We start from the raw sequence: 144,179 nt of genomic DNA on the forward strand, positions 1-144,179 counted from the left end.
CTTAACTAAGGCCAGGCTAGAAAAGGACTTCTGGAGAGAAGTGTGACCCCAGGATCCAACCCACCGCTGGGGAGGTCTGATGGGGGTTGAGAGGGACAGAGCCAGAGCTTAGCAGAAGCCAAAAAGAGAAGGGAACAGCAGAGAACATGGATGATACAGTGACCATTGGGAGAAGAAAGAGGGGCTGAGATGACTGAAGCCAAGGAAAACAGAGTGGAAGGCAGAGCAGGGGGGCACGAAGGAAAGGGCCAGAAGAGGACAGAGGCAGTTCTGCAGCAGGAAGAAGCTAATCAAAGAGAAGGGAAGCTGAAGTGCCTGCTGAGCAATAAATCCTCTTGCTTTTGACACCTGCTCTTGGCTTTGAGTGGGGCACTCCCATAGAAAGGGGAGGCTTGCATTTACTCCTCTGGCTGCAAAATGCACTCATGCGCCTCTCCAGAGAACCTGCTTGAGGCAGCTTACAAAGTAAAACATAATAAAAACATACCACAAAGTTTTTAATGATCAATGAACTATTCAAAAAACCAGCCACACCATAAAATAGTACAGAACTAATCTCGAAACAATTCTCAGGTTAGAAGCAGACTATGCAAATAAAATTTAAAGATCTGCCCCAAGTTTTGGCCTGGCACTTAAAAGACATTAGGGCAGGTGCCAGGCCAGCCTCAAGAAAAAGATCATTCCACGGGTGATGTGCCAGCTGCTGAAAAAGTCATCTGTATTTTAGTTAAGGTCTGGGTAAAAAGAAATGTTCTCACTTTCTGACTAAAAGCCCATCAAGGTGCCACATGCAGGCTTTCCACGATGAGGGCACCACCACCACGAAAGCCCCGTCTCCGACCACCTCCCTTCCATGGCATGAGAGGATGAGCTTAGTTCATGATCATGCTTTACCGTCACAGCCGTCACAGCCATTCTCTTAACATTAGTTCCCACAGATCCTACAGAAGCATTTGGGACTGTTGTGCTTGTCTCATAAAAGTGAATATTGGACATTGGCATCTTTCATTCTGGGCTAGCAACCTAGCAAGAGGAATGAATGCGGTCATAATCTGCTTTAAGGACAGACTGGGCACGTATACAAAGTGACCTGAGGGGACTGCAACCCCAAAGTTTGTTCGACATGTACGACTTGTTGTTCCTTCTGGAGCTGAAGCAAGTGGAATGGTGCCCATGTGGTCCAATACTAGCAGGGAGCAGAACTGGAGAATTTCAAGCTCCTCCTGACTTGGGTTATCACAATAATGTCCACTACCTTCTGGTTGGTAAAGCCATCACTAGTCTCCACATGTCAGCATCATCTGAGAGCAATATTATTGCCCAACCATCCCTTAGGCCTCCTCCCACACAACCTCATGTGGCCAGAAGACTTCAGCTCTACAACATTTCTAACAAAATAGAGCCTTTGTTCAGACATAACACAAAACCGTGGCTTGTTTTAACTATATGTGAGAGGATTCTCCCCAATGTCCCACTAGAGGGAGACCCCAGTCCACGACTCTCGATCTTTTTCAAAGCAAGGCAGTAAAACTGGCAAATAAAAGTTTATTAGAGAAACGCAACTCAGGCAAAGTGCATACCCAGCAAAGCAGGCACCCACATTTATATCCTCTTACAGATTCAGTAGTAAATTGTTTACTATTGCAAGATAGTTTGCAAAAGACAAACAAGCTTAAGTCAGTAAAATTCTTGAGAATTAGCAGTAAATCCTAAAAGCTGACAAGTCATATAGGCGACATTTAACTTCTTTGGCACCTCTTGTTATCTTTTGGAAAACTAGAGGGGTACAATCATGGACTGATAAAGGAAGCACTAAGAAAACAAGGCTAAAATATCCAAGGTTTTGTTGAAGTCATGTCCTGTTGTTAACTCAAAACACTTCCCTTTCTTACTGTCATTAGAATCATAGAATGATAGGGTTGGAAGGTACCTCTAGGGTCATCTAGTCCAACCCCCTGCACAATGCAGGGGGTCCTCCACACCCTCCCAGTGACCCTTACTCCATGCCCAGAAGATGGCAAAACACTGTCAGGATCCCTAGCCAAACTGGCCTGGAGAAAATTGCTTCAACACCCCAATGTGGTGATCAGCATTACCCTGGGCGTGTAAGAAGGAGCCACAAGAACTAAGCACTGATGTAGCCCTTCCTGCTCTCCCTCTCATGACCTGCCCAGGTTCACAGAATCAGCATTGCTGTCAGGTGGCCATCTGCTTAAAAACCTCCAAAGAAGGGCAGCCCACCACCTCCTGAGGAAGTCTGTTCCACTGCTCTGTCAGGAAGTTCTTCCTAATCTTTAGTTGAAAACTCTTGATTTAATTTTAACCCATCAGTTCTGATCTGTCCTTCTGGGGCAGCAGAAAACAACTTCGCACCATCCTTTATAAGGCAGCCCTTCAAGTACTTAAAGATAGTTACCTACTAGTGGTGGGCAAAAATCGAAATATGAACTGAAATTCATCATGAACTGGGCTGGTTCATGATTCGCAAACTGGTGGTTTGTGGGAGCTCATTTATCACGAACCATGACAAATTTTAGCCTGGTTCGTTTGGTTCATATTTTGGTTTGTTACTGCAGACATCCTGGCACCGATCAATCAGTTTCCTAGGCAATGGGGGGATGGGCTATCTGCAGACCTTTTGCTGACCCAGAAGTGACGTTTTCATGGACTGTACAAACTGGTTCATGAACTGGGGCAAGTTCGTGAAAGTTCATGGTTCGTGAAACATGACGAACCACGAACTGCATGGTTCAGAATTTTCCCCGTTCATGCCCATCTCTATTACCTACATTGCAATTTCTAGAGAGGGACAGTAAAATGAAAGTGGGTGAAAGGGTATTTGCAATGAGATAAGAGAGACTCACTTCTATCATGCCCTTTCCAAACAGCCAAATTTTTGAGATTAGGAACTAAAACTACATACTTGTTAAAATCCCCTAATGCTATGGTTAGCTTATGAAACCAGGATTCTGCTTACTCTCTCTCAGATCTCGGTTTTCCTCAAAAAAAAAGCCAGCCTTGTGACCTTTGCATCTCTGTAGCTGGGGAGTGAGCAAGGGGGCTCTGGGGAAGTTAAGACTAGCTGTGGTGGTTGAACGCACTTTAAACTATGGCTTCAGATCCTGGTTTGACAGACCTTAACCAGTCATAGTTAACAGAGTGGCTTGTCTTCAGACAATCCTACTAACGGCAATTGAATTAAATCATGGTTCCATATTAGGTCTAAATTGCATCAATGCCTTTCAATCTTCAGGCATCTTCAGGATTCAGACTCTGTGTGCCCTGTGCAGAGGAACAGTCTATTCAGCTCACTTTACTTCACTGACATTATGAAGTTCTGCCAGCAAGTGATATAGCTGGTAGAAGGATGAAGGGCTAACCTCAAATCAAAAAGTGACAGGTGCTCTTTGAAGATGTTTTGAAGATATATTAGCAATTCCCTTAAAAAGAGTAATGAATGAAATACAAAAGAGAAAGCATATACCACTAACTTGGCAAGAAGTGAACCTAACCTTAATATAAAAAGAAGGGAATGATCCATTTTTATCACAATGAAATAGATCAATCTCATTTTTAAATGTGGATTATAAGATTTTTACAACAAGAAATGGCAGAGAGATAAAGAAAATGCATTCCAGATTTAATTCATGAAGATCAAACAGGATTTGCTCTAAAGAGATATATGAGAGATGACATCAGATACTTGCTCAACGCAATTTAATACTCAACGAGAAAAGGAGAAAAAAATGGAATTTACATTTTTGGATGCAGAGAAAGCTTTTGATAATGTGTCTTGGCTCTTTTTATGAAAGTATTACAAAATATGAACTGTGGCACTGAATTTTTAATTTGGATGCCAAGTATCTATATAGATCAGAATGCCTGAAATTTAGTTATTGGCTCCCTAACAGAGAAAATTGAAATAGCAAAAGGAACTCAGCAGGGTTGTCCAATATAACCACTGTTGCTTATTCGGCAATGGAAATACTGGCTGTTAAAATTAGACAAGACACCAGAACAGCTGCAATAAAAGAAGACAAAGAAGAATATAAGATGAAAAGCTATGCAGATTATGTTGTTATATCAGTAATAACACCAAATATTTATGTGAAATACATAATGGAACTGATAATCAGATTTACAGCGCAATCCTGAGAGGGGGGCTGGAAGTACACAGGGAGCTAAGAGTTATGCCGGAGTATTCTGGACTTACACCAGTATAACCCCCCGGGCGCAGGCGTAAGTGCGGTGTAAGTTCCTGCCCGGGAGCGTGCCAGGAGGCAGGGCATGAGTTTGTCAGCTCCCCAAGCAATTTTGGGCCTGGGCATGCCTCCAACAGTGGCAGAACGTCAAGCTGCGAAAAATAGTAGCCCGTAGGTACTCATTGTCCAGGGAAACCTGGTCACACCCCAGCCTGGCCCCACCCAAGCGGCCCTGTGGAGCATAGGATGCCAACTACTGTGGGGACCAATCTGCTCACACCCCTGAGTTGGCTGAGCTCCCTCCCTGGGAGCCAATCATACATGATCTCTGGCCAGGACAGCCATGGCCCCAGGTAAGTGGGGACAGGGCCAGCAGATCTGCCTGGGAGCCCCCTGCTGTGGGGATTTAGAGTGCAAGTTGGGAGAGAGTCCACACAGTGGCTGGGAGAGAGTGCACAGGGGAGCTTAGCAAAATTCTGGGCATGCCTGGCACTGACACATGGGAGGAGAGCTACGACCAGAATGGCTGACTAACAACTACCACTACGTTGCCTTTCCGGTTTCCTATCTCCTGAGTGTGGGCTCAAGGAGGGATGAGGGCGCACCTACAGGTATGAAGGAGCTGCTTGTCTTGCACGTGTACACTAGCCTCCCCTCTCCCCGCACTGGCGCTTCATTGACGCAGATGAGTCTTGCCAGAGAGGGGGCGCTGCCCCTGCCCGCAAGCCAGCATGGTTTATGCCTCCCAAAGAGGTGGAGGCTGAAGGAGCCATGCTTGACACAACTGTTATGGGGGGGTAGCAGCTCCATGCAAACTCCCTTAGCCGGACTCCCCCTCGGACAGGTTAGAGAGTGCAGGCACGGGACAAGGTGACTGGGTGTTTCCTCTTGCAGCTCCCTGTAAATGATGGGAGCACAACCCCTCGACTGTCTCCCTCACAGGATCAGAGATGTAAGCAGCCACTGGAGCAGACCATGCAGATGGGCATGCGTCATCTGGTTGCTGGTAGCATAGCAATGGAGCTGCTGCCACTACCCCCAGCCATGGTCACCCTCCTGAGACATGGCAGATGGGGTGGGGCTTTTGCAAGGCTGGACCCCTTGCCACACATGTGAGTGTTGCCCTTTCAGGCAGGTTGTGACTAGAGGTGTGCAATTCGGGTATATGATACCCGAAAAAAACCCGAAACAGGTTGTTTCGGGTTCTCCCAAAATGTTTCAGAAACCCCGAAACGTTTCGGGTAATCCGAAACAGCGATTTCCGAAACGTTTCGGGTTGTTTCGGGTTTTGCAATGGGAAAATGCCTCCATCTTCCCGGATGCCTGGGGGAGGCATTTTCCCACTGAATGAATTCAAAATTGGTGGGGACCTTCCCCAGATGGGTCACAACTAGGGGTGTGCAAAGGCACACTGTTTCAGGATTCTCATTTCGGGTATACCCAAAACGAGAATCTGTTTCGGCAACAGCTAAATCCGAAACGGCAAGCCGTTTCGGGTTGAGCAGTTCTGGTATTGTTTCGGGTTGTTTCGGGTTGTTTCGGGTTTTGCAATGGGAAAATGCCTCCGTCTTCCCGGACGCCTGGGGGAGGCATTTTCCCACCAAATCAAGCCAAAATTGGTGGGGACCTTCCTCTAACTTCTCTCTAACAACCCCCCAAGTTATTTAGCTGTTGCCGAAACAGATTCTCGTTTTGGGTATACCCGAAACGAGAATCCCGAAACAGTGTGCCTTTGCACACCCCTAGTTGTGACCCATCTGGGAGGCCAGGGAGCATGGATGTTCCAGCCCCTGGTGATCCTCCTTGACAGCCACTTGAGCCCAGCCCAGGGAGTGGTTCTCTGGCAGCCTACATCTCAACCTTGCTTCTGTGAGGGCAGCACGGGGACTGGATCCTGAGGCACCAAGTGTTGCACAACCCAGCTCTGCTTCCATCCTGGCTGATGGATGTTGGCACAGCACGCCAACACATCATCTTCTCTTTTCACAGTTCAATAAAGTCTGTGTTGAACCACAACTCCCTGTCTGTTTGCTTGCCTGTGGATGACAGTAGTCCCCCCTCCCCCCACTTCCCTGTAGGGCTGACCTTTGACACATCCCCACAAATGATTTCTGACTCTGATTTGGGACAGATGAAGTGGCCCCAAAGAGGCTCCAGATGCCTCCATGTTTTGGCATAGCTCTGCTCCCAGAAGGAGCAGGTGTCCAGTGGCACCTGGGGAGCTCCAGACCCATCCAGCTTCCTCTCCTCTTCAGTTCCACTGCAAGCAGTGGGGTGGGTCTGTAGGGTTGCTCCTGTGTGTCTGGCAGGGTGGGATGGGGCACCATGAAGGACTTTCATTCTCCAACAGGCAGAGCTAGTGGCGTCTGATAAGGTGGGCAGAAGACAGCTGCATGCAGGGAGCGAGGTTGATGCTGGGAAGGGAAGGCTGGAAAGCGACATCCTGGGATCTCTGGAGCTCCTCCCCCATGAGGCTAGACCACCCTCCCTTTTGCTGTTTGTGGAAGCAGGGATGGATTTGGGGGATCTGGCAGAGGGCATGGGATGAGGGCCCCCAGAGCAGTCTCTCTGGCCTTGGAGACCATCGTTCCAGTCTGGGAGGCATCACCCCAGGACCAGATCATGACTCCCGTGGTCCACCTCGCGTTCTCCTTGCATCTTGGTGATGCAGTGATGTGTTTCATTGAAGCCGCCACAAGTCAATGGGCATTTGTTGCTCCCACTGCATCCAATGGGCCTTCTAGCGTCTCCCATGGCTTCCAATGGGCATTCCTGTCATTTGTTACAAAACCCGCCCACCCGCCTCTAAGGAGCTGCCCCTCTGAGACTTGGGGGGCTAATCCTGCGGGCTGCGGGCTACGAGTGCTGCCCTTGCTGGGTCCTGCCACCTTTCTGGTCTTACTTTTCAAGGAGGGGGTGCATGTTTCTTGGAGTGGCGGCGGTGTGGGAGGGGGTTGCGAGTGAGTGTACTTACAATGCCAGCCTGGCCCTTGTCAGGAACAGGGGTTGGGCGAGTGGGAGGGCGAGTGGGTGGGTGGGGCCCCTTCAGTGTCCTCCCCTACAGGGCAGGGCTTCTCTTGGGGCAGGCGCCTCTTCCGGGGTGTGGCAAGCTTGATCATGGGGATCTCTGTGTCCTGTGCTCCCTCTCTCTGTGGGCAGAGGAGTGGCATTGGCAGCTGGTGATCGGGAAATGCAGCCCAGCCCGTGGACTGGCTAAAACTTTCCCTGCCACTCACGGCGCTGTCAATGCAGCCGCCTGGGCAACTATGGAGCACTCTTTTCCAGCTGCACCTGGCAGGGCTTGGCCCACTGGTGTAGGTCTCCTGTGAAAGTCTTTAGGGAGCAAGCCAGTGGCACCGTAGTTATGCTGGTGCACAGCCGCCAGTACTGAGATGGGCCTCAGGACTGGGATGTAAATGGACCACTGATCTGATCCCACAAGGCACAGCTTAAATAAACTATTCATTTGATAATTCTGAAATTGCATTAATCATCCAATAGCCTTGCCGGTATTCCTCTGTGCAGCCAATCAACAGAAAAGAGGGAGACACGGAAAGAAGGGGGGAAATCCTGCCAAAGTGTTGACAGCATGTATCACTTCTGCTCTTTCTTCCTTCTCCATGGTCACTGCATCCATTCATGCCTAGGGGTTGCACTACTTTGCCCATCTATTGGGGTGTATAATACATTTTAAATGCTTAAAGCATATTTTAAATGTTTACTAGATCACTGCTAACTATGGAAAATTAGTAGACTTCCTAGGGAAGTTGGCTTCAGGATTCCGAGGGCCTTTGGCAAGATCCACTGATGGTTTCTTTAAGTGGCACAAGGCAGAAAGAGTAGATTTCATGAACCTGCCTAGTGCATAAACATGCTCAATGCCCAATAAAGAGATGTTACCTCTTGTCTTCCCCCTCTTGGATACACACCTTAACACTCTAAGGGGGGAGGAGGTTGAGTGTGTCTGTGAAGCTGAGAGCAACACCGTCAGGAGGAGCACAGGCTTGGTCCAGAGTCTAAACTCCTGGAAGAGTCACTCAAGGTGGAATGGTCAAAGCTGAGACACCAGACTAAGATGCCTCCACCCCCTTCAGGAATCAACAGTCACATTAGCAGAAGAGAATTGAATGTTCCAAGGGTGATGGGAGTGGAGGAATTCCTGAAGGTTAGCTGCTGGGCAGCAGCAGTAGAGGATGGTGACACTGGTGGAGGATCTTTCACAGACAGCGGCAGTGTCACTTCAACTAACCCTGGTTAAGACTGCTCAGAAGGCAATGGTAAACTACGTCTCCTAATCTCTTACCTTGAAAACCGTAATGATGAAACAGTCCCAAATGAAAAAAAGATACAGTGCTGGAAGGCAGGACCCCCAGGTCGGATGGCTCTCAATTGGCTACTGGGGAAGAGCTGAGGACAAGTATGAATAGCACTATTCTTAATGATGGGACTGGATTAAAGATGAAAGGATGCCCATTTGTGGACATGAATAGATGCGAAAGGAATGTCCAAAGCTGTGCAACACCCATAATAGGAACATGGAACATAAGAAGTATGAAGCCAAGTAAACTACAAATCGTAAAACAAGAAATGGAACATTTAAACATTGCAGTCCTGGGTGTGAGTGAACTAATGTGGACCGACTCAGGACATTTTCAGTCACAAAACCACACAGTGTTTTATTGTGGAAATGACAAACTGAAAAGAAATGGTATTGTCCTAATACTGAGGCAAGACATAGCCCAAGCAGTCAAGAGCTACAATGCAATCTGACCGAGTAATATCAATCAGACTTCAGAGAAGGCCTGTTAACATAACCGTCATTCAAGTTTATGCCCCAACTACAGACGCTGAAGAGGAAGAAATCAAAAACTTTTACACAAGTGTCCAAGATGAAATTGATCACACACCTAAACAAGATAAGCTGATAATCACAGGTGATTGGAATGCAAAAGTAGGAGACAAAGCAGAATCAAACATTGTGGGAAAATTTGGACTAGGATCATGAAATGAAGCAGGCAAGCAACTCATAGAATTTTGTGAAGCCATCAACCTGTTCATTGCCAACACATGCTTCAGCAACCAAAAAGACAATTGTATACATGGAAATCACTAGGTAACCAATACAGAAACCAAACAGATTACATAATTGGAAGCAAAAGATGGAGAAGTTCTATTCTGTCTGCTAAAACAAGACCAACAGCTGAGTGTGGTAAAGATCATGAGTTGTTAATATCAAAAATTAGAATAAAGCTGAAGAGAAATACTAAAAGAATTATAGTGCCAAAATACAATCTAAATGATATTCCTGAAGAATTTAGTCCATGTAAGAAACAGATTTGCAATACTAAGTTTAATTGATCATGAACTAGAAGAACTATGGGCTGAAATCAAAGATATTATCAAGGAAGAATGTGCAAAGACGATTCTTGTTGCCAAAAGAAAGGAGAAGCCTAGAGGACTGAGAAAATTCTTAAAATTGCTAAAGACAGATGAGAAGAAAAAAGTGATGGAAATAGAATCAGAATTCTAAATGTAGCTTTTCAGCAATTTATATGCAGAGACAAAGAAATCTATTATAATACCCAATGCAAAGAAATAGAAAAGAACAACAAAAAAGGAAGAACAAGAGACTTGTTCCACAAGATCGGAGAAATCAAAGGAAAATTCAAACCACAGCTTTGGATGCTGAAAGATCAACACAGAAATACAGTATCTGATTAGAACAAAATAAAGGAAAGATGGAAACAATTCACTGAAGAACTATACAGAAGAGATGGAAGGATGACAGATATTTTTGATGAAGCATCCTTTGATGAAGAACCAGAAATCTTAGAAAGTGAAGTAAAAAATGGACTCAAAGGAATTGGGAGAAACAAAGCACCTGGAGTACATGGAATACCAATAGAGCTATTTCAAAGCTACAGAAATGGAGTCCATCAAAATCTTAACAAGAATATGTCAACAAATATGGGGAAAAAACCAATGGCCCATGAACTGAAAATGCTCAGTCTATATACCAATTCCAAAAAAGGGGGATGCCAACGAGTGCAGCAACTATTGGGCTATTACAAAAGCAGGATTAGAGCTGAATATCAAGAAGACAAAAGGATGACTACTGAGAACATAATTTCAAAGTTGACAATGAGAAAACTGAAATTGTTCAATATTTTCTATTCCTTGGCTCAATCATCAACAAACAGGGAGACTTGAAACAACTACTGATGAAGGTTAAAGGAGAAAGCGTCAAAGCAGGATTACATCTGAACATCAAGAAGACAAAAGTATGACTACTGAGGAGTTACATAATTTCAAAGTTGACAATGAGGAAATTGAAATTATCCAAGATTTTCTATTCCTTGGCTCAATCAACAAACAGAGAGACAGCAACGATGAAAACAGAAGGAGATTGAAACTTGGAAGAGCAGCTGTGAGGGAGCTAAACATGATCCTTAAAGATAAAAATGTCTCTCTGGGGACCAAGATCAAGATAATCCAAAAATGGTATTCCCCATTATGATGTATGGATGTGAAAGTTGGACAGTGAAGAAAACTGAAAGGAAGAAAATTGATTCATGGTGTTGGAGCAGAGGTTTGTAGATGCCTTGGATGGCCAAAAAGACAAATAAGTGGGTACTAGATCAAATAAAGTCTGAATTCTCCCTAGAAGCTAAAATGATAAAACTAAGGCTATTGTACTTGGTCTCATTATGAGAAGACAAGATTCTCTGGAAAAGTCAATAATGATAGGAAAAGCAGAAGGCAGCAGGAAAAGAGGAAGATCTAAAACGAGATGGATTGACTCAATAAAAGAAGCCACGTCCTCCAGTTTGCAGGATCTGAGCAAGTCTGTTAATAATAGGATGTTTTGGAGGTCTCTCATTCACAGGATTGCCAGGGGCGACTTGCTGGCACATAACACACAACACATGTTTTCTCTTGAATTATTTGAAGAGGAGACAAGGGATCTCAGCTTCTGAGAAGATCCTGAAATATTAGCTCTGGGAAAATCAAAAGTAGTGCTTTAGATGCTTTAGTAGATGCTTTAGGCTGATCCTGCCCTGGGCAGGGGGTTGGACTAGATGGTCTGTATGGCCCCTTCCAACTCTATGATTCTATGATTCTAGTGTAGATCTCTCACGTGCTGCTCTAACCTTTTTGGGAGGATCACACAATGTGAAAAAGGTGCTGCAGTTGGCTTTGTGGACTCTGGCATCTTCTCCAACCACAGTTTCTGGTACAAACTCTTCCTGCCAACAGTGAACCTTCGTCATACCAACACGATTGAGCTTCTCTTGTCCCTAGAAGCGATGTGAAGTGTTGCTTAGAATGAATTCCATCTTTCATTTCCCGCAGACTTCTCACCATGTACTTGTTGACATCTATTTGTGATGCAGCTACCCTGAACAGTCAGCGCATCGCGGGACGATCAGCAGCCTCATCAGCAGTTGGAGGGAGGCAGGATTCCAGCCACATCCAGCTTACAGCATTTTATGTACATCCAGATACAGTCATGGACATAAATCTCTCAAAACTTACAGTTTTGTGCTTTCTCTTCCTATTGCTTGCCACGTTCAGTATCCATCTCAGTTATCCCAGGTTTATAAAGATATAATTAAGAACAGGATTTATTTCAGCATTTCAAACTCAGAAATGCTCATGGAAACAACATGTGATTTGCAATTAGACATAGTCATTTCTGCAATTAGGCTTGGATTCACAGATCAACAATTTACTAAGATAATCACAATGTTACAGAGGGAAAACAGAAAATTAGTTTCCATCAATAGCCCATGGTTTATATGTCCCAGGTTCATCCTTGGGAATCTAAAAAAGAGAGAGAGAGAGGGAGAAATTTTTTTTGAAGTGTGAATTCATATTATAAACTGTTGAAAATCCAAAACACACAAGAGAACTAATCTGGACTTCCCCATGGTTTCATCTAGCTTGACTTTAGGAGAACTAACAAGTCAAACCTGCAGCCTACTCTCCCACATATCTGTGGTAAGCTCCGGGAACTATCTGGTTTTGCACAGTATTTGTAGACTCGGTGGATGGAGGCTAGCAGCAGGGGGAGAGAGTTCGCTGGGGAGCAGCATACAATTCTGGGCTCTTACTGCCTTCTAGAAGGCAATTTATGTTTGTGGCATTCCAACTGGAAAGGAGGGGATAGATTTACTTTGACTAGCATTGTTACTGGAATCATATTGTGGTGGTAGAAAGTGCTGTCAAGTCATAGCTGACTTATGGTGACCCTTGCTGGGGTTTTCAAGGCAAGAGACTAACAGAGATGGTTTGCCGTTACCTGCCTTTGCAACCCTGGTCTCCCCTCCAATTACTAACCAAGGCCAACCCGGCTTAGCTTCTGGGATCTGATGAAATCTGGTTTGCCTATGCTATTCAGGTCAGTGCATTATTATTGTAGCGCTGTATTTTTCAAGCTGAAAACTGAAGTCTGATTTCTATCCTCCTCTATTACTCCTCCTTAGGGCTGCCAAACATTTGAGCCTGGCAACCAGTGGGAGCATTAGGGGTAGAGACATGGTGGGGGTCAGCAGTCTGCATGTGACGACATCACTTCTGGGAAAAACCTGAAAGTGACCAGGGGTGGTTCTAGGAATTGCCAGAAACACTATGGAAGTGACATGATGGGGCACATGGTGCCAGAGACTTTGAGAAAACGTCCTCCCACTTTAAGTGGCAGTATGGAAGGGGAGCTCCCACCCCAGCTGGGACGATGGGAACTCTGTTCCTTCTCTATGCAAGAGGATTGCATTAGGAGAACTTGGCCTGGAGGAGCTGGACTTAGGCTGCCACCCAGCTGTTTTCAAATGAGAACTAATTGCTACTTGAAGTCACTGAGACCGTTTATTTTGCAAGTTTCTGGCTGCTGTTACAACTATGTGTTTAACTATCTTCCTTGTGCTGTTCTGTATTTTGGAGGGTTGTTGTTATTTAAAAAATACCCATATTTAACTAAAATTTGTCTTGCAAGCTGTGTTCCAAAGTAAGCCCATAAAATGTACAAGGAAAGAGGCCGTATCTGCTCTGAGTGATTCTGGGCATGGCCACATCCATTCCTTGCCTTTTGTTGTCTATGTCTTGCTCCTCTATGAAAAATGTCCTAGTACAGATACTGATATAGAAAGAGATAAACAGGGATAAAAATTCCAGAAGGAAAGTTTTGTTTGTTGAGCAGATCCTTGCTGGGCAGACCTTTTATGAAGAAGGTAAATTAAAAAAAATAAACAGCAGGGGGCCATGAAATGCAGGTGCTGGGTAGAAAGGGCAGGAGAGGGGATACTTAGGAAGCGCTTACCATCTCTGTGAAATGATCGGCACACGCCATGCGAATACGCGCTACGTTCAGTGGACTGTCCAGTGTAAAAACGCCATTCAGTCCTCTTTGCTTCCGGGCAGCAGCCACGGCATCCTTGATAGCGAAAAACACGGAGGATGCCAGGAATAGGCCAGCTTCTCCCATACTCTGCAAGCAAGACAGAAAGCAGGCCAATATAAAGCTTGAGAAGTGGGATTAGAAATTTTAAAAATTGGTGGCTGCTAAATAGTACTATTTAAGTCCAATTGAGGGTCCAGCAAATCTTAAATATCTGGTATTTTGAATATGGTACTTTTCTTTGGAGTGGCAGCTAGCTTCAAGATGTAAACTAATTAAAGACCATGAATCAGTCCCTCTTGCAATCTGAAATAAAGATGGGGGGCGATTTGCCTCTGTTCAAAGAGCTACTTTTGTACTCCTTAGAGCTCCTGAATCCCCTTTGCAGCTGAGGACTACAGTATTGTCTTTCTCATAGCCTGATTGCCAACAGAAAGGACTTTTTGTTCACAAACCATAATATGGGATGTAATACCACGGAGCAATCGAAGACGCAAGGTTGTGCCTGTTTGGTTTGGAGGCTTGAGTGCAAGCACAATGTCCTGTGTACCACTGCATCACTACTGGGGGAAACCTGGGAAGGATGTGTGATAGCTTCAGGAATCTCTGGCGGCTCAAGGATTTTACATACATAGTGGAACAGACAGCACTTCTAAAAAAACATGAGGTACAACTGCAGAAATTCTGGACTGTCAGGCCAGAGTGGATTTCCATTCTTTTTTGGTCCCAGATACAAATCTCACCTCTTTGTGCACATGCACATTATGAAAACATTAAAGAGAACTGGCAATTCTCCCCCCCCCCCCCCCACTCTTTATACAGGGAACGGCTTTAAAAATTTCCTTGATTTCTAGCGATATCACTGAGTTTAGCACAATTCCTTACTTAATAAGATTAATTAGGAATCAAATTAACGCTGTCATTGTGTAATCAGGGAGGGGCCATGGCTCAGTGGAAGAGCCTCTGCTTGGCAAGCATTCGCTCCCAAGTTCAATCCCTGGCATCTCCAGCTAAAAGGACCAGGTCGGAGGTGATGGGAAAGACCCCTGCTCAGACCCTGCAGAGCCCTTGCCAGTCTGAGCAGACAAATGCTGACCGTGATGGACGGGGGGTCTGAAGCAGCGTCACGTGTGCTCACGTGCCTTTGATACATTCAGTGCAATGATGACAGAACAATATGAAATTTACTTTAACTAATATGTTATTTGCAATCTATTTTTTTTTACCTTGGAGGAATAGATTGCAATGGGGTTTCTTGTGTTTGGCAGCAAGTAGATTCTAAACTGTTCTGGGACATCACAAACCGCAGGAATTTTATACGTGTCTGGACCCAGCGTGTACTGCTGCCCTTCCGGGGAGAATTTGATTTCTTCTTGAGTATAAAGGCCAAGTCCCTGCATGAAGCCACCTTCAACCTGAGGAGAAAAAACACATAACATCTGTTGGTTTATTTGAAGTATTAAATCTGTTAGAAAATGAAACTTTTGGATTCATAATTTACTCCCATTGCATTGTGCTAAACCAGGCTTTATAGCTAAATGTAAGGCTAATGTAGTCTTCCTGTACTGGGAACGTACATTATTGCTTAGGGCTGCCAAATCTGGGTTTGGAAATTCCCTCCTGGGAATTCGGATGTGGGTCCTGGGGAGGACGGGGTTGGGAAGGAGAGGGGCCCCAACGGGGCAGAATGCCACAGAGTCCCCCCTCCAAAGCAGCCTTGTTCTCCAAGGGAACTGATTGGACAGCCTGGAGATCAGCTGTCATTTCAGGAGATCACCAGCTCCCACCTGGAGGCTGGGGTCTTCCCCGCTGAGCTCCCTCCCTTCCCCAAGCTCTGCCCTCAAATCTCCAGGCATTTCCCAAGCTGGAGTTAGCAACCCTATCACCGGGGCTCATTTGGGGCAGGAAATACCAGGGGAGCAACCCTAACCACATCTACTCAGCAGCGAGCCTCGTTTTATTCAGAGGGGCTTACTTCCAGAAACGCGTACGTAGGATTTAGGCGTCCAAGTTGCTCACTGGTGCTGGGCAGTCTCCCGGGGGTCTGCCCCATTGCCTGCTGACTGCTGGTGACTGGCACTACTCTGGGGCCAATTTTGGCCCCAAACGGGCCAGAATTAGCCTCACACAAAGCAGAGGAGCACACCCATGGCCAGTGTGATGACATCACTTCCCAGCAGTGATGCCCAGGCCAGATCTGAGAAGCTAAGCAGGATCGATCTTGGTTAGTAATTGGAGGGGAGACCTCCAAGGAAGCCCAGGGTTGCAGAGGCAGGCGATGGCAAACCACCTCTGTTAGCCTCTTGCTTTGAAAACCCCAGCAGGGGTCGCCGTAAGTTAGCAGTCACTTGATGGCACTTTCCACTGCCACTCTAACTCTAAACATGTTTGCTTCACCGTGAACCATTATTCTTTCCTTTTCTTTTACATTTCTTAAAAAGTTTGTATTTGAAAGTAAAGAAAAACAATAAACAACAAAGACCATAAACAATGGATAAAATAATATAACAGTACCCAAAAACAGTCAACACAGAATATTTAACAGCCTACTATACTACAAAACTATTTCTCCTCTCCCTTTACTTACATACACTCAACATTTATAATCAAAGTTTTAAAACATTAATTTCACAGTAGGTCTACTTTAATAATAGCTATTCTTAATTTTTCTTAATTTTCAGCTATGTAATCAAAAGAGTCCATTTTTTCTCAAATTCTAAGATTCGTCTGTAAGGCCATAAGACACATATTCATGCAATTTGTTCATCCACTCAGTCACATCTGGGCAAGATTCTGTCTGCATAGACTACTCTCGCTGCTGTCACCATATATTCAAAAGTTCGCTGTGCATTTTTATATTACTAGGTAAAATAGTTAATAACATATTTTGGGGATTCAGCTCAAAGCAAAACTTTAATCTCTTTTACATCTCTTCATGTATTTTTGTCTAATATTTTCATGTCTTCTTACATGTCCACCACATATAATAGAACGTTGCACCTGTATATTGACATTTCCAACACAATGGTAAAACTTTTCTGTTCATGTTACTTTCACTGCATTCATATTTACTTAAAAAGCAACATATGAATAGCAAAAAACAAATTATCTTCAGAGTTTTACAGATCAGACTGAGTCAGGAAATTCTGACCCCTCAGTCAGTAGCAGCAAAGCCATCCATTGTATGAGCTCTCAGTTGAGGTTCTTAAGTAATTGCTCTAAGAACAAAAAGCGCATTCAGTACATCTTTTTGATCAGAAAGCCCATGAGGCGAGGCTCTAGGGTGGGGGGAAAGCATGGTAAACATATTAAAGTAAATAAAAAAAGATCAGACCATGATATTCAAATATCAAAGTGAAAAGTCTGGTACAAACCTGTCCTATATCGATTCCTGGATTGATGCTATAGCAGGCATCCATGACAATGTCTGTTCGAAGATTCTGTTAGACAAATAAGCTCATAGTTGTAAGCACGTTTTATAAACAGGGAAAATTTAAAGACAACCACCATCCTAACCCAAAACATAGTCATCATACCCGCAGGATCTGAAAGTTGAGTATCAGCCAACAGGAACAATCCTTATTAAAAATTAGATCCGACATAGTTGTGACATAGTGTCGCCCAGGCTGTAACTGGAAGAATCCTTTCCCAAAGCAAGTCCTGAGGATCATCGCAACTTCTCGCAGGCCACATTACAGTGCAGCTCATGGCCAACCTGTGCTCTGTCCAGGCCAGAAACATGGCTATAGTGTCACGTACAGGCCAGATATGCTGTGCTAAAGGACACGGCCCACAGAAAGCTCTGGACCTGTAGTGTAAAGCCTGTGGGCCTCTTGTGCACAAGTGTGTTTTGCCCTGACTCTCTGGACTTACAGCTACAGATGATTCCCATCTTGCGTGGACCGCTGTCAAGATTTTCTAATATCCATATGGTGTGGTATGGATGACATTCACAGGGTGACAGTGTGTGGTGACAGAAAGGTCCACAGACCAAGAAATAGTTCGTATCCAATCAGGGTGAAGAAGAAGGGGGAGGCCACTGAACCACATTCGCCTTTGCAGCAAAGAGGAGAGAAAGCGCCAAAGTTGCTGCTGCCCACTGGGGGCCTGAAATTCTCCAGGAATTACAGCTTATTTCCAGACTGCAAAGATCAGTTCCCCTGGAGAAAATGGCAGCTTTGGTGGGTGGACTCTTTGGCATCACATCCCTGCTGAGCCTGCCCCCCAAATACTCTGCCCTCCGCAGGCTCTACTCCCAAATCTCCAGGAATTTCCCAACCTGGATTGGGCAACCCTAGGAAGCTCTCATCGTTTACCTTATGATCCCCGGTCAGGCAGTCAATCTCAACTTCGGAGCAACCAGCACCAAAAACAAAGTACGGTAAAGCATGGCCTTCGCCTGTCTCCCAGTCCATATTGGTGACATATCCTCTGATGGGGGAAAAAAAGCTCTTTAAATATTTGGAGATCACTTTTATTTTTAAAAATTCTTCTTATTTGCTGTTCTAGCATACACTGGGAAACAGAAAGGAAACCAGTTGGATCACGGAGAGCCCAGTTGTCATCAGGGCCCCTTTTTGTTGTTCTCCTGGCTGTTGCTGGAGAAACACCAGACCTGCCTCATCTTCTGGACCGGCCACACAGCAGTTGTGATGCTTGGTGCACCCCCTGCATCCAGTGCTGAGCTTCAGTGCTACACTCTCTGCCTCTTTCACGCTGACTATGAACTTCCCACCAAATCCCATTTTCTAAGCCTCGGCGTCTCTGCTGTGCCGTCCAGCGCAATCGTCACCCTCCCAGATATCTGGTCCAGCTGGTTTGAGTCCCACACTGACTCCCATTTGCTAATTCTAAAGCCATAATTTCCCCAATAGCACAAATAATGAGTGGGCGAGGAAAGCAGTATGGAAAAGATAAACATACTTAGTTAAAGATACTTGAAATACTTAGTTAACAAAACAGAGTTACACTTTCCGTATCTGTTGTTCATTGACGTCTTCTGTGCAGGCACACATGGGACTGCTCATGCGCAGGCCTGCCGACTGGCAAGGTTCTAAGCTAAAGATCCACTAGGGGGCGCCGTCCTCTCCAGTGCGCATGCACGACGTTTCCCGCCAAGCATGCCTCCAGAGGCGGCACCCCCTCACCCTCAGTTCTCCTGAGACGCCAGCCCAAGGTAAGTAAGAGATAGGCACAGCGGGGCAGGAGAGAGGGAACGCGTGCCTGCACAGAAGATGTCAATGAACAACAGTTACAGTAAGTGCAACTCATTGTCCGTTTTCATTGTCTGTCTTCTGGTGCAGTCCCACATGGGAGGTTAACAAGCTCTTACCGCGGTGGTGGGTGTGCCGTCACTGGAATAACGTATGTAGTACAGCCTGTCCAACAGCTGACTCTTTCCTTTCCCTCGCATCTAGGGCGTAAGGCTTGGCGAACGTATCTGAAGAGGACCATGAAGCCGCCTTGCCTACCTCGCGGATGGGTACTCCTCTCATCCAGGCCGCTGACGATGCCTGATGCAGGCTTCATAGAAGGCAGACGGCCTGTTTCCAAATGTAACGGGCTGTTCTGGTCCTAGTCGGAACTGCTTCTGCTGAGCAGGGGGCTCTTTGGCCACTGGGGCATTCTGTGTCTGGCGTGATCTATGGCTTGACCTTCTGCGTTGGTACTGCCCCTGTTGGGGTTGAGACTGTCGAAACTAGGACTAGCTAGGATACAGTTGGTACTGATGCTTATTAGCCTTGTACGGTTGAGAACGATAGGAGTACCGCTGAACGGGTTGTTTTGGAGGGAGCATGCCATAAGAACAGGCAGTCTGTCTGTCCTTCCTCTTTTGTGGTAAGTAGTCTGGCTGATGTGACCACAGAACTTGTCCCAGTATCGATTTGCTGTTTAGACAGCTTGAGTGCCTCCTCTGAGATCACCTTGGCTAGAACCTTCTGATCCGCAGGGAGCTTTTCCAGGAATGTGGACATCCTGTTCCACAGGAATGCTTGGTAGGCTCCTATGAGCCAATGATTTGCAATTTTGATGCTGAGGGCTGACGAGGCATAGAGTTTTCTGCCCAGAGCGTCCAACTTTCTACTTTTCTTGTCTGCGGGGGCTGCGTGAGAGTCCTGTCTGCCTCGTCTGCATTTCTTCTGTTACCAGAACTGCTATTTTATGGGGAAATTAGCTAGCAGTCTGGGACTAAATTTAGCACGGACCTTAACCTCTGTATACCAGGGTCCACTTCCAATGCAGCAAGAAAAAGGAGGCGATTGCTTCAAATAAAATGTTGTTTTAATGCAATAATGTTGCATGTGTCAGGGCTTGTCACTGCCGCTGCTGGGCAGGGCCCCAGCTGGGCCAGCCCTGACATCAGAGGGGCACCAGGGATGCTGCAGGACCCTGCTCTGTGGAAGGAGGGGCGGTATACATCACCCAGACTCCCTCTCAGTCCACTCACTGGCCTGCTCAACCTGGCCTGCTTACCCTCTGCGTCCTCCATCATCTCCTCCTCCCAGAACTCTCCTCCAAGCCTCCACTCTCACTCTGCTCTCACTCCACACCATCACTCCTTCCTCAAACCCACCACCTCAGAGCTCGTCCTAGCCACCTTATATAAGGCTTCCTTTCCCCACCCCGCCCTCCTTCCAGTCTTGTTCCCTCTCCTGACTTGGCCCAGCTGTGCCTCCCCTCAGGTGTTTCCCTCCTACCACTAATCCCTTCTTGGCTTCCTTGCCTTGCTGGCAGGGTGGGGCTGAGTGTGAGCCATCCCCAGCTGAGGTCTCCTTGGCCTTGCTCATGAGGAGCTGCCCCAGTAGGCCTTTGAACTGCTGAGCTTCCTTGGCCTTGCTCACGAGGAATCGCTCTGGCCAGCTTCTGGGCTGCCTGCTCATTGATGCTGGGCGGGGCTGCCCATCTCCTCCCCCAGAATGCCTGTGGCAGCTCCACCTGGAGGGGCTTAGCTCCTAGCCCCTCCTGAGCCAGGCTGCTGTCCTCTTGCCGGGGTGTGGCTCTGGGCTGTAGTGGCTGCTTCTCCTCCTTGGCTGGTAAGGGCTCTGCTTGGGCTGCGGCTGGGTCCCTATTCCCCCTGCCTTGGCCCTTTTCCTCTAGCCTGCTTAGCCCCCTCTCTTCCCCCTGGAGGGTGGGACTAGCTGGCTTCTCCCTGCTCCCTCCAGCCCTCTGAGGCTTTGGCCTTTCGCCCCTTCCCCCTGGAGTAGGAAGGTTCTGGCTCTGTTTGCCAGACAGAGCGGTTGAACTGCTGTCTCCCGGCTGCCCCCTGCCGCTGCCTGTCAGCAAGTCCGGGGGCTGGGCTGCTGACCCCGGACAGCATGTACCTATACTAATACACATTCAATCAAGGACACTCAAGTACTAAGAAAATAGAGCAAGGAAAAGAATAGAGCCAGTTGCACAAGCAGGTTTCCACTTGAGTACGATGGGACTGGTAGCAATAATACGAACCTGTCACGGTGAGAAGATAGAGGTCAGCAGCCAGCGTGGAGTAGTCTAATGGCCTGCACTAGACTAGCAGAGAGATAAGTAAGGGTGTGGATAGGAACGGCGCGCCTCGAGGCAGGAGAAGTCTGCTTAAATACCCCAAAAGGGGCTTTGAAGCGTGAGTGTTCCTAGTGGCTCTCAGGTGTAAAAACAAAAGGTTTTTATTGTTCCTATCTCTAAGACTAATGGGCCACTTTAGGGTCAGGATGCCTGATAGTAACACCTCGGGGGGGGGGGGAGCAAGAAAGGAGGAAAGGGGATGCCGGGCTGATTGGATTTTTCCAGGAAGCAGGAGCTGTCCTGCTGGGATCTTCTCCTGGGATGTCACGGCTACATGGTCCTGGTGTCATTAAGTGTGTTTGGATTGCCGGCACTTAATGTCCATTGCCGGGGCGGCCTCCCTTGATATGCAGAGCAGGGCAAGGCTGGGTGCCGCGGACGTGCTCTGTGCCGGTTCACGAAATGGATTCTTGGCTGTAAACTGTTTCTGCTGCTGGGGGCGTGGCTTCTCTCTGGGCACTCCTTGTGGGCTAGTTGGCAGGCTGCCTGGTGGCTGGGAAGACTCAGTGACCGTCTTTCAAGGGCTAGCCGCGGGGACCGACCAGGGGGTGGCCGGCTGGGCCCGGGAAGTGCCTTTCTGGCAGGCACTGGGTCGCTGGCAAGGTGATACTGGGCCCAGGTGGAGCAGAGGTCCAGGGAAGCAGGTAAACACACCAAGCACAGTTCATGGTAAAGCAGCAAACATGACAGTGCAGTTCCACACAGAGTTCTTGGGCTGCGTGTGTAATAACAGCATGGCAAAGCACTTGGCACAGTTTCACATTCTTGATGGCAGGCAGGGGGGCCATAGGCAACACTTCCATAACCAGAGGTGACGGAGGTGGGTGATTAAATAAGAAGGAACTTACATCCTCCCTGGTCTTGTACTACCCTTCAGAGTTTTGGGCTGTCACATGGGACGATGCTGGTTTTTCACAAACAGAAGTAATAAGCGTGACAAAGTCTTCAATGACTGGAAAGGCAACGTTGGTCATGTTCCCAGAGTACAGGTACTGCAGTACCTTACCTTTCGCTTTTGAGTCCGCTGCTGAGATCTCCATCTCGAGCAACAATGCCATTCCAATCATTTGATCGGCATACAGCCGGTAATCATCTGTAGGGGAAACTTGCCCCGTCCCCATGGTAACTTCATCAGGGGAGAGGTCCGAAGCTGGGCTAAGACTTCTGCCCCTATCAGGCTCGGATGGTAAGTAGGAAAGGGGTGAATGAGGAAATTCTTCCTGCACCCCAGACCTTGATTGATCCAAGCTTCTTAAAGAGGGGGTTGCGGAACGGCTTCTATGAGCCCCCCCAGACTCGAATCCATAACTTGAGCAATGGAAGTGATGCCAGTCCTGGTATTCATGTGAGCAGCATGGGTGTCTCTCACCATAAGTTCTAGGCCATAGAGGATCTGGAGAGATCCGTTCTTCCATCTCGCTTCCCTCAGCTGAGGAGTGGAAGGAGGGAGACCTGGAAGGAAGGGATGGCGTACGAGGTCTCTCTGGCAACGCCGCCGCCATCTGAGCCTGTGGAGTTAGTTGCTTTGCTTTACTCTTAGCCTTCTTCTGAGGAGGCTCAAAGAGATTGGTGACCTTTTCGCTCCTCTCCCAGAGGAGCGCTTTTAGCCTTGCAGCTCTTTCAGTTCGAGCCTTGGGAGTGAATTTTCGGTAATGTTCACAAGTCTGGACGTTGCGTCTTTCTCCCAAACATTCTAAGCAGACAAACTGCCCGTCTGTCTTCGTCACTTTCATTGCGCAGTTAGTGCAGTGCTTAAAAAGCACTTTGTCAGACATTTTCGCTTACCTTTTTGACTTTCTCTTTCTCTGTCCTTCCTGTAAGTACCACAGAGCTACGAAGCAAGAATCTTCCTGGCTGGCGGTGAAGAAAGAACCGAGGGTGAGGGAGCGCTGCCTCTGGTGGTGTGCTTGGTGGGAAATGCCGTGCATGCACGCTGGAGAGGACAGTGCCCCCTAGTGGATTTTTAACTTAGAACCTTGCCGATTGGCAGGCCTGCGCATGCACAGTCCCACGCAGGACTGCACCAGAAAATGGACAATGACTATTTAGTTAAACAATACTTCTTTCAAATACTTATTTAACAAATGCAGGGTTGAGGGATTTAGAATTTAAGCACTCCAGGTGGTGGCCGGAGATCTCCCGGAGTTGCAGCTAATCTCCAGGCCACAGAGATCAGTTCCCCTGGGGAAAATGGCTGCTTTGGGGACCACATTGTCCTTTACACTGCCGGGATCCCTCCCCTCCCCAAACTCTTCCCTCTCCAATCTCCACTCCCCAAATCTTCAGGAATGTCCTGACCTGGACCTGGCAACCCTACTTCCCACAAACAAGAGAAGTTCCCATTTTTTCTTTTTCTCTAAAAATCAGGCATGGAGAACCTAGTTCAGAATATGAGTATGGCCTGGTGAGGGAGGGAGTGGTTAGGCATGGCATAGTCTGCGCTCATCAGCTCTCAGAAGCTCAGCAGGGTTGGTACTCGGGTGAGGGCCATCAAGGAAGACTGGGGGGGGGGGTTGCTTTGCAGAAGAAGGCAATGGGAAACCATCTCTGCTCCCCACTTTCCTCGGAAACCCCTTGATGGGGTCACCATAAACTGGTTATTATGACTTGACAGCACACAGACGCATAAATATGAAGGGAGGTTTCTTTAAATATTTACCTCAGGCTGTTTTTCTGTCCTGAAATCACCCTGGGGAGCCACTATTTGCCTCATTAAGGCAACTTATACCTGTACCAGCACCGTTGCTCCAACAGGAAATAATGGTTTCCTGAGGCCATTTCAAGTTGGGGAAACGGTTTTGGGAGAATGCTGTAAAAAACCCTGCCCTTTGTGGCCCTACATGCACCTGGTCTTTGGGGAGAAAGGAAGTCTGGGAGCTCCTGCCATGGAATTTTCAGTGTCACATGATCTGTTTGAGCCTTAAGCCACACCATCTGGACAGCACCTACGACCCCCCAAGGCAGCAATTTAGGAAATGATGAAGAATTCCTTACTTGAAGAAGCCGGTCGCTGAGAGGCTAATGCTCTCCTCAAACGCTTTTTTAATCTGCAAGAGATTGACCATGAAATGACATTTCTGGCAGAGGAATACAAATCAGTTAATGCTTAAATAAAACCGGGGGGGGGGACGCTAAAATAGAACCTTGCTCCTCTCCGCAACACAGGAAAGTTGATCTTTTGTTCTTGCTATCCACATTTGAAGTGAGGAACTATGCAATTTGAGGCAGAGCTTTTCATTCTCCTTAGGAAATGTACAAAGTCTTAAGGGCACATCTGCGCTGGAACTTACTATTCTTCTGGCTTAGTGCAACAGAGTATTACTGGGAAACGCGAGCACTCTGCTGACAGTGAACTGGGAATAATCAGGACTGTGGGGGAGGGGATCAGGCTTGTGCCTGGTTGCCCCACCCTGGGCCCTGACCCCAACACATTGACCAGGCTGCTTGGACAGGGGCTCCATGGAAGACCCAGAGGAGGCCCAGAATGGGACCAGCTGCCCGGGTCCTTCTGTCCCAGCACAGAGATTACCGAGGAATGCATGATCTGCACAGTGCTATAATCAGAGCCTGGGGGCCAAGCTACACGTGACGAATGACACTTGAACGGCAAGTGTATTTCTCCCTGTTCACTTGCCCTCCACTCAATCCACTTGCCGTTCAAGTGTCATTCGTCACTTGTAGCTTGGCCCTCAGACCCCCACTGAGAACAACTGGGGATCTTTTTCCCCTTGAAGATTCTTTTTCAGCTTTTCTACTAGAAAAATTGGAAATTTGGGGAAGCTCTGGGAAAAAAAACTTCTATGAAATATGTTTTCTTTTGGAATGAGTGAAATACATTTTATGACAAGCTGTTATTAACAAAAATGTAAAGTAATCTAGACTGTTTACGTATACTAATCTACAATATTGGTGGTAGAGAGTACCGTCAAGTCATAGCTGACTTATGGAAAACCCTGGCGGGGATTTCATGGCAAGAGACAAACAGAGATGGTTTGCCACTGCCTGCGCCTCTGCAACCTTGGCCTTGGTTGGAGGTCTCCCATCCAATTGCTAACCAAGGCTGACCCTGCTTAGCTATTGAGATCTGATGAGATCAGGCTCACCTGGGCGATCCAGGTCAGAGCAATCTACAATATTTGATAACAATAAATTTCTGTATAAACTGAAGATACATGCAGCATATTTTAAAGGAAATATTTAATGTTTAAATGTGACTCACTCTGCCCAAAATTAATATTCTATAATGTGTACAAAGACAATACACTATTGAAGAGCTGAATCAATAATATAAAATCTAACTCAACATCCAAATATGCTGTCCATCCTATTGTGCTATATGAGAGTGTTCCTGCCTGAGAAACACACCTCCATTTCTTTACTACTAAATATGTGTCTTTTTACTGCCATTAATATTTTCTGTCTTTCAGACTGAAAAATACCCCAAGACGTTGCCGTACGGTAACACAGGGAGCAGCAGTTTCCACTTCTCTCTCTCGGTGCTCCTGTGAATGCCCTTCGACTGCAGTTGACCCTTTTCCCCTTTCCACTGTCCAAAGCATGAACCAGCCAGAGAAAGATTTCTGAGGTGCTCGATCATTCCCAATTGTTTAAGAGTAAGACCTACTGCTGAGCAGCCTGTGTAAAAGCTGCTCGGGGGATGTGGCAAACATGTTTTATGGTTATTTTTAATTCTGAAATTTTGTTTTAGCGTATAGCCTGCAGGCTGTTAAGCTTGAATAAACTAAACTAAACCAAACTAAACTTTTCTCTCTCTGGCATTTTGTATATTCATAGTTTTGCTTGCAAACAAGCAAGGAAGTTAAATACCAATATGACAAACAGTTCAATTGTGAATGCTGACTAAATCGTAAATGATGCATTGCATGTTGGTAAAGCAGTACAATAAATTTTGGTTAAAGTAACTATTTCCCCCCAAGAATCTATTTTTCCATGGCCTCAACATTTCCAGAATTCTGACATCCTCTCTGTAACGTGGCTCCACCTACATAGATATTCTCTCGTGGCCCATAAGAGAGTTTCAATGGAGGTGGAGCTGCATTACATAGAGGAGGTACTTTCTGTTTTGTTGGTTTAGTGCTCTGCCTGCCAGGTTGATTCTGATCATCAGTCTAGAGAAGCAGGAATTGGTACGGGGCTATGATTGTCTATACAATCATGTGATCCAAATAGAGTGATCCAAAAAATACAAATGGTGCTTACCCAGTCTTCCCATTTGCCTTGTGGATTTTTTTTAATGACTGGCTCGAGGCGCTTCCGGAGAGTCTGGCAAGCATTCTGTTGGGACAGGTGGTAAGGGAAAACAGGATGAATTCATGACCATAATAACTCCAAGTTTGTGTTTTCTAACATTCCCTGAATAACTTCTGCAAATGTAGAAGTGCATTGCCTGTTTTCTTTGGCAGAGCCCCTGTGCCTTGAATATCAGCATGGCAGGTGGAAATTCAGCAGATGATGCTTTCTAGAGCATGTTGCTGCTAGATTCCACAAACACTTGTCGTGTCATGTGTGGCAATACTCACTGCAAAAGATCCTTAAGCTTCCCCCTAGCTATGGGAGTGGAGCTCGGTTGTGTTCACGAGTTCACGAGGGCAAAAACAGCAGAGGCCCACAGAACCAACGCCCTTGTCTGACTCAGATGAGATAATGGCCTCCTTAAAGACCATCTTCTCCCACGTGAACGTCCCCACCCACTCATCTCCAGAGGCCCCGCTTTGGTAGGGCTGCCTGCTCCCCCCCCCCTCCGGTGCAGGCGGAGATCCCCTGTCCCCAGCCTCTGCCCCCTGCTGCCTCTCACCCGGCTGGTGGGGAGAAAAGGTGTGAGAATGGGCCGAGAAACCCCACAGCACACTCCTGTGAGCTCCAGAGCGCTTCCTTGTCACGCTGTGAATGATGTTATTCCCAGTGCAATGCAGAAGCAACAGTCCATGCAAATGTGATCAATATCAGCCTTCGATCTACTGTAAGCGCCCCTGGAATCCCTCCTCAACTCCCTCCTCCCTCCCCTTTCAAGCTCAGGAGCCTGGGTGTTCCCTGAGTTTTTCTTGTGTTCTTTTCAGACTACTTTTCTGGTGGTGGGAAACTGAGAATGGGGTTGTTGGTTCCTGCTGTAATCTCTCCCGAGTCTGGGAACCTGCCTGGCCTTGAGAAGTCTGTGAATCCCACAGCCTGTTTTTCTGCTTATAGAGTTCGAGGACTGCCAGGAGGAGGGGGGGGATTAGGAGTAGCCGTGGGGAACCTGTATGTGCTTCAGGCTTGTCTGTGGCCACCGGTCCTAGCAAGGGTGGATTAAGAGCATGAAACTGGCATCTTATCAATAAAGAACGTTAACTCGTGCAGTGAAGCCTTTTGAGATTTGCCTGGCATCCTTACGTGTGTAAGGGAAGGGGGAAACTAATGCAGTAAAGACGCTAAGCTGGAATAAAAAAGCCTTGTGCAGAGAAGCCCACAGTTAACCTGCTTCAGTAGTATCCAAAATGCTTAGTAGGCTGGGGATCCTCCACCTGGCCGACGGGGGAGAAGGGCATGGGAACGGGCCTCCGGGGCACACTCCCGGCCGGGTGTGTGTGTGTGTGTGTGCAATGATGACACTCGCAGGAGTGATGTCACTGCGCCACCCCTGAGAGCACGCATGCTTTGCAGTGGGCCGATTTGGGCCCCAAGTGGGTCGAACCGGCCCATTGCAAAGTGTTTGCGTGCTCCTGCTCCCATGTGGGGATGTCACCTGGAAGTGATGTCATTGCACGGGTGCAGCGCTGCGGGTGCAAAGTGTGTGTGAGAGAAGCTTGCTGGGGCCACAAGACAGGCAAGAGCCGGGTCCCCAGCCTCCCACTGGGCTCATATGGGGACCTGGCGACCCTTAGTGCTTAGACTAAATTTTGTAGGAGGAGATAAAAGGGCTCAGAGATCTTACTTACAAAAAACTATAATAATCCAAAGTAAACATTCTAACCTGGACTGCTTTACCGTTGACTTCCGAGCCAACCGATCCTGCTGTGAGAGGTGCGTTGGGTATTGGAACGGTGCTTCTTTCGAAAAGGTGTATGTAAGACAAGGGTATCTTTAATTCATGGCTGGCAACCTTTTTGTTTAGGATACAAAAGATATTAAAGATGTACACTTCAAGAATTACCCTTTTAATTGTGGTTTGGTTGCTTCTACAGTGCACGCTTTTTGTTAAGCTGGAATTTCAGGAGGGGAAGTTTCATTTTAAGAACTCTGTCTTGGCAATTTTAGGGTTCCAGTACCTGAAAGGCATGCTCTTAAAAAAAGCCCTTGGAGTGGAGCATGCCTTCAACTCATTGTTGATTTATGACAACCCCTGCTGGGGTTTTCTTGGCAAGAGGCTAACAGAGATGGTTTGGCATTACCTGGCTCTGCAACCGTGGTCTCCCTTGGAGGTCTCCCATCCCATCCAATTACTAACCAAGACCAACCCTGCTTAGCTTCTGACAAGATTCAGATTGTCTGCGCCGAAGAATTAAATTAATAATATCATCATCATCATCACATTCCATTTATATACTGCCCTTCAGGACAACTTAATGCCCACTCAGAGCAGTTTACAAAGTGTGCTATTATTATCCTTACAACAAAACACCCTGTGAGGTGGGTGAGGCTGAGAGAGCTCTGAGAGAGCTGTGACTAGCCCTTGGCTTCAAGTGGGGAATCAAACCCGGCTCTCCAGATCAGAGTCCTGCTGCTCTTAACCACTACACCAAAATGGAAATGTTTGAAGTGCTTTTGCACCCACCCCCCCAGCACCTTTAAATATGAATCTTTAAACTTAGAAGAAGACCCCTAGCAATTGCGACCTGGGCAACCCCCTGCTATGGGCTCCTTTCTATTTCCTAAAACAAGAGGGGAAGAGGACAGCTGCAGCACGTACCTTGCTGGCTCCACAGCCACCGGCCCATTTGGTGGCAGAGCCTGCCCAGGCCCTGACGGGGCTCCACAAAGGCTTCCAAAGGCTCCCAGAGCCCGAAGAAGCCTTCTGAAAATGCCTGAGATTCTTCAAGCACCCCAAAGAACGCAGGAAAGCCCAGCAGCCACTCGCAAACAGGTGTCGGGGCCCCGGCCGGCTCTGCTGCGAGAAGGGCCAGTATGTGGCTGCCAGGCCTCTCTTTGTGGCCAGTGGCCTCCTGCCAGGATCCCTCCTTTCCTGCCACTGCTCAGAGCAGTAGCAGGAGAACAAAAATAAATAAGTCCCTGTCATTGGAGCTGCAACATCTATGACAGGAAAAACCCTGAAGGGACATTGGGCAGCTTTAGGAATTGCCTGGAACTCTATGGTAGTGTTTCTGGCCACTCCCAGAGCTGCCTGACTTTATTTCTGGGTTTCCCTGGAAGGGGCATCACAGTGTGTACAATGCCACGCCCCTCCTCCAAGTCTCTGGCCCTAAAACTCCTGCCGTTGCTGCGCACAGCCGGGCAATCCGAGGGCAGCAGCTGCAAGGTGAACCCAGGCGGTCAGGCCAATCCTGCTGCTGCCTCCTTCCCTTCCCTTTAAAAAAACCTGCGAAGCCCACGGGGGTGTCGCCTCTCAGCGGACAGTACGGCTTCCTGTGTGTAAAAAAGAATGTTTAGGGTGTCCGCTGGTTCTGCTCCCCCACCCCCCTACTCTTCCAAACCCAAAATACCTCAAAACTCCAGGAGGTAACTTTTCATTTCCCCCAGAATTCTGGGAGTGCTTGTTTTTTTGTTTGTGTGTTCAAATATCCCTGAGGTGAGTTGAAGTGGCTGGTTTCTAGTATGTTTCCAGCTCAGCTATATCCCCTTAATCATTATTCCCCCCAATCATAGAGTTACAGCACAATTTCAAACTGAACATAACATTTATCACAGAGACACATTAGAAAATGTGTCATGTCACACAAAAATACAGAATCTTGGGATTTATGTAAAAATAACCAAGATCTAATCACGACACTTGCACACTGGCAAAACAGCTTTCACTCTATACCTCTAACATATGTAAGATGTTTGTCCTACCTGTGACACTTTGGTGTAAAGTCCTTGTCCCAGTTCAGCTCCACCACAAAGCACCAACACTGACCCGTCTAAATAGATGTTGACCAGAGCTGCAGCCTGCAGAGAAATGGACTTTTATTTATTTATTTATTTTTTATAAAAATTTTATTGGATTAGAATATATAATCATTCAATACAAACATTCCCCCTTTGTAAATATCTACTTCTAACCCCCTCCCTTTCCTCCCCCCTTTTGTTTGACTTCCAACAGTTTTCCAACCCTTTGTCTATCTTATTACTTACTTATTACCTCATATAATCTATTAAACATACATTTAGACTCTCTTCTAAGCTTGTTATTTTTTTATAACACAGTTACCTTTAACCCCTCCTTTACTAAATCCTATATTCTAAATAACACATTGCTAGCATGTATTACTAATCTTTATATTATCAGTATAACATTGTATCCATTTTCTATTCCCTTACGGGCAGCCCAATCCTAAGAAGGGCACGGAAAGTGAACAGGAACCGAACTAAGGCTTGCGAGGGCGCATCTAGCCCGTACGCCCGCGTAAGTGGCCTTCCGCTCGCGCTGGGACGCGGCGCTGGCCCGCCGGCGGGCCAGCACCGGTGCAAGCCACAGGCGCCCGGGCGGCGGCGCAGAAGTGGCGTAGAGCCCTACGCCGACGCAGGGGGGGGCGGGGAGCAAGGCGGGGTCGGAGTTAGTCCGCTCCCTAAGCTCCTCCAGAAGCGGGAACGCCCACAGCGGCGCAAAAAAGCTACGCCACAGAAAAAGAAGGCGTAGCCCATAGGCGTCCATGGAACGGCGAAAAATCAGCCCCCTCTCTGAGCGCCTCGCCCCGCCCCTATGGCCCGAAGGAGCATAGGATGAGAACTATCCCGGGGACCAATCAGCGTGCACGCCCGGCATGGACGAGCCCCCCTCTCTGCACCCAATCACCTGCGACCGCGCCCTACAAAACATCCGGCCAGCGCCGCCCAAACCCCCAGGTAAGTGAGCACTCGGCCGGAGGCTCTGCCCGTCTGCTGAGTGGCATTGCCCCTTTGAAAACCGAAACGGGCTGAGGGCATTCACATTGGCAGGCGCAGAATGCACTCAGGGGACTTTGCGAAAAACTGGGGGAACTTCGCATAAAGGGGAAGAGGTGCCTAACTGCCTAACTCTCTTTCTACCGTGATAGAAAGAATGACTCCACAGCTAACTGATGCATGCTAGTTGCTTCTAACTAAGCACAAACAAACTAACCCTTCCGTGGCAGAAGGGAATGACACTTTGCAAATTAACCGCATGCTCTCCCGTTTCCTTGCAGGTGCCCTGACTCTTGCGCTCCCACCTGGTGATGACCGACAGAGCGCTGACAGGTAAGGAGGAGGTGGGGGGGGCATTCCGCAGATTAGTGCAAACCGCCCATTCACCTGAACCCACCCGCTCACTTGCCGCTTTGGGTGAGGCCCAGCAGGGGTGGGGGGCAACCATGCCCGCCCCTGGCTGCCTCAGAGGCAGGCGCCTCGAAAACCACATGTGGCCAGGTGTTTGTTGTGACCAGCTCATTCTCTCCCTTAAAGGTAAAGGCTTGCCAAGGCCGAGTGCATCCTCACCAGACCGTCATGCATCAGCTGCTGCCCTCGACCATGTGCAACCCCCCCCCCCGGATGGCGGAGTGTGGGGCTTGCCTTGCCAGTGGAACGAGGCAAAGCCCACACGTGTCTTTTTCCCCCACAGGCACGTCCAGGGCATGGCTGCTCCCCCGCGCCCCGCCCTCCCCAAACATCTCTGACGGACGGTTGGCTGCAGCCCAGGAAGCACCGTCGCGCCGCGGCCTGCAGCCCAGCCCCGCCCCTCCGAGCGGGAAGGAGGGCTGTGTGGAATGCTCCGGCTCCCTCGCCAGCCTAAACGCAAGCCCGCTCTTTCCAGTGCAATAAAACGAGATGTACAACAACTGTTTTCTGTGTCTGTGAGTCTGACTTCGTCCTCCGCCCCTCCCCCAACACTCCCATCACATCTCCCCACCTGCACATTGCCACAAATGTATCCGACACACCCCGTCTTGCCTCCCCGCCCCCTCCCTCCCTCCTCCTCCCCCCCTCCTCCTCTGTATTTGACCAGTGTCTGTACCACCCATCTGCCGAAGAGAACTTGATTCTCAGAAGCCTATGCCACAATAAAATTGGATAGTTTTAAAGGTGCTATGGGACCCTTTTTGAATTCGCTACCACAGGCTAACACGGCTAACCCCCCTGCATCTATGGCCAGGTAGAGGGTTGGGGCGGGGCATGTGAGCGGGGAGGGGGATCAATCCCCGGTGGGGAGAATAGCTGGCACCCGATAAGCAAGGGAGAGGGTGGTGCGAGCTGCCGCTGCAAGGGAGCGGGAGATGGCAGGGGAAACGGTCTGCTCGCTGGAATCCTAGCCCCCACCAATGGAGAATCCAGGGTGGTGGCAGGCGGATGCCATATCCCGGGCAGGAGGTCTCGCGCGCCTGGGGAGGGTTGCCCCCATCGCAGCCGCAGCCCCAGCAACACAGTCCCATGAGCGGCCGCCTCCCAGAGTGGGTCCAGCCCCTCGGGCGTCTGCAGCAGCCCCATTGGTCATTCCACCCCAGGGCGTCCTGCCTCGCATCCAATCCCGTGGAGCAGTTGCCAGCCTCCCACGCCAACAGGCCATGGTTGTTGGGAGGGGTGGGGTGTGTCCGAGGCTGCGCGTGGCTCCGCCCTGGCTCGGCGCCGTCTCCTGCGTTCAGCAATTGTGGCCACTCGCGTTGCCCTGCCGGGGGGGGGGGAACCACTCCGAGGCTGCCAGCCCCGCCAATCCTGCAGGGAAGGCTGCTGGCCCCGCCCACAGGGGCAGTGGAAGAGCGCATCAGCTGCGCAAAGTGGCTAAAATGCGGGAGCCCGAGGCCTCCCAGCTGGCTGCCACAGCATGCCCCTTCCCCGGCCGGGCCATGCAGGCTGGGTGGCCACCCCAGGCCCAGGAGGGCCCCCCGATGGCAGGTTGCGTGACTGCCCCAGCTCAGGGCGGCATGCCAGGCAGGGCAGGTGCGTTAGGGCAATATGGAAGACATGCCAGAGCGGCCCCTGGCCAGTCCTTGTGCATCCTAAGCCCCCCCCCCCCCTGGAAGGGATGCGCTGTCACCGCGGGCCTGGTCATGCGCTCATGGTGCCAGGGCAGGATATGGCTGGCAGTTCACCAAAGTATCGCAGGCAGACACGGGTCCATGTGTAGATGAGCTTGATTCCCAGTCCCACGGCGCAACGTACAGCCAGGCCCAAGGGTTCACGTCCCGCAAGGATGCACTTGAGCAGCACAGCATCCCCGCAAGGGAAGAGGGCCCTGGGGCCATAGGAAGCCAACCACCACGGCCCCCTCCCCTCCAACCCACAGGTCTGAGACGGGGGGGGGCCTGTGCTGAACCTATCCATGAACTATGCAGCTGCCAGACAGAAGATAGGGAATTGTTACATCTCAGACCCTCCAAGGTCATGCCGGCGGGCGGTGTAGTTCGGTGGGCAGCACAGAAACACTATACCCACAGCGGTCCCGGCTGCATGGAGGGCGACGGGTGGCGGGAGCAGTGGGCGGCCAGGCTCGGGGCCCAGCTCATTGCCAAGGCTGCCGGGAATGACCTCCTGGCAGATGAGGGTGCGATGACTGCGCGGCCAGTTTACCTGGAGGAGCTCTTCCCTGGCCGTGCGGAGGAGGCCCACCTCATACGAGCGTGGCTAGACACGGCGCTGTGCGAGGTGGAGCATGACCTCCTGGAAGAGGAGGTGGCTGCGGGCCCTGCGCGCAGTAAGTCAGGGTCCTCGGCGCCATCCAGGGAGCCTCCTCCGCTGCCACAGAGGGCAGGCCATAAGGGCCCGGAGGCGTCCCAGCCACTTCCGTCGAGGCGCAGGTTGCAGGTGCTTGCAGCAGATGCCGGGCTGCCACCAACGGGTGCCCCCCCTCCCTCTCTCCCCCCTCTGCAGGGACCATCAATGACAGGTGGATGGCTGCCATGGACCGGGTTCACGGGGCACTCCAGCAGGCGCGGGCAGCGGCACCATGTGAGTCTCGCCAACAGGAGGGGCACGGGCATGTGGGGTGGGGCGGCCTGCGGCCGCGACAACAACCCCAGAGCCCACAGGGGCCCTGACGCTCCCATCCCCCACCTCTTGCCCCCACAGCGGCGCCCGCCCGGAGCCCCTCGCCAGATGAGGAGGAACTTGGGAGGGGCTTCACCGCCTGGTCTCCACCCCGCTACCCGCCACCCGCTGAAGACCCAGAGGGTGACCCAGTGGAGGGGCCTGGCAGGAAGCGGCCGAAGCTGGAGCCCGTCCCCGCAGACGGCCGGGCAGCTGCCGATATGCCATCCCAGGCACAGGCATCTTGGACCCCAGCCGGGCCCCTGCTCTGTAACGGGGATGCCGTGGCGGGGCCGCTGGCCTCCCCCTGCTCCGACGCGCTACCTAGCCCTCACCCTCCTGGCTGCTGAGGCCGGGGTTCTGGGTTGGCAAGCTGCTCTCTGGGCGCCTGATGCGGCCCTGGAATCGATTGGGAATAAAGCCAAGTTCATTAACCGCTTTTCCCGTGCAGCCCGTCCATGGGGGGCGGTGGCTGCTGGCCGGGGCGGCTTTCCCATGCTCTCTACATGCAGGGGTTGAGGGAGCGGGGACTCGGAGGGGCCGCCTGGGACACCATAGGGGCGTAAAGGGCGAGTGTTTGGCCGGCCGAGGCCCCCATGGCCAGGCATGGCCCTCAGCGCGCAGCATGCCACAGGTGCTCCGCGACCCTGTCTCGCACAGCTCGGTCATGCTCCTGGGGCTCTGCAGGGGCGTCAGGAGAAAGGCGACCGGCGGGCGGCAGCCAGGGGTCCTCGCCTGGGCCCTCTGTGGCTGGCAAGTGGAGCTGTGGCAACGAGGTCCGTGAAGATCCCCTGGTGGTCACAGGCTGCCTGGACGTTGATACTGTAGAACCGGTGCCGATTCCTGTAGACCTGCGGCTCCTCTCTGGGAGCGCATATGGCCACATGCGTGCAGTCGACTGCTCCAATCACATTGGGGAAGCCTGCAAAGGAGGAGAAGCCAGCCCGGATGGGTGCCAACTCTGCCTCCGAGGTGGGAAAGTGGATGTGCTCGCGGATCCGACCAACTAGGGCGTCCAGGAAGGCATGCAGGCAGCGGCTGGCGGATGACTGGGAGACCTCCAAGGCCTCAGCCATGACTCCCTGGAAGGAGCCGGTCGCAAGGTAGCGGAGGGACAGCAGGACCCTCTGGAGGACGGGGATGCCCCGGGGAGCCGCAGCTTGCCCCTGAAGGGCGGGCGCGAGCTCCTCGCACAGAGCCTGTATGGCTGCCCTGTCCAGGCGGAAGCGGTCCAGGCAAGTCATGTCGCCCAGGAGCAGGGATGGCACCCTGGCCTGGAACCGGCGGCGGCGTCTGAGGCGGCGCCGCCTGAGGGCCGCTCGGACAAACACGGCTGGCAGGAGGTGGCTGGTCCGGATGGCTGGGAGCCGCGGCGGCAGTGGCGGGCACCAGGCGGGGATGATCAAGGTCCTGCCTGGAAGGAACGCAGGTTGAGTTTCAGCACCCTGAACCCCCCCCCCCCACGCACAGCAGCAGGCCTACCGGTCTCAGCGGCCCGTTGCAAGTGGTGCTCAGGAGCAGGTCCTCTGTCCGCTGCATGGGCCGTCCCAGCCACCCTTCCCGGTCCTGCACCCCCTGTGCCCTCCTCCATCTTGCCGAGGGGATGGGTGAGCACATGACTAGGTGGCTGGTTCCCACCACTTATCTCGGGGACCGGACATTCCAGCGGGCACTACCCCCATGTCTGCTGAGAGCACTAGTGGCGGCGGAAGCCAGCGCCAGGCAAACTGGACAGAGGCCGAGAGAGTGCTGCTTTTTGGGCTCGTGGTGGAGAATGCGGAGGTCGCCCTGAGCACGCACAGGGGCGCCTCGTCCCGGTCTCGACGACGGGCATTCTGGCAGATGGCAGCTGACAGGGTCTCGGCTGTGGGCAACGCGCCCCGCACTGCTCACTCGGCAATGAAGCGCTGGAATGATTCTTTCGGGCCCGCGCGCAAACGAGTGCGCCTCCTCATGTCTCAGGGGGTTCCTTATGAGCGGGCCCTTGACGAGGGGCTCCCAGGCCCAGAGGCGGTCATGCGAGCGGTCATCCCGGAGGCGGTGGTGGGCGGCCTGGGCGTTGAGGTCCTGCCCGGTTAGTATTTGTGGATTCAGGGAGGCGAGGGGGGGGACGTATGGATCGTGGCACATGTGTGACAGGGCCTCTCCCGTGAGTAGGCACGGCCCCTGAGGGTCCAGACCCAAGCCAGGCGGAGGCAGAGGCAGCGGAGTCTGTGCCCCCCCTGGCAGAGAGCGGGGCCCAGGAACAGGCAGCCCTTCCACCGCCACAGCAAGCCCCTGCTGCCAGCGACGAGGAGCCTCAACCGGGCCCGTCGGGGGGCATGGATCCGGAGCACGGTATGTATCTGTGGCCCTGCTGCTGGTGGGGCCAGGGACCGGCTCGGCCGCCGGCCTCGGCCACACATCCAAGGCCACTCATGGCGCCGACCGGTCTCAAGACGAGGGGCTGCGGCCGCAGTTGGAATGGGTGTGCTTGGCCCGGCTCGGTGGCCTGTGGCAGCCCATGTTGGGCCGCTGCTCTTCCCTCCCTGGGGCCTCTTCCCACCCATGTCTCGCTCCAGCAGGGACCATGCGCCTGGAGATAGGCGGGGAGGTGATTGCCCAGCTGCGCGAGTTGCCACCCTCCCGGAGGACCTCTGCTGCCGGAGCGGCTCTCCTGCAGTCGCTCGGCTTCCCTGTGTCGGTGGAGGGTGAAGGTGGCCCTGGGACTCCGCCGGTTCAGGACACCTCATCGACAGAGCCGCTCGAGGAGCTGTCCCAGCCTGCAGCACCATCCCCTCCAGCCCCCCCGCCCCCGGGTGCCATGGGCCGTGTGCGGGAAGGACCTGGCTCCGCCTCTGAGGGGGAGGGGCCCATGGAGGGGATCCTTCCAGGCGCACGGGCTCGCGGCCCCCGCCCTGCCCAGCGGCTTCCCCCGACACTAGCCGCAATGTGGGCGGCGATCGAGAGGGAGCGGCTAGAGGTGCACGCTGCATGGGAGGAGGCGAACAACCGCGGCCGGGAGTTCATGGCTGCGGTACTGGAAGTGGGGGAAGGGGTCCGTGCCTCTCAAGTCCGTGCCGAAGCCCTGCTCGGGCGGCTCGTCGCCATCCTCGACCCTCCGGCCCCACCCGCTGCAGCAGCTCCACCCGCCCCAGAGGCACCCCTCCCTCGGGCCCAGTTGCGTGCGAGAGGCCGGGCCCGTGGACGGCCAAGGGGGTCCGGCCGCCGGCCTCGCCGGTGACCGCCGCTGCCGCCTTGGGGGTGGGGTGGGGTGTTTTGCTGCACAGGCGGCTCTCCTACACGCCTCCCCTTCCTCACGTCTGCTGGGGGAGGTGGGATGATATAATAATAAAGGCTGATTTCTGTGCAATGGGTGTCTGTGTTCTTTGCCTTGGGATGGGGACGAGGGGGCAGGCCCGCTGTGTCTGCCTCTTGGTGGCGGCCTCAGGCCAGCCCTCCCCTTCGGCGCCACTGGGGGGCTGTCCCCTGCTGCCAGAGACTGGCTGCTGCCCTGGATTCCTCATGGCAGGGCGCCTGCCAGTCCCATGCCAACTTTTCTGGACGCGGCCGCCAGGGACTTGGTGCTACATTGGGCAAACGGGGGAAAGGCTTCTCAGACTACGCCCACCCCTCTCCTTCCCGACTGCGAGCCCCGCCCGACACACGAGCCGAGGCAGTCTGCCAGCATGGGCGCGGTTTGCCTGCTGCTCTGGGGCCTGGCCGGGATCGCGTGCTGCCCATAGGCTGCGCCTTTCCTGGCCCCTCCCCCTGACGCTTGTCAGGAACAGCGCCCTTTGGCTGCGCCTGGCGGCGGCCGTGGATCAGACCCGCCCACAACACTTTCTGGTTCTCCAAAATTGCATCTCTGCGCCGCTGCGGGCGCCGCTGCGGCCACACTTTGCTGGCACAGGATCCGGCCCGGCGGCGCCGCCACACCACCAGTGCAGCCGCGTCGGCGTTGGGGCCGGCCATAGGATTGCGCTGTTAATCTCTTTATTCTCCCCCATATAAGTTAATCAATTTAACTTATATTCTGTATATTTCTTTAAACATTTCTTATTCTCAATCAGTTTTAATTATATGAAATATCTGTTATACTAAAAGCTTAACTATATTAAAAATACCTGGCTAGCATGCTCATATATATTCATAATATATATTCATAATAATACATCTATTATTTAATATTGTGAATAATAAAACAAGATTTTCATCTTAACCCTAATAATAGCTTAGAATTTAATAATTAAATCCCCCTTTCCCGGTAAAGCCGCTTCTCTCTTCTTTTATGGAGTCTCAGTAATTCTCGAACTGCCACAATTTCCCTTCCACATCCCATTTTTTCTCCAAATATTGCTTCAGTTTCCCCCAATCCATATTAAACTGTCCTGGATCAAGGTCTCTCAGCTTCCTTGTCATTTTGTCCATCTCAGCCATGTACAGCAATTTGTAAATCCAATCTTCAATAGTTGGTACTTCTTGCAATTTCCACTTCTGCGCGTATAGAAGTCTAGCCGCTGTTGTCATATAGAATAACAATGTTCTATGTTGTGCTGGAATATCTTCCATTCCCAAGTTCAGTAGCAGCAATTCTGGGTTTCTATTAACTTGAAACTGTAAAATTTCGTTAATCACTTCTATTATTCCTCCCCAGTATTGCTTAGCTACCTTGCAAGTCCACCACATATGATACAAAGATCCTTCATGCTTTTTACATTTCCAGCATTTATTTGACATATTAGTATTTCCTAACGCAATTTTCTTTGGTGTCAGGTACCAACGATATATCATTTTATAAACGTTCTCTTTAATATTTGTACATGTCATGATCTTCAAAGTCGTTTTCCACAGGTATTCCCACGTCTCCATTGTTATTTCTTTATGAAAATTTATCGCCCACTTCACCATTTGAACTTTAACTGTCTCATCTTCTGTATACCATTTTAAAAGTACTTTATAGATCTTTGAAATTTCTTTTTTACCCTCTTGAAGGATTACCTCTTCTAATTCTGAATTCTCCATTCTTAGTCCTCCTTTCATACAGTCCGAATTATAGAGATCTCTTATCTGTCTATATTGAAACCATCCATAACTTGAGGACAACTCCTCTTCCATCTTTATTCTCAATATAGAGGATTCCAATAACGTTATCTCCTTATATGTTAAACACTGTTGTTCATTTTCGACAGTTCTTGGATCTATTACCTCGAACGGAACCACCCACAGGGGAATTCCGTCCTTCAGGTAATTTTTATACTTCTTCCAGACAGTAAAAAGGCTTCTCCGAATATAATGGTGTAAGAACATAGAGTCAGCTTTTACTTTATCATACCACAGGTATGCATGCCATCCGAATATTTTTTTGTATCCCTCCAGAGCCAATAGCTTGCAATCCTTCAACATCATCCACTCTTTTATCCAAGTCAGGCAGATTGCTTCATAATATAGTCTTAAATTGGGCAACTGCATTCCACCTCTCTCTTTAGCATCCTGTAATACTTTCATTTTCACTCGAGGCTTCTTGTCTGCCCACACAAAGTCCGATATTTTCCTTTGCCATTTTTCAAATTGTTTAGAGTCATGGATAATTGGAATTGTTTGTAGCAGGAACATAACTCTCGGCAATACATTCATCTTTACTGCTGCAATTCTTCCCAACCACGACAAATTCAGCCTATTCCATTTAATCAAATCTTGCTCTATTTGAGTCCACAGTTTCTCATAGTTATTCTTGAATAGGTCTATATTCTTCGCAGTCAGTTCGACTCCCAAATATTTTACCTTATTCGTTACTTCACAATCTGTTATTTCCTCTAGTTCCTGCTGTTTCTGTTTAGTCATATTCTTACATAGTATCTTTGACTTCTTTTTGTTTACATAAAATCCAGCCAAATCTCCAAATTCCCTAATTTTCTCCATTACTTTTGGCATATTCTCAATAGGATCATCCACAATTAACATTATATCGTCTGCAAATGCTCTGATCTTGTAAGAAAACTCTCTTATTTTTATTCCTCGGATTGCATCATCCTCTCGAATTTGAATCATCAATATTTCCAAAACTAAAATAAACAACAATGGAGACAGCGGGCAACCCTGTCTAGTACCTTTACCTATTGTCAATTTCTTAGTCACGTCTTCATTCACCACAATTGCTGCACTCTGGTCTCTATAGATTTCTTTCACTGCACGAATGAACTTTTCTCCCATTTGCAGCTTCTCCATTGTGGCAAACATAAAGTCCCAGTTCAAATTATCAAATGCTTTCTCAGCGTCCACGAAGAAGAAACCAACTTCTCTATCACAACGTTTGTCATAATATTCAATAGCATTTATAACTGTCCTTAAGTTGTCCTTAATTTGTCTGTTTGGCAGAAATCCAGCTTGCTCCTCTGCAATGAATTCAGACATCCATCCCTTTATTCTCTCAGCCAAAATCTTCGCAAAGATTTTGTAGTCATTATTCAGCAACGAAATTGGTCTATAGTTTTTGACACTAGTCAAGTCTCGTCCCTCTTTAGGAATCGGTGATATATTAGCTTCGCTCCAAGTAACTGGAGTCCTTTGATCTTGCATAACTCCATTGATCACCTCTTTCAGAAAAGGCGCCAGTTCGTTTGCCAGTACTTTATATAAAATTTAGCTGTGAGTCCATCCGGACCTGGCGCCTTTCCTAATTTGGTCGACCGTATTGCCTCTTTTATTTCTTCTTCCGTCACTTCTCTATTCAATTTATCTCTCCATCCTTCAGAAATTGTAGGGAGCTTCATCTTTCCCAAATAACTCATTATTAAATCTTTATTAACTTCTTTTTTTTGGTACACCTTTGCGTAAAATTTAAAAAAGGCTCTACTAATGGCTGTCTGTTCCAAATGTATTTTGTTCTCCTCGCAAATTTTGTTTATGGTTCTTTTCTCCTTTCTTTTTTTTAATTACCATGCCAGATGTTTCCCAGGTTTATTTGCACCCTCAAACGACTTTTGGTTCATTCTCTTAAGATTCCATTCCATTTCTTTATTATTCATTGCCGTCAACTGTTCTTGAAGGATTTTAATATCCTGGTATAACTTCTTTTCCCCTGGTCTCTTCTTTAATTGAGTCTCTTTGGCTTTTATTTTTTCCATAATCTCCAATCTCTTCTCCTCTCTTTTCTTCCTAGCTCTAGCATTTAAATCCATTAGTATGCCTCTAGTCACTTCCTTATAAGTGTCCCATACCTTATTTGTTGGTACTTCGTTGTTCATGTTGTATTGTATAAAATACTTAGTCCCTCTTCGCAACAATTCAATATTTGCCTCTTCTTGCAATATATCTTTGTTTACTCTCCAACCTCTTTTTTTTATTCTTTTCCCAAACCTCCACATGATTGGATTATGATCTGAGCCTACCATAGGCATTATTTCCACGTCCTTAGTTCAAAGCACTAGGTCTTTGGAGGCCCAGATCATATCAATTCGTGACAAAGTGGAGTGTCTTGCAGAATAAAATGTAAATTGTCTACTTTTAGGATTCTGTCTCCTCCATACATCTTCCAAAGTTTCTTGTTCTTTTATTGCAAAAAAAGACTTTGGTAATAGTCCTCTTTTCTTTTGTGCAGTAGCAGATTTCTTGTCTTCATCCAAGTTAGTAACGCCATTGAAGTCTCCATCTAAGATAATCTGGTCATAGGATAGTCCATCTAGTTGTTTACTCAAGTCATCAAAAAAACTCTCTTTTGCTCCATTAGGTGCATATATTCCAATCACCAACAGTTTCTTTAAATTCCATATAATTTCCACTGCTAGATACCTAGCTTCGACATCACACATCACTAATTTTGGCTGCAATTCCTCTTTTATATACAACACCACCCCTTTTTTCTTCTTTTTTGAAGCAGCCACGAATTCACTTCCCAATTTTGCAAATTTTAAATATTTTACATCCTGCTTTTTAATATGAGTTTCTTGCAAACAAACAATGTCACATTTTTGTTTTAATAGCCAATGGAAAATATTTTTTCTCTTACTAGGCGAATTAAGTCCATTTACATTCCACGATAAAATTTTACACTCCATATTCATGATCTTGCTGTTGGTAAGTCCTTTTCATTGTCCCTAATAAACTTTTCCATCTCCAGTTCAGATCTGATGCGCTTTTTGACACCACCAAATTCAAAGGACACTCCCTCAGGCATTTCCCATCTGTATCTTATTTTCATATCCTTCAGAATCTGGACTAGATTTTTATATTTTTTCCGGTCTAGCAGCACCGATCTGGGCAATTCCTTCATAATGATAACAGTCTTGCCGTCGACTTCTAATGGATCCTGAAACTGTTTACTCACAATCAATTCTCTTGTGTTTCTGGTCATAAACTGCACAATTACATCTCTTGGCAATTTCCTCTGGGTAGCAAATCTTGAGTTTATTCTGTAAACCACATCTAGGATAGCCGCAACTTCCCCCTCCTCTTTCCCCAGGTATTCAGCCAACACTTCTATAATCTGTTCTTGGGCAGTCTTTCCTTCAGTTTCCTGCAAGCCACGAAACCTTAACTGCTTCTCCATGTGTTTACTTTCCGCAACTGCCATTCTACCTCTCATCGCCCTCATCTCAGTTCGTTGTGTGTCTGCTAGAGTTTCCACCGTGTTTTCTACTACATTAACTCTTTGCTGTGTGGCTTGCAAGTCATTTTGTATCTTTTCCATACCTTTCGTCACTTCCGCCAATTCTTTTCTAAGTGTCTCTTTAAACTCTTTCGCCATCTCTGGTATCATGTCTTTAAGCTCCTTAATTCCTTCTGAAACTTTTTTATCTAAACTTTCAATTGCCGCCTGCCACTCCTTTTTCGACATCGTGGGGCTAGCTTTGCCTCGCTCCCATGTGTCCGCCCTTTTCCTCAACTCCGTGGCGTTTTACTTTTTATACTTTTGCTTTTAAAAGTCCCAAAATCACTTTGTTTCTTGAAAAAGACCGATTACAGAGTCCAAAATGTCGGGCGTCTTTTCTCTATGGTTCCTCTATGATTATTCCCCCTTTATTTGTAATCCAAGATGGCCTACTTCCTGTTCCGCTGAAGCCGCAACCCTTCCCCTTTCCAAAATGGCGTTCTTCTACTTCCTGTAACGTGGAGACGGCCGCTTCTCTCCAGCTTCTCTATCGTTGTGACGTACTTCCTGTTCCTCAGCCACACACAGCAGTTCTCGCGATGTTAAAACTTTCTCACAGTCCACTATCTCTTTGTCACCGCAGGTATGTAAAACAATAATCAAATTTCTTTAATAACTTCGTTATGCTTAGTCCTTCTTTTAAAATTTTTCTTGCCGGGATTTTCCTTCCTTGTATTCAGTCTGTCGCAGTTTTAAAATTGACTTTAATACTTTGTTTGTTAAGTTAATCTGTCCAGTTTCAAGAGATAGTGATCTTTACCTTCTTAGTTGATTTCTTGGGTTGTAGTCACTGTTCCAATCTTCCATTCACATCAGTTCCCTTTGCCCCTGTTTGAAGCTTGGGCATGTAGGTCTTATGCCAACCGAATTGGCTCCGGAGCTACTGCAGAGATCTTGGCAAAACCTGTCTTTGGGTGGGACCTCAAGGGACGGGAGAGAGTCCGTTGCGCAGGACCCCCCTCACCCGAGATCAATGCGCCCTGAGGCTCTTGAGCATACTAAGCCTGATCTCCGCCTGAGAGCAGTTGGCTGCAGGCGATTTCGGCCCCTCCAGCCCTCAAAAAAGCAGTCCGGACAGCTCAGCTTTAAGAGCTGCATTAGACCTCCATGAATCCCAAACTGGAAGTCGAGAAATGGACTTTTATTAATAACCGTCATACTAGCAGGGTTGCCAGATCCCGCGGGCTCCCAACCTGGGGTGTCTTGGGGGGCACACTTGGGGGCACTCACCATGCTTTGTGTGCACGTTCTCTGGCCCCTTTGTTGTTGCACCAGGAATGACGTCACTCTCGGTGTGACAACGAAGAGCCAGGTAAGAGTTGGTGGGGGGCATTGCCTGGGAGCAGGGGATTCCCCACCCATACTTGGGGATTGGAAACCCTACATACTAGTGCTTAATAATTTGATGTACAAAAACATACCGGGGGTAAAACTACACAAAAGGGGCAGAACAACTGCTGTGTTGGTAGCAGGGAAGAGACCAAGTGGTAACCCCCACATTTTACAGTTGCAAGGTCCTGCGTCCAGCCTCTAGTTCAAAAGGATTTCAGGTAGGCTTGCCACCCCTCCCCTGCCCAGGGCACAGATTTCCCTGCCCCCATTTGCCCCCCCAGCCCCACTCACCTGGTTGGCTAGTGGGGAAGCACATGGTGGGGGAACCTTCTGCACATGCTCCCCCTCCACAGAAGAATCCTCCTATGCGCTGCATGAAAATCACTTCGGAGGCAGTTTTCACATTCAGTGGGCACTCACTGTGGCTCCTTCCTTTGTCCTATGGGAAAACGAGCACGGCAGGGGAAGGAGGACTCATTTTCCAGTGAGACAAAGGAAGGAGCCATGGTGTGCGGGCACTGAATGTGAAAACTGCCTCCCAAGGGGGGATTTTCATGCAGCACACAGGGGGATTCTTCTGTGGAGGGGGGGCATGGAAGTGCGCATATGGGAGGTAAGTACCCCACTGCCCCAGCACTCCTGCTTGGGCCCTTGGGACCACTGGGAACCCAAATTTCAGGGAGCAGGGCCAAGAAATAACTGCTTGAAACACTGGAAGGCTTTGTCACTTAGGACTGACAGCACTAGGCTAGACGAGCAAGCTTTGGGTCAAGTAGTGCCTTAAAGACACATTAGATTTCCAGGCTAGGAGCCTTCGAGAGTCAGAGCTTCAGTCCTCAGATTTGTCAGGCTAGATGAGACAACTGAGACTCTAACTGCAGGGTATGGTTGCCCAGCAGGGTATGGTTGCCCTTACTGAGCATTGGCAGACTTATAGCAGACTTGTGGTGTCCACATAGGTGAAGCCGGAGAAAAGGGCCAAGAGGTCCCCTACAGCCACTGCTGCTGCTAAAAATGGAGTGGGAGGGAAGCCGGGAGCCTCTCCTCCCCTTGGCTGCTCTCTGGAGCCCAATGGAGCAAAACAGCACCTTTAAGGCAAGTAAACCCACTTCATGTGAGTCTTCAAGTGTGACAGTGGATTAGGTTGGGCACCCATGTCTCGACTTGTGTCACATGCAATGTCTCGCTTAGCTGCAAGTCAGCCAGCAAGATTCATAATTTCAGGAGCAGCCATTTTCAGTTAAAGGAGAGATGAGGACAGTTTTTCCCCCAAGGAAAAACTGAAATAAGAAAACTAGTTCTTTGGCTGCAAGATTCTGCCTTGTTCTCCCCCAGCCCTGACATAACTTCTTGTAAATAAATAAATCCTAGTTAAGTACAGAGCTGACAAAGACTATTTGTGAAGTTCAGAGAACACAAAATTCTTCCTCATCCTTGTAGTCAGGACGTTGCCCCAGAAGAGAGGTCCTCAGTCAGGAAGCAGACTTTGAGATCCCCTCTCCATGGACTTCTTGAGCCTCATGATGTCTGAGCAGCGGGAGAGACTCCATATTTAACAACAACAGCAGCAGCAGCAGCACTTATATACCGCTCTTCTAGACAGATTAGTGCCTCACCCAGAGCAGTGAACAAGTTAGTATTATTATTATCCCCACAATGCAGCTGGGGAGCTGGGCTGAGAGAAGTGGCTGACCCAAGGCCACCTGCTGAGCTCATGGCAGTAGTGGGAGTCGAACCAGTAGAGTGCTGATTTGCAGCCAAACCACTTAACCACTCTGCTACAGCCAGGAAATGAAGATCAGGCTCCATGCAATTAAGGTGCCAATGCACAAGAGAGAAGCCAAGATTCTGTGAGAGAACAATGGATCTATTCTGTGGAAACAGACAATGGGTCTATTCTGTGGGTTTCTCCTCTCAGGAGTCTGCCTTACAATACAGACTTCTCTGTCTCCAGCCAAACATTGACCCATCTCCTGCCCATTGTTAGTAGATATGACCCATACCTCCCAGGTTCCTTCCCTCCTCTCCAATTCATTATCTAGGCCCGGGCTGGCATCCGCACATGGCAAGGTGGGGCAGCTGCCACGGGGGACCCCACAGCTGCTGACCCCCCGTGAAGCACTTTGAAACCCTCCTGCTATCCCATTACAGAACCTCTACACATAACCAAAACCAAAAACAGTAACATATATTCTGACATCACAAATACTATTAATTTTTCTTTGTGGAGAAGTTATTTCTCCACAGTGAACACTAGGATTGCCAACCTCCAGGTGGTGGATGGAGATCTCCCGAAATTACAACCGATTTCCAGGGCATAGAGATCACTTTCCTTGGACTAAATGGCTGCTTTGGGGGTGGGGGTGAACTCTACGGCATTATACCCTGCTGAGGTTCCTCCTCTCTCCAAACCCCGCCCTCTCCAGGCTCCACCCCCAACATCTCCAGGTATTTCCCAACCTGATTGGCAGTCCATTGTGTCAGCCAAGGAGTCATCATTCCTGAAATGATCTGCCAAGACACTTTTCAAAAGTCTCCACAGGGTTTGTAAAGCTTTATTGAAAGAGTTTCGTGTCATGATCTTACGATGGTCATCTTATGATGTCATTGTCAGGAATAAATCACCACAAAAGCATAGATACACAAATCATTCCCAGGGTAGTATTTCTCTCTCTCCCCCCCACCCCCTTTTCTGCTGGGAACGATCTGCAGAAGGGGGGATAAGGCCTCCAAGGCCCCGTAGGCACCTTTCCCAGCGCTAGGAACAGCCTAGTGAAAACTGTCAGGTCATGGGAGAAAAGCTGCAGGACATAATCGTGACACTGGAACCTCCATCCCCCCACCCCCACCCCCACCCCCCTGCATGGGGATGGCAGGTGCCAGCATCCTGAGGTCTCTCTCATTCTGTGGGCAACTTCAAAGGGCAAAAAACCAAAGCACCAAATACACTCTTAATCAGGTAACTGTGCAGATTAAGGGTGTGCACTTTTAAAAAATCTATATTAATTGTAAAGAGTCCAGTAGCACCTTTCAGACTAATCAACTTTAGTGTAGCATAAGCTTTCGAGAACTACAGTTCCCTTCGTCAGATGCATCTCATATTAAGTGTGAGTCTGGATTTCAGGACGGACCGTTTATCCTGATTTTTCTTGATGTCCCAATACCTTTCTGGGATTTCATCCTCCCCACGCACCCCCGACCCAAAATACAACTTAGTACAACGCAAGTCATACTGGAGCCCTATTGCTCCTCTTCTTTGCTTTCTGAAAGAGCAGGTCCCTGCAGATTGAAAGGCGTACCTGGTGGTAAACTGTGGCATTGAATCCAACTGAAAACAACATGGGAATGATCGCAATCCCTTTCTTCTTCCAGTAGTTTTGCTTGTTATATTCTTCTATTGCTTTTCTCCTGTTGTAATAATCAGACCTTTCCAAGCACTCTTTCCAACACACAACCAGATTCCTGGGATCAACCTCCTCTTTGAAGGGAGTGAGAGTGACGGTTTTGAACATGTTCATCTCCCGGACCTTCACAAGGAGACATGCAAGAGATTGCTATTTGTGCCAAGTCCTTGCAAACCACCTTGGAAAACATTTCCCCTTGAGCTGCCTTTTCTTTCCCCAGATTACTTACTTATTATATTAGTGCACCACATTATGTCCATCATGGCCCTCAGAGGCCAGGGAAGAAAGCTAAAGCCCCTCCTCCACTACTACCAGGGCCCTAAACCGAATCCGACCCTGTGGCTCTTGCTGCTCTGTGGCTGCAGAAAGGGTGAGCCGGATCTGCAGGATGTACTGTGTAGTTTGGCCCTAAGAGTGCTCCGTATGACTGTGTGCCGTGAGATCGGACTACATACTTTGGTTTTACCACCAGGGGGTGCATGTGAATGATTTTTTAAAAATGGAAGATTACAATTCATAAAAACGGTGTGTGTAACCTCACCCTAAAATGAGGAACAGGAGCTGAGTTTAATCCTACAACCGGTGAAACTGGTCTTCTTTATTTTCTGATGACTGATGTCTGTCATGCCCTTTGGGCACGCAGAGGGCAAAACTACACTTCATGAGAGAAACATTCTAATTTGAAAAAAGTGGATAGGATATTCCCAGGAGAAAGACGGTGCAAGAAAGAGACTATTTGATCTTTCTCTGTCCATAATTTTTCCCTGCAAATGCCGCCCCCCCCCCCCAGGCCATCCTTCAAGCTTCAGTTAGGTTCCAAAATTTCAAAGAAGCCTGGCTGGGAAATGGCGTCAGGGCATGAAAACTGGTGGGCTCAGATTCTCTCCTACAAGCGACCCCAGTATTTGTGAGCTGCAGATGAAGCAGCTACTAAGCATGTCGTTTCATCCTGACTTACACTAGAGTCCCCCAAGATGACTTCTCAAAGTTATCCATTCCTTTATTCACCTTCTCATGAGGCAAGCCAAGCTCGTCTGCCACGGCTGAAACCCACATTTCTGCAGAAAGGGCCGATTGTGGGAAACCGAAGCCTCGAAATGCGGTATTCGATGGCAAATTAGTCCTGCAGGCACGTCCGCGACACCGGAAGTTGGGGATGTCATAAGCATTAAAACTTTTTAGCACCACATACTCTATTAGCTAGTGCATGGGGAAAGATAACAGTTATAATCATAAGTTCTGTGCCTTAGGGCATCTGCAAAGAAGGCTAAAAAAGGCTTGATGGGTTGCAGTTTTGCAGGTCTGGCTGAACAATTTTTCTTTTAGGCTACTCTGCTAAGCAAAGTCTAAACACAGGTCTGTGCTGCAGCCCAAGAAATCCCAGGCCTGGATGATTTCCCTACTGTCAGCTCAGTGGCCATGGGCAATCTGCTGTATGAGGACTGTACTACTGAGATTATTTATTTCTTTATTTAGCTATTTATACTTCAAATGGCTTAGAACATCATTCTGTCCTCCTTCACAACAACCATCCTGCCAGACAGGTTAGGCTCAGAGAACGTGACTGGCCCAAAGTCATCCAGCAAATTTCCATGGCAGAGTGGGGATTCGAACCTGGGTCTCCCAGAGCCTAGTCTAACCACTATATGGCACCAACTGTCAACGTCCCTTACAGAGTTTTGGTAAGGAGTGAATCATAAGAACATGCTCTAAGCGCCTTGAATACATTAACTTTTATAAAATGTAAGCATTAAGGAGTTCCAATCAGGAACATTTAAGCTGAGGGAATCTAAATAAAATTACACTAAACTAAAAGTCCTCAAACTTACATATTCCTTAGACTGACAGAATTTATACTGCTTCTCTTCAATTAAGATCTCGAAGCGGTTCATAACAATTACAATGGTTAAAACAGTACAAAAATATAATATTCAATAAAATCGTAATAAAACAGCATAATACAAACAATTAAAAACATTCTACTCCCAACCTCAGCCTATAAAACCCTGAGAATAACATTAAAATTCTGGGTGGATAAAAATGCACAGCAATTTGCTTTTCCTCACAAAAGAATATTAGATAGCAAAGACACGTCGGAATAATTCTGCCTTAGAGAGTTTCTGAAACATCAACAGGTTCTGCTGTGCACAAGTGCTTTCCAAGCCTTTATTCAAAAGGGAGGGGGCCACAATTGCAACGTCCTTCTTCCTAGTGAAAGAAGGTCGTGACACCCCGGAGCCAGAAATGACTAGCCAACCCTGTGAAGATGAGCAAAGCAGGCGGGGCCAGTGGGGGGGGGCTCATAATGGGAGAGGTGGACCCGAAGGTATGAGGGTCCCAGATCATGAAGGGCTTGAATTGGATCTGGGAGATAATCGGTAACCAGCGTGGCTGCTTCAAAATCAGTGTTCTATGAACTGACCATGGGGACTTGGACAGCAGCCACATTCTGCACCACCTGACGTCTCTGGAGCGTCTTCAAGGGTAGCCCTACATGGAGCAAGTTGCAGTAGTCTAAACAAGAGGCGACCATTACATGGATCAATGTGGAAAGGTTGCAGTCAGATAGATACGGGGAAAGTGGCCAGGCCTAACGAAGATGGGAAAATGCTGTTCTAGCCACCGTGGACACTTGTTTGTCCAGGGAAAGCTTAGAATCAAGCCAAACCTCCAAACTCTTCATGGTGTCTGCAGAAGAAAACTGGGCTCCACTGACTAATAGGAGCGACAAATTCCCCACAGCCAAAGTCCTTCCCAACCACAGGACCTCAGTTCTCAAAGGATTTAATTTCAGCCAGCTACCCCTCGGCCACTCCACTATGGCATCCAGACATTGGACCAAGGAAGAGATATCTGCTTCTGACTGCTTATCAAGTAGAAGGAAGAGTTCGGTGTCATCAGCATAGTGGTGGCATTCGACTGCCAAACTGAGAGATGTTCAATATGTTCTGAAAGGAAGTACCTAAGCCACTAGTGTGATTCTGCTCCAACAAGTAAAAATCAAGACATTCCATCACCCTTATTAGGATCAAACCCAAGTTCAATTCATGTTTTCTGTTTGTGGATTTACTGCTGCTTTGTGAGAAACTTACCATTTCAGAGTCATCTAATGTACACCCTCCATTTACATAGTACAGAAGGTCAACAGCTTTAATTTTTCCATCATTCATGAATCCCACCTAAAAATAAAATACTGTAATCGTAAGAAACATGTAAACTAATCACACTCTGAAATGTCCTGTAGGTTACAAAATAGAGAAACCAGAATTTACAACACTTTAAAAAAGAAATGTGCCTTCACTTATTAAACTGTCTTGTAATTATTTCTATTACTGGTTTTATACACTGAAAAGAGAACAATGCTATTACAACAAAATACATTACTCTATGGAGTTACTTGGGCATATAGTACCACATTTTCACAAGGCCTGTAGGAACTAGGTATTTCCCCCATTATCTAGTTTATTACTTGACTACCAAAATAAAGTTTGAAAAGGAAGAAAAGAAAAACAAAGGTTAATAGTATCTGATTCAAATAAGCCTACCTGTTGAGGATTGTTTAGTAATGAATACAATATTTTACATGTTGGCCTGCAGTAGAACAGCAAGATTTCAGGCCAGTAGCATCTCATAGTAGTTGCACCCTGACTCCCTTCTTTCCAACACCTCCCCACCACCACCTTCTGAATGGGATATGAGAGTGCGGGGTCCATTCGAAGGGAGCTTAACTCTCAAGAACTTATACCCTGGAAAACCTCATTGGTGTTTAAGGTGCTACTGGACTCAAATCTTGTTGCAATATTTTATTGGTCTTTATTTTATAATATGTTGACTGAAATTATGCCAGTGAATGGACAGTTAATGGGTAACATATAATTGTAATATATCTATATCATATTACCAAACGAAAAAGGTGTTATGGCCCTGTGATTTAGTGTGCACTTTACTAGATCCAGTTCCTGGCCTCTCTATCAAAAGGGATCTCAGGAAACAGGCTTGGGGGAGGATTCTGCCTGCGATTCCAGAGAAACGCTGCTATTGAGAGTAGACAGAACCGGGCCAAGCACAGGGTTTCTAAGAGGCGTCTAACGCTGCCACCCTGACCCCTGTCCAGCCCACCATACGTAATATTCTTTTTTCTCTTGTTGACTGAATTATGCAGCATGTAGATTAATTACCAAATAATTTTTTGGGCAAAGAGTAGTGAGAAAAAGACATTTCAATGATACAAACATTACGCCTTCTGTGTCACCTAAGCAGAACATGCCAGAATCAGCATTACTTACTTTATATTTCCCCATAAAAGGGTGTCGGCCTCCATTTATGAACATGTCATCCTCTCGTTCCAAGATAAAACGTACCGGACAGCCAGTTCTAAAAAATAATCAAGCAGCAATGGACTCGTGCTCACTTTAAGATATCATACGAGGACGAGAACGACCAAATTCAAGTTGCAGACTCTACCCCAAAATTACAATGTAGGAAAAAATCTTTCAAAAAATTAAAATACAGGAAATAGAATTGTGGGGACTAACCGTGATTGTTTCAGTTGATTATCAGTGCAATCCTATGCAGAGTTACTCCTGTCAAAGCCTCGTGAAACCAAGAGACGTAGACTGGAGTAACCCTTCATAGGACTGCACTGGATGTGTTTTTTATTACATTGATTTATTAGGGCCATCGGGGATGCTGGGCAGGGGGTGGCGGCAGCCCCTGCTTCCATCTGTGGGCTGACTTCAGGCCCCCGACTCCGGGATTTGCTCACCTGCGTCCTCTTTCTGTCTGAAGCTCCTGCCTGGCTGCGCAGAGCCAGTTGATGGGGTCCCGGCCCTCTCTGGAACAGGTTGTACACATCTGGTGAAGGGGAGGGGGGGTCCTCCTGATCTCTGTCTTGAGCGAGATCTCACTCTTGGGTCCCACCCCCGCTTCAGCACTGGTCTTTCCCCGTATCTACCACTCTGCCCAAGGGACCTCCTTGTTTCAGGCACCTCCCCCACTGAAGCAACCCCATCTCCCACCTGCAGGAGCCACCGACTGGGTGCCGAGGAGCCTCTGCCTCAGACAGCAGAATTAGCGTTAGCTTTTCATTTTATGGATCCCACCCAGGGCCACTCTTCCAATATGGGGAGAAAGGGGTCCATATATGACAATTATGTTGCCGGTAAAGTTCCTAGAGGTCCTAAGAATGCTAAAAGACCATTTCTAATGTGAACAGAGTAGACTGCTCATTGTAGGATTCCACCAGGAAAGGAACAAGAGAATCCCTCCCGAGGTACTTTGTGTCCTCACGACAGGAGACAGGGAGACAAGATTGTGAAGCTGGAACAACTGACCAACTTTCCAGCCGTGAGTTCCTAAGAAACCAAGGCTTTAAAGAGGAGGGCGCACTGGCTCAAAGCACTTTTCTCTAGAGAACACGAAGGCAACGGCGGGAGCTTGAATCTCTGGGGAACCGCCTGGCCTAACCTAGCCAGCCCAATGGCAGCTGGGGAAGGGCCACCAGAGAAGTCAGGGAGAGCCAAAGAGTTAAATCTCCTATGTGTGTGTGGGGTGGGGGCGTGCATGAGTCTAAGGGCAGAGTTTTATCCATCCCATCTCTACTTTCCGGTCCTTATCTGCTTGAACTTGGATCTTCCGAGGACTCTCCCTCGGAGCAGACACCTTCCCCTTTATCAAGAGATGGACTCTGAGCGATCAGCCAGTTCTAAGTCATGATTTAGGAGACATTTATGGGACCTAGAACACCCGACAGGGCTGGGATCCCCAGGAAGACTGGAAACAGTTTATTTTCCCTTCTACTGTTATTGGTGGGTGGAAGGGCAGAGGAGGATGAGAAAAAGCGTCCTAATAACTCTGCTGTAGAGTCTACAACCAGGCTGGGCTGGGTCACGATTCGGCATTTACTGCTAGGCTGTTTTTACTGTGGTGATGCCTGCCACCCTGTCACACCTCCACAAAACCCACTTTTGTTACTTCTGGGACGGCCCCCTTTCCCCATTTGCCATCAGGTGAGCAGAAAACAGATCATAAAAACTGCTTCTGGTCAGGTTTTTCCTTGGGTTGTCCTGTATCTTGAAAAGACTGCCTTATGTATGGAGCTAACTCTTTCTTTCTGGTCACAACTGCTGACTGAAGACATTGGAACGAGGAGGCCGAGTGGCTGCTGCAGAAAGACTCCCCCTGCTCCTCCGCAGACCCTCTTAGGCAGCTCTTTACTCCAGGCGTGATTTTCCGCTCAGCTCCCTCCTGCCAGATCACAGGATTCTTCCTTCTGACGTCTCTTCCTCTTGCTGTCATCTTCCGCTGTTGCTTTCTTGACCAGCAACTGCCGAAGTTTCACTCTTCAAAAACCAGGACTGGTTTGCATTGTGGTTCTTTCCAGTCAGGCTGAACTCGGTCTTATCCTGTCCCACCAGAACCTCCGGCTAATTAAACTGCAATATGTCAGGCCCCCAACTAATCAATTAATTAATGGAAGTTGTTAAGAGAGCAATTCTTAGCAGGTCTACTCAGTGGAGCTTGCTTCCAGGAAAGCGTTCTGAGGATTAAACTATAAATCATCCACTAACTGACCAATCATAAACCTGATCAATTAGAAATTGTATCCTCCTTGTCTCATTTAAATATGAGACTGACTGAAAAACTCAGAGAAAACCTTTCCCTTGCCTCAGCCCCACTGCCTGGCAGCCTGGCCAAATGCTAAATAACCAGGTGGGTTTACTTTCCTCATAGAGGAAAAACTCCTCTCATTTTCCTAATAAACATTACCTTTTTAAAAATAAAAATAAAAATAATATCTATATCCTTGCTATGTAGCTACAGTCTAATAGCACAAACTGGAGGTTCCAAACATAGATCCCTTACTGGTATTTGAAATGGATTAGAATTATGTACACAACTCCTAGACCTAGGGATCTACCAATGGTATTTTTTCTGCTCCATTTCCTCTTGGTGATAAATGAACATTATAACTTGAATGATATATGGTCAAATCCCGATTTAAAAACTGGGAAGAAATCTTTCTTATGGAAAGCTTGGACAGATAAGGGATTTTTTTACAAATCAACTGATAGGTAAGGATGAGGAGCTCTTGTCAGTTTTTTCAACTGAGGTCTAAATATGATTTGCCAGCTTCTTCTCTGAGCCATATTTGGACACCGACAAAGGTCGCAGTTCTGCATATTAGATTAACAATACATTCTACAAATAGTGAGATCTACAATATTTGTATATAAATATTTGAGGTCAGTTAATAAATATGATACACAGAGCCTTAGAGATGAATGGAATAATGATCTGAAGTGTCCAGTTTGGCTAAAGCAATGGGAGAAGGTTAAAGCAATGGGAGAAGGTTAAAGCAATGGGAGAAGGCAACCACCTGTTGCTGCTATGGATCTTAAGTTGAGACTTATGCAGGGGGGGAAACGTGTTTCGCGTATAACGGACACCACGGCGTCTTTTTGCTAAACGTTTCAGCCCCGTGTCTAACGGTTGGTGGTGTAAGCCACAAGATGCATCTCTCAAATATACGCTTTGGACACGTTCAGTCATTCAGCCCTTTTGGGAGGGAATCTTAATTTTGTATTAGAAAACTCATTTATTTTTGAGGATGTTAACGTATTGTTAATCTATTTGTCTTGTCTCTTGGAATCTAACTGATGGTCAACAGCAATGGACCCTTTGTGCCCTTACAGGAAGTTGCTAAAAGACAACTTCCTGTAATTCCCTCCATTGAAGACCTTATAAACTTTGAACAAATTGCGTATAGACAGCAATTGCGTATGGACTTATTTTTATATATTTGCAAACCTTTTCTAGATACTTACATATAGATTTGTCAATAGTGTTTTTCTAGCCAGCACTGTTTTTTTCTTTCTTTTTTCTTTGTTTTGCACTAATAATTTTTTTTTTAAATCCCCCACTTTGCATTATTTCCAGCAGCCATGGAGGGAAGGGCAATTAGGATAGAAACGACAATGCAATGTAGGGATTAACTCTTTCCTCTCCCTGCAACGTTTTCCAGGTGCAATTCACATGGATTTGTGCCCACTCTTGAGAAGGAGAACCAAGGGCAATCCTGGCCAAGCAGACATATCAGCAGGTGCTTGGTGTCAGTCAGACACGTTGATCCCACTGCTGCTGCTGCTGGGAGAAGAAGACAGCAGAGTAGCAAGAGCCGAGCCAGGTCACCATTGTAGGGGCAGCAGAAAAAGAAGAGGGGGAGGAGAAGGGGGAGCTGCCCAACAGCAGTGAGCGCAGCAGGCAGCTATGGCGGTGCTGGCCTCGGCAGCAGTGGCACCACCCTGTTCCTTCTCAACCCAAAGTGAAGTCCCAACACCGTGGGCTGTACCAGGCACACAAGCAGCCCACGCCGAAGCCAGATGAGTGCATTAGAGGGTAAGGCACAACACCAGTCTACAACAACGGCTCATATGCCAGGGAGAGAACTGGCAGCATGTGGCAGGGTCTGGGCATGCCAGGACCCCAGTGGTAGGTGAGAGAACTTAACCAACCTCTGCGGACTGTCCTCTAGGCTAGTTCTAGGACCCTGCCAGTGGCACACATTCCAGTTTTTAAAGCTGCCATAGAGACCAGGAGGGAAAACCAGAAAGCGTTTCTGCCAATTCCTCCTGCTCTTTTGATTTATCTGTGGCGAGAGGGACAGGGTTTCAAAGTTTTCCTGCTGCTTCCAAGTAATGGTCACACATTATGGCAAAACTAGGGCTAGAAGGGCCATGGGGGGTTTGTATGGGAGTGGGCACCTACAATCCTATGGTCCTTTCCTTTCTCCATGCCCTAAATCCAGATTTGGTTGTTCGTCTGAAGAGGCATCAGTCACTTTTTCAGATGACGGACAATGCGCTGCCACTTACTTGTGTGCTGCCACTGCGGCGGCGGCGGCAAAAAAGGGAGGTTTTGTAACTTTCCCTCCAAATGCTCCACCAACTCGTGTTGTGTGGCACCTGATCCTATTGGACGGGACACCCAATGTTGTAGCCACAAGTTGCTGTAAGGAAAGGAGAAAGCAGGCTATTATACACGGGGCTATACTTTATTGCCCGTTTATTCCAGCCCCTTGACTTTAATTTCAATTTTTGGCGTATAAATGTTGACCCTTCTCAGAATCTTTTGTGGGCCCAGAATGGTAATTTAAAATAATGCTGTAAACTTAGAATTGCATTTGTGCATCCACACACATTCCAGTATCAACATACTGGGCATGTCCAGAAGTTGCAGCATTTTTCTGTATTCCTTTCGGTTCCAGCCATGCCTTTTGAACTTGGGAAAGGTCACTTCTTGGGCTTGTGAGACTGTGCAGGTTGAGGCACTGCAGAGAGGAGGGCGGGAATCACCTCCTCCTCTTTCTCTACTTCCGGAACTTGCCTGTCATCCTCCATGTCCCGACTTCAAGAGATGGGGGGGTGGGGGGGAGGAAAAATGGCTGCCTCAACAGTGATGCTCCAGAAACCTCCCCTCCAAGTCTCTGTAGTAAAGGCCATAGAGCTAGAAGGCAGTCTAGAGCATCTCTCAGGCCTCCAGCAGTCTGTTGGTGGAGGTGCTAGAAGGAGAAGTAGGTGCATCCTTCCCTTCCCCGCCAGGAGCCTGGAGGAATCTCCACCACCAACCTCCCTCCGTCTCCCCCTGGCAGCAGGAGCCTCCCCTCCCCTCCTTCCCTGGCCAGGCTGCTGCTTGAGTTGGGCCTTGCGGGGTGGGCCCCACCACTGGGAGCAGCCCCAGCAGCCCTGATATGCCCAGTGCAGCAATGCCTCACTTGCTACAGGCTAGAGAGGAAGGAGACATCCAGATTGCCCCCCAGCCCCCTCCAGAGGAGAAGCTTTGCCAAGCTCCCTGTTCCCCCTTGCCTGCCTGCCTGCCTGCCTGGCTGCCAGCTGGCAGCAGCAACGGGGAGGCGGGGCCTCACCGTGCCACTTGTTGCCGTCTCCCAGCCTCAAGGAGGCCTGGAGTCACCAAGTCTCATGGAAGCCGGGAAGACTAATTCCATGTCAATAACCAGAGCGCTCGATTCATTTCTTGCAGAGCCTCTGTAGAAGAATAGAGGTCTGCTGAAAATGTATTGCTGGGGATGACCATGACAGCTGAGGGCCCAGCTCTAACCCCCTCTAACTTTTTCTTGCTTACTTTCTCTCCTCCTCCATTTGCCACAGGCCTTTGTGACACCCCTGCATTTTAGTAGAGTCCAGTAGCAACTTTAAGACTAACCAACTTTACTGTAGCATAAGCTTTCGAGAACCACAGTTCTCTTCATCAGATGCCTTTTAGGTAAGCGTGCCACAGTCCTCACGTGTATCATGCTGGGATGCGGAGAGAGAGGAGGGGGTCCTATTCAAGTCTACTAAATGGGGCTTACTCCTTGGGAAAGGGGTCTCAGGGCGGCACTTTTAAGATGGCAGCCCCCAAATTCTGTGGCAATCCTGAGAGGGAGAAAATCCTGCGCCGCACTCAAGTGCTGTTGAGCTATGCCAGAACCTAATTTGATGGAATTTTTCTGTTTGCTTGCGTGTATTGTTTGTAACCCAGGCTACAACAGGGAAGGTTTTCTTTATTTGTGTGGGTTTTAAAAAAAACACACATTTCAGTCTTGCAATGAAGTGATCTTTAAGGCACTCCCACTCACGCACTGCAGGGATTACTGTTAGGCTTAAAGCACACCCTGAAAGCATCTTTGAAGTCCTTCAACTAACATAGAGGCCCTGGTTGCATTTTTAAAAACCAGCCACCAATTATTAGGACTTCTGACAACATTTCAGCCCCACGTATTTAGTGGTTTTCTAGCCACACACAAGGAACCCACAAGGACTAGCGAGAGGCATCCCCCCCCCACTGTTTCCTCTTTCCCTTTCCTGTAACCCCCACAGCGTCTCCCCTTTCCTTGCTTTCCTCTTCCTGCCCACCAGCCAACCCACCTTCATCTGCTCGCTTGCTTCAGCTTTCCTCCCTTCCCACCCTCTGGCAGCCTCTCCCTGGGAAAAATCTGGCCCAGCTGTTTGGTAGCTACGGCCATTAGGCTAGACCCTGTTATGCCGTGGCTGCTACCACCGGGCTAAGCTCAGTTGCTTGGTGGCTGCCGCAAGAAGGTTGAGATGAGATGTGTGGAAGCCACCAGGCTGGGCCACGTGGTGTGGATGGTGAGTCTTCAGCGGTTGCTACAGAGTCTGTCCCGGAAAAGTCCTCCTCCATCAAGGGACGCGACAGAAGCAGGAGGACGGGTCCTTTTCCAGAGCCATGGGGACCGGGATATCTATCTCCAATCTCCGCTGCTGCTTGGTAGGGCACCAGGAGAAATTGGGCCGAAACGGTGATGCGGCAGCCAGTCACATAACCCGAAGTGACATCATGCATTGTCAACACACGCTAACAAACACCCCAACTTCTTTGGTCAAAGAAGTCCCCGAGAATTGCTTGTCCTCCGCTAGCCCTCCGCTGGCACCCCTATCCAGGGCCAGTGAATCCTAGACCGACTCCCCATGTATTTAAAATATAAAAAAACTCTGCCTGGCTGCAGGCAACCAGAGCTGCTGGCAGCAGGAGGCTTCCCTTCCCAGCAAGAGGCCTGACAGCCCTAACATGTGTACAAACAGATGGGCCGGGGGGGGGGTTGTCACAGACTGGAAAGCCCAGTAGTCCAAGAGATACTTGTAGGGCTTCCAGATGGGGCGTGGAATAATACTGGACCCGGAGGGGTGGGGGACACTTACATTTTTTCCCATTCTGTATGTGAGCTCCCAGCTGGCATGATGACATCATGGATGGAAGTGATGTCATCGCACCAGCCTCACTTCCAGGTGCCTGGGCTGGCTCAATGCTCCTGCAAGTGCATGCAGGAGGCTGCCCAGGTGCCCGAGCGAGTGCTGTGCAGCCGTAGAAGTCCAGCCAGGTGCCTGGGCTGGGTGGCTGCTCCTGCCAGTGCTATGCAGGAGGCCAGCACCTGAAGAGAGAGGAGGTGTCCTGGATTTGGGGAACCTTTTTCCCAGACAGTCCCCTAAAATACCAGACTGTCTGGGTGGAACCCGTACACCCTGTATCCCTAGATAGGTGTGCTACATTATTTTGTAGAATGCAAATGCAAACAAGATGCAAAGACTAAATGATCCAATCAGAAAGGATGCACAAATATATCTAAGCAGTATAAACCAATCCAAATGTATTTGCTTAATCGCCTGCTTCATTTTGCTTTTGCTACTCATGGGGAAGGACAAGGAGCTATGTAGCAAGCAATGAATCCTTCCTTCCCAAGATATTGAACTTCTTTGGCTTCCAAGATTTCATCAGGCAGTGCAACATGCTCTTAGGCCTACCTTCACAGCCCCAGAGCCAAGAAATTTGATTTTAAATGCTCTTGATCCTGAATTCTGTGAGTGCTTTCCTCTCTGTTTCAATGGACTCATGGAATACATATGTAGTTGTTGGTAGGATAGTATTTAAGAACAGGGAAAATGCAAGACATTTGTTTAGGGACCTGGTTACACAGGCGCTTAACATGTGTTTAATAGGGAGAAACCCCCAACTGAACTCTCATTTTACATGTGACTGCACTCACCTTCAAAATGGTTTTTTGGGGAGGGGGATGGGCTCACAAGCACACGTGCGGAGGAACAAGAGGTTTTGTCAATCCCTGCTTTCTACCCAGCGTACTTTTACAGAGGTGGTGGTTATACGCTGTTTCTCTTACTGCCAGAGATAAGTGTCTCCTGGGCAGACCCAAGGACAGCGTTCCAGCATGCTGGCAATCAAAGACTTGAGTCACCTGTACAGTTGAAGCATCCTGGGAGGAGACGTATATGTCCATTTCATGGTCCTCTTTCCTTGGAATGACGATGGTGCTGTTTGTCTCCAAGTAAAAATGTTTTTGCCCTCCAATATGGCTTTCGCCTGTCAAGATCAAATGAATGGTAGGCACTTGAAGCAAATCGTGACCCTTTGCCTAAGTAATTTCTCTCCACCAGGGGTCACCCTAAGTCAGCTATGACTTGAGGGCACTCTCTATCACCACCAGACTGCTGTTTATTTTTGTTGTAAGACAAGCCGGAACGTGTCCAGAAGAGGGCAACGAAGGTGGTGAGGGGACTGGAGACCAAGTCCTCGGAGGAAAGGTTGGAGGAGCTCAGAATGTTTAGCCTGGAGAGGAGGCGACTGCGAGGGGACAGGATAGCCCTCTTCAAATAAAAAAAAAAATGAAGGTCCACAGTAGAAGGGGACTGGAGCAGACCCGCTAAAGGTTAATTCACACGAACATTTTTTCTGTGGAAGGTGAATGGTTATCAAAAGATAACCAGCAAGCTTATTGATCCATCACAGAAAAGCTCATGCACACCAAGTGAATGGGTCTGCCCTCTTAGTAGCACGGCGACATCACCAAGGCAACCCACCTTCAAGAATTCTGTCAACTGTCTGAAATGCTTTTTCAACATTTCCTTGTTCTATCTTCTTTTCTTCTGAGAAATAGGAGTTATTCTGAATGGCTTCCTGCAATAAAGGAAAAAATGTGGCATTCCATCTCAGAGAAGTATAAAAAACATGACAGCAACAGTGTCATTTCCATTTTGTGGTACTTATGTATGTATGTATGATGATAATATAATCATCTGCCAAACAGATTATCATGATTGTGATGCCGGACAGAGGCTCTTCCGTCGAGCCACAGCCCCTCCCCTCTGCCATGCCTGGTCCCGGAGACTGCAGCCCCCGTGCAGGCGAGGCCCGCTGAGCCTCGTGGTTCAGAGACTTAAAGAACAAGCCCACGATTCTAACAGCACACTGAAAACCCAGAAATCCCAGAAACCTTGAAATATACCTCTCTGTACAGCATCCATTATCTCTTGGCCCTACTTTCACTGCATTGTTTTAGACTTAAGCAAAACCATCTTCCGTATTACGTAACACATCACATCTACTACTGTTGCTGCCTGCTTTGTTTCAGATGTCTGTAATCCTTGTCCTATCACATTGCTTATTAGAGGTTTCATGCTGTCGATTGCCTTCACTGACACAGCGTAGCCCACCTTGAGCCTCAAGGAGAAAAACAGACTCTAAACGAAATCGATGGCTGTCATTCTTGTTGTTTATTTGCAGTCTGCCTTTTTCATTGAGATCCAAGGCAGGTTACGTGCTGCAGGTGAATCAATAACTAGGATATTCACAGAGCAAAAGATAAGTGGTGGCAGATAATCTGAATGCCATTCCACAAAACAGAAGTGACTTTTACCTCAATTGTCAGGATAAGTTCCTGGTCTTGGTACTCTATCTTCACTTTGTTGGTGGCTTCTTTTGCAAGCGTATAGGATTCTGCGACCACGCCACAGATAACGTGACCAATGTATAGTATCTGCACGGCACAACCAAGCAACAGAAGGTAAGGTTTTTAAAAGAATGGTGACGGCGCAATGGTTTTTAAGCTGCTCTTATCAACTTTGTTCAGTCTAATGGAGCAAGTTTCAAATCAGCGTGTAGTTTAGCCCCCAGAGATGCAGAGGAGTTAGCCGTTTTAGTCTGTGGTAGCAAAATCAAAAAGAGTCCAGTAGCACCTTTAAGACTAACCAATTTTATTGTAGCATAAGCTTTCGAGAATCAAGTTCTCTTCGTCAGATGCAGTTTCTGTCCCATGCATCTGACGAAGAGAACTTGATTCTCGAAAGCTTATGCTACAATAAAATTGGTTAGTCTTAAAGGTGCTACTGGACTCTTTTTGTTTTTGCCCCCAGAGATAGTATCCTGCAGCTAGAAATTCTTCCTTTAAGGTAGTCTGAATTAAAGCCGTGAGGATGGGAGACTTCCGAGGAAGACCAGGGTTGCAGAGGAAGGCAAGAGCAAACTACCTCTGTTAGTCTCCTGCCACGGAAACCCCACCAGGGTCACCATCAGTTCGTGAAGATGTGATGGCACCCTCCACTACCAGCACCGTCACGCTGGAGGGCTGATGCTAAGAGAAAGCACGTTTCTTCAGAGCAGAGGTAAGATTCGATCTGTCCGCTTCTGGATTCACAGTGCAGCCTCTTAGGCACTGCAGTGCACCCTTAGAAACAAAACCATCTTCTCCATACCCAAATTGCCCCTTCTTGTCATGGAATATCATGGAACGATTGTGTGTTATAAAATTCTCATCTGCCACTAATGGCGATGTTTCTAATAGTCTGCAGACGTTGCACAGTGGAATATCCCTTGTTCACCCTCCAGCTGCAGCCCCCCAAACCCTGTGAAATTATATTTCTGCCAGTCAGCAGGCAGTCTAGAAGAGCACAGGGTGCAAAGAGAGTATCTACAGCGGAAGGGAAGAATCAGCCGGAGGGGGCCTCCCCCCAAGACCTCAAGCACCTGAACGAACTGCGTTTTCTTTTTTAAAAGGAAAAGTACTCCGAACTCATTGAAATCTTAGGAACACGGTCAGCAATGAGAAGGGGCTGCTGATCCATTTCCTCGCTAGATGTTTTCTGCATAAAATCACTCCTTTAAACAGCTTTTCTTCTTATGGGAAAAAATATGGGAACCCCGTATCATCTCCCTCTAATGCAAGCAGCCTGTTCCTGTGAATACAGACAGGCCGCAGCAGCTCATCAGCTAAGTGGCTGCCAGATCACCCCTGGCGAACAGGAAGAGAGCCGGTCTGGCCGTGTCCAAGCATCCCGAGGGAGGAGGGGGCTGTTGGACTGATTCTCTGTGGAGGGGGCGAAACCACACTGAGAACATTTCTGTGATGCCTCTGCAGAAAATCTACTTGATGTAGCCAACAAAGTAAAACACCACAGAGCATAAAGCAGGCGTTAAAGTTGTTAACAATGAAACTATTTAAGAAGCCGGCATTAAACGGGACTGAGACATCATTGCTCTGCCCTCCTTTGGACGCAGGTTCAACGTTCTCCCCAGACCAGACCACGGAGAAGTGGAAGTAATGGTTTCCTTTCTTTTTATTCCCTTAGAAGCACATCGATTCATAAATCTTGAGCATCGAAAAATACTTATTCCTTATTTTTTGAACGCAAGGGCAAAAAGGACTGAGACATATTTTGCAATTGCTAAAGTAAATTTAAGATCTTTATCACTAAACAAAAGAGCCAGGGTTTCTGGAGTGTAGGGGGACAGTTGCTTAATTAATTAATTAAATTCAGTTCAAAGAACCTACATTCTAACAGGGCATAAAAGGATGTATTGATCCTGTTAAGGCCACAAGGGCAAATTCTGTCAGAACAGGGCCTATTCAAAAATCTCCCCTGTAAAATCTTTGTGTTCAGTTCAGATCAGAGTTTATTGTGTATAGCCATAGCTGTCACAAAATTACAAGAACCCCATTAGGTAAGATAAAAATTAGGTAAAATACAATCATATACAATACCGTTTAACTAAAATTTGCGGGAAATTCCATTAAAACAGACATCAATTAAAATCATCAATCAATAAATTAACTGCAAGCTCGGGTAACACCCTCTTTCTTTGCTGCATTACACCTTATCTTTAGAGCAGCAAAGGCAAAAAGTGAAACTCTCTATGAAACATACACGTCAACATCAGAAAGCAAAAATGAGATTTTCTCCGTGTTTGTGCATAAGCATAACTAGATAAAAATCCCATGAGAAACTTAGATCTGGGGTCAGAATATAAAGAGCAAAAAGGATAAAATGAGGTAAATCCTCTAGTGTATGAAATCCACAGATACAGACCCTTTAGGAGTTTAAGAATAACATCCAGACAATATTGGCGAGAGCATGGATTGAAATCGCAATGGGGTAAAGGACGCTCTAAGATGATGATTAGAGATGTTAACCTTTGTGGGTATAATATTCAATCTTGCAAACAAGAAAGCTCTGAAGTATCGTGGGATGGTAAGATAATACATATAGGGGGTATTAATGTGGGAAAGACCGAGAGAGAAGGAATTGGTTTCTGAGAGAGAGGAAAGAGAGGACTGCTACAGAACAGACAGGACTGAAACTAGGATAGTGTTCTCCATGCAAGCTACTAAAAGGTTTACCTAATTTACACAGTCCTTCCATCCTCCAATATCAGAACTGAGATTTTCACTGTGTAATTTTCCCCACCAATGCTGCAGTGAGGGGAAAAAATAGTGGATCGTCTATGGAATCTCCATGTTAGTTAGGGCCAAAGTAGAGGTTATGGCGACCACAGGCTGCCAAAGTTTGTTTAGAGATGAATTCAACCATTTAAAAATACTGCAAGGGCCTGTGATACCATGGGACCAGGATATCTATCTTCTCCCACCTCATACCTCTTCAAGTGCCAAAATAGCACCCCCTCTGCTATTTCAGAACTTGAGCAGGTATGGAGATCACCAGGTCCCACCGTGCTGCCTGTCTGATCAGGCATTTTGGATGGACAAATTCATCTCTAAAATGGCAATGGAGTCCATGGCTTGGACCCATGGATCCTGTAATGTCTAGGCTGGCCCTTAACTGAGTTCTAGTAGTAAAGTAACTAAGTTCTGGTAGTCTAAGAGTATTTCTGTAAGTAGGATATCAGTAAACGTAACTTTGGTGGGCAGAAAAGTATATTTAGAAGGCAAAAATTCAACATCAAGAAGTACCTCATCCTCAGCAAAGACTTTCTCGTGCTCGTCGCCATTTTTGCCTGGAATATCAGCAGCTGATACCACAGCAACCACCCCTGGTGCTTCCAAGGCCTCTGAGCTATCGATAGATCTGGAAAGGAATATAAATGTCCTAATTCAGGTGACAAGAAGAAGAAATGGTAAACTGAACACTTGAATGTATGTTTATGATTCAAACAGAAGCAACTCAAGGGTAACATTAAATATATACTGATCCTAATACAGGGCATATGGTATTGCATGACTGAATTGAGACATCACTCCTGTGCCTGAAGTTAGAAATAATTTAAAAATTATTTGTACTTCTTGACTTGTAATAAAGGAAAATCCCAAGATCTCCCCTGAACAAAATACAGAAAGACAGGAGATCGGGGTAGGCTGAGCGCGGAAGCCTTGTGCAGGCTGAGGCAACAACCCCACATTGCTGTGTGTCTGTACATTAAAAGGGGCGTTGAGCCTCCCTCTTTAGACCTGCTTTATATTTGCCGTCCCTCCAGTCTTGTTCCAGCCCACCCCTGAGGCAACCAAGTGTCAGTGAAACATGTCCTGGGGCCCCATTCGGTCACAGTTTTCTCAGATTCGTCACTCACAGGATCTTTGCGTGGGCTCGCGTGCTGGTGACCACAGCCATGAAGAGCTGTCCGTCTAAGGGACTGATGTCACCGCAGTAGACAGCCTCTCCGGTGGCATGCTTAATTCCGGACTCGTGCATGATGGGACGCCCCACTGGGTCCCGAGGAGGCTGCTGTGGGTCCACATCCTGTCACAGAGTAAGGGGCCATTTACTATACAGACAGGTCATGCTGGGGAGGGGACTACTTAGAGACACCTGCTGAATTTGTCTGACATTCAGATGAAGCTGAATTTCGGCTTCTACTGTCTGAGTTTTGGGCCAAGGACTTGGGCAACTCAGTTATTGATGGGCAAAGCTTCAGCTTTCTGAAGAAAAATAATATGACTGATACAGTATCAGCTCCTCTAGAGAGAAACCTGTCAAGGTGATTATTATGCAAATACTTATCACTGACCTATTGGATACACACCTTAACACAGTGAGGGGGTTTGAGTGAGTCGGTGAAGCTGAGAGCAACACCGTGTTGTATTCCTGTATAAGTGAAGCTGGCCTATTTTCTATAATCCTGGAATCCATTTTTAAGTATGGAAAGCACCAGACTATTTTACTTGACACAAGCTATGCTCATTTGGGACGGATTCCAAAATGACATATTCTGAACGGGAAAGGACAAAGTGTTTGCTTTTGCTGTTTGCATTAGCCAGTGTACAGAAGCAAAAATTGATAGCAGGTCAGTATCTTGTCAGTCGGCCAGAACCTGATCATGCTCAGTGTCACAGAAACCTAGCAGGAAAGGAGGGGCTGACGGATAATAAACTCAGAGGCTTACTTTAAACGGATAACTTTTCTCTCTTTTAAGATTCAAAGACGTTAAAACACAGTAATTCATACATCTACTCTTATGTCTAAAGAAGAAGGAAGACATTGTGCACACACTAGCAATCATGAGAACACAATCAAAAAGAGAACATGAGGAAAATCCACAGCAAGAGAGATTCTTTTAAAAAGCTTTTGGTTTTAAAAGGAGGAAACACTGACTGACCAATTGCAGACTTAGTTCAGACCATTCAGAGATACTAGTTCAAGTCACTGAGAAACACTGCCTTGACTATAACATCACGCTGACACTAACCACATGATTGTTTTGCTGGAAACACACATACATGCATGCATATATCCATATATTCACAGCTCAATCAATCTCATTATATCTCTACATGAAATAACTCAGCAATCACTATACATATATCAATCACATAGGCCTTAACCATAAGGAACTAAGGATATACTGAACCAAACAAAATGGAGTCTAAATGAACTTTGAATGGAAACGTGGCAATAAGCTAAGATCTAGGGGATTTTTGCTGATACATGATATTCATATGAGTAATGATAACAAATACTAAGGGATCAGAATGACCTGACCGTTTTACAGATGTCACGATCTCAGCGCAAAATCTGCAAATGCTACAATTTTTAGGTGATTTCCAGTGCCAGGAATAACTCTGAAGAATCTCGTTGGTGAATTTGAATGGGTTGATGTAAGCCAAAACTGTATAAAAATGAGCAAGAAAACCATGGAGTCTAAGAAGCTAGGAGGAGAGAAACGAAGGAATACCTCCTGGCTATCTCTCTCCTTTTCCTTTTCAGATTGGCAAAGCGCTCTCCCATTCTTTCCATCAACGAGAATCTCTGGGACATCTCCAGGACTGGTAAGATGATTTACTATGCCTTGTTCTTGTTGTATTGTTGATCAAGCTATTGCTATGCTAAAACCATGCTGTACCACGATACTTAAAGTCTATGTAACCTATGCAGAATGATTTAAATAAAACTTACTGAAATTTATGTCCAGGCCTGTGTTGTATCCTTGCTCTCTCTTCATTTGGGAAAATCTGACTCAGTTGAAGATATACTAAAAGATCCCCCCCTTTCGCATGGTAAACTGTTGGCTAACAGCCAAGCTAACAACCGTCAGGAGCTCAGGCTTTTATTTTAATATTATTTTATTACACTTCTAGACCGCCCTCCCCGTCAGACAGGCTCAGGGCGGTGTAACAACATACGATTTTTACATAAAGATTAAAAACAATAAAAACATTATAAAAACATTAAAACATTATGGGTCAAGCGTCTAAACTCCTCTAAACTTGGTCAAGAGTCTAAACTCCTGGAAGAGTCACTCAAGGCAGAATAGTCAAAGCTGAGACACCAGACTAAGATGCCTCCACCCCCCCCCCCTTCAGGAATCAACGGCCACATCAGCAGAAGAGAACTGAATGTTCCAAGGGGGATGGGAGTAGAGGAATCCTTGAAGGTTAGCTACTGGGCAGCAGCAGCAGTGAAAGGTGACACTGGCAGATCTGTTCCAAAAGATCTGTTCCAAAAGATCTGAGAAATCAAATTCAAGTCACGGCTTGGGACGCTGAAAGATCAACATGGAAATACAGTATCTGATCAGGACAAAATGAAGGGAAGATGGAAACAAGACACTGAAGAGCTGTACAAAAGAGATGGAAGGATGACAGATACCTTTGACGAAGAATCTTTTGATGAAGAACCAGAAATCCTTGAAAGCAAAGTAAAAGTTGCACTCAAAGCAATTGGGAGAAAGCAAGCACCTGAAGTGGATGGAGTGCCAATAGAGCTATTTCAAACTACTGAAATGGAGTCCATCAGAATCTTAACAAGAATCTGTCAACAAATATGGAAAACAAAACAATGGCCCACGGACTACTACTGATGAAGGTTAAAGGAGAAAGCACCAAAGCAGGATTACAGCTGAACATCAAGAAGACAAAAATAATGACTACTGAGGAATTACACAATTTTAAAGTTGACAATGAGAAAATTGAAGTTCTTCAAGATTTTCTATTCCTTGGCTCAGTCATCAACCAACAGGGAGACTGCAATGAAGAAATAAGAAGAAGATTGAGACTCGGAAGAGCAGCTGTGAGGGAGCTAGAGAAGATCCTTAAAGATAAAGACGTCTCTCTGGGAACCAAGATCAAGATAATCCAAACTATGGTATTCCCCATTGCTATGTATGGATGCACAAGTTGGATGGTAAAGAAAGCTGACAGGAAGAAAATTGATTCCTTTGAAATGTGGTGCTGGAGGAGAGTTTTGCGGATACCTTGGACAGCCAAAAAGACAAATAAGTGAGCACTAGATCAAATCAAGCCTGAATTCTCCCTAGAAGCTAAAATGACAAAACTGAAGCTATCGTACTTTGGTCACATCATGAGAAGACAAGATTCTCTGGAAAAGTCAATAATGCTAGGAAAAGTGGGAGGCAGCAGGAAAAGAGGAAGACCCAAAAACGAGATGGCTGGACTCAATAAAAGAAGCCACATCCTCCAGTTTGCAGGAGTTAAGTTAATGATAGGATATTTTGGAGGTCTCTCATTCATAGAATCGCTATAGGTTGGAGGTGACTTGATGGCACATAACACACACACACACCACTAAATACCTGGGGAGAGGGGACGATACATTGTTTGTACAGGTTCAATGAAGAAAAAGTACAACTAGTAAAGGAACAATTAACAATAAGGATACAGTCTCTTCAATGTACCATGTTAACTGGAGTTAAATTGTCCTAAAATAACGCCACTGACCTGATATTCTTGCATGCCTTGCGGAGGATAGTCAAGGTACTCACTCAAGGCACTCAAGTTTTCCTTTGGCAAGTCAGGGTACTTAGATGGGTACTGTAGGAGGGAAGATAATGTAAGAAAACAATATATCATAACAATAATTTCAAAGCTGACTTTTACGAAAAATATGGTGTTTCAAAAGCAGTCGATCAGCTTGCGTTCAGTTACCATCAGTAACCAATATCAGAAAATCTCCTTGAATGGCTATTTATGTTGGAAAATCTCTATTCAAGATATTTTAACAGATAATCTATATTTAGGCAAGTATAAGGTAGAGGATTTGATGAACCAAAGAAAGCACAGTGGCTTATATTACACCAGAAGTAAAGCCTGCTTTATGCAACGTATCTTTATATAAGGTACAAGGTATTTCTCCTAGGAAATAACGAGGTCTCAACGTCCACGAGTCGTTAGTGGGAATGGAGCTCTCTGCAACCGGGCAGGAACAGGAGGGGCCATGGGGGGGTGGTTAGTGTGAAGGGGCATCAGCGACATGCAGATGCGCCCTCCAGTGAAGAGATACCAGACGATTAGGGATAAAATGAGCTTGGACCACTCTTGCCCCTTTAACAGCCTGAGCTGCAGAAATGCAAAAAAAGAGAGATGTTTTCACAGAAAGAAAGGAAAAAGTAGCCTCTATACACAACCCTCTTGCATGTTTAATCAGCCCATACAGTATTAGCAAATGGCTCAAAAGCATTAGAACCCCTCTTCTGAGAACTGGTGTTTGTCTGTATCGGAGGTCACAGCTCTGCGCTCCTCATGCTCGAGTGATGGACAAAATTGGTTCATGAAAATTACAAACTGTATTGGATGATGTATTGTCGAAGGCTTTCACGGCCGGAGAACAATGGTTGTTGTGGGTTTTCCGGGCTGTACTGCCGTGGTCTTGGCATTGTAGACGTTTCGCCAGCAGCTGTGGCTGGCATCTTCAGAGGTGTAGCACCTCTGAAGATGCCAGCCACAGCTGCTGGTGAAACGTCTACAATGCCAAGACCACGGCAGTACAGCCCGGAAAACCCACAACAACCATTGTATTGGATGACTTTGTATTGTGTGGCTTGCGGATACTTGTAAAATTTGAATATTTATTCTGTATTTATTAGCACATTATTTATTAACACTATTGCACTCTGGCACTTTAATATATATAAAAAGTGTAAATTATTGCCTTGAGCATTTATTGTTTTTCCCGGTCTGTATATTGTTCCATACAGTGTAGGAGCAGGCACGAGTTCCCAGGCTTCGCCCCCACCTCTGCATGACGGCCAGCTCATCAGCACAACACCTATGAGTAGAAGAAGGGTCCCTCCCGGGATCGAGGGCCCTGCTTCCTGAACGTTCTCTAGGGTTGCTGCCCTGCTCCCACCACTCACCTGGCTGGCGGGAGAACGGGTGTCCCGGGAGGCACTCTGGTGTGGCGCAATGAAGTCACTTCCAGGAGTGATGTCATCGCGCAGGCTGCAGGAGTGGTCCTGTACGTGAGCCGGGCTGATTGGGGCCCCAAATGGGCCAATTCTTCAAGAACAGACCCGGTGCAAAGCAGCCAGCACAGTGACATCACTCCCGGAAATGACATCATCACATTGGCGCTAGGAGTGCGTGTGCACGGAGGCTACCTTAAGGTAAGTGCCGGGTCCCTGGCAATCCTATCCGGATCGCAGAGAGGAAGCATTTGCATGCACACTTCCTCCGTACGTAAGCATCATGCTCAGGAGCTGGGGATCACGTGAAGGCCGGGGCTGGGGCTGGGGGCCATTCCTGGTCGCCGTTCCGGCTTGTTGCACATTGATTAATTGCACGAATGGTTAGTATCACTTGCTTCTATAGGTAGATCAAGCCACTACTGAAAGTCAAAATTATTTTCTCAGACTCCAGTACCCTGGAATGGTCAGGACTGCTCTTGTGTAGACGGAAACAGCTTGAGACCTGGGCCTGAACATCCACCAGGATGGGGCCAGTCCATCAGGAGGCAAAAAGTGCTCAGACAGGGCTTGCCCATGGGGAGCAGCGGGCCACGACGTGTGGCTTACTCCCAGGAACGGAGAGAGCGCTCTGTGAGATCCCTCCAATGTACAGCCAGATGTTCAGCCCCCGCATAGATGCGAGAGGCGATTCCGGCTTACCGTGTCCTTTAAGCCCTGCAGCACTTCCAAATAGAATCTGAAGAAGAAGCCGACGAGCAGAGTTCGCCTGTACTCCACTTTCCCCCCGACTGCCGAGGGAGGGATCCGAATTTCTTCAAGAACGAGCCTGCAAGCCTCATCCAGCATCTGCTCGTTCCAGTTTCTGGGGGAGACATGACAATGTAAACACATACAATTATTTAATATACTGTGTCTAGTTAAAATTTTAACGTATACATTAAGGGCCAAACTACACACCAGATCGCCCCCCAGTTGCAGGGGTACCACATTTGATCAGAGCAGTGGTTCGAGGCCGGGGGACGGGACCTTCTCTAACAGGGTCATGGCTCAAAACAAATGCATGGTGCCCTATGACTACGTAAAAAATAAAGGTTAGAGACCCAGGTATGGATTTCCTGGACAACATGTTATTTAGCCCTGAGGTTAGGAGATTGTTGCCTGTAGGTTCGAAAAGCTGGTTCGAGCACTGTTGTGGGTCATCAGCCCCATGTGCCACAAGCATGGCCCACTTGTGCAACTGGTGCGGGAGACAGGCTAATTCACAGTTTCATTGGGTAGGTGATAAAAGACATATTCAATGATATTTCTATGTATGGTTGAGGAGGAGCTGTGTTATTCTGATGCCATCTCTGTTTGAAAGTCTGTATGTGGGGAAAATAGTGGCTTTATTGATGTGGTAACTATTGAAATGTCAGACAAATCACCCCTGTGAGAGATTAGGATTGTTAAGAAAGACTGTATGAAAGATCCAGTAGAGGAACAGTAGATGTAGAAGCTGAAACCACGTGGATGTAAATCTACTATGACTTCTAAGGTCTATTGTGCAATTGTGTACATTGTGCATTCAGATTTTAGTGGAATAACTGTCACACTTCATTAATCTTTTCCCTCACATCAATTAGTGGTAGAATGTGTTACAGTGAACTATGAATAGCGCCCTTCAATATTGGCTACTTTAATGCAGTTTGAATGTATTTGGCATTTACTGCACTTTGTTATATGGTTAATACCTGACTTCGGTATATATTAGGGATAAAATGAGCTTGGACCACTCTCGTCCCTTTAACTTGGGTATATATTAGGGTAAGACTTGGGTATATATCAGGAGAAAAACAGCCCTATAAATATTGAAATTTAAAAATACAGGTATATTAACTTTTATTTAAGGACTGGAGTAAAGGCTAACTGATGGTCCTGAGATACCAGGCTTGCATTTGAGAAAAGATTGTCATAAGAATAACCAACAGATGTTGTTATCCCCCCCCTCTCACGCTTCTAAATTGGGGATTGGGACAGGATGAGCTCCAAGGAGGACATCTCAGTTTTCTCCTTGTGGGAGGACACAAGACGGAATGCAGAACGAAGGGGACGTAATGAAACATTGGTGGTATTAGCCAAGAAGTACATGGGATTTCTCCCCATCATCCACTGCTGCCAGGTTACAGCAACTGGGAAGCAAACTGAGCATTAGAAACATTTTGATTGGAAAGAAACTATAAATATGTAAAATCCATCTTGTGCAATTAGAATGAACCATCTCCCCTATTAGCAAGAAGGGCTGTTCTGTCAGGATTCCCAGAGGACCATCGTACCTTCCTCGCAGCTTCTGAGAGGTGACCCGGGCACTCACGGTGGTGTAGCCGATGCCTCCGTATAAGATAGCCAGATCCTCTACGATATCAGTGCCTGGCTGGAACCGGACCTGCATTGCAGAATTGGTCACCGACAGGGCGTTTTTCCTCCGCTCCGCCTGTCGGAATGCAGACACAAACTCATCCTGGCAAGACAAGGAGACGCCTGGTCATTTCACCCTCTACAGTTCTCCTTGCTTTCATTCAGCCTTGCTTTATAAAGGCCGTTCCACAGATGAGGAACTTCTTACCTAGAAGGTGCTTCCATGTAGGAAGGTAGTGAGTATCTCACATCATGACAATGTACAGTGAATGATATATGCAGCTGGTGCACGGAGGGAAAGCAGCAGTGCGTGCAGAGGGACAGACACAAACATGACATAGTAGACAAACTCTCCGTAAGTGGAGCGATTCGTGTGGGCAGGTGTGTTGGTCTGCTGTAGAGCATCAACTTGCAAGAGTCAAAGGTCCCTTTTTCAGAGACCTGACAAAGTATTTGATGAAGGGAGCTTTGACTTTCAAAAGCTTATACCTTGAAAATCTTATTGGTCTCTAAAGTGCTAAGGGACTCAACTCTGGCTTTTCTCTATAGAGAGAGAGTTTATTATTTCCTACACAGAAAGGCAGAGAGAAACACGCATAGGAATTTTTCTTTTCAGGCTTCTTTTTATTCACTGGATCCTGTTATGGTCCCAACCTTAAGCAGCCACCTGGACATGGAGTTCAAGGAGACCCCAAAGAGCTCAGTAGAGCAGGGGAAGAGGCGGGGGGGGGGGGGGATGAGGAAATGCAGCCCTGCAGTGTTTTCTCCAGAGGGGCGGGGTGTGGCCTGTGACACTGAAGGAATCCTTGTGGCCAATACCAAACAAGGGCCCAGTAGCCAAGACCCACATGAAGCAGCTTGAAAGCCCCCGAACCCAAACCCCTCACCACCAACCGTGTCTCCCAACCAAAGCTTCACAGTCTCCCACCCCATCTTGCCCAAAACATCAAGAAACAATCGAATGATGAGAGAGTAGAAGGCGCGTGCTCAGAGTCTTTGGTCACATTCTCAGAAGAGAAAATGATTCTCGCTATTCAACTGTACAAGAATTTGCATGCAACATGTGTGGGAACAGACAGCGGTTGGTGTGTTTGTGCGTGATGGAGCCCCACTTAGAGCACGAATAGTCACTGTAAGCACAAAGAGTGTGTTAGGAAACACAGTAAAACGGCAGAAGGTAGATGAACAGTACCAAAGAGCCACAATCAGAGCTCAGGGCGAAGCCCCAAAGCACTCACTTTTTCTGAAAATGGAATCAGAACTGAGACTACGACCTCTTTTGGTGAAAGGTCTGCCTCCGGCAACCGTGCCAGGAATTCATCGTTCAGGGGAATCTGTCGTGTTCCGTCTATTAGAGAAAAGGACAGCCTTTACAAATTGTGCTATTTACAGATATAAATCTTAGAATGGTTGGTCGAAACCAATAGACTTAGCAGGTACTGCACATACATAACCTCCCTTTCCCACTGGAGTTAAGGTGGTGTTCTTTGCATGTTCAAATCAGCATGCTTTTTAAGAACGGGAACTCTTTTGCCTAAGGTAAATATTACAGAGTTCTCTCTTACTGGTTATCATTTCTTTTTACATTTCCCCTGTGGCTTCGGATGGCACTGTTGCATTGATCTGCATTGCATTGCGTGTATGACTATTAGAACTATAGATATGCACTGCACACTATTTTATCTTTTAAATAAAGTTTTATTATCATTGAAAGATTTAAGACATTTTACCTGAAGATGCCAGATTGAGAATAGCTTTCCCAGCAGCTAAGACGGGGTTCAGGTCCCAGGTCGACCCTCGACTTACAATGTGTCCTCCTAAGGACTGGCAAACAATGACTTCATTACTACTACTACTACTACTACTACTACTATTACAACTGATTGCCTCTCTCACAAGCATAGCTATACAGACTTAATATGCAACCTTTATTTACATCTCTCTTCAAACAAGCCAGATAATCTATATGATGATAGCAAACGTTTCTCCACTTTAAAATGATAGGAAGACACATTCAATAAAACATCAACAACATCAACAACACACAAAGCCAGCTTCGTCTTTTCCAGCGATATACCTTTTATCCCCACGCCCATACACACACTCCTGACCCTGTATCATTCGATTTCAAATGGGGGTGTCCAAAGGCTAAACAGTAGTTCTGGCCTTGGAGATCCAAACTATGTGCTTTGTAGTTTCTTTCCCATTTGTTTCAGCGTTGCTTAGCTGATTCTCTTGTGGCTATGAGTTCTGCAGGGTGGACGTCTGAGGCATGGCTGAGGAACATTTTAGGGCCAAGCTAGAGCCATACTTCTCTTCCCTTTAGCTTTAGATGAAAAACTGTTGGAAGCCTTTGACTGAGAATGGAAAAGAAGCAGAATGAAGAGCAGCTAAACTCTTTCCTCTTTGGACAGGACTTGAAACAATGGGTTTAAACTATAGGAGGGAAGGTACTGGCTGGACTTCAGGAAAGACTTCTTCAGTAGTTTGGCGGTGGAATCAGCTGCCTCGGGATGTGGTGGGTCCCCCTTCACTGGCAGTCTTCAAGGAGCAAAAAAAAGGAGGGACAAAGAAGAGAAGAATGAGGGATGACCATGGTGGTGATCGAACTACTACTACAATTTAATCAAAGTTCTCTTGTGAAATCCGGCTGTGTCTCTACACTTCTTTATGTAAATATACAAAATTACCTTCTCGTCATATACCTACTCAAAAGCAGCTAACATTAACTTTTAAATGCAAATTCTTGTTGAGCCTCCAAAATCCAGGCTGCTTGAATATGGAGGCTCAATGAAAATGGGGTTTTAATGGTATGCAGTTTATGTGCAATTACATGAGATTCGTTTGGGATATGGCTACACCCCTGCTGAAGATCTTGGCAGAACCGGGATTCACCTTAACTGGCCACTCGTGTGTAACAGCCATCGAGAACTGAGAAACACTCGCCCTTGGGCTGTTTACAGGGGGGAGCTGCTTGCTCTGCCCGGCGATGCCATCCTTCTCTCCACCACCCGCAGGCCCTGCAGCGCGGCCCCTAGCAGTACCTCTGCTGCAGGAGCCCCTACAGGCCCCCAGGCCTCCCTCACGCTTCGGCCAGTCACAGCTTATGCGCAAGCACGCCTCGGGGGAACACCCTGCAGCCCCTCAGCAGACTCCCCCTTCGGCTGCAGCTGCCCAGAGGGCTCCACTTCATCCAGGCCCACAGGAGATTTCCATCGGCACAAGCCAGGCAGGCCCAGGCCCCAAGCAGCCAAGGGAGCCACTGGGGAGGGTCCACAAGCAGCAGGGGCCAGCCAGGCAGGTGTCAAGCCATGAAAGGGCAGAGGTTAGGCCCCATTTCACAGGAACGCTACAAGAGAGTGGACCGAATGCTCCGCCCTAGGCTGGGATGGAGTGGGTGGGGCCAGGAGACTGCAGAGCCTACCCAGCCCTCCTGTCCGATAGGCTGGGAGCAGGGCCAGTCAAGGAGACTGGGTGGAGATTGGGGGCAGAGCCAAGGAGGTGGGGCAAGGGGAGGCCTTTAAATTCAGGTCCCTGGGAAGGCCGATGAGGATTATGCAGGGAGAGGCAGCTGGAGTGCGCTGTCACTCCCAGGGCAGGAGTGTTAGAGCGAGTGTTAAACTACGCTGCGGAATTAAACGCCGAGCTGGTCAGAGAGGCAAAAAGCTTTATTTGAGGAAGTTACATACTTGAGGGAAAGGGGGAGAGATAGATCCTAGCTATCTGACTACATCTTGCAGAGACAGAGAAGAAGTGTGGCAGGAGAGAGAAGAAGCAGGATATTGCCCTGTTTAGCCCAATAGGAGACAAGACAAGGAAATGACCCCCAGGAAACAAGAGAGGTGCTACTCTCACTGTCCTAACTAAGTGATCCTTGCTGCCCCCTGCATGGTAGGCTCTTCTTACTTCTTGCTGCTGCAGTACACCAGACATTGTTATTTCTAACACCCCTTCTCAATGTCTAGTGTACAAAGTCCACAAAGTTCAGTCTTTCTCGTAGACTTTGAAATTTCTCTTTGGCAAGTGGCTTGGTGAGGATGTCTGCTATCATTTCTTCTGTAGGGCAGTACTGTAGCTCAACAAGTCCATCTTCTTGCATATTTCTCACAATGTGATTCTTTATGTCAATGTGCTTGGTTCTTGATCCAATTCTTTCTGTATTTGCAAGCTTTATGCAAGATTGATTATCTTCAAGGAGTTGTATAGGTTTGGGTTCATCTATCCCAAAGTCTTCTAACAGTTGTAGAATCCACTTGAGTTCTTGGCATGCTTCTGCTGCTGATATGTATTCAGCTTCTGTAGTTGATGCCGCTACTAGGTCTTGTTTTCTGCTTGTCCAACTGATTGCTCCTCCACCATAAAAGAATACTCGTCCACTGGTAGACTTTCTGTCTGTGATGTCTTCTGCCCAGTCAGCATCCATGAATCCCACTAGTCTGGGATTGTCGCTTGCTGGTAGCTTGAGCTTCAGTTGTGCAGTACCTCTCAGGTATCTTGCCAGTCTTTTGACTGCTTGCCAGTCATTCACACTTAGTGATGCACCTTTCCTGCACAGTATTCCAACTGCTGCTGCTATGTCAGGTCTGGTTACTGTACTCATGTAGAGCAGTTTTCCAATTGCTTCTCTGTACACTTTGATGTTTCTCAGAGGTTCATTGTTTCCATTTTGTTTCAGGAAATCTGTTTCCATTGGAGTACATGTTGGTTTTCCATCTTTCATGTCCATGTAATCTAGGAAATCCATGATCTTTTGCTTTTGATTGAGAAGATAGCTTCCATCTTCCTCTCGCTCTATTTGAACTCCAAGGTAAAAGCTGACATTTCCAAGACGCTTTACTTCAACCTCTTGGTTCAGGTGCTGAACTATTTCATCACAATCTTGTTGATCTTCATAACAAAGAAGAATATCATCTACAAAAATCAGGATAAAAGTCCATTTGTTGTCTTTCTTTCTTGAGTACAGGCAGCGTTCTGCCCCGCCTTGCTTGAATCCTTCTTTGATGAGCATTTGGTTCAGTTTCTGATTCCAGGCTCTTGCAGCCTGTTTTAGTCCATAAATGCTCTTCTGCAGTTTGCATACAAGTCCTCTGTCTTTGGACTGTTCAAATCCAGGAGGCTGTGTCATATACACGTCTTCTTCCAGCTCTCCATGAAGAAAAGCAGTTTTCACATCCAGATGCTCCACATGCATCTTCCTTGCGGCTGCTATGCTCAGTAGTGTTCTTACTGAAGTGTGTTTCACTACTGGCGCAAAGGTTTCATCATAGTCTTCTCCATACTTCTGGGAATATCCCTTTGCAACTAGTCTTGCTTTGTACTTTTGTACTTCTCCATCTGCATCATGTTTGGTTTTGAAAATCCATTTGCATCCTACTGTCCTTTTTCCAGGTGGTAGTTCTGTGAGAATCCATGTCTTGTTCTGGATCAGAGAGTCAATTTCTTCTTTTGCAGCTTTTCTCCATTTCTCTGCTTCTCTTGCTGGCATTCCTTCTATGTCTTCCCAGCTAGAAGGTTCTGGTACAGCTTCTGTTTTTGCCAGGTAAGAGAATTTCAGTGGTGGAACTCCTTTGTTTGTTCTGTCTGAGCGTCTGACACTTGGCTCTGCTTCCCCTTCTCTTTCCGTGGGCTCTGCAGGTGTCTCTTGCGTCTCAGTCAGGTCCCAGAGTTGCACAATTTCTGGCTGCTGTGCTGCATCAGTTTCCTTTGGTGTAGACTCTCTGGTGTCAGGCTTGCTTGCCTTCTCTTTTTCATCAATGTACACCACATGGCGGATCTTCACTGTGTCTGTCTCTGGGTTGAGGATTCGATATCCCTTGCATCCCAGTGCATATCCAACAAATATGCCTGCTTCTGTTCTGAGATCCATCTTAGACCTCTTTTTCTTCGGAACATAAGTGTAGGCCTTTGATCCAAACACTCTCAGATGCCTTACATTGGGCTTGCGGTTGTACCACAGTTCAAATGGTGTGCTGCTTGCACCCTTTGTAGGTAGCATGTTCTGCAGATAGGCAGCAGTGTTGATAGCTTCTCCCCAATATTTTTGAGGTAGCTGTGCTTCTTGCAGCATGCTCCTGCACATTTCTGTGAGAGAACGATTTTTCCTCTCTGCTATCCCGTTGAGTTCGGGGGTGTATGGCACGGTCAGGTGATGCTCTATTCCTTCATCTGCTAGGAAGCTTGTCATCTCCTTCCCCACGTACTCGCCTCCATTGTCTGTGCGGATAGTCATTGGTTTTCTCTGGAATCTGTTCTGCACCATTGCTAGGTACATCTTGAATTTTTCCAGTACTTGGCTCTTTTCCTTGAGCAGGTAAATCACAGTAAATCTTGAAAAATCATCAGTAAAAGTCAGAAAGTACTTACTTCCACTGGGTGTTTCTGTTCCCATGGGTCCACAGACATCACTGTGAATCAGCTCCAGTGGTCTTGTCGTCTGCTTCTCACTCTGTTTGGTGAAAGAAGGTCTTGTGCCTTTGGCTTGAATACAGCAAACACATTTCTCTGCATCAGGACATTTTCTCATTTGCAAATCATTAGTCAGATTCTGCCTTTCAAGCTGATATATATAATCCATATTAGCATGTCCAAGCCTTCTATGGATAAGACTAGTACAATTCTTGTGAGTGCACTTTTCAATTAAATTCACTGCGCCTTCAGAGCAATCCAGCATATACAGGCCATCCTCTAATGTGCCTTGTGCAATTAATTCACCTTCATTGCTAATAAAACATTTCTCTCCTTTGAATACAGTCTCAATTCCTCTTTTGGCCATTGCAGAAACCGATATTAAATTAGATTTAAGTTCAGGTACGTATAGACAATCAGTGATCTGCACTTCTCTAGTTTGGCCACTGGGTAGTGCACAACATGCAGATACGGTCCCTTGTCCCTGAGCCGTTAAAGCCTCTCCATTTGCTGTATACAATTTATCGTGGCTTTCATTCATCTCATTAAAAGACTTCTCGTTGTTGCAAAGATGGTTAGTACATGCACTGTCAATTGCCCATTTGCATATGCTTTGATCATTTTTACCAACATTTAAACAATTCTTATCAGATCTGCTTTTCCTTTGACCATCGGCATTAGGTGACTTAATGGCTGCATTAGCATTCCTAAAGCCCTTTGTTCCCATCCATCGTGGCGGTTGCTTGCTAACTCTCTGTGAATCACGAAACCAACAGTCTTCCTTTAAATGTCCTTTCTTTCTGCAGACGCTGCAGGAGAAATCCCTTCTTGAACTGACTCTTAAAGCTAGCTCTCTTGGCTCACTTATATGATCCAGTTTGCTAAAACTTTCCTCTTGCAGTCTTGCAAGTACATAGTTTAAGCTTAAATTTTCTCTCATTTCCAACACATGTACTATGCTGGCATAAGATTGAGGAAGACTAGACAGCAAAATTATAGCTAGATCCTCATCCTGGATCTCCTTTCCAAGGGATCTTAATTTCTGTGTTAATTCCATGAAATTTGCAATATGATCTTTCAGTTTTTCCTGAGGCTTCATCTCAATCCGATACAATTGCCTCATTAGCAAAATTTTAGTTTTAATTGATTCTTGACGGTTTATTTCTAGAAGAGACGTCCACATTTGTCTAGAAGTGGGCTCATGAATTACTCTTATCAATTGTTTATCACTTAAAGCATTAATGATAATAGATCTTGCCTTATTGTCGTGCTTGACCCATTTGGCTTCCTTCTGAGGATCTCCAGTCGGTTTTTCATCTGTTATTGCAGACCAGACGTCCAGTTGAATAAGATGGGCTTTTATTCTTTCTGCCCAAAGATCGTAGTTCCTCCTGTCGCCTAGTTGGTCGATCTGGAACCCCTGCTGTGCACTGTAGGAGTCAGCCATCTTTCCTCTATTGTCTGTCCTCTGTGCTTTAGCCTGCGGCTACAGCAGAACTTTTATTGCTCTCTCTTAACTTCAGCTTGCGTTAATTGCCTCTGGGCCCATAACCCTGTTAGAGCGAGTGTTAAACTACGCTGCGGAATTAAACGCCGAGCTGGTCAGAGAGGCAAAAAGCTTTATTTGAGGAAGTTACATACTTGAGGGAAAGGGGGAGAGATAGATCCTAGCTATCTGACTACATCTTGCAGAGACAGAGAAGAAGTGTGGCAGGAGAGAGAAGAAGCAGGATATTGCCCTGTTTAGCCCAATAGGAGACAAGACAAGGAAATGACCCCCAGGAAACAAGAGAGGTGCTACTCTCACTGTCCTAACTAAGTGATCCTTGCTGCCCCCTGCATGGTAGGCTCTTCTTACTTCTTGCTGCTGCAGTACACCAGACATTGTTATTTCTAACAAGGAGAAGGAACAAGGTGGGGCAACTCCCTTCCCTGCCCGGCTGAGGCCGGAGGACACCTGCCTGGAGAGCTGGTAGGATGGCAGGCCGTCAGGTGGGGGTGCTAGTGAGGGTGGACCTCCCCTCTCCACCTATATATCTGACCAGTTTCTTCTTGCCCTCCACGCATCTGATGAAGAGAACTGTGATTCTCGAAAGCTTATGCTACAATAAAGTTGGTTAAGTCTTAAAGGTGCTCCTGGACTCTTTTTGATTTTGCTACTACAGACTAACACGGCTAACTCCTCTGGATCTATGTTCATTGAAGTGCATTATATACTGCCTATCTTGTGCAAGCTTTTAAGAAATTGTTTGGATTTATTCAATTTTTGTGAATCTCAATTGGTTATGTTAATGTTAGCAGCTTTTGAGTAGGTATATGATGAAGAGGCAGTTTTGTATATTTACACAAAGAAGTATATAAATGCAGTTGAATGTCACAAGATAACTTTGATTAAATTGTAATAGTAGTTAGATTATCATGGTGGCTATCCCTGATTCTAGTCTTCAAGAAGCAGCTGTGTGAAGTAGCTGTACAGGGATGCTTTAGACTCTTCCTGCACTGGGCAGGGGGTTGGACGAGGTGGTCTGCAAGACCTCTTGCAACTCTACGATTCTATTCACCTTCTTGGGCTGCTTTTATCTCTAGGGGGAAATGTAGGCTTTAAAATTAACAGGGAGTAAACTGTTCATCATCGAATGGAATGGATCCTTGTGCATTACAAAAGGCTGCTGAGTGTTCCCTTATATGACCCGTAACAATATGACCTTTCATGAGCTTGTCAGTGGTTCCCAACTACTGTGTTCAGACTTCTTAATTTGCTCTGATGGGTGTGTTTGTAGGTCTCTGGTTTAGGTGTATGGCTGTTGGAACGGCTTGCTCATTATCTCTGCATTTCCTGCTTGGAGTGGCCGTCATGTGACAGTTGCCTCTCCTCTGTAAGTTGAGGGAGAGGATGGACAGCAAGAGTGATTCCGCACACGTTGGATAATGCACTTCCAATCCTCTTTATAGATCATTTGGAATGGATTTTTTTGTGTGCAGAACAAATAATCCACCTCAAACGATTGATAAAGTGCATTGAAAGTGCATTATCCAAGGTGTGCGGAATCAGCCCAAGTCAGACAATGGTATGGACAACCAGAGGCAATCATCTCCTTCCCTCCATTCCAGTCCTTCTAGTATGGTAGATGTTTAGCAACAGTATCAGGGCTCTTTATAGGATCAGAAAGCGTTTTGTGGGCAGTCCTACTACCATGCTCTCCGAAGCTAAGTAACACATTACTTATAGGGCAGAACTGTGCGACTCAGGCACCTGCCCAGGACACCGAATGACTCGAGACAAGCCTCAATCGTCTGAAGGCTTCTCAGAGTTTCATGCATCCTAAAAAGCTGTCTCCTCCCTGCTGCTGCCCAGAAAGCAAGGTGAAGGAACATGAGGTTATCTATACTCTGTGAGAGACCTACCGCCAGATTCCTGATCTGTTCTCCCGCGAGGGTTCTCAGCTGCTTCAAGAGAGTACGGTAAATCTTTGTCTTCTCCGCTGGGAGTTCTGGGACCACATCTAACAGGATTCCCCTCAGCTGGGCCAAGCGGGTTGCCGCACCTACCACTATCCCTGGAACCAAATAAAGCTCAGCAGGTATTATGCTTTTAGTAGTCACAGTTGGCAAGCTCAGTTGGAGTTAGAACTGGCATTCATTAGAGAGGCTGGAAATAGCATCCTAAGTTATAAACCACACCGATTTTATTAATTTGTTTAAAACATTCATAAGCTCTCCTTTCTCCCAGATAACTGAGATCCAAGATGAGTAACAATGCTAACAATTGTACAAAAATGTAATTCTAAAAGCAGCAAAACTAAACTTTAGAACAAACTTTAGAATCCAAGGCACCTACAAAGCAATAATCACGTGCACTGAACAGTCCCATCCTAAAAACACTTTCCTGGGAACAAGACCCATCGGGATAGGCTTGTGTAGGATCCTGCGTAGACCTGTCTAGGATTGCCCTCAAAGGCTCTTCTGAAGAGCTCTGTATTACAAGCTCTCTGAAACCACGTACGTGCCCAGGGGTTTCTCAGGCACACGGGAGACTCACCATTGTCTGCCATGGAGACAAGATGCAGATCTGGGACCCTCGCCGGGTAAAGGACAAGAGGGGGGCAAATGCCGAGAATTTTCATATCAGTTCCTAAAGAGGATAAAATCAGATGTTTGAAAAATTAAAGTGGTATTAAACAAAATGGTAGCAGAACAATGTCTTCAAATATGAGTTGCCTGAGCAGCTGAAAGGCAAGTCCTGTGTGTGTGAGGGTGTGTATTTTTAGATGAGAAGCTGCAGGCGGCTGTAGCACTGCCATTACCGGCTTCTTGGGGGGGACCCTCTTGGAGATGCTTCCTGCCCCATAACCTCGCTGAATCGGGCATTGAGAGAAAGGGGGAGGAATGATGTCAATTGACAACTGGCCTCACAGACAGAGATGGACAGAAGGTGACGAACCATAACTCGGCTTGCTACTTCTCCCTTCTCCACACACTCTTCCACTTGGTTAACCTTCCTTGAGGCAACATCTGGACATGAATCAGTCACAGCAGGCCTTTTTTGGAGCAGGGACACTCCAGAACTCAGTCCAGGGAGCTCTTCAAAGAGAGACCAAGCCCACCCACCTCATGCTGCTTCCCCCCACTGCGCAGCTCAGGCTCCTTTTGCCTCCTGGTGCAAAAAACAGCAGTTGGCCCCGGGCGGCAGCTGGCCCAGGAGTAGCTGCTTCCTGCCTCCATAACTCGGCTTGTGGCAGGGCAGGGAAGCAGCAAGAGATTTCCTGGGGAAGCCAAAGCTGAGTCGCCCCTAACTCCTTTAAAGAGCGCCCTTTCCACGGCAGAGGAACGTCGGATAGGCGAGCTTTAGGTAGCCCAGAGAAGTCCCATTGGCTGGCGCGGGGGCAGAGGGAGTTTTGAAATTTAAAGAGCCGAGCCTCCTGGGAGGGCGGAGGAACTTCGGGCAGGATAGCTGTAGCTAGCCTGGAGAAGTCCGATTGGCTGGCTTTAAAATGTAAAGACGCAAGCCTCCTAGGAGAGCCAAGACCTTCTCGGAGCGAGCTAAAGCTAGCCTGCCCGATGTTTCTCGGCTCGTCCAGGAGGCTTGGTTCTTTGAATTTCAAAACTTCTTCTGCCCCCAAAGCCAGCCAATAGGACTCCTCCAGGCTAGCTACCGCTAGCCTGCCCCAGGTTCCTCTGCTAATGATTATTCGTGCTTTCTGGGTTGAACGGATTTTTTTTTTTGCCCTCTGCCCAACATTTTAGAATTAGAAGCTCTTTTTCTTAAATACATTTCCCTTTAATGTTCATAGATCCAGAGGAGTTAGCCGTGTTAGTCTGTAGTAGCAAAATCAAAAAGAGTCCTGGAGCACCTTTAAGACTAACCAATTTTATTGTAGCATAAGCTTTCGAGAATCAAGTTCTCTTTGTCAGATGCATGGTACAGAAACTGTTTCTGTACCATGCATCTGACGAAGAGAACTTGATTCTCGAAAGCTTATGCTACAATAAAATTGGTTAGTCTTAAAGGTGCTACTGGACTCTTTTTTATTTCCCGTTAAGAATTGGTTACTGGTTAATTAGGACCTGGAAGGGTTAGCTATATCTAGCTTGTTAGAATACAGTATTACCACAGTGATTATTGAATGGATTCGTGAATGAGCACTACTGTGGAAGATTTATGAGGGTTTCACGTGAGTAATATATGATAAGTGCATTTTATTATGGATATTGTGTATGTATTTTAATGCATTGTGTATGTATTCTAATTGTCATATTTTAATTTTAGTGACTGTGTACTCTTTGATAAAGAATAGATGAAATGGGCCACATACGGATCTAGATAACCCATCGGAGGACCATATTTATTTCCATTGGACTCTACACAGCCATTTGAAATTAACATCCAGCAAGGATTAATTAACTCTTCACTCACCAGGTGAACCTTTGCTATTTGGGACCTGTGATTAGAGATTATGCTGGTTTGTTACTATGCATTTGCGCTTTATGGACTATATTTGCAATAAATTTGTATAGCACGAGCACTTTATTATCTTATGGTACCTGTTTTTAAGCAATTGTGTTAATAATTTTCCGTGTGTGAGATGAAGAATTATATATATAAGTAGTTCTTTTACTGTGCGAATTATGTTTAAATGAATGAATGTGTAAATAAATGAATTATTGGAGCTGGTAGTTAAATATATACTCGGGTTTTGCTATCACATAATTTTAATACCACTGTATTACTCTCTTTTGTTGCTAACCTGGAAGAGAGGAGGAACTTCGGGCAGGCTAGATGTAGCTAGCCCATAAAAGTCCTATTGGCTGGCTTGGAGGGAAACTGAGTTTTGAAACTTAAAGAACCAAGCCTCCTGGGAGAGCAGATGAACGCAGAGCAGGGCAGGCCTGGAGAAGTCCTATTGGCTGGCTTGGAGGGAGAGGGAGTTTTGAAATTTAAAGAGCCGAGCCTCCTGGAAGAGCAGAGAACTTCGGGCAGCCTAGCTTTAGCTTACTTAGAGAAGTCCCATTGGCTGGCTTGGGGTGAGAAAACGTTTTGAAATGTAAAGAACCAAGCCCCCTGGAAGTGAAGAGGAACTTTGGGCAGGTTAGCTGCAGCTAGCCTGGAGAATTCCTATTGGCTGGCTTTGGGGAAGGGGGAATTTTAAAATGTAAAGAACCCAGCCACCTGGAAGAGCAGAGGCACTTCGGGCAGGCTAGCCCGGGGAAGTCCTATTGGCTGGCTTGGGGGAGAGGGAGTTTTAAAATTTAAAAAAACCAAGCCACCTGGAAGAGCAGAGGAACTTGAGAGAAGAGAAATATTTTTGCTGAAAGAATAACATACGCTTGGTCATAAAAATCAAAAAGAGTCCAGTAGCACCTTTAAGACTAACCAATTCTATTATAGCATAAGCTTTCGAGAATCAAGTTCTCTTCGTCAGATGCCTGATCAAAACTGGGCAGATACAGAAGAGGAGGGGGAAAGAGAGGGAAGGAGGGGAGCATAAATCACAAGAAGGCAGAATGCAATTAGCATAGAGGCAATCAAAACATTCCTTTGCTTGGAAATGTAAACATTTCCTTTTGGTGTGCAGTCAGTTTGTAGCAGTGAAGGTATCCAATTCTTAAAGGTATCCAATAGTCTTAAAGGTGCTACTGGACTCTTTTTGATTTTGCTACTACAGACTAACACGGCTAACTCCTCTGGATCTATACGCTTGGTCAGAAGACAACCAAAGTCAGGGAGACTTGCAGCAGCAACAACAGTGTGGTTCTAGAGCATGAAATTGCTATATAAGAACAAACTTGCTCCTTAACTGGTTGAGATCATTTTAGTTTTAAATCAGGGTAAAATAAGGGATAGAGGCTCTGCCTCTCATGGTTTTCCATCTTCTAGAATTTGCATGCAAACAAAGTAACTCCAGATGGCATTCATTCTCATTCTTCCCATCCTTTCCCTGCTAATCCCTGCTGTTTTGAAGCAATGTGCCCTGAACGTGTTGTGCATTGTGACTTTAAAATCTGTGAACCTCTCAGAAACAGTTTCGTGTAGGATATGGTTGCCAACTCTGGGGTTGGAAATTCCTGGAGATTTGGGAGGGTGAAGCTAGGGAATTTTGCACTCTGCTAGATTCTGAGCAGAGGTGCTCCTGTCTATTGTCTGTGGGAGCTTGAGATTGCGGTCTCCTTTGATTTTTTCTCTTTCCTTTTTTTCCCGCTCTGCTAATTTTGAAATATTTGGGCTTTCTTTTGCTTTAACCAACCTTAAAACAGCAACACCTTTCCTCCCATCCCCTTCTCTGAATGATAGCAAATCCAAGAACTCAGAAGCTAAGCAGGGTCAGCCTTGGTTAGTAATTGGACAGGAGACCGCAAAAGAAGACCAGGCTTGCAGAGGCGCAGGCCATGGCAAACCACCTCTGTGAGCCTCTTGCTGCCAGGGGTTGCCATAAGTTGGCTATGACTTGACGGCAACTTCAAGGCTGAAAACAGCAGTGGAAAAAATGCATGTTTGCAGATCTACAGAATAACCTAAAAAGAAAATTCTCAGGCCTACTGTGACAAAACTTCTTAAACAAAGATTTAAAGTTAAAATCTGCAGCTCTGCCACTCTTACCTAACTCTAAAGTCCTTCCCCCTGAAGCGTTTTCAGGCCTCATCAATCCATTCAGAGTTTTCTTTTCTGAAATGCTCGGGTTTCCCAAGTATGGAAAAGCCCCTGAGATGTCGGTGGGGGACCTGGATTCTGCTTGTTTTGTGATCCTTTGTGAGGGTTGGTGGCCACTTTAGAGGGAGTGATTTCTGAAAAGGTTTAAGACATCTATGAACTCCCTCAGCCCTCTTCACTGTGGCAGTGCAGAGGAAGAGCCGGCACTTCCGGGGTGAGGGGGGGGGCGCCTCCAGGGAGCCTGTTTTTGGCGGCGCTCGCTTCATGCGCACAGATGAACTCAAAGAGAGTCCCACCACCCCTTTTCCCAGAAAGAAAGCCCTGCGTCACAGTGACGTCTAGGTCTATTTTTAGAAAGGTATTGTGGGCTTCTAGAACTAGATACATGTAGGAGGCCCGCAAAGACTTGTGGGGGGGGGCGCTCTCATTTCCCCCTCCCCCACCATGTCGTCTTTCCCTTCCCTGGCCCCCCCCGTTGCCTCTCCCCCTTTTCCTGCCTGTTTCTCTCTTTCCCGTCCACCTTTGTCTGCCCCATCTTCACCTTCCCCCCTCCTCCACCAGCAACCTCTTCCCCATGGCCCAGTTGCCTGGTGGGGAACCTTCAAGGACTTGCAGGGGGTACTTCGCTCCCCCCTGCCTCCCCTTCCCCACACTATTTCCTCCTCCCTTCTTCCTGGCAGCCTCCATACGCTCACTTTCCCCACGTCCTTCTCTCCTTCAAAAGTATCTGCCCCCCATCTTCACCTACATTTCTTCATTTACTCCATTTATATACTGCCTTTCTTCACAGCACCCAATATTATGCCTCTTGCCTCCTTATTATCCTCACAGCAACCCTGAGAGGTAGGTGAGGCTGAAAATGTGTGACTAGATAAAAGTCACCCCGTGAGCTTCCACAGCAGAGTGGTGATTTGAACCTGGGTCTCCACATCCTTCTCTGAAACCCTAACCACTACACTACATAGGCTTTTGTGGGGAGGAGGGGTGTGCTGTTGAACAGTAGCAAGCATTCAGGCCTGGCTGAGTTATGCATCATGTAGTATCAGGTCACCTGGTGGCTGCTTCTGGACCTGGCCCCAACTGGTGGTGGAAAGTGCCACCAAGTCAGAGTTGACTTATGGCAATCTTTGCTGGAGGTTTCAAGACACTGACAGAGGTGGTTTGCCATGGCCTGCCACTGAAACCCAGGTCTTCGTTGGAGGTCTCCCATACAATTACTAACCAGAATCTATCCTGCTTAGCTTCCAAGATCTAACAAGATCGAGCTTGCCTGGGCTATCCAGGTCAGGGCTGGCCCCTATTAGTCCTTCCTCAAGGACCAAAGCAGCCCTAGATAGGGCCATGCCCCCTCCTGCCTTTTATTGACAGAAACCAAGTCTGGCATACTGGCCAAACTGTTATATTTGCCTAGCAACAGCCATTGACAGCATCAGGTTAAAGCTACAGGCGCTCCTTTTATCATTTAGTTTTTTAAAAATCACCCCCCCCATGCATTTTTTGAGATTTCATATTTTTCTGCAAACCTGGGGCATTTTTCAGGTGTGAGGGAAGATTGGTCTTGCCCATTCATGGCTCCAGCCTCCAGATTTAAGTATCCAGCAATCAGGGCCAATTGGCTTTTAATATATAAGATTGTGGGTTTCTAGAACTATCCACAGGATTCTGTATATTGTGTTGTTTTGCAGATCAGCTACTTAATGAAATCTGCAGATGGATAATCTGATTTTGAATGCTCTCTAGTTAAAAAAACAAAATCCTACCTACAGACTAAAAATTACTCTAGCAAGGAGAAGCCTGGCCTATACCTCTCCTCCTGATCTGCTAATTGTCTACTTACAAGGACTTTCTTCTAGACTAGTAACAAAGCCCATTGTGGGAAAAAATACAATGGGCTCTAGAAAGGGGAGGGAGGGCAGGCAGGCATTGCCTCCTCCACCGTGACTGATCCTAGCCAGGTGAAGGGGGGTGGGCATTGCCTCATGCTCCATGCATGATCCCAGCTGGGTGAAGGGGGGTGGGATTACCTCATGCTCTACTCCTAATCCCTGCTGGTGAAGGGGGGGGCAGGTGTTGCCTCCTGCTCCGTGCCTGATTCCAGCAGGGTGAAGGTGGGGGATGGGCACTGCCGCCAGCACTGCTCCCGATCCTGGACGAGTGAAGAGGGGTTGGACATTGCCTCCTGCTCCGTGCCTGATCCAGGCCAGGTGAAGTGTGTGAGGGGGGGCATTGCCACCTGCTCTGCTCCTGATCTTGGCCAGGTGAAGGCGAGGGTGGGCATTGCCACCTGCTCTGCTCCAGATTTCTGCTGGGTGAATGGGGGGTGGGAATAGCCTCCTGCTCTGCGCCTGATTCCATCCAAGAGAAGGATGCAGGGCTTGCTGCCTGGTCCATGTCTGATTAGTGCTGGGTGAAGGGGAGGAGGGCATTACTGCTTCTCTGTGCGTGATTCCAGTAGGTTGAATGGAGCGGGCATTGCCAGCTGCTCCACTACTGATCAAGACTGAGTGAAGTGGGGAGTGAACATCACCTTCTGCTCTGCATCTGATCCTGGCTGGGTGAAGGCGGGGGTGGGTGGGCATTGTCACCTGCTCTGCTCCAGATTCCAGCTGTGTGAAGGTGGGGGCATTTCACCTGCTCTGCTTCTGATCCCAGCCTGGGCTTCCTGCCATGGTGTGCTCTCTGAAGGGTGGGCAGCCTCACCTGGTTTTCCCTCCACGGCAGCACCCTCTGGTGGCAAACCAGGGTAGGAAGTGAGTTGTCTGGAACATGCTTAGCCTTTTATATAGTAGGATAAGGGAACATTCAGAAAAGAGATCCCACACCTACTTGAAGTGGAACAATCCATTTTACTGACTTAGGACTCTACCATCTTGTTCTGCTGCACATGTAGGCCTCGCTATATCTTGAAGTGTTTTGTATGTTCAGTGGAGCGCTCAGTGCATTGATCAGGCTTCTCTTTTCAGGGACGTTACTGACGCAGGGCCAGTCGGCCCAAGTGTTTCCTTGGGGCTCCTTTGCAGACTTTGCTTTCATTAGAAACTGCTTGGCCTAGGCCCCAGGTCCAATCCCCGGCATTTCCCATTCAAAGGCTCATGCAGCAGGTGACGTGGAAGACCCCAGAGAGCCGCTGCCATTCTGGGTGGACCGTGCAGACCTTCATGGACAAATGATCTGACTCAGTATAAGGCAGTTTCCTTCATGAATGTAATTAATCTGGCTCAGAGATGCCATGATTCGTACATCCTTGCTCATGCTGAACTGGATTCTAACCACGAGTACTCTTTACATACCAACACTCGTGTTCCCCACAACAAGAGGGGCGTTTGGGTATTTGTCTTTCAAGCCCAGAAGTTCTCGTAGTGCTACAGGAGAAATCCACGTAGTCCTTTTCCCAGTGAAAACCAGAGTTCTTCCTTTGTTCTCTTCAGCCATTCTCTGTTAGGAGAAACAAAAATGTTGCCTTAGGAAAGACTTCGATGTAGAGCTCTGGGAAGGTTGGCGGTTGGATGGAGCAAAGCAGCTTCTTAATTTGCATGCCAGGAGGAGTGTCTGTAGCTGCTTTGTGCTCTGTACCCACCATGGGTTGTGAAGTAGGAGGGCTGGTTATTCTGGGCAGGGAAAGGGAAGGCAGGGAAAGCCGAGACAAGGCCGTGAAGAGCTTTGTGTGTAACAACCAATACCTTGAATTGAGCATAGTAACTGATGGGTAGCCAAGGGAGCAACTGTAGGATGGGAGTGATGTTCAAGCTCCTGCTCGCTCCTGCTAACAGTCGAGCTACAACATTTTGCACCAATTGGAGCCTCCTAGTTAACTTAGATGGGAGATGGGAGACCAATGTATAGTGCATTACAATAGTCAAGTTTTGATGTTACCATAGCATGGATCCAGGTGGCCAGGCTGTGTCGAGGTAAGAAGCCATCTTCCAGGCTAGAGTGAGATTTTAATAAGCATTTTTTTTGCGGGCTGCCTTAACTTGTTTTTCTAGTAGTAGTGCTGGATTCAGTATAACCCGTAGGCTCTTAACCAAGCCTGCAAGGGTCAGATGAACTCCATCAAAAGTGGGGAGTACAATGTCTTTCAAGATCTCTGCCTTCCCAACAAGCATCACTTCAGTCTTGTCTGGGTTCAGTTTCAATTTGTTATTGTTCAGCCATTTCACCCCAGTTGTCAGGCAGCAATCTAAGATTTCTACTGCATCCTGTGGGGACCTGGATATAGAGATGGGTGTCACCTGCATACTGATGGCATCCAACTCCATAGCTGCAAATGAGTTCTCCTAAAGGTTTTATGTAGTGGTTGAATAACATAGGAGATAAGATTGCGCTCTGCGCAACACCACAAGATAGTTCCCATTCTGTTAGAGAGAGAGAGAGAGAGAGAGAGAGAGAGAGAGAGAGAGAGAGAGAGAGAGAGAGAGATCCCATTCTGGAGATAGCTGATCTCCGATGGCAACCCTTTGGGTCCGTTCCATGAGAAACAATTTAAACGAGTCCAGGGCACATCCTTTGATGCCCACTTCTGTCTCTAGACGCCTCAACCGGATGGCCTGGTCTACCGTGTCAAAGGCTGCAGACAGATCCAGGAGGAGCGATAAGGAGGCGTGGCCTTTGTCTATCGGAGATCACCCACTAACGCTGCCGGTGCTGTCCCTGTCCCATGCCCTGGTCTGAATCCTGGTCCAGAGCGCTAGAGTTTCCCAAGAAGGTCTGGAGTGGGTCATCTACTGCTCTCTCAATCACTTTGCCCAGAAAAGGCAGGTTAGAGACTGGGCGATAATTGGCCACATCATTTTTGTCTAAGAATTTTTTTTTAAGTAGCAGACGGATAACTGCCTGTTTGAGTAGCCGGGGGAAGGTGCCCTGAGTTAGCGATTGATTTACAATAGATCTCAGTGGTTCACTTACTTGATCTTTAATTGATTTTAATAGCCAAGATGGGCAAGGATCAAGCACACAAATAGTGGCTTTCATAGATGCCAGGATCCTGTTATAGATCCAGAGGAGTTAGCCATGTTAGTCAGTAGTAGCAAAATAGTAAAGAGTTCAGTTGTACCTTTAAGACTAACCAACTTTATTGTAGCATAAGCTTTCGAGAACCACAGTTCTCTGTCAGATGCAGGATCCCGTTAAGGTCTGTCACTGTAATTGTTTCAAAGCAGTCTAGATGTAGGCCAGATGGTGTATTAAGCATTTCTTCTATCTCGTTTGCATTGCAGCTAGCGTCTAGATCAGAGCGTATTTGTGCTATTTTATCAGCAAAAAACTTAGCAAAGGCGTCGCAGCTAATTGTCTGTTCTTGGAACTGTGAAGGTTCAGATTTTGGGATTAGAAGGTGTCTGGATACCCTGAACAACAGGGACGGTCGTGAACTAGCCAACGCAATGGTTGCCAAGAAGTAACGTTTCTTTGCCGCTTTCATTTCTGCTTCATAGGTCCTCCAGTGTGTTCTGTAGCAAGTTCTATCAGCTTCCGTGCGAGTTTTATGTCAGTGTCCTTCTCCCCCCCCCCCTTTTTTTCTTTTTTAATAATTTTTATTGGATGGGTCAATACAATCAGATTAAAATACATGTACAATTCATTTAATTTCCCACAGCTATATTTCCCCACCCCCTCCCCTCCCCCTTTTCCATATTGACTTCCAACAGCACTCCAACCCCCCATTATTATTATCACATTATTTCTATACTATAGTTGTTCTTGTCTCGTTATTGGTAAAGATCTTAACTATATCTTATCTTACTTAATATCTTTAAAACCCTTCAAAAGACCATAATTGTCCCTTAACATCCCATCTCTTTTCCATATATTTTTTTAGTTTTTTCCAATCTTCCAAAAATCTTTTCGTATCTTGATCTTCCAAATTTCTTGTTATGCCAGTGTCTTTGTAGACATCTTCCGGCCCTCTTCAGGTCAGCCAGCTCTGTGGTAAACCACGGTGCCTACTTCCATCCCAAGGGCCACAGGGGGTTGACAAGGAGCAATGGTGTCAATAGCTTCAAGGAACTTTGCGTTCCACGCTCCTACAGCAGCTTCTGTGGAGCGTGCGTCTGGAATGCATCTGGAATTCTAAAATCCCCCAAGGCCTAGGTCAATGAGCCTTTGTGGGTGAATCGTTTTAACCGGGCCCCCTATTTTTCAGGGTGTTGGGGCCATAGTCACTTTTGTCTTCAGCAGATGATGATCTGACTGTGGTTCAGGCCAAGTTTCTAATGTTGAAATAAGACTTTCCCTCAGAGGCTCAGTGCAAAGTATTAAGTCTAGTGCGTGGCCTCTTTCATGTGTAGGGCCTGACACTACTTGAGAGGGGCCCAGGTTTGCCAGGGAAGCTATAAATTCCTGAGCCGGGCCTGACTTTGAACACTCAGCGTGGATGTTGAAGTCTCCCAGAACAGTAAGCCCAGGGGTCTCCAACGCCCTGTCTGCCAGCAGCTCTGCCAGCTCAGAAAGGGGGCTTCTGGGGGAGCTGGATGGTCTGTGAACGAGCAGGACTCCCAGTCTGTCTTTCGTTCCCAGAGACAGGGACACGCAGTCGGTACTAGCTATAGCTTGTACTGGAGCTCTGCGGAAGTTGAAGGGCTTGCGAAGAATAATAGTCGCAACTCCTCCGCCCCGGCTGCCATAGCGAGGTTGGTGTAGGACTGCATAGCCAGGGGGAGTCAGTAGGGAAAGACACACCTTGTCATGTTCCTGCACCCAAGTCTCTGTCAGGCAAGCCACATCAATTTTCTCACCCTGCAATATCCCAGCAGCAACGCATGAAACCTTGTTCCTAACAGATCTGGCATTGCATAGTATTAGTGTATTAATAGTACTAATAGTATTGTTGTATTCTGAACAAGGTAGGTAAAAGGATTGTTTCCTACCATGAGTTCAGGTGGAAATATGTAGTCCTGGGTTTGGTCCCGGGGCTGGAATTCTTCTGGTTGGCAGAGACCTGAACACATCTTAAGGAAAAGAAATTAAAACTCATCATTAGCATCTATGGTTAATGGGAAAGCAGGGTTTATATCTTGAGTTTCACCTCTACATGCCATTGACCCAGATAGCTCAAAGTTCTTAGATGGGCGCATGGCTGTCTTGCATTCGAGAACTAACTTCAACTAGCCCATATCATTTTCCTGCCCAATAATACAGTTTATTGTTTGTGAGGGCCTGCACACCCCTCAGACTGTGGTGGCCAGAGTTTTCATCTAGCCATTATTAAACCTATGGCAAGGCAATCATAAGCAAATGGCCTCTACGTGCTTAATCACTCCGGTGTTTGCTTTTATCCAACCACCGTACCTTTCCTAGACTTTAGAGTAAAGTGGCAAAAGCCAATCTGGGCCGAAGTCATGAATGAGTTCTGCAACTGCCTTTGAGCTCAGAGGCTGTTATGAACTTGGGGTCATAAAAATGATCAAAAGATGTGGGACTTTACTGGTGAATTAATTCATTGTTGCATACTTTTTTGCACCCCCTTTACCGATTGGGTGGAACGTATCTTGATCTCTTCACAGAGCTTTCTCCCAGCAAGAGCAGAAAACCTGCCGTCCCTCTGCATTGAGCTGCTCTCTGGGCAAGTTACAGCAGAAGGTCACACTCTTTTCTGACGTGTGTGTGTGTGTGTGTGTGGCTCTCGTGTGTGTGTGTGTGTGGCTCGTGTGTGTGGAGGGGATCAGGATCCCATTCCCCTGGGGGTGGGGGTGGGGCATCTCCCACTCCTAGCTTCCACCCCTCCCCCTACCACTTACCTGGCCAGCGGGGAGAAAAACGTGCAGGGGAGGGGCCTGGGAGCTCAAGGACTTGCTTGTCGTGCGGGGACTAGCATCGCTTCCGGCAGGACAAGGAACTGAGGGTTCCTGTGCGGGGTGCCGCGGGGGGGGGGGCCTTCACTTCTTTGTCATGCCAGAAATGATATCTTTCCTGGCATGACAAGAATGTCCTCTGGAGCAGAGATCCCCCTGTGCCCCCCCCCCGCCCACGATCCCCCTGACCCACGGTTTGGGCCCACATTTGGTGATGTAATGTGCAGTTGGCGTCTCAGAGTAAATGGGTCTGTGATGCTGCACGGCTTTCTGGAGGTTGCAGCAGTTTCCCACCCCCCAACATCATTGCCTGGCCCAGCCTCCGCCTTTCTTACTGATGCAAAAGCACTTAACAGGCAGAAGGTATCAGGATTCCGTGAACCTGCATGCAATCCGCCCCTCCGCCCCCAGCAAATATAGGTTGGGAATCTGTGTTTTTTCTGATGCAACATATATGTGTCTTTGGACCTTTTGCATAAAGTGATCCAGACCGTCTTCTGTTTCGGTGAGCACAAAAGAGCTGTTCCACAGAACTCCACTCACAAGGAAAGCTGACTACCCCACGGCTGTGACCAACGAGTCTGTTTTGAGTCAACACTTTGGTGTAGCTGCAGGCAAATTCCATTTGGTCATGGAATGACTGATAGGATCGTGGCTCCCTATCGGCTTGATCTGGGCTGCTCCGCTGTCAGTTTAGGAAGATTATACTCTCTTGCTCCTTCTGGAGGACCTCTGGAAATTTCCACACATGTCAGACTGGCTGTATCAATGGGTCTTGCACTGAGTCCCGTGGGACACTATTGGCTCAGGTGGTGCACCCCCCACCCCACCCCACCCCCTGCCCAGAACTGAACATGCTTGCTGAAACTCACTGGGGCTCACAGAAGTTTGCAGGCATTTCAGGAAAACCGTGGGAATTAGGAGGCCACTGCTGCTTACCCGATCTCCTCTTTTGGGCTCCGGAGCTAAATCTTCTTCTTTTTCTTTCTCCTTCCCTCCTTCTTGATCCAAGCAACACTTCCGGCTCCCTGCCAGGGGACAGCACTCCTGCAGAGAGCATTTTAAAAAATACAATAGGATGATTACAAGTTGATTTAAAGCAAACATTTGGCTCTTCTGAACCTGATTTTGGCTGAGTCATTTTGCCTACATGCAACCAGATCAGACAAGACCAAAATCATGCTGGAAACAACAACGGAGTTTCCAACATTTTCTCCCTAAAACTAGTTTTGTGGAGTGCTGGACTAGGATCTGGGAGACCTGGTTTGAACCCCCTCTCTGTCATGGAAGCTCCGTGGGTGGCTTTGGGGTGGACTTTCTCTCAGCCTAACCTACCTGACAGGGTTGCTGTGAGGATAAAATGGAGGCGAGGGGAATGAGGAAAGCCGTTTTGGTTCCCCATTGGAGAGAAAAACAGAGTACAAAAGGAATACAAGGAAGTAAAATCCATACAGACATACCCAGGTCTGTGGGAGCCAAATTCCAGTCAGAGCCGTGGTGTGAGGGGAGAGGCTCTAGGGCAGTTTCGAGCTGGGGAAACAGCGTTTGGGTAGGACTTGATGCCCCCTTCCCCTCACACTGTGGTCCAGACTAGAACTGGGTCTGCAGGTGTCTGATTTTTAGAGGAAAGTAAAACGTGGAGCGGTTCATTTATGGAATGCCCAGCAGCTCATGTAGTTGATCTAGCGTTGCCAACCTCCAGGTGGGGCCTGATTTCTCCCAGAATTACGATCTGTTTCCAAACCACACCAATCAGTTCCCTTGGAGGAAATGGGAGGGCAGACCCCGTGGCATCACGCCCCTGCGAGATTCCCTCCCCTCCCTAATCTCTGCCTTCTCCAGGTACCACCTACAAACCTCCAGGGATTTCTCGAGCTGGAGTTGGCAATCCTCCATTGCACCCTGAGATCACTGAGTGCAGCAACCAGATCTAAAGGGCCAAACTTCATCAAAATACAGACCAATGAAGAGCCAGTTATGAAAAAGTCAATTTGCATAATTCAAAATGTGCAACTTAACATGGCCGATAGTTGAAATCTTGATTAAGAATCTGTAAAGCTTCTGCAACCCAAGCTCTGGCAGTTGAGAGTCGTTTGTTAGGAAGCAAACACACCCCGGGTCTCACAAGAAATAAATATATACAGGATTGCCTTGCACAACTTTTTGAGCCCACTGGCATTGGAGCATGGTTCCCACTTGGAATCCTGGCAACGGTTCACCTCTCAATACTCCGGGGAAAAGGGGGCAGGGACACTGGAGCCCCTCCTCCCTCAGTGCGGTGGGCCCAATCATGTGTGGCCCTCGGGAAGGAAGATGACCTTTGCAGCTGTGCTCGGGAAAAGCTATTTGAGTTAAGGGACCCCAGACCTGACTCACGGCCAAGCATGTGTAGTTTAGCCCTAAGAAACCCTTCAGCCCCTAAAAATCTCTTCCTGCCTCATGGGTTATTCTAGTATGCCACCTGCCCCTCTGTCAGGTCTGCAGTCCACAGCACTGCCATGTTGCTTTCTCACTACTGTTACGCTGTATTTTTCCAGTGTTATTTTGTATACAGGTTCACAGGAACAGATGTGGTTGCCAAGAGAGCCTTATCTCAACAGAGACTCGCAGAGACCTTGGAGTCATAACTTTCACATTCCCTAATGTGTCTGTACTAACTGGGAATAAGGGGGGAGGATGGAAAGAAGGGTTTGATATACTGTGCAAGACACTAACGCGGCATTCTCAACAAAGGCCTCGTGTTCAGCCAGACGCTTCTTTAGCTTTTGGATACCTATGGACACGTGTACATTGAATATATACTCTTCCAATAAAGAACCTCTGACTCAAGAGATGTGGATTTCTTGCTGCAGGGGCTGGGAGATGAAATCAAAGTAACTTGAACTCCATAGACTGACACCCTCCAATATACTAACTTAAATATTTCAGTTTTTTAAAGAGTTATTTGTTCTGTACCGGACTACACGTAGCTCTGGAATCATTGGCTCTGCCTTAGAGCTTCTCTTATCTAAGGAGACTACAGGCAAAACAATGGCTTCTACTGGCCCCTCCCCTCTTTCTAAAATGAAAGAAATATCCCCCCATATAGAGTTGCCAACTGAGGCCTGGGAAGCATTGCCAGCTTCAAGAGGGGACTGGACAAATATATGGAGCAGAGGTCCATTAGTGGCTATTAGCCACAGGAGATAGATGGTATTCTCTTTGTGGGGAGGTGGTGCTCTGTTGTCTTGGTGCTGGAAGGAAGGCAGTGGGAGGGCTTCTGGTGTCCTGGCCTCACTGACAGTCCTTTAGATGGCACTGGATTTCTAGCCACTGTGTGTGACAGAATGTTGGACTGTATGGGCCACTGGCCTGATCCAACATGGCTTTGCTTATGTTCTTATGTTCTTAATTTCCTGGAGATATGGGGTGGTATCGTTGGAAGGGGAAGTTTGGGAAGAGATTTCACTGAGAGTCTATGATGTATCAAAAAGTCTGCCCTCTAAAGCTGCCATTTTCTTCAGGGAACCTGGTCTCAATACCCTGGAGGCACATTGTAATTCCAAGAGGACTCCAGGCCCCACGTGGAGGCTGGCAAACCTGCCCTCATGGTTCTTCAAATAACCCTAACATAATATATTGCAGAAATTGCATGCTCAGTGGTCCAGGATCCCGGCAGCGACATCAGTTGCAGAATATGTCCTCTGAGTCAAACATATTCAAAAGATGTCAGGCTCTGTTAGGGAAGGTATTCAGTATGCAGTGCTGGTGTCACTTTGGGCCCAGGTGCGTGCACAGAGAACCAAGTTTTCAATCGACAGCAATAAAACCTCACCCCTTTTTAGCAGAGTTTAGCTTTCCATAGTACAGCATTTTGTTATTTAGCATGGAACATGCGCAGCCTTGCTATTTTCACCCAGTTGCTATGTATATGTATATGCATTTCAAATTAACTCTGTCCTTGAGGCCATGGTCCCCGTTGCAAATGACATCAACTCCCATATTCTCCATTAAAGGATACTTTTGCCAATATAAACAAACTGATCCATTAGGAGGAGTCCCCCCCCCCCTTACCGGAGAGAAAGCGCTGAAGCTGTCAATTATAGGTCTGTACCCAGTGCAACGGCATAAATTACCTGGAAGACAAAGGGAAAATGAAGCAATTCATATTGGTTATTTAAGAATTTTGTTAGCCATTTTTCCACCTAGAGGAGCTGAAGAGTGTTTATGATATAAAACAGAAACAAACATTAAAATATAGTAAAAATACAGTTAAAACCGTACATTGGAGAGTGGCTAAACAAAAACCCATACTGAATAAAATAGTCTTCAGTTGTCTCCTGAACACAGAGAGATCACTCCGTAATTGTAGTTCACAGACTCTGAGGAGACCCTCTCTCGTGAACGTACTGGCTAAGTGCTGTAATAATAAAGAGCCCCTCTTTCGTGTACCGACTAACTGAGCTTTCTGGGGTGGCGAGACCGTCAGGAGGGCCTCTCCCTGTGCCCTTAAATCCAGGCCAGGCCCATGTGGGAGAAGTTGGTCCCTTAGAAGTTACAAGTTCACCAACCATCTGAACCACAGCCGTCAGCCTGGACGGTTGCTGTGTGGACCGCCAGCGTCTGCTTCTCTGGTGGCTGCCAGAGGTGCTGATCCAAAGACGACTCACGGGGCTGTAGTGGTGAATGTGCCTGGTACAAATGTCCTGCTCCACCGTGTGCAAAGCCATCATACGGACATCTTTTCTGGCAGCTTCCACAAGGGATAAGTAAAACAGGGTTGCACTTACCTGTAACTGTCGTTCATCAAGTAGTCTTCTGTGCAGGCACATATGGGAACTGCACATGCGCAGGCCAGCCCATGTGGGACCGCACAGAAGACACAGCAATGAGAACAGCGTGGCACTTACCCGCAACTGTCGTTCATCGAGTATTCTTCTGTGCAGGCACATATGGGAACTGCACATGTGCAGGCCAGCCCATGTGGGACCGCACAGAAGACACAGCAATGAGAACAGCGTGGCACTTACCCGCAACTGTCGTTCATTGAGTATTCTTCTGTGCAGGCACACATGTAGGACTGCACAGAGGACATGACAATTAACATTTGGGTTAGCCGACAGATTCCTGATCCCTTGGAAATTCCAGAAGAGAGTTCACAGACTCATAGAACTTGAAAGAACCAATGGTTGTTGACTTGAGTTACGCGCGTGCAGACACACACACACACACACACCATTAAGCTGTGCAATATTGCAGATAATTAAGTTTCATATCCTCAGTGAACCACTCCATTGTTTGGACAAAGACTAGGGCCGATTCCAGACGGCCTTCCCCACCCCGAAACGTCGCGCGGAAAATGCGAAATATCGCGTTTTCTCGCGCAAGTTTTGCACGATGTCGCACAAAACTCGCGTGAGAAAATGCGATATTTCGCGGTTTCCGCGCGACGACGCGCGACGTTTCGGGGTGGGGAGGGCCGTCTGGAATCGGCCTAGGATATATTTTACCAACATTTTGGCAATATATTTTGCCAACATTCTGGCATCTTCTCAAATGGTCAGACTGCTAATTTTAATTATATATAAGGCCTCACACTTAGGGAACAAATGCAGTGAGGCATAGCCAGGTCTTACAAAATCCAAATATGTAGCACTGAAGAATGCATTCCCCACCCCCACCCCCACCCCCCACCCCCGTTCCCTGTTTCTCTTAGGGCCAAATTACACAACATGTTTTTTAACTTGTTAGGTTTGACCTGCAAGGAACATTGTTTTTAAAGCCCGCAGGACCCAATTCATCTCAGAAAAGTGGCATGGGGGGGGGGCTCCTGGCTCCTTCTATCTTGACCCATCCCCAGAGAGGAATTATTCACATGACTGTATCTGCATGCGCTCAAAACACTCCATGTGCATCAACGCACAGTTGCAATCCAAACATTGCTTTGGAAACTGTAGGCAAACCTTTTACCACATCTTGACCAAAGCTTGCTATTTGTGTAAGCTTTGAACTCATTGGTAAAATCTTGTTTTTTGGGTTGTTTGCAATAATTTTGGGATAAAAGTGAGAAAGGAGATCAGGAGCCAGTAAACACGTCATTGAGGGACAGTGGACTCCTCCGGTGGAGACCACAGTGTGTGCCATGAGAGGCCAGCAGGGGCCTTGCCGAAAGGCCCATCCAGAGACAGGGGGGCCAACAGAGCTGAGCAGGGCAGCAAGAGAAGACATTGAAATGGATGGGAGGATGTGGCTTACAGCAGGCACTTCCTCAACAGGACGTTAACTCCCCCCCCAAGCCATTTCTTGTATTTCTTTGTCCATTTGCAGAGCAATAATTTAAAATCTCGGAGAAGTCCAGCCTACCATCCAGCGCAGCCGATATCTGCTCCGTGGTGGGTTCCGGGTGATTCCTGAGCAGAGAATACATCGACATCACCATCCCGGGGGTGCAGAAGCCGCACTGGGAGCCGTGGCACTTGGCCAGCCTTTTCTGGAAGGAAAACAAGCACAACTCCTCAGGAGACATCTTTGAATGGACTGTCCACATGGAAAGGTGGTCTTCCAGATGTTGCCTCATGTAGTACCTGTTGTCTTAAATATGTGCTGCTATGAGCAACCTGTGCTTCATGTGGTCTAATATCAGCCCTAGAATTGCTTATGTTCTGTTTCAGCATTTCTCCAACTCTGTATTGGATTCTTAATAATGCTTTGTCTTTGTAAAATGGTGATTATTTACCCTATGGCATTGTTTGTGGAAATGTCCTTGAAATGGACTGTACTAATCTCACACTGAGTAATCTGCCTTGAGTCTCAGTGAGAAAGGCGGACTATAAATGACATAATAAATAACAATCCCCACAGTATGTTCACGTCCTCCATATTGTGCCATCCCAACAAGCCCTGTTTGCAGTATGAACCTTTCCCCCACTTTATCGGTTCTGCTCCGATACTTTTTATAGCAGTGACAACATCATGGAAGAAAATCTTTCCCCATCTCTTTACCTCTATTTGTACAAAGCTCCCAACTTTCTGGTGAGTGCAGGATGGGAGACTGTGTGGGACCCCAAGTACACAAGTCTTGAGATCCGTGGAAGAAAGGAAGGGCGTAAATGAAATAAACACAGTACAACATAGAATGTAACTAGCTAGATTTGTAGAGTACTGCAGGGATTAGAGTAGGTGCCAAACATCACTGCAGAACAAACCTTTGTTTCCTCACCTTTAGCTCTCACCTGAATGGGATGAAGCTTGGTCTTTGTGTTTCCAACCCCTTCTACGGTGGTTACGGCGGCACCATTCAATGAGCACAAGGGCAGGAGGCAAGAGTTGGCTGGGAAATGTCTTTGGAAGGTAAAGGAGAAATCTGATTCTTAACTGTGATAATTCCTAATTTGTAGTGCTTACTAGGGCCATCTTAATCTGTTTGGATGCTCTGAGGAAAAATCTTATTCAATGGGTAATGCAGTAGCTGATGATCTGAACAACAAGGAACATGGTATTCACAACTTTTTCATTGCTAGCAATCAGAACTTTTTTTTCTGGGAAAAGAGATGGTGGATCTCTCTATCTCATGTGAGTGCGCAAAGCGTGTGCGCACCACCAGAAACACACGATGATGTTACTTCTGGGAAGTGACATCACTTCCAGAAGTGACCTCGCGGTTGTCCCCCCCCCCCCCCCGGACGCTCGCGGTTGTCCCTCCTGGGCACTCTCCCCCTTCTCCCCCAACACCACTATAAATTTGGTGGGCAGGATGGGGGAGAAGTTCCCCTGTTTCCCTGCCAGTTTCCCTGTGGGACAGCTGAGGGAGGAGCGCCCCACCAAGCTACTCCTTTGCTGCCGCTTCCAGCCAGCTTCACGCCTCCTTCGTTCTCTCATCCCTTGCTTGGCACGGTGGCGGGAAGAGCAACAGGAGGGCGGCTTTCTCTTCCTTTCTTCTCCCTCCTGGCCTGCCTCTCAGCCAGCCAGCCAGGCAGTGCCTCAGGAAGGAAGGTAAAGAAAGGGAAGAAGAAAAGACATGGAAAGAGAAAGGGAAGGAGGGAAAGAAAGAAGGAAGAAAGGAAAGAAAGAGGAAGGGAGGGAAAGGCTGGGGAAGAGGCCGGGGAGGCAGACAGCTCGGGAGAAGCCAGGGAGACGGCCCACGGGTCTTTGGGCACCGGGGCTGGGGTCACCAGTCATGTGATCTTTTTTTCAGAGGTGCCGAATCTCAGATCCTTGGAGATCCCGCTGAAAAAAAGCCCTGCCAGTAATGCTTCTAACTCCTCCTTCCCCTCAGATTCTGCCCCCATCCCAAATTCCCTGTACCCATAAAGGGGTCAGTGCAAAGCAAATAAGAAATCAAGACAAGAGCCTCTGATGCAAGACAAGACCTCTGGAGCAGGCCTTTTCTTGCCCTTCTCAGAATTCTCAGCACGCACAACATTTACGATTCCCAGGACGCATGGGGGGAAAGCCATTCAGTTAACTGGAAAAACCAGTTTGGTGTAGCTGTTAAGAGTGGCAGGACTCTGATCTGGAGAACTGGGCTTCATTCCCCCACTCCTCCGCTTGAAGCCAGGTGGGTGATCTTGGGTCAGTCACAGCTTCTTGGGGCTCTCTCAGCCCCACTTAACCCACAGGGTGATTATTGTGGAAATAATAACAACGCTGACTTGTTAACCGTCCTGAGTGTGGCACTAATCTGTCCTGAAGAGCAGTGTTGTTGTTGTTAAATAGTAAAGAGCCTAGTAGCACCTTTATAACTAACCAACTTTATTGTAGCATAAGCTTTTGAGAGCCACAGCTCTCTTCGTCAGATGCAGTTTTTGTTGAAATAGAGAAAAACAAGACAAGCTGTTTGTGTAGAGATGCTCAGTATCTTCCTTTCCCTTTTAGCAAGGATACCGTATCTTCTTAGAGTCTGGGTCGTAGGTAGACACCATCACAGTGCAGGCCCCGCAGCCTCCTATTCCGCAGCCATACTTGGTTCCTGTGAGACGGACTTTAATTTGCATGACACAGTCAAGGAAAACAAAGGCGGCCTCTGGCTTCATACTGGCATTTTTGACAGCATTGTTTGCATTCCTGTTTTCTTTTATCAAAGGGAAGAAAATTGGGAAATAGATGAAAGGAAGCTCTTTATCAAGCTAGTAGCTATGTTTAGGAAAGCAGTGTATAAATCTGATCTTCCAGATTATTTATGGAATACTTTAATTGAACCTTTTAGGTGCCCTTACCTGGATAGCCCAGACAAGCCCAATCTTATCAGATCTTGGCTGCTAAATAGGATTGGCCTTGGTTAATAATTGGATGGGAGACCTCCAGAGAAGACCAGAGTTGCAAAGGAAGGCAATGGCAAACCACCTCTGTTAATTTCTTGCCTTGGAAGCCCCAGCAGGGGTTACCATAAGCCAACTGTGATTTCCTTTATTCTGCTCTGGTTAGACCTCACCTGGAGTCCTGTGTTCAGTTGGGGACACTGTAGTTTAAGAAGGATGTTGACAAGCTGGAATGTGTCCAAAAGAGCTCAAGAAAGACAGTGAGGGGTCTGGAGACCAAGTCCTATGAGGAAAGTTTGAAGGGGCTGGGTATGTTTAGACTGGAGAGAAGACGACTGACAGGCAGTATGATAGCCCTCTTCAAGTATTTGAAAGGCTGTTGCATAGAGGATGGAGTAGAGTTGTTTTCTTTTGCCCTGTGGGTTGGACCAGAAACAATGGGTTATAATTAAAACAAGAGTTTTTGGCTAAATATTAGGAAGATCTTCCTGAGAGAGCAGTTCCTCAGTGAAACAGGCTTCCTCGGGAGGTGGTGGGCTCTCCTTCCTTGGAGGTAATTAAGAAGATGCTAGATGGTCACCTGACAGCTATGATGATTCTCTGACTGAATATGGATGTACACAGATCAGGAGAGGGAGGAGGGCATGGAAGGAGGAGCTGGAGCTGGGCTCTCGTGGCCCTTCCTTTTATGGTGATGTTGATCACCAGTCTGGGGTCAGGAAGGAATTTCCCCCCAGGCCAGAGTGGCCACGGATCCTGGAGGTTTTTTGCTTTCCTCTAAGCATACAGCAGGTGTCGATGGGGGAGGTGTGCATGTGTGTGGGGGAGACAGTTGTGAATTTCCTGCACTGTGCAGGGGCTGGACTAGATGACCCTTGGAGAATCTTCCAACTCTATGTTTTTATGAGGGCGCTTTCTACCACATTTTAGATAGACTAATTACTGTGCTCTTGCGCCTCCTGTCGAAATTCACACTGGCAGAGCTGAACAGCCCAGCAAGCTGCTCGGCAGAGGAAGGATTTGAACCGGTGTCTCCCCAGCCATAACCACTATACCACACTGTCTTTCAGGTCATAGCTCCCACAGTTTGAAAAATGTGTGTATGTGTGTTAATGTGCTGTCAAGTTTCTTCCAACTTATGGCGACCCTATGAATGAATGTCCTCTAAAATGTCCTGTAATTGACAGCCTTGCTCAGGTAATGCAAACGGAAGGCCACGGCCTCCTTTATTTAGTCAACCCACGCCACGTTGGGTATCCCTCTGCTCCTACTGCCTTCAGTTTTTCCCAGCACTAGTGTCTTTTCCAATGAATCCTGTCCTCTCATTATGTGACCAAAGTATGATAGCCTTAGTTTAGTCATTTTACCTTTTAGGGAGAATTCAGGTTTTACTTGATCTAGATTTGGTTTTGATTTGATCTTTGATTTGGATTTTTGGCTGTCCATGGTTTCTATAAAACTCTCCTCCAACACCTCATTTTAAATGAGTCAATTTTCTTCCTGCCAGCTTTCTTCATTGTCCAGTTTTCACATCCATGCTTCGTAATGGGGAATATCATGGTGTGAATTATCTTGATCTTGGTTCCCAGTGCCACATTCTTATCCTAAAGTTTTTTTTTCCTTTTGAAAATACAGATGTATAAAAGTAATAAGCAGTAAGAATGTTGATCCGCATACATTCAAAGTTTCATTTTTGTCAAGTGTAATGTAATAAAACATATTATAATAAAAATGCCATTGATGTGATGAAATGATGTGATAAAACTGCCACTTATCACAACATTCCTAAACTTAGAAATGTATGTTTTTCCAGCTGGAGAAATCAAAGTCTTGTAAATTTTAAGAAATTCAAAATAAATGTCAAGGTTTTTTTAAACCAGTCACAATGGAGACATTCCTGGGATTATTTTTTATCTATATTTCTCAAAAGTTTTCCCCACCCACACCTTTGATCTATGCCCCTGGATAATTCCAACCATGGATAATATACAAAGATCTTGATAGATGGAATCTATAGATCTGTAGGTATACTCAAGACTTCCCCAGTTTAAAAAAGTGTTGGTATATAATTTTATCATTATTGTATCAAAAGACAATTGCAGCATGTTTTATGACCCAAGAAACAAAATATTATGTATATCTTAAAAAACTGCTCTTTGGCAATTTGTGATTATCATGACATATGTAATAAATACAGGGCTTTTTTTCAGCAGAAACGCGGTGGAACGGAGTTCCGGCACCTCTTGAAAATGTTCACATGGGTGGTGGCCCCACCCCCTGATCTCCAGACAGAGGGGAGTTTAGACTGCCCTCCGTGCCGCTGAGTGGCGCGGAGGGCAATCTAAACCCCCCTCTGTCTGGAGATCAGGGGGCGGGGCCACCACCCATGTGAACATTTTCTCAGAGGGCAACCCACTGGGTTCCACCACCACTTTTTCCTAGAAAGAAAACCCTGAATAAATATAATGTAATAAATAATTTAGTGGCCTAACCACTATGGCAGTGTTGCAGAGTGGTTAAAACATTGGACTAAGAACTGGTAGAACCAGGTTCAAATCCCCACTCTCCCATGGAAGCTTGTTGGGAGACCTTTGGCCAGTCACACCCTTTCAGCCTCATCTACTTTGCAGGGTTCCTATGAAGATAAAATGAAGGAGAGGAGAACCATGTAAGCTGCTTTGAGTTCCTGTTGGGGGGGCAGGCAGGGTATAAGGAAGTCAATCAATCATTCAATGGTTGATTGCTGCCTCATGTCCCTGTTTTCTGCATAATGACCCTTGGTGAACAAAGTTTACCAAGCTCATTGCCAAACACACAGTATCTCTGTCTCAGAATGAGATCTTTGAAGGAGGGGCTCCCTTGCTGTTGTTGGCAGCCCTGGCAAATATTGCAACTAAGGAATTAGCCTTTTCCCAACTATTCTGACTTCTACCCTACTTTCAAAAAAATCCGAGGTTGTTTTGGTTACTGGGTTTCCTTTTATTTTTGAATCAATACTAGGACTGTTATGCAATGTGGAAGAAAAAGCTTCAAAGGATACGCCCCTTTCTCAGGTAATTAAGCAACAGTTCTTCAGGATCAGCCCGCCTTTCAATAACCTGCATTGGAAATGAAAGAAGAGGACAGTCATAATCCACTTTGCCAAAGAGGATTACCTGGGCTTAACATTGCATGCCTGTTTTCTTCAGCTCCTGTTTCTCTTTCTCACGCAAATTGTACAGACAAATGAGGAATGTCCCACATCACAAAATATAAAGTTGAGTAATTTGTTAGTAGAGAACTGTAAATAGAAGTGAACTTGGCTGCTGCTAATAGTAAATGTTTTAGCATCAGAAGGGAAGTAAAATAAATGAGAAAGAAGTGGGAGGAGAACATAATCCCTTTGCAATAGTGTGATGTATGCTTGCTTCAAACTATGCCGTATCCCCCTTAAGCCAACTGAGCTAATGTAAAACTGGTACTTAAGCAGCAATTTCTGAGGATCAGCACCTGTTTCTTTTTAGAGAATTCTTTTTAAAATCTTGAGACATTTTCAGTCACATGTGATATTCTAAGTACACACCAGCCCCTTGTGAATGTTGTCAGTACAGGGTAAGCAGAAGAAAGACGTTTTGAAATGTATGTGGGATAGAACTATAACCTTTTGCATTCAAGTTACAGATTGGAGGAAAAGGGAATTCCCAGTTGTGCTGCAGTAGCACATGCCATGTGTGCAAATTACACCCAAATACCACTGTATAATTCCATTTTTTAAAAAAAAGCCCTGGAAGGGTGTTTGAGTTTTCAGCTTTCACCATCCATTCCTTTCCACTAAGTCTTCTGGAAGACCTTACCCCCCCCCGCCCCCCTGCCCACACACACACACTGTTCCTGACAATCTCCCTGCCAATCTGGAGGAACCCTTTCTGCAGTCCTTAGTCTCTCCAAAGACTTAAAAAGTTGCAGGGCACACAGTCCCCAACTGTGAGCACCCTATTTGGTGAGATTAGACGACACATCTGCCTCCCTCTGTCTTTGAGTGTGTGTGGTGTGGTGGGGGGGGGCGGGGGGGGGGTGTCAGCTGAAATGTAGCCTTAGGTGGAGTGGAGTGTTAAGCCTTTTCCCCTCTGGCCATTTTTCTGATGAAAATCACTTGCTTCGGCATCTTTCCCACTTGTGGGTGTGCACACACACGCGCGTGCACACACACACACACGTGAGGAAAATGCGGTTTAAAGAGATATTTCCCCCTCCTGTGTTATTTTAATGTTCAATAGCTGTATAGTGGTTGTTATTTTTGTACATTAATTAATGAGGTTTTAACAAATATATTCTCTATCTACTTGACCTTTTGAATTCTTAATCTGAAGTGTGGCCTGACCAGGGGCAGCGGCAAAGCTGTCCCTTCAGAGCCCAGGCAAGAGTGAGGGGAGGACGGAAAGATCAGCTCCTGCTAATTGCTTGGGCACATTGATAATAATCTACATTCATCTTTGACCTTATTAATCTTTTAATTTTATTTGTTAATTGCTTGTAGAGATACGAGAAGTGTTAAAAATGCCAATTTAAATCAGATTCATAAGGAACTTTTCTGTAAAACAAAGGGCCTTCATGATTTTATTTTATTTTATTTCTTATTCTATCTCACTTCATTTCTTATTCATTATTTGCTATAATTCCTTAATTTGTATATTTGATAACTGGAGTATTTTGAAATCTTTGTCAAGTGTACTGTTGGCAAACTTCAGATTCGCATTATTTATGACTGGAAACTTTTTTGGGAAAACTGTTATATTTGGACATGTTTGGAAATCTTTAGATTCAAAATCTTCTCAGATTGCTTCAATTAAAATCTGCTTATAGGTTAGGGCTGATTTTCAGTGAGCTCTAATAAAATAATCAGTAAAGCAGAAAGGGGGAAAATACAGTAATTTCGCTGGATTTCTTCCGAAGTGTCCTTAGGACTCTACCTATGTTTATAACAAACTCCCAACATTAATTAATTTCTCAAAATTGACATGTCAGATAAGGTTTCTTTGCAATAGCAGGATTTATTTTCAAACAAATCAGTCTGACATAGACGAATGTTCTATTCCTATCCATTTTAATCTGTCTTGGACATTCAAATGCTCAAAGAAGTGTTTACACATTTTAAACATAGGTATATACTATGAACATTTGGGTGGCTTTATTTGCCTGGGGAATATTACAACAATGCGACCACGCAACCATTTCAGCTAGTAAAGAATGACAATCTAAAATGTCCAATGACTGCAGAAAATGCATTCAAATTTAATCAATTGAAAGGTCTCTAGCCTTCATTATGGTTCTTCTAGTTAAAAAACAACACACCGAGCCACAAAATAAATAAATCTTTACCTTCTTTCCATTCACAAAAAATATGAGCTCATCTGATTGTTGGGGGCAAGCCATTCTGCTACAGAAAAAGCACAGAAAGCTGTCAAAGAAGATGTCAACCACCAGCAAGGAAGTTGGTTTCACCAGTTGCTTCCAGCACAGGAGTAATTCTTGCGTTTTCCAACTAAGATAAAAATGAAACCTGCAGGGAGGAGCCTGGGTGCAATCAGCCCCCAATGCCTCTACATCGCTGCAGTATTTCCACTTCAAACATATGTGGAGCCGTCTTGGAAGAACTTGAGCCTGTACTGAGGGGGCTCAAGTTGCTACCTCTAAGATATTTAGTAAGTAGCTTTTATATGGCCAATGCACAATCTCCTCCTCTCTCTCCCAAACATCATTTGTTGCGGGTCCTTCCTTGTCCCCACTCCATCCCCCGCTCCCAGACTGCACTCTTCCCTGCCCAGTTACTGGTCAGCCCTCTGGTCCTTCTGCTTCTACCCTGACCCATGACCCTTGGGGACAGATCCCTATCTGTGCAGACTCATAGCTCCTGGTGCTACTGCTATCAGCTTTGCCACTTCTTTCCTCCAGCCATTCCTTGGTCCCAGTATGTGTTGGGGCAAACCTCAGACTACTGTCATTTGTGCAATATAGCCTGTCTTCTACTCTTTGTGCCCATATACAAATATAATGCAGAGCGGCACACAGAACAGGAAGAATCCTACCTTCACATACGCCAAAGAAGTCTGAACTGGTGGTGACAGACCGAGAAGAAGGCCTCTGGGTTGGAGTGAAGGTCAAAGGCAACAGCAAAGGCGGTGTGAGCGCCGAGCCATTGCTGACCCCTTGGGGGGGGGGGGGCGTCACATCATGGCGTTTTCTTGGCAGACTCTTTGTTACGGGATGGTTTGCCATGGCCTTCCCCCCAGTCATCTACACTTTACCCCTAGGAAACAGGGTACTCACAGTGAGTGGAGAGTTCACTGAAAACATTGACTTGGCGTCCAGCGGTGATTGAAAAGGCAAATTCTGTGGTCACGATGATCAGGAAAGGGACTGAGAATTTTATTTTTTAATTTTATTTATTTCAAATGTCTATTCTGCCCTCCCGGCGAGCGGGCTCGGGGCGGATAACAGCATATTGAAACTGCACACGTGTCAGTGCCCCCGTGCAAGCCTCTGGTGTGGCTTCACTGTGTACAGAGCTAGTTGCCACGCCTCAAAAAATGTATTGAAGAGCTGGAAAACGTGCAGAAAATGGCAAGTGAAAATGTTCCAGGGGTTGGAGTGCCAGCCCGAAGGCTGAAGTCTCTGGGGTGTTACAGTTGGAGAAAAGGCAGCGGAGAAATGACATGGACTATAAAATTATGGATGGTCTAGAGAAATTGGCTACAGACAACCCTTTCTCCCTGTCCTGAAACACTGTACTAGAACTGTGGGTCAGTCAATAAACTGTTCAGCGGTACAGTCAAGACAGAGAAAAGGAAATACGGCTTCCCATATTGAGTAGATTTGTGGGACTTCGCTGCTACCCAGACATGGCTTAGGCAGACTGAAAAGGAAGTTGGACAGATTTATAGAAGATAGGTCTACACTTGAGCTATTAGTCCCAAAAGCCAAATGTGAACTTTAGGGTTCAAGGGAAGAAAATCTCTATCAGATGCAGGGTAGCAGCCAATAGGCCAGTGGGCTTAGACCGGAGTAACTCTGCTTAGGATTGCACGAGAGGAGTTAGCTGTGTAAGTCCATAGTTGAAAAATAGTAAAGAGTCCAGTAGCACCTTTAAGACTAACCAACTTATTTGTAGCATAAGCTTTAGAGAACCACAGCTCTCTTCGTCAGATGCATCTGACAAGGAGAGCTGTGGCTCTCGAAAGCTTATGTTACAAATAAGTTGGTTAGTCTTAAAGGTGCTACTAGACTCTTTACTAGGATTGCACGGTCAGTCTCTGATAGAAATGGGATGCTGAACTAGATGCCCCATTGATCAGATCTAGCAGAGCTATTCTTATGTTGCTGAATATGTCAGTGCACATTTCCACTTTTTATTATTGACCGATATAAGAAGAAATCAATATAATCCTCACAAGCAAATACATCTTTCTTTTTCAGACTGCCCAAGAGTCACATTTGTGCTACTCAGGACTCGGAGCCCAATCCGGCTGCTTCCATTTTAGGGTCTTTTCTCACACCGCTTGTCCCTCAGGATTCTTCTATATATAACTTATTTAAGGACTGGGAGAGTCACATCTATGACAGTGTGATCCCACCTTGTGACACTTGAATGTGTGAAAATAACAATGAACCATCTTGAACAGGCATCTTATTTGGAACAGTAGTTAAGCATATACAAGAACAGTCAATATGTGACAGTCCAGCACGCCTGGGTGTATTCAAGTGGACCCGGGCCTCAGTCTTTCCGACTTCTGTCTGGCCAGTCCCTTGAAGATTCTCCAGCTTGTAGCTGTGCTCTGCGTTGGGATGTCTCCTGTTATTTACAAGACTTTCTAAAACATTAATAGAGATTATTCATAGAAAGGAGTGCTTCTGAGGTGAGACGGGCGAGTGCTTCCCCCTGCAGTTTCAGGCCCTCCCGTCTCTCAGGGAAAATTGTGCCTTTTTTCCCTTATAAGGAATACCCCAACTCTTTAGCTCCCTCTAGTGGTCCAAGGGTTACATATACACAGAGTGGGCCACTTCTATCCTGAGGAAAAGGGAATGGTGGAGGGAGTATTTGAACCCAAAGTCTGGCTTCTTTTGCTCTCACTGCAGCTGAAATTATAGTGCTCCTCTGTCTCTTCTAAATTATGCTCTCTTATTTTTATTCTGTGCTTCCTCTGGGACTAGAGATGCATCCTCAGATGTGCCCCTGAATCCGTGCTGACCATGTGTGCACAAGATGGCTTCCATCCAGGGGTCTCCTTTGCCAGACTGGGATAGATCTCTCTGTGTTTCTCATTTTAACCTTGTCCTAAAGAGTTCGGAGCAGCTCTGCTTCACAAGGCATTGGTTCTCTCTTTTCCAACCCCCTAAAGCCTGCTCTGAATTTCCCACCACTTGGGGATGTGAGCAAAGCAATCTTCATTCCATGAATAAACCCAGTCCTGAAACTGGTAGCTTTGTAACTCTTGTTTCCAATCACATATGCTATTTGATTGTAGGCATTTGCAAGTAAAAATAATATTCCAGGCCACGTCTGGTCTTCTTACTTTAATAAAGTCTTTGGGCCTCAATATCCCCAACCAGAGGGAACTTGGACTTGCCAACAGGTTGTACATCAGGATTCTCTGGACCTGCTAGAATGGGCACCAGTTTCCAAAGCTGAAATTAGAGGACTAATTGCCTCATTACCCACTGGTAAATCTCCAGGTGAGGATATGTTACCACCTGAACTGTATAAAGCCTTCCCAGACTGGTGGGCCCCAGTACTGGCAAGGGTGTTTACTCAAATTAATGGTTCAGGCCTAATCCCCTCTGGATGGAAGCTGAGCATAGTGGTACCCAGGGCTTTTTTTCTGTGAAAAGAGGTGGTGGAACCCAGTGGGTTCCTCAGTGGGTTCCTCCGGCTGGGCGCGGAGGGCAATCTAAACTGCCCTCTGTCTGGAGATCAGGGGGCGGGGCCACCGGCCATGTGACCATTTTCAAGGGGTCCCGGAACTCCATTCTACCGCATTCCAGCCTTAAAAAAGCCCTGGTGGTACCTATACACAAAAAGGGGGATAAATCTGACCCGCAAAACTATAGACCAAGAAGTCTACTTGACCCAGCAGCAAAACTGTGTAGCAAATATCTGCTGGCAAAATTGGAAGATCGGGTGACCACCGAAAAAATAATTCATCCCACACAAGCGGGATTTCGGAAAGGTCTTGGAACTGTCAAACGCTATACCAACTGGCTTACTCTGGAATAAATGGGCCAACAAAGGCACTTTATGTAGCATTTGTTGACTTGGCTGCCGCATTCGATTCAATCAATAGGTCCCGCTTATGGTCCAAGCTTGCCAAACTTAACATCGATAAGCGACTGCTGTTTCTGCTCCGGGAGCTGCACAAAGATAGTTTGCTCAAATCAGGGTGGGAACCTCTGGATCATTAACCAACAGAATCCCTATTAGTAGAGGCATGAAACAAGGTTGTGTGCTGGCCCCTCTACTATTTAACCTGTACATCAATGATATCTATGAGACTCTGTCAGCTCCCCAATTTATGCCGCCTTCTCTGGGACAACAGAAGATTTTAGTTCTCCTGTATGCAGATGACATGGCCCTAACCTTCCTGACCAAGATCAGCTTGAGGAGACTCTTAGATCAGTTAGGCCATTATTGTAACAAAAAAGCTCTCAATGTCAACTACACAAAGACCAAAGTAATGGTTTTCAGGAGAAAGCCAAAACTCTCCCGCTGGAGCATCCTTGGCAGCCCAATCCAACAATGCAGCTTCTTTAAATATCTAGGGGTAACCTTTAAAGAGACTCTGAATTGGAAGATACACCTTGCGTCGGTTAAATCCTCAGCATCAAGGATTGTAGGGTCAATCATACATTTCTTTTCTACAAAAGGGGGGTCGACTGATAGATCCAGCACTGAAATTATTTAAGAGCAAGGTGTCAGGGTCTAATATGTTCTGTGGTTCCTTGGTTAGAGTTACGCCATGTTTAATACTGTAGTCGTTAGCCTTTCTCTCCCTCCAGGTCCAGGTGTTATTTTGATGGCGCTTTCTTTTTTTTTTTTGAAAAAATTTTTATTGGGTTAGAATCCATTATTTTTACATTACATTCAATTTTCCCCAAATTTTTCATTCCTAACCCCCTCCCTTTCCCCCCCTTTTGTTGACTTCCAACAGCTTTCCCACCCTTTGAACCTTTTCCCTTACTTCTGTTAAACTCCTCTATCTAAAACAGATATACATTCTCTATTATATTAAGCAGTACATCCTTAACTACCTTTCACGTTATATACCCAAACTGTAAGTCTTTGTTTCCATCTTAGATAAACAATTTATCCCATTTTTCAGTTTCAAATATTTCTATATATCATGAACCATAAAAATCTTACATTCAAATCAAACAATTTGACTTATTCTCTATATATTCCTCATTCTATCTTTTTATGGTAGTTCTATATAGCACATCACATAGTCAATCAATTTGACTCTTCTGTACATTCAGTTTGGTGCATATAAATCTTATCAAAGAAAGAAAATATTATTAGTTATTCACTCCTTATATTTAAACCTTATCATTAATTATTTTCTATCAATATTCTATCTATTAACCTATATATATCTATTTATATATCAATCTGTTAACTGCTTATTAATTCACATTTATCTCTTCCCCCCTCGGTAAAGTCACCCCCCTCTATTATACTTTTATTATACTTCAGTAGTTCTCAAACTGCCACAGTTTTCCTCCCACCTCCCATTTCTTCTCCAGATATTGTTTCAGCTTCTCCCAGTCTGTGTTAAACTGCCCTGAGTCCAGATTTCTCAGTTTTCTTGTCATCTTATCCATTTCTGCCATATACAGCAATTTGTAGATCCAATCTTCAATAGTTGGCACTTCTTGTACTTTCCATTTTTGCGCATACAAAAGTCTGGCTGCTGCTGTCATATAAAATATCAACGTCCTATGATGGGCTGGAATTCCCTCCATTCCCAAGTTTAGTAGCAGGAGTTCTGGGTTCTTATTTATTTGAAATTGTAAAATTTCACTCATTTCTCTTATTACTTCCCCCCAGTACTGCCTAGCTACCTCACACAACCACCACATGTGATAGAGGGAGCCCTCATGCTTCTTACATTTCCAGCATTTATTAGAAGTATTCAAGTTCCCTAGCGCAATCTTCTTTGGTGTCATGTACCAACGATAAATCATTTTGTAAATGTTCTCTTTAATATTAGTACATGTCGTTATCTTCATTGTAGTTTTCCACAAGTATTCCCATGCCTCCATTGTTATTTCTTTATTAAAGTTTATAGCCCATTTCACCATTTGTGTTTTAACTATCTCATCCTCGGTATACCATTTCAACAGTACTTGGTATACCTTGGATATTCTTTTCTTGTCCTCTTTAAGAAGGGTCTGCTCTAGTTCCGAATTCTCTATTCGTATACCTCCCTTTACAGAGTCCGAGTTATATAAGTCTCTAATCTGTCTGTACTGGAACCAGTCGTAGTTAGGTGATAGTTCCTCTTGCGTCTTTATTCTAAGTTTAGATGCTTCAGTTTTAGTTATTTCTTTGTATGTTAAACATTGTTGTTCATTATCAACAGCTCTCGGGTCTATCACCTCATACGGAACCACCCACAAGGGAGTTCCTTCTTGTAGATAAATTCTGTACTTCTTCCAGATTGTATATAAACTTCTCCGTACAAAATGATGCAAGAACATCGAGTTGACCTTTACTTTGTCATGCCATAGATATGCGTGCCATCCAAATATTTTTTTATATCCCTCTAGGGCTAGTAATTTCTTGTTCTTTAATGTCATCCATTCTTTCAACCAAACTAGGCAGATTGCATCATGATAAAGTCTCAGATTGGGCAGTTGCATTCCGCCTCTTTCCTTTGCATCTTGTAGAACTTTCACTTTCACTCGAGGCTTCTTGCCTGCCCAAACAAAATCTGATATTTTCCTCTGCCATTTTTCAAATTGTTTAGAGTCTCTGATGATTGGTATTGTCTGTAGCAAAAACATTACTCTTGGTAACACATTCATCTTAACTGCTGCAATCCTACCCAACCATGACAAATTCAATCTGTTCCATTTAATCAAGTCTCTCTCTATCTGAGTCCATAGTTTTTCATAATTGTTTTTGAACAGATCTATATTCTTTGCAGTTAATTCGACTCCCAAATATTTCACTTTGCTTGTTACTTCACAGTCCGTTGTTTCCATTAATAGTTGTTGTTTCTGCTTGGTCATGTTTTTGCATAGTATCTTTGACTTCTTTTTGTTGATATAAAAACCTGCCAAGTCTCCAAACTCCTTAATCTTATCTATCACTCTTGGCATATTCTCCAGTGGGTCCTCTACAATTAACATTATGTCGTCCGCAAATGCTCTGACCTTATATGAATAGTCCTTTATTTTAATTCCCCGAATTTCCTCATCTTGACGTATTTGTATCATCAGAACCTCCAACACTAAAATGAACAACAATGGAGACAACGGGCAACCTTGTCTTGTTCCTTTACTTATCGTCAATTTCTTAGTCAATTCATCATTCACCACAATTGCTGCAGTCTGGTCTCTGTAGATTTCCTTAATTGCTCTGATGAATCTTTCTCCCAGTTGTAGCTTTTCCATAGTGGCAAACATAAAATCCCAGTTTAAATTGTCAAACGCTTTTTCAGCATCTACAAAGAAGAAACCAACCTCTTTGTCACAACGCTTATCGTAGTATTCAATAGCATTGATCACTGTCCTTAGATTGTCTCTTATTTGTCTGTCTGGCAAAAAGCCTGCTTGTTCCTCCTCTATAACTTCCGAGAGCCACCCCTTCAATCTCTCCGCCAATATCTTCGCAAAAATTTTATAGTCATTGTTAAGTAGCGATATGGGTCTGTAATTTTTCACGTTAGTCAGGTCTTGGCCCTCTTTTGGGATCAATGATATGTTCGCTTCACTCCAAGTAGCTGGAATCCTTTGATCCCTTAAAATTCCATTTATCACCTCTTTTAGGAATGGTGCCAGTTCATTAGCCATTACCTTATAAAATTTAGCCGTAAGTCCATCTGGCCCTGGCGCCTTTCCTAGATTTGCAGATTGTATTGCCTTACTTATTTCCTCGTCAGTTACTTCACTGTTCAGCTTGTTTCTCCAAGCTTCCGAGATTTCTGGAAGTTTGATCTTCTCCAAATATGACGCTATTGATTCTTTATTCACTTCTTTCTTATTATACAACTTAGCGTAGAATTTATAAAAGGCTCTACTAATGGTAGTCTGCTCCAAATACGTTTTGTTATCTTCACAAATTTTATTTATTATTTTCCTTTCCCTTTTCTTCTTCAATTGCCATGCCAGGTACTTCCCAGGTTTATTAGCGCCCTCAAACGCTTTTTGATTCAGTTTTTTAAGATTCCATTCCAGTTCTTTATTACGCATTGCTGTTAGCTGTTCTTGAAGTATTTTAATTTCCTGGTATATTTTCTTTTTCCCTGGTCTCTTTTTTAGCTGTGTTTCTTTGGCTTTTATTTTCTCCTCAATCTCTTGTCTTTTCTCCTCTTTCTTCTTTCTTGCTCTACCATTTAAATCCATTAGTATGCCCCTTACAACCGCCTTGTAAGCATCCCAAACTTTATTGGTTGGTACTTCTTTATTCACGTTGTATTGTATAAAAAACTTTGTCTCTCTTCTCAATATTTCCATATTCTCATTTTCCTGTAACAAGTCATCATTTATTCTCCATGCTTTCCTTTTTCTCCTTTTTCCTAGTTTCCACATAATTGGATTATGATCTGAGCCTACCATCGGCATTATTTCCACCTCTTTAGTCCATAACGCTAAGTCTTTTGAGGCCCAGATCATATCAATTCTTGATAATATAGAATGCCTTGCAGAATAAAAAGTAAACTGTCTGCTTTTAGGATATTCTCTCCTCCATACATCTTCAAGAGTCTCTTGTTGAATCAACTCAAAAAAAAGCTTTGGTAAAAGTCCTTTTTTCTTTTGTGCCGTTGTAATTTTTTTATCTAGTTCCAAGTCTGTCACTCCATTGAAGTCTCCAGCAAGAATTATCTGGTCATATACAAAATCATCTAAATGCTTCCTCAAATCCTCAAAGAAGCTTTCTTTTGCACCATTAGGTGCATAAAGTCCGACTACCAACACTTTCTTCAAATTCCAAATACATTCCACTGCTACAAATCTAGCTTCCACATCTCTCATAACAAATTTTGGCTGTAGCTCCTCTTTTAGGTACAGCACCACTCCTCTTTTTTTCTTATTAGAGGCCGCTACAAATTCTTTGCCCAGTTTTCCAGATTTTAAATATTTTACATCCTGTTTTCTAATATGGGTCTCTTGCAAACACACAATGTCACATTTTTGTTTTAGTAGCCAGTGAAAAATGTTTTTCCTCTTATTCGGTGAGTTTAGTCCATTTACATTCCAAGATAGTACTTTACACTCCATACTCATGGTCTTGTTGGTAAGTCTTTTTCATTGTCCTTAATAAATCGCTCCATCTCTCGCTCAGATCTGATGCGTTTTTTGGCCCCTCCAAACTCAAAGGACACTCCTTCCGGTAACTCCCATCTGTACCTGATTTTCATGTCCTTCAAAATCTGAATTAGCACTTTATATTTTTTCCGGTCTAATAACACTGATCTGGGCAATTCCTTCATTATGATAATCGTCTTGCCATCAATCTCCAATGGATCTTGAAACTGTTTTGTCACAATCATCTCTTTCATATTTCGTGTTGTAAACTGCACAATCACATCTCTTGGTAGTTTCCTCTGGGTTGCAATTCTCGAGTTCACAAGGTATGCCACATCTAGGATAGCCACAATTTCCTCCTCCTCCTTCCCCAGGTATTCAGCCAACACCTCAGTCATCTGTTCTTGCGCTGACTTTCCATCCACTTCTGGCAAACCACAAAAACGTAGCTGCTTCTCCATATGTTTAGTTTCTGCAACTCACATTCTCCCCTTCACCAATCTCATCTCTGTTTGTTGCGTGTCTATTAAATTCTCCATCGCGTCTTCTACTGTTTTAACTCTCTGCTGCGTTCCTTGTAGTTCACTTCGTATCGTTTCCATGCCTTTTTTCACTTCTGACAGCTCCGACTTTACTGTCAGTGTAACCTCTTTAACCTCTTTAATCAGCTCCAATTTCGTGTCCTTAAGCTCTTTAATCATATCTAAAAGTTTTTTGTCCAGATTTTTATCCAGGTTTTCTATTGCCGATTGCCACTCTTTTTTCGACATCGTGGGGCTTGCTTTGGCTCGCTCCCATGACTCTGCTCTCTTCCTTAACTCCGTGGCGTAAAATTAAACGTTTTTCTTTTTCAAATGTCCCAATCTTCTTGCCAAAATTAAATTTTAAAGTGTCCAAAATGTCGGGCGTCTTTTCTCTATGGTTTCTCTATGATTTTAAAATCCAAAATGGCCTACTTCCTTTTCCGCTGAAGCCACGACCCTTCCCTTTTCAAAAATGGCGATTCCCTACTTCCTGCCCTCCAGCAAGGGCCGCTTCTCTCCAGCCGCTCTATTGTTATTACGCACTTCCTGTCTCCCGTCTTCCCACAGCAGGTCTCGCGATGGTGTCTTTTTCTCACAGCTCCAAAGCCACAGGTATTCAAAACAATAGTCCGATTTCTTTAATAACTTCTTTAAACTTAGTCTCTTTTCAAATACAACTCCTGCCGAGTCTTCCCCTCCTTTTCACTAGTCTGTTGCAGTTTAAAAATCTACTTTTTTTCCTTTCTGTTTTTGTCAATCTGTCCCGTATCGAAAGATAACGATCTTTACCTTCTCTTCACTTTTCTCGGGTTGTAATCGCTGTTTCGATTTTAAGTTCTCCTCTCAGCTTCTTCCCCCAATCGAAGCTTGGGTATGTAGGTCTTATGCCAGCCGAATTGGCCCCAAAACTGCCGCAGAGATTGTAGCCGACCCGTCGCAAGGTGGGACCTCAAGGACCGGGAGGAGACTCGTTGTGTAGAGCCCCCCCTCGTCCGAGATCTAGCTCACCCTAGGGTCTTGAGCGTTCTTTGCCTGCTCCCCGCCTGAGAGCAGTCGGCCGCGGGCTATTTTCACCCCTCCGGCCGGTTAAAACGGCAGTCCGGTCAGCTCCGCGAATGGAGCTGCGTTAGACCTCCATGGATCCCAAACCGGAAGTCTCCATGGATCCCAAACCGGAAGTCCATTTTGATGGCGCTTTCCATGGGAGAGAATCCTCTTATCAGTTTCTACAGCCAGAGACCTTGACGGGCCGAGCCTTCCCACAGCAAAGTTCTCATCGCCATGGAAGATGGGGGGAGGCTGGGAATGGAGGGTTTGATGTATCACATGTTGTGCTTCCTTTTTTCATTCTCAACAATGACTGTGTTCAGCCAAGATCCTTTCTAGGCCTTGGAATATGGATACTTGTGTCAGAGCCTAGTCTTGCAATAAACCTTTTGAAATCAAGAAATTGTGCTTCTTGCAGAAGGGGGAGACGAACTCTAGATAACGGGGATTCCATAGTCTGACACAAGGTAGTCCCTCACCTCCTATATGGAGCTGAAGTGTGGGGTTAGAAGGAAGACGTTCTAACCAGCCTTGAGGTAATCCAAAACCAGTACTTGAGACAGATTTTGGCTTTACCCAAAGGCGCTCCTGCCACCCTGATGAGGGCCAAAACAGGACTCCCTTCCCTTAGGGTGTGGGTACACCTTGCAGTTTTAAAATACTGGAAAAGGATCAAATTTTCCAGTTCTGACTCCTTAAGTTGCCAATCAGTAAATTACTTACTATCCAAAGACCCCACACTCCCTGGCTTTCTATCCACCATTTGCCAAAGGTATACCACCCCAGATGACCTGTTAGGGGTATCAGCCGACAACCTCCCACTTAAGGAGTGGATCTACAAGTCAGATGCAGTGATGGATTGGCTATCAGTATTAAAATCTAAGTTATTCTGCCAGGTATATGGCTGAGGCTGGGCCTCTGCCGGCCTGAAAAAAGGGGTGTATAAAATCTTAACCCTCCCTGTGAAGATGATGGCTCCATTTTCCTGTAAAAATATGACCAGGAAAAAGAGAGCTGGGTGGTTGGCCTATCATTGCTACTCAGTCCTCACAACTTGGGAATTTTTGAAGACAAGGAAGCAACTGGAGCATCCTAGACCTACAACGGAGTGTCTACATGTGGACTGACTTACCTGGTGCAAAGTTTGCAGACATTACATGCTTCTAGATAGGTTGGTAGGTAGAGGGAAGAGAGCCACCATCATAGTGAATGGTAGTGGCACAGATGAGATTGGGAAGTGTAGCTATACAGTTCTAGGTGGGGCCACCCATCCACTACGTGGCCTTAGGCAATCACCCAGGGTGCCAGAGATGGAGGGGCACCAACCAGCCTGGCTGCCCCTGACCATCCACCTAGGTGGCCCCCACCTGGCCACCCACCCATGTTTTGCATTGTGTTTTGCCCCAGGAGGTGCACTCAGACTCAGGGGTGGCCAGCTGGGATCCTGCTTCCTCTTCCCCTCCCTCTATCAGGGAATGGAGCAGGGCCTAGTTTGGGGCCCAGCCCCCTTCTCTCCACTGCATTTTGCCTTGCCTGATCCCATGTGGGTGAGGAAGCAGGCAGTGGCTTCTTGCCGTGTGAGGTAAGGAGGAAAGACTCTTGCCCTGCTGTGAAGATGGCACTGTTGTGACCTCCTGCCAGGTCTTTCCCTGCCACGAGGGGAGGAAGAGGGAGGGGAGTGGCTTCTTGCCGTGAGTCTGACCCAAGCAGGGAGCAATCTTCCTGCCTCCCCACAGTGCAGGGGGGTGAAGGAGGGCAGGCGCCGTTTTCCTGCCTTGCCGTGGAAGACCCAGATTCAAATCTTTCCTCTGTTATCAACATGCTAGTAGCCTTAGGCTCCATCTACACGTTACGAAGTTCTCATGTTTGCTGGGGATCGAGGGCTTTGTATCACACCTGCTATGGAATTTTATGCCCCCCAGAAGCACACTGGCTCTTTTCTATTTGTGATTACAGAACACAGGAAGAAGTACTATCCACTAAGGAGTACACTAAAAATTGATATTTTTTTGTATTTTGCACCATATATATTTGAAATTCTCAATATTCAAGCCCAAAAATACCAGAATAGTATTTGGATTTGGGTTTTATTCAGAATTCCAAATATATTCAGCTCCATTATTCTCTATGGGAGAATATTTGGGGGGTGGGTGGAGGGGCTGGTTTTTCAGGGAATCTAGTCCTGCATATCTATTAAATACTCCCTCCCCCAAGTTTCAAGTCAGTTAGGCCAAGGAGTCCAGTTCTTTTGCATCCCTGAAAAGACCCCCCGAGCCACTTTCCATTATTTCTTATGGTGGGAGAAAAAAAGCAATTATCCAATGCCTTCTCCAAGGCAAAGATAGAAGCCTAAACAAGAGTCTTAGCAACCACAGCAGCCAAGCCCCCCTAATGCAAACAGGACCAACAAAGCCCAACAGAACCAACATCAAACCAGAGAATCCTGGCACACCCAGCAAGAGACACTGTAACAAGCCCAACAAAACCAGTGCCATTCGCAAATGTCAGGCAGAATCCAGGGTCAGTGCAAACCCAACAGAACCAATGTCAAACCAGACAATCCTAGCATCCAAACTGGTGAGCCAGTAATACTAGGCAGGCAGCCCTTCCTGGCAATGCCATACGGCAAGTAAGAAGCACAGACACACACACAGAGTGATGCTGCCTTCCTTCTCCCTCCCTGTGTATCCTGGGAAACCTGCAAGTGTGTGTGGGGGAGAGAAGGTGCTGCAACTTTTAAAATGAGATTCCTGGATATTCCCACCTATATCTGGGTTATTCGGGAATGTAAATACCAGTTTACCCTGACCTGGATAGCCCAGGTGATCCTGATCTCGTCAGATCTCAGAAGCTAAGCAGGGTCCGCCTTGGTTAGTAATTGGATGGGAGACCAACTAATACCAGGGCTGCAGAGGAAGGCAATGGCAAACCACCTCTGTAAGTCGCTTGCCATTAAAACCCCACTGGGGGTCCCCATAAGTCAACTATGACTTGAGGGTACTCTCCACTACCAAATACCAGTTTATCTGAATACACTCAGATAAGACAGATATATCCTGATATACCCAAATAATACCAAAAAGAGGGGGGTTTTTTGTATATTTTTAAACCACATATGCTGAATCGCACATCCCTACTTCCCACAACACTTGGCCAAGCAGCAGCAGCCACCATACAACCCAGACTTTCCTGAGAAGAGGCTCCCAGGGGGAAGGAAAACCGAAGAGAGGGGAGCACATCAAGGCCAGTTAGCTGGTGGGTGGGAAGAAGAGGAGAAAGCAGGAAAAGGGGGCTATGGGGGCTGCAAGGGAAGGGGAAGAGGAAAGAGGGGAAGGAGGTACAGAGGAAAATGTCATCTCCTCTATCAAATAACAGCCGGCTAGCTCACAAGCAGAGCATGAAGGAACTGCCCCTCCAGCGCCTGTTTTTGAAATGGTGCAGTCACATGTGTTCAGAACCCACTGCTGCTAAAAAGAATAGTAATCTGGTCCTCTAAGGCTTTTCCTTTAGAAAAACCCATCGGTAAAAGACTTATGAATGATCAATAGCACTTTTAACTATGAATGTTTGCAGACTTTCCACCAATCATGAATTTAAACAACCTGAGCTACTACCTTCTGCCTGTCCTTGTGGCTGTAGTGTGGCTGTTGCTGTTCATTTTAAATTTAAAAGGCTATATCACCAATGAAAATATAAACTTATTCATGACACACCCTGGGAAACTCTTGCAGGATGACTCAGCCCAAACCCACCTTCCTGAGTAGATATAAATTACCTGCTAACATCTTCTCCACACAATGACACAGAGAGATCTCTGTCTTTCGGTGCTACACCTCTGAAGATGCCAGTCACAGCTGCGGGCGAAACGTCAGGAACTACAATGCCAAGGAGGAGAGAGCGGGCACAGCTGCTCCAGCTGCGCAGAGAGAATTGAGACCGAGACGCACGGGCGGGGGGGAGAAGATCTGATCCTGAATATGGCTTGTACTGTATAAGATCTACTAATCTGATCGCATGTTACAAAGTTAACTTTTAAGAAAAATTGCAGCATGAAGGGAATACAAGAGATGTAGTTTATTGTTTGTATGTTGCTTTTCCCCTTTTCCCAGTTCCCCTCCCCCTTTTCCCCCTCTTTCTTTCCATTGTATTTTTGTAGTTTTTTGTAGTTTTCTATGTTAGATATTAAAAATAAAATTTTCAAAAAAAAAAAAAGGAACTACAATGCCAAGACCACGGCAATACAGCCCGGAAAATCCACAACAACCAACATCCTCCAGCCACGCAAGCCTTTGACAATATAATAAATAAATCTTGTTGGTCTCCAAGGGAGACTTAAATCCTGCTGTTCTACTGCAGACCAACAAGGCTACACACTTAAAATTACTTTATCTGATGACACACATAAAAGGCCTTTGAGTATATGGACTCTCATCACAAAGATAAACAAGTATAAAGGGCTGAGAATTTAATGGTGCATAAAGTTTCATTTCTTTCTCTCTAAAAATCAGGCATTTGGGGCTCAATTTGGACCAGAAAATGAGGGGAGAGGAATTTTAAGCTTTTACTAACCTTAAATGATCCCTATGTTATGCCCTCAACTGGCAAAGGGCAGTTTCCTGAGACGAATTCCGGTCAATAAAACTGGGGGTGGGGGAGCTTCCACACTGCTAAACATGCCATGGAAATTGAATACGCTTTTTTCAGATAGATTTCCTTCCTGAGCTCAACTTTATACTTGTTTAAAACTCTTCTGCTACCATTCCCTATTGTACATGTTTCCCTGAATGTCCTAATTGTTATTCATTGTTGTACTTTGCTCAGTGAATGTCTCAGCTGTCGGTTATATTGTATTTTCACTTGCACTGTTGTTATGCCCCTTGGATCCCAATGAGAAAGGTAGGCTTGTTATTTGTTTACCTCTCCAAGTATGAGGCAAAGAAGCGACCCTCACTTTATCCTTAGGAAAGCTGTGAAAAGTGAAGGCACGTCTGTGTTGACGAGCTCCATTCCTCTGGGTCAATGCAACCCAGGATCCTATGAAAGCAATTATACTCATGCTTTGCAAATGGTGATGGTGAATAATCCACAGTGTGTATGTGGAGGTAAGGCTGGGATGATCTCTGCTTGCTCTCTCTATACGCTGATTGTATGCGGTCTCCACAGAAGATCCAATCAAAATACAGATGTCAGAGACTAGGACCGTATGACATGATCTCACTCCCCCAACATGTTGATTAATCTTGGACATGTTATTTGCTCAGGACTATAATTAGGGTTGGGAAGAACTGAGGGGAGGGCACACAAAATTTCATGAGGATTTTTTCAGTTCCTTTAACATATAAACTGGAAATTTGGAAAAGCCCCGAGAACAGTATCTGTTAAAGATTTTCTGTTTTGTAATAAGTGAAATGCATTTAAGATGTTTTATTAACTCAAAATATACAGCATGAACATTATGATGTAAAATAATTTACAGTACTAGATTATGACCATTCCTTTGTGTATTGTGCAAAGTCTAGTATGATCCGGGAAATCCAGATTCAGACCCCAGTCTGCCAACCTGCTGGATGAACTGCAAGGGCCACTCACGAACTTTCGGCCTAACCTACCTCACAGGGTTGTTCTGAGGATAAAGTGGAGAAGAGGAGAACAATGAGGGCACCCACTTTAGGTCCCACCGGGGGAGAAAAGAGGGGCATAAACAAAATGAATAAAATATGCAAGATACATTTGTTATTTAAATGTGATTAATTTTGTGCACATTTTGTATGTATATGATGATAATACACTATTGACAAGTTGTGTTTTCAGTGTTATAAGGTTTAACTTGATGAGACTGTTCCTGTCCAAGAATTACACGTTCATTTGTTTATGTGTGTTTTCTATTTCCAAGTGTAATCCTTCCCCCATCTACCAGCTGATAAGGTTCTATATTGTCTTTTGATACAGTAGGAGGTAGTTTGGTTGTTGTGGGTTTTCCGGGCTGTATTGCTGTGGTCTTGGCATTGTAGTTCCTGACGTTTCACCAGCAGCTGTGACTGGCATCTTCAGAGGTGTAGCACCAAAAGACAGAGATCTCTCAGTGTCACAGGGCGGGGCTGGTGAGACAGGCGCGATGCAGGCACTATTGAGGCATTAAAGGGATCTTCAGAGGACCTCTCTGCAAGAACATGCCTCGCCTCCCTGCGCCTGCCACCTTCCACCTTCCTTCAAGCAGAGGGGTGAGACCTCTGGGGTCTCACCTTGCCCGCACTACAGAGCTCCCCAGCTGTAGAGCAACATGTGGAACGGCCCCCAGGCTTCCTCCCATGCGCTCTACCTGCCACTCTCTTCACTTGTCCACTCTGCCACCAGCAGCAGCAACCCGGGCGCTGCATGAGCGAGCGAGCGAGATGGGTGGGTGAGAAAGGGGGAAGCTGTGGCTGTTCCCTCTGGCATCTTCTCCAGTGATGGGGAGCGCTGTCACTGCCCAGGAGGAGCCAGCCAGCATTGCCCACCCCTCTCCGCAGCTGGTGTCTGGTGGGCTGACCCACTGCCCCATTCTCCACCCTGCCTGGACCTGCATGGCATGCTGCCTCGCCCGCCGCACACCTGCTTTGCCTGGCCCTGGCGCCCTCCCAGAAGGGCGGTCTCCCAGCCCAGGCTGGGAGGGGGGCCATGTGTGGACGCTGCATTTTCCTGGGTGTGAGGCTTTGGTGTGGCACCGGGCACCCTTCTTCCATCGGGGCCGGCAGCAGTGGTCAGACGTGACGCCTCACTACACTTCCCGTCAAAACTTGCAGTAAAATGACATGTGCCACTTTTGTGTCTGGTGCCTCATCTAGTTAGGCTGATAGTGGGATTGTCTGAAGACAAGCCACTCCGCTAACTATGACTGGTTAAGGTCTGCCAAACCAGGATCTGAAGCTATACTTTGAAGTTTGTTCAACCACCACAGCTAGTCTTAACTGCGGTTTCACATGATGTATGAATGCAGCCATCCTGGCTTGTTCCCCAGAGCCCCCTTGGTGACTCCCCAGCTACAGAGATACAAAAGTGACTAGCTTTTTTGGGGAGGAAAACCAAGATGTGAGAGAGAGTAAGCAGAATCCTGGTTTCATAAACTAACCATAGTTTAAACAAGCCATGGTTTTGTGTTATGTCTGAACAAAGGCTCTATTTTGTTAGAAGTGTTGTAGAGCTGAAGTCTTCTGGCCACATGAGGTTGGGTGGGAGGAGGCCTAAGGGATGGTTGGGGCAATAATGAAAATGGTCTCAAATGATGCCAGGAGGTGGAGGCCGGTGATGGATTTACCAGCCAGAAGGTGGCAGAAATTACTGTGATATCCCAAGTCAGGAGCGTGAAATTCTCCAGCTCTGCCACCTGCCAGTATTGGAGCACATGGGCCCCATTCCACTTGCTTCAGTTCCAGAAGGAACTACAAGTCGTACATGTCGAACAAACTTTGGGGTTGCAGTCCCCTCAGTTCACTTTGTATACGTGCCCGGCCTGTCCTTAAAGCAGATTATGACCGCATTCATTCCTCTTGCTAGGTTGCTAACCCAGAATGAAAGATGCCAGTGTCCAATATTCACTTTTGTGAGACAAGCACAACAACAGGCCTGAATGCCTAATGCTTCTGTAGGATCTGTGGGAACTAACGTTAAGAGAATGGCTGTGAAGGTAAAGCATGATCATGAACAAGCCAGGATGGCTGCATTCATACATCATGCGAAACTGCAGTTAAGACTAGCTCATCCTCTCACGCCATGGAAGGGGGGTGGTCGGAGACGGGGCTTTCGTGGTGGTGGCTTAAAGTTTTTGGCTTAAAGTTCTGCGATTTCCAATTTTTCCTATTTTTCATTGGAGGGATCTATATTGCATTCCTAGTGCCATATTTTTGGTAGGTATTTTATTTTTCTGTTTTTCTTCTTATAACGTGGTAAATTTTAGAAATTAAGCCCTTCTGTTTTTCAGATCTTTTAAAAATATTTTTTTGAATTCTGTAAGGGGCTTATCTAGTGTATTTTTAATTTTGGTTGTTGCAATAAGGTGCTTAATTTGTAAATACTCAAACCAAGGGATTTGTGTTGTCACATTTCTTTCTAGTCTTGCTCTTTCTTGTAATACTCCTTTGTCTGTAACTCCTGTCAGTCTTGTTTTTCTGTTAAGCCTCCTCCATTTATATGAGTTTGTGTTAAGGGCTGGATGAAACCATTGTTGCCCAACAAAAGGGGAAACTGGTGAGCATTCCAGTGTCAGTTTGCCTCTGAGCTTGCCCCAGAGTTTTAAGACACTGGTTGGTCGGGCGTTCAGAGTGGCTGTCCCATAGGCATTCATTAGTTAGTTTCCCCTGCATATAGCTTTGCTCAATGTCTTTCCAGTCAGATGTTATAAAGAGCACAATATTTTTGAGGCGGGCTGCCTCATAGTATGTTTTTAAGTCTGGCATATCTAGGCCACCCCTGCTTGTAGTTCTTTTCATGATTTCTGGTGATAATCTTGGTTTTTTATTATTCCAAATAGATTTACTTATTTTTGTTTGCCATGCCTTAAAGGTGTTATCTGGAAGGATGATGTGGGCAATTGTCAGGTCCAGTGTGTGTTTAAACTGTACTGACTCCATTTTCTAATGCTTCTAGTGTCTAAGTGTTTTCCCCGCAGGTGCACCAGTTCCCAGGCAGCTTTCCCACCGGAGGAGACTGTTTTGTCTAACACCGTTCCACCAAGCATTGGCCTTGAAGGAGAGCAGCTTCCCAAGACTGAAAGATGTTGTTTTGAGAACTGTGGGGGGAGGCTGATTCAGATGGGAACTGTTACTCTGTACCTCATGCTTTGCCCTTCATTGGTAACAATGACTGTGTACCATCCTGAGTCTTCTATTCAGGACAGTGGACTATAATGGACCTTTTCTGCAGTAAAGTTTCCTTATTCAATCAATGGACTCTTGTTTGCTTTTGAAAGGGAACCTGTAGGAAGAGCCTTATCTAGCCACAGGCTGACATTTTGTTACCAATCATGCCTGAGTCGGGCCCAGCGGAATCCAAGGTAGTCCCGGACAGGGATCCTTTGTTTGATCCGTATGCGTATCCCGACAGTCAAACAGCGCAACCCCAAGAATCTCAGGAACCGGTGCCAGCCGGGACCGGAGCTTCGACTTCTACCCCGCCTCTCATCGACCTCGGCAGTGAGGGGACAAGGCCGACGGCTGCCGCTCTCCCCTTGATCTCGTTACCCACCCCGTCGGAGTGGGGAGCCAGGCCCCGAGAAACGCGAGAGCGCCGGGCCGGTGGACTACATCCAAGAGTTTCGATGGACGGGCGCCAAAGCCTAGAGACTGTCCCTGAGCTGGATAGCAGCCAACCGTGGCTGTTTTGGAACAGGACGACCGAACAGACGGACGGGAACACATCCCGCCGCGGCGCCCTGAGTTGGGATTATTCGGAACTTGCCCCATGGAAAGAGCCCACGGAAGTTCCTGAACAAAGTTGGCTGCAGATGCAAAGTCGCACCCATGCTGTAGATTCCGGCATCTCGGCAGTGACGGGTCTAGCCAAAGGAATTCTAGCAGCGAGATCGCGAGTCGATCAAGGAGACCCTCCGCCTTGGGGGCCATTTTCCCCGGTGAGTGCTACCGAGGGAGGTTCCGTGATGGGGCAACCGGGTCCAAGCCGAATGCAACAGTTGGAAGCTAGGCTGATCGACATGGAGGAAAGTTTGGCTCATGCCATTCACCTAATCTCAGCGATGGGGGCAGGAGAGAGACTATCACCTGAAGAAATGGCTGTACAAATAGCTACCCTCCAAAGCGTTATTTCCTATCTGGTGGAGGTCGCCCCGCAGCAGCCGCCGCCTTCGGGAGAGGAGGAATCCTGCCCTGGAGAACCGGGAGAACCGCCCGCGGAACTTCCTAGATTAGACGAAATTCCGCCTAGCGGGGATACTCCAGCTGAGGTACCTGGAGAGACTCCAACGGAACCCCCTAGATCGGACGGGGATCCACCTCCCGAGGAGACTCCAGCTGAGGTGCCTAGAGAAGGGGAAGAAGGGCCAACCCATCCAACCGAGACGACGGTGATACCCCCTCCCGCTTCTCCAATAACGGTCCGGCCGGATCAGTCGGAAGAGCCTCCGGCTCCTCCTGGGGAGGAATTGCCGCAACAACCGCTAGAAGTTGTCCCCATTCAGCAAACCCCAAGGGACGGTCTACCGGCGCCACAAGACCAGCCTCTGCTCCCCAGAGTAACGACGCCGGGAGGGGCAAGCCCGCGCGGCCCACCACCCATCAGGCCTTCGCCGCTACGGCCCCTTCCGCTTCGACCGCAACTACTCCCTTTGCAGCAACCGATACGTTTGCCACCTGACCAACCCGTATTACCACCTCCAAACCAACCGGTGGGGCCTACACCACTACGACCCCACCAACCCGCCCCCCAGCGGCCGATCATCACTCAACCGCACCGGCCACCTCCACCTCAACCGCTACTGCTGGCACCTCCGGTATTGCCACCACCAGCCCGATCAAGGTTGCAGCAGCCTGCCCGGCCACGGCTACAGCCACCGGCCCAGCCGAGGCCACCACCGCCAGCCCAGCCGAGATTGCCACCACCAGCTCAGCCGGTGGTGCCGCCGCCAGTGCAACCAGCACCGCTGCCACAACCGGGTCCCCATACACCTCCCCTCGTACAGGTGCCATTGATGCTTCCGACGGACTTCTACCCAGCACCGGCTCCGAGACAAGACCTCCCGATGGGCTGGGTGAAACTGGAAGCTACTTTTGATGGGGATCCCTCCAAACTGGGATTTTTCCTAGTGCAAGTAGTGCAATTCTTCAATCGGTGGGGACACCTCTTCGGCAGCGAGGCCAGTCAAATTGAGCATCTTGGCTCCCGCTTACAAGGCAAAGCAGCGGACTGGTATGTAGGTCTATACAATATCGGGGCCCCTGAACTCAATACTCTCCAGGGGTTGGTGGATGCTATCCGAGCACAATACGAAGACCCCTTAGAGGAAACCAGGGCCCGAACAGAATTGCAAGCCATCAAACAAGGCAGCATGTCGGCAAGGGACTATATTACGAAATTCCGACAACTAGCTGCCAAATGCCCTAGGTGTGAGGAGTCCACCAAAATCATCCTGTTCAAGCAAGGGCTAAACCCGAGACTTCTGGACAGAGCCCTTATGCAGGACAATCCTCCTACGTTGTTAGGTTGGATCCAACTTGCATGTGAAGTCGAAAATCGCATTTTGGAAGTCCGTTTGGTTGAACAACAACAACAAACGGGACAAAGAAGAACCTTGACTTTACAGAAGGGAGGACGGGGAGCTGGATACGCCACTCGTGGAGCGAGAGATGCTAGATGGCAACAAGGGCTGTGTTTGCAATGCGGACAAGCCGGTCACTTTGCAGCACAATGCCCCTACCGGCCTGTGCAAAGACCTCCGCTTCAACTACGGCGTCCAACCCTTGCTCCATTTCCTACTCTCCAACGCCCGATTCCAGCTCCACGAACGAACAGAGGCCGCGGCGCTTCCCAACGGCCCGCCTCAGAAAGGGGGCTGGAAGCGGAAGAGGTTATGGAATACGACCCCGCTTCCTCAAACGCAGAGGTAAATCCAGAAAGCCCCCAGTCGGGAAACGAGATGGATCTGTCGTAAAAGGGCCCAAACGACAGATCCACCCCAAGCCCATCCCTGCACGGAACCGGCCACCTGGGTCCATCTTATTCATGCCAGTGACTTTACTTAACCCGGAGAGGAAGATGCACATCCGAGTGCAAGCCCTTATCGACTCGGGCTGTTCAAGAGACATCATCGCCCCAGCCCTAGTCAACGGACTAGTCCTACCAACTCGCGAATTGCAAAATCCAGTAATATTTGAACAAATGGATGGCACCAATATGAACCCTGTTACCACCGAAACCATTCCAGTGATCACCGGCATGGGCCAACACTGGGAAAAAAGATCTTTTGTCATCAGCTCCACTGCCAAATACCCGTTAATTCTAGGCAGCAAGTGGCTATGTGATCACAATCCCTACATAAATTGGGCAGAAGGATGCATCACTTTCAATCACGCCAACTGTAAAAACCATCGCTGGAACCAAAACTGGGGTAGTGATCCAACTCACACTGAGAAGGCTCTTCTCACCCAAGAAGAAATAAACCAAATACCCGAACCGTATTGGCCCTTTCTGAATGCTTTCTCCGAAGAAGAAGCTGATACTTTACCCCCGCACCGACGAACTGATTGTGCGGTGGAAATTTTACCTGGAGCCTCACTGCCCAAAGGACGACTCTATCCCATGAGTCTCCATGAACGAGAAGAGCTCCGGAAATTCATCGACACCAATCTTCAAAGAGGGTTCATCCGCCCAGCCAATAGCCCCCATGCCGCACCGGTCCTCTTCGTGAAGAAAAAAGATGGGGGACTTCGGCTGTGCACAGACTTCAGAGGACTTAATGCTGTGTCCACCAACAACGCCTATCCCATCCCGCTCATCCGAGACCTACTCAACGTCGTGGCCCAAGGTAAGATCTTTACAAAATTAGATTTAAAAGATGCTTACTTCCACGTCCGTATCAAGGCAGGGGATGAGTGGAAAACCGCATTTAATACACCCCTCGGACAGTATGAATACTTAGTTATGCCCTTTGGATTGGCGGGAGCCCCGTCTGTATTCATGTCCATGATAAATGAAGTTCTACACGAATTCCTTTATAAAGGTGTGGTGGTGTACCTTGATGATGTATTAATTTATTCGAACACAGAGGAGGAACATATTCAAATGGTGCAAAAAGTCCTGGCCACTTTAATGAATAATAAGCTACCCATCAAGTTGTCCAAATGTGAATTCCATAAAACTGAACTCACTTACCTTGGGTACTGTATCTCCCAAGAAGGGTTAAAAATGGATCCAGCCAAAATACAAGCGATCCAAGAATGGCAAACTCCCACCACCCGCAAAGAACTGCAGTCCTTCCTGGGTTTTGCCAACTTCTATAGAGACTTTATAGCAAACTTCGCCCAGATCACGCTCCCCTTAACGGAATTGTTAAAGACTAAAAATAAAGGGGACCAGGCTAAAAAACCCTCCTCCAAAATACAATGGACATCCGATTGCCAAACTGCTTTCGAATGCCTGAAAGGGCAATTTGTAACAGAACCCATCCTCTGCCACCCCAACGAGAATTACCCTTTCATAGTACAAGTCGACGCCAGCGATGCGGCGATAGGAGGGGTATTATTGCAGAAGGGGGAGGTTGGGAAACTGCGGCCTTGTGCATTCCTGTCAAGGAAGTTTTCGGAAGCAGAAAGAAATTGGAATGTGTGGGAGAAGGAGGCTTTTGCAGTAAAGGCAGCCCTCACTAACTGGAGACATTGGCTGGAGGGGGCGCGATACCCTTTCGAGGTCTGGACAGATCATAAAAATCTGGAGGCCCTTTGAAGCCCTCGCAGACTGAATGCCAAACAATTATGATGGGCAGAATTCTTTTCCAAATTCAATTTCACTTTAAATTACCTCCCGGGCAAGACTAACTTTCTTGCAGACGCCCTATCGCGCATGCCCCAACACAAGAGCAAACGGGAGGAGACTGTAGACACGGTCTTCTCCCCTACGCAATTGGGAGGCGTGGTGACTACCCGCAGCCGAACAAGCCAGCCCCTCCCGCACAACCAGGAGTGGAAATCGAAACTTAAAGCTGAGGTGGAAAAGGAGGGGGATAAAGCACCTAAAACCAAATTGACTCAATCCCCACAGGGGGATTGGCTAGCTGGAAGCAAATTTTACGTCCCGGACAGCCTCCGACGGGAGGTATTACAGCGATGTCACGATGCCCCCACTGCTGGTCATTATGGGTATCTGAAAACGTTGCATCTAATACAACGGCAATTCTCGTGGCCGGGCATGCGCAAAGACATTTCCCAATACGTTAGCTCCTGCCCCATTTGCCTCAGCGCCAAATCCCGGAAAGGGAAACCTCCAGGCCTCCTACAACCATTGGAGACGCCTGACAGACCGTGGGAAATAATATCTATGGACTTTATCACTGATTTACCCCTTTCGAAAGGACATAATTGCATTTTAGTCGTGGTAGATCTGTTCTCCAAACAAGCTCATTTTATTCCATGTACTGCTATACCCACCGCTAGAAAACTGGCGGATTTATTCTTAAAACACATCGTAAAATTACATTCTTTTCCGTCCAAGGTGATTTCGGATCGCGGCGGACAGTTCGTTGCCAACTTCTGGCGGGAGCTTTTGCGAATGTTGAATATTGAGCAAGGAATCAGCTCAAGCCACCACCCACAAACCGACGGACAATCCGAAAAAACTAATCAGATTTTAGAGCAGTTCCTTCGTTGCTACATTAATTTCCAACAAGATAACTGGGTGGACCTTCTTCCTCTGGCTGAATTCTCATACAACAACAGTGTGCATGCTTCCACTGGGGAGGCCCCTTTCAAAATTGTATATGGAGCTCACTTCAATCCCTTCCCGTTGGACACTCCCCCTCTCCAGTCCTCTAGTTCGCCTGATGTATCTTCATGGTGGGGGGAGGCCGCGCAACAATGGACTCTTATTAAGAAACACCTCGAAAAAGCCAAACTGGATTACAAAAAGTACGAAGATCGCCATCGTGTGGCCGAATGGGATTTGCAACCTGGAGATCATGTTTATATTTCCACCAAGAACCTGAAATTAGCTCAGACAAGCCGCAAACTAGCATGAAAGTTCCTTGGACCTTTTCCTGTGCGCAAAGTAATCAATAAAGTGACTGTTGCTATAAATTTACCCAAGAACTTGCGCCATGTTCATGATACATTCCATGTCAGTCTCCTAAAAAGGGCTCCCACCGACGACAAGTGGCACATCAAAGCTCCACCCATTCCAACTTTGATAGACGACCAAATACACTATGAAGTACAACAAATTTTGGACTCTAAATTCAAATGGAATCAGCTTTTTTACCTCATTAGGTGGAAGGACTTTAACTCTGGATACGATGAGTGGGTGAACTCTGTACATGTTCATGCTCCTAGATTAATCAAAGCTTTTCATACTCGTTACCCATATAAATCAGGAGGGGATCTGTTTTAAGGGGGGCAGAATGTCAGGTCCAGTGTGTGTTTAAACTGTACTGACTCCATTTTCTAATGCTTCTAGTGTCTAAGTGCTTTCCCCGCAGGTGCACCAGTTCCCAGGCAGCTTTCCCACCGGAGGAGACTGTTTTGTCTAACACCGTTCCACCAAGCATTGGCCTTGAAGGAGAGCAGCTTCCCAAGACTGAAAGATGTTGTTTTGAGAACTGTGGGGGGAGGCTGATTCAGATGGGAACTGTTACTCTGTACCTCATGCTTTGCCCTTCATTGGTAACAATGACTGTGTACCATCCTGAGTCTTCTATTCAGGACAGTGGACTATAATGGACCTTTTCTGCAGTAAAGTTTCCTTATTCAATCAATGGACTCTTGATTGCTTTTGAAAGGGAACCTGTAGGAAGAGCCTTATCTAGCCACAGGCTGACAGGCAATGCTCTGAACAACTATAAGAATTTTGGGGAAACGAAAGCTCTGATAAGGTTTATCCTTTCTATTAATGAAAGCTCTGAGTTTCTTCCCATTTATCTAGCAAAGAACTGATAGTTTGACTAATCTCAATAGATCTCCCAAGTTAATAGAAATTTTAACTCCTAAGTATTGCCAGTTCTTTATAACCCACTTGAAATTTCATTTGATAGTATCGGCCAAGTCTGATGACAGATAAATAGGATAGATTTCACTTTTACTACTGTTAATGGAGAGGCCTGATGCTTTTGAGAATTCCTTTGATATTTCTTCTGATTTTTTCATTGAGGAGATGGGGTCTGATAAATATATAGCCATGTCATCCTCAAACAGAGAAAGTTTTTGTTTTTTTTATCTATAAGGATTCCTTTCATTGTTGGACAATCTCTTATGTGATTTGCAAATGGTTCTATTGCTAATGCAAATTATAGAAGTGGAGACAGCAGGCAACCTTGTCTGGTGCCACGGAGAAGTTTGATTTGTACCCATTAATTTTGATTTGTGAGGTTGGGTTGGCATATATTGTCTGAATTGCTCTTAGAAAGTTATGTCCAAAATTCATTTTGCTTAGTAATTCTTTTAAATAGATTATTTCTACACGATCAAAGGCTTTTTCAATGTCCAAAGCTAGAATAAGTGTAGGCAGTTTATTTCCTCCCCCCCCCAAAGTTAATTATATTCAATGTTTTCCTTATATTGTTTGTGAGTTCCCTTTTAGGGATGAATTCAGATTGATCTATGTTGATGTAATTGGGTATTATTTTATTTAGCCTTGCCATTAGAATCACTGTACATATTTTACTATACTGGTTCAGCAGGGTTATAGGGCGATATGATGCTGGATTGGTAGTATCTTTGCCAGGTTTTAGAAGGACTACCATACTTGATTCAGCCCATGATGGGGGCATTCTTCCCTGCTCTCAAATTAAATTACAAACTTTAGTAAGATGAGAGACCAACAGGTGTGAGTATTTTTATAGTATTCTGCAGGAAAGCCGTCATTTTCAGGGGACTTATTATTTTTCAGGTTTTTAATTACTTCTAGGGTCTCTGAGATTGTTATGGGCTGATCTATAAATTTTTCCTGATCTTCTGTTAATTTATTCTTGGTGTCTATGTTTTTCAGATAGTTAATTGCATCTGTGCTTGGAGTGTCTATGTTATATAATTTTCCATAAAATTTGTACAAGTTTTTTGTAATAGAGTTAGAGTTAGTGTGAAGTTGATCCTCTTCATCACATATGTAATTTATTAATCTTGTTGCCTTCTTTCCCCTGACTTTTCATGAAAGTATCTTAAAATTGGGGGGGGGGGGGTGCCAAAATTTCTGTTTTAAAAATAGTAGATTTTTCTGAACGGTTGACGTTACTAAGGTTTCTATTTTTTTTCTTTCTGCTAATAGCTGCTTGTAAATTTTCTTACTATAGGGTTTTTTATGGGCTTCTTCTAATTTGTTTATATTGTTCATTATCTCTAATTTGGCCTTTTTTCTCTTTTTTTTAATAGGCGGAGGCTATAGCTATATACCTACCCCTTATCACCACCTTCATTGCAATCCATATTAATTCCATAGAGACTCCACAGTTTAAATTATGCTTAAAGTAATTTTGTAGTTCTTTTTTAACATCGTTGTGTGCTTTGGCATCAAATAAAATAAATTTATTTAAGCTCCAATTTGGTAGTCTTATTTTTTGTTCTGATCATTGAAATGAGTATTCCACCCATGAGTGATTGGACCACATTTTAGACCAATTTTTGATGAGGAGATTTGTTTCTTTAAAAAAAAAAATTATTGGGTGAGTAATAAAAGACAGAAAAAAATACAGATTTTCCATTAATCCCCTTGTTTTCTTATTCCCCCACCCTTTCTCCCCACCTTATCTTAGACTTCCAACAGTTTTCCAACCCGCTGTGCACCTCTACATCTAATATCTCTATTTAACTTCTATAATTAATTCTTATAGCCTTAATTACCTTCTTTAAATGCTTTCCGTATTAAAATACATTTCTGACTTATCTATATTTCTTATAAAGATCAACATCTCTCTAGTTATTCAATTTGTTTGAGGAGATTTGTCTCAATAGGTTTCTTCTGGGAAATGTGTTCTCCAGACATCTATTAGGTCAAATTGTTTAAGTATATTTGTTAATTGTCCCATATTTGAAGTGTTTTGTTTTGTTTCTCTGCTTCAAATGATCTCGTTTAGGATTGGCTATCAGATTCAGATTTGAGTTTGAATAATGTTTCTTTCAAGAATGCATTTTGGTTATTATTGGGAGCATAGATTGACATTAGTGTCAATTTTTTTAGAGTCAAATGTGCCTTTAAGAAATATAAATAATAATAATAATAATAACAACAACATTCAATTTATATAAATCTGCTATGTCGATCTACTTCAGATATTACTCCTTCAATTCTGACATTCTTTGAAACTAATATTGCCACCCTCCCTGGACTTTGACATACCACGTGCTTGAAATTGATGTCCCCACCATTTGGACTTAAATACCTGCTTTGACCTTTCAGAAAGATGCGTTTCTTGCAATAATAATCTATCTGGGCACTGCTTCAGCAGCAGCATCTGGACTCTTTTGCTTGTAACCAGATTGCTGAGACCTCTGCAATTTAAAGTAATAACTTTAAATGTCATCTTCTGCAAGAGACAAAATTAGGTTAACACATATATATATTAACACCCTATATAAACTGTGATCAGGGACTTAATTGTTTATTAGTCAATGTTTGGTGAATTGTGACGGCCTATGGCTATAGACAATAAACTCTTTTGACTTTGACTATATTAACACAGTCGAAACAGATTCTGGGCAAATCTACACTCACTCATCTTCCACTTATCTTGTGCTGTCGTGGCAATCGCCTTCATTCCGCTACCAGGCTGTGCATCCTCACATCCACCCTTCTGGTGCGTCTTCATGGTGCAATCAGTTCTCCACATGCCACTGAGTAAAGCGTCACAGTGGGCGGTTCCATCCTCCACCATCAGAATTGATGGTGCTCGTCACTTCCTGTTTTTTTTTAAAAGGGTCAATTATCCGGTATACCGATATCTTGACTCCGGTGACTGTTTCTTCCCACGCAAACCACTGCTCACTACAGTTGGTTTACCAATATACTGACCTTTATGCACTGTGAAAGAAAAGGGGAGAAAACGGATTTCCGCGAATATCATGTGGTTTGGAGGGAAGGTGCAATAGTGGCGCGGTGATGGCAGGGAACACGCGGAATGGGAAAGAGTGTGAGTATCTGCATGAATAGTGCGGCAATTGCGAAAAAGCCGCGGAAACAAATAGGTAGTGTGGATTCGGCCTCTGTCTTAGAGCCAAGCTAGAAGTGACGAATTACACTTGAATGGCAAGTGAACAGACTCACATGTATTCCTCCCTGTTCACTTGCACTCCACTTGCGCGCCACTCAATTACTACATTTGCCATTCAAGTGTAATTCGTCACTTCTAGCTTGGCCCTTAGCTTTTCAGGGGCTGTATTTGTCAGAACTGTGGCTAGATAATGTCCTTACTCCAGACTACCTTCTGCAATCAGACAAAAGTCCGTTGTTTTAAAAAGTTTACTGAAGAAAGTATGCATTATAGTCCACTGGCCCAGATACAATATCCAGGCTGGTACATGTGTATTGTTACGAATGACAGGCAAAGCATGAAGTACAAAGTATCAGATCCAAGCAGACCCAACCTCCCCCCATAGTTCTCAAAACAATCCCTTTGAAGCTGAGAAAGCGAAAGTTTCCCAAGGCTGGAGAAGTGATAGCCAAAACAATCCTCTTCTGTTAGATAGCTGCTGGGAACATCTTGGCACCTGTGAACAAAGCACTTAGAATACTGAAAGAATTAATATGGAGTCTCTTCGGTTACATACATACACTCTAACCCTGACATTCTGCCTCCTCTAAGATGCCCCTCCCCCAGGTTTATGCGGATACCAATTATGAAAAGCCTTGATTAACTTGGGAGCATGGACATGTACAGAGTGCACCCATTCATCAAACCCAGAGTCAAAGTCTTTCCATCTGATAAGATAAAACAGTTGATTCCTTTTAAGCTTAGAGTCCAAAATTTGTTGTACTTCATAATGGGTTTGATCATCAATCAAGGTTGGAATAGGAGGGGCGCGAGTGTGCCATTGATCTGCTTGGTGGAGCCCTCTTTAACAGGCTGACATGGAAGGTATCATGAACATGGCGCAAGTTCTTTGGCAAATTTAAGGCAACAGTCACTTCGTTGATTACCTTACGAACAGGAAAGGGTCCCAGAAATTTTAAAGCTAATTTGTGGCTGGTTTGAGTCACTTTCAAGTTTTTTGTTGAGAGATAAACAAGGTCTCCTGGTTGTAATTCCCATTTGGCCACACGGTGGCGATCTGCGTATTTTTTGTAATCCTGTTTGGCTTTGTCGAGATGTTTTTTAATTAGAGTCCATTGTTGAGCAGCTTCCCCCCACCAGTCTGAAACATCCTTGGTTACTGAAATAGGAGGGGGGAGCGCTTCAAACGGGAAGGGTTTGAAGTGGAAGCCATAAACGACCTTAAAGGTGTCAGAACTGTGGCTAGATAATGTCCTTACTCCAGACTGGAGTTTCTCCAGTGGAGGCATGTACACTGTTGTTATACGAGAATTCTGCTAGGGGGAGCAAATCAACCCAGTTGTCCTGTTGGAAATTAATATAACAGCGGAGGAATTGTTCCAATATTTGATTAGTTTTCTCAGACTGTCCGTCGGTTTGCGGATGATGGCTTGAACTTAAACCTTGCTCAATCTCCATAAATTGTAGAAGCTCCCACCAGAAGTTGGCAACGAATTGCCCGCCGCGATCCAAAATCACCTTTGATGGAAAAGAATGTAGTTTTACAATGTGTTTTAGAAAGATATCTGCCAGCTTTCGAGTCGACGGTATAGATGTGCAAGGTATAAAATGAGCTTGTTTGGAGAATAAGTCCACCACGACTAAAATACAATTATGACCCTTGGAGGGGGGTAGGTCGGTAATAAAATCCATGGATATTGTTTCCCATGGTCTGCTTGGCGTTTCTAAAGGTTGCAACAGTCCCGGCGGTTTGCCTTTGCGGGATTTGGCACTAAGACAAATGGGGCATGACGCTACATACTGAGAAATGTCTTTGCGCATGCCCGGCCACCAAAATTGCCGTTGTACTAAATGAAGTGTCTTTAAGTACCCATAGTGTCCAGCTGTAGGGGCATCGTGACAGCGTTGTAATACTTCTTTCCGTAAACTGCTGGGTACATAGAAGCGGTCTCCCCAAAGCCATTCTCCTTGTTCAGATAGTTGCATTTTTTCTTTGGGTACATTTCCCCCCTCCTTTTCCACTTCAGCTTTCAGTTTTAGTCTCCACCCTTGATCGGGTTGGGAAGGTTGGGTGGTGCGGCTGCGCGTTGTCACCACTCCCCCTAATTGCATAGGCGAAAAGATGGTGTCTATCGTCTCCTCCCTTTTGCTCTTGTGTTGGGGCATGCGTGATAGGGCATCGGCAAGAAAGTTAGTTTTGCCAGGCAAAAAATTCAAAGTGAAATTGAATTTTGAGAAATATTCCACCCAACGCAGTTGTTTAGCATTTAGTCTTCTGGGACTGTGTAAGGCTTCTAAATTTTTGTGGTCTGTCCACACTTCAAAAGGATGACGGGCTCCTTCTAGCCAGTGCCTCCAGGTGGCAAGTGCTGCTTTTACAGCGAAAGCCTCCTTCTCCCAAACATTCCAATTTCTTTCAGCTTCAGAAAATTTCCGAGATAGAAAGGCACAGGGCTTAAGTTTGCCGTCCTCCCCCCTCTGCAAGAGGACGCCCCGAATCGCAGTGTCGCTGGCATCAATCTGTACTACGAAGGGGCGATTTTCATCGGCGTGTTGTAGGACGGGTTCTGAAACGAATTGAATTTTAAGGTGATTGAACGCAGCTTGGCACTCCGGCGTCCAGGACAATTTGGCACTTGGTTTTTTGGCTCGGTCTCCCTTGTCTTTGGTTTTTAACAGTTCAGTTAGGGGGAGTGTTATTTGAGCAAAGTTCGCTATAAATTCTCTGTAGAAGTTGGCAAAGCCCAAGAAGGATTGCAATTCCTTGCGGGTAGTGGGTGTTTGCCAATTATGTACGGCTTGTACTTTGCCCGGGTCCATTTTCAGACCATCTTTAGAGATACAGTATCCCAGATAAGTGAGTTCTGTTTTGTGAAACTCACATTTAGACAGCTTAATGGGTAATTTGTTACACATTAGAGTAGTCAGAACTCTCTTTACAAGCTCTACATGTTCTTCTTCTGATTCTGAATAAATTAAGACATCATCTAAGTACACCACTACTCCTTTGTATAAGAATTCGTGCAATACTTCATTAATCATGGACATGAAAACCGAAGGGGCTCCGGCCAGGCCGAATGGCATAACTAAATATTCATACTGGCTGAGGGGTGTATTAAAAGCGGTTTTCCATTCATCACCTGCTCTGATACGAACGTGGAAGTAAGCACCTTTTAAATCCAATTTTGTAAAGATCTTACCTTGAGCCACGACGTTGAGTAAATCTCGGATGAGTGGGATGGGGTAGGCATTGCTGGAGGATACTGCGTTTAGTCCCCGAAAGTCTGCGCAAAGTCTAAGTCCCCCATCCTTCTTCTTAACGAACAGTACTGGAGCAGCATGCAGGCTGTTAGCGGGTCGGATAAATCCTCTTTGAAGATTGGTGTCAATGAATTTACGGAGTTCTTCCCTTTCGTTAGGGCTCAAGGGATACAGTCTGCCTTTGGGCAAAGATGCACCCGGTAATATCTCCATGGCACAGTCCATCCTCCTGTGGGGAGGTAAAGAGTTGGCTTCTTCTTCAGTGAAAGCTTGGGTGTAAGCCCTGTACTGTTTGGGTATTTGGTTGATTTCTTCTTGAGTTAGAAGGGCTTGCTCACTGAGGGTAGGGTTGTTACCCCAATTTTGATTCCAACGTTGAGTTTTACAGGTATCATGGGTAAACGTGATACTCCCAGTCGCCCAGTCTATGTAGGGATTGTGATCCCACAACCATCTGCTTCCCAGAATCAATGGATATTTGGCAGTGGCACTAATTACAAACGATCTTACTTCCCAATGTTGCCCCATGCCTGTGATGACTGGCGCGGTTTCAGTAGTGACAGGATTCATGTTAGTGCCATCCATTTGTTCGAAAATGACTGGAGTTTCCAATTCTTTAATGGGAAGTACTAAACCATTCACTAAGGCTGGGGCAATAATGTCTCTAGAGCAGCCCGAGTCTATAAGAGCTTGAATGCAGATATGCATTTTTCTACCATACCAATGTTACTGGTATGAAGAGAATGGACCCACGAGATCTGTTCAAAGTAGGAACTGACTGAAGTTTGATCTGCCGTTTGGGTCCTTTTACGACAGATCCATTTCGTTTCCCGAGACAGGACTCTCTGGATTCTCCTCTCCGGTTAGAGCCGTTGAATCATAGTCCATAATTTCTTCTAGCTCTAACCCTCTTTCGGGAGGATTTCTACGAGAAGTGCCTCTGCGTCTTGTTGTTCTAGGAGCTGGTGTTGGGCGAGGTGGCGCCGGGAAAGCGGCAGGGGCTGGACGCCTTAATTGGAGCAGAGTTCTCTGCACAGGCCGGTACGGACATTGCACCGCAAAGTGACCGCTTTGGCCACACTGCAGGCACAATCCTTGTTGCCATCTAGC

At 46.4% G+C, this 144,179-nt stretch overlaps 1 protein-coding gene across 1 annotated transcript; it reads right to left on the reverse strand.

The window, feature by feature from the left end:
• Positions 1-11,972: 11,972 nt before the first annotated feature.
• On the reverse strand, positions 11,973-110,324 carry LOC129323628 (aldehyde oxidase 3-like). The gene is made up of 35 exons (XM_054970150.1): positions 110,202-110,324; positions 107,884-107,941; positions 104,470-104,566; positions 102,819-102,927; positions 101,950-102,076; positions 99,661-99,722; positions 96,547-96,654; positions 94,684-94,764; positions 91,111-91,255; positions 83,714-83,806; positions 83,080-83,231; positions 75,000-75,093; positions 74,508-74,617; positions 73,188-73,372; positions 71,575-71,737; positions 69,410-69,502; positions 65,806-65,975; positions 65,192-65,306; positions 61,865-61,984; positions 61,029-61,125; positions 60,407-60,531; positions 56,514-56,647; positions 51,927-52,014; positions 50,733-50,819; positions 48,649-48,840; positions 47,536-47,763; positions 30,151-30,246; positions 28,112-28,240; positions 26,362-26,436; positions 24,136-24,188; positions 17,913-18,027; positions 16,971-17,036; positions 14,823-15,011; positions 13,519-13,686; positions 11,973-12,026 (listed from the first exon to the last, which is right to left on the reverse strand). The coding sequence occupies exons 1-35, from the start codon at positions 110,253-110,255 to the stop codon at positions 11,973-11,975; spliced, it is 4,032 nt and encodes a 1,343-aa protein (XP_054826125.1). The 5' UTR covers positions 110,256-110,324.
• Positions 110,325-144,179: the final 33,855 nt, after the last annotated feature.

This window comes from Eublepharis macularius, chromosome 2 (assembly GCF_028583425.1).
Source record: "Eublepharis macularius isolate TG4126 chromosome 2, MPM_Emac_v1.0, whole genome shotgun sequence".
In the NCBI taxonomy this organism is placed as follows: domain Eukaryota; kingdom Metazoa; phylum Chordata; class Lepidosauria; order Squamata; family Eublepharidae; genus Eublepharis; species Eublepharis macularius.

Coding starts and splice junctions, on each gene's coding strand:
- LOC129323628 (XM_054970150.1), bottom strand. CDS start 110,255: ATGGCTTGCCCCCAACAATCAGATGAGCTCATATTTTTTGTGAATGGA. Junction 102,928..104,469: donor CCAGACTCTAAGAAGATACG/GTATCCTTGCTA, acceptor TACCTTCCAAAG/ACATTTCCCAGCCAACTCTT. Junction 74,618..74,999: donor TCTCAATCTGGCATCTTCAG/GTAAAATGTCTT, acceptor TTTCTCTAATAG/ACGGAACACGACAGATTCCC.